The sequence below is a fragment of the Vanessa cardui genome, chromosome 12 (genome assembly GCF_905220365.1).
Source record: "Vanessa cardui chromosome 12, ilVanCard2.1, whole genome shotgun sequence".
In the NCBI taxonomy this organism is placed as follows: Eukaryota; Metazoa; Arthropoda; class Insecta; order Lepidoptera; family Nymphalidae; genus Vanessa; species Vanessa cardui.
In genome coordinates this window covers 2,539,701-2,683,879 of record NC_061134.1, presented here as the reverse complement: position 1 = coordinate 2,683,879, position 144,179 = coordinate 2,539,701, and the positions used below count along the sequence as shown (strand labels likewise).

The following is a 144,179-nucleotide window of genomic DNA, read 5'->3' as shown; positions in this document are numbered from 1 at the left end:
TTTATATATTCATATAATATATTCATAATATTAATATCGATACGTGGAAAAAGATATATTATTTTATGTATAAGGTCATTGTGTATCTTTTAATACAACAACAACAGCCTGTAAATTCCCACTGTTGGGGTAAAGGCCTCCTCTCCCTTTGAAGAGAAGGTTTTGCACATATTCCACCACGCTTTTCTAATGCGGGTTCGTGGAATACACATGTGGCAGAATTTCTATGAAATTTGTCACATGCAGGTTTCCTCACGAAGTTTTCGTTCACCGCTGAGCACGAGATGAATTATAAAGACAATTGTCTTTATTTTAAGCACATGAATCAGCGGTGCTTGCGTGAGTTCGAACCCGCAATCATCGGTTAAGATGCACGCGTTCTAACCACTGAGCCATATCGACTCAATCTTATCTTTTAATAATACTAAAGAAATTAACAATGAAATGCACTCATCTCTGATTGAAATATTAATTAAATACTTAGATAAAGGTGACACGCAAGCCGGCAATAATGCGGGCGATGGCTCAGACATGGCATGCCAAGTCTCACATGCCTGTAATTACAAATGCACACTTCATCGAAACACATTTCTGTTTCATGTGATATCAATTTACGTTTGTACTGAAATACGTACTCGTATTTTTTGTATTCAATGCTAGTAATCACGATAATGACCAGTTCCGATATAAAAATACTAGCGTTATAATATACGTCAAACTACGCTATTTTTAGTTATTTTTTGCGTTGTGCTTTTATGGTTCTTAAAGATTAAAAAAAAAAGTTAAGTAAAGTAACAGCCTGTAAATTACCCACTGCTCGGCTAAGGCCTTCTCTCCCGTTGAGGAGAGGGTTTGGGACATATTCCACCAGGCTATTTCAATGCGGGTTGTGGAATGTACAAGTGAATGCAGAATTGCGATGAAATTAGACACATACAACCTGTATGTGTTCTCACGATCCATCCTCACGATATTTTCCTTCACCGCCGACATGTCTTAAATATTAATATATTTTTTTTTTTTTTAATTCTTTATTCAAGAACCAAAGCTGATTCCACTGCAACAGTTGACTTTTTAGGGAGAAGCCTAGCTCTGTCATAAAAACAACATATTGTAATAACTATTAATTTTTTTTTAAATTATTATTATTATTTTGTATGATTTACCTACTTGGTTTGAGTAGCTGCCATAGATAATACACTTATACTAGCTAGCCACCCCTTCCTCACCTATTCTATTGCCAAATTGTAGTGTTCAGTATAATTGAGTTCCGGTTTGCTGTGTAAAGAATCCAGACACTTAATACATATATTCATTCCTTATTGTAAGCTGATTTAAGGGAGTGTTAATCTTAAATCGCCAATGTCTACCTGTGATGACAACATCAGATGACTCTTTCGCCAGTCTGCCTACCTGAAATTTATTTTAAGAATGAAAAATCTCGATCAACATTGTAAGGACAAAGTTCGTGTACAATAATTTTACTAGCAAAAAAACACAAGCATTTTATGAACTGAATTATCATTTAAAATGGTCCATTGTGAAGTTCCTAATAAAAGTAAAAATAGATCTCTGTGATTATTTTACGGATAAGTGAATATTGTCCTCCATTATAACGAAACGAGCCTGGTAAGATAACAAGACCTAAGTCTTAGGCATAGATAAGCTTGGATATAAAACATTTTACGTATCTTTTAAGCACAATAATGCTTGAAAATAATGCAGATACGACAAATCGACGTATATACTTATACATTTAGTAACGAAAAGAGCACGTATCTTAATATACTTAAAAGTCAGTGTCGCATATCATTATATAACTTTCTGTCATTTCACGATCGCATTTTGAAGTTAGTATCCAATTTGGTCTTAGAAATGAGCTCTACAGATTTGTAATAAAATTCGATTAAAGCAATTCGTTTCAGCATTATTTTGTTGATTCTAGTTTTTCTTGACGCTGTAAGAAATATTAACTATTCCTTACGTCGGCAATGTCCTCATGATTTTTTTTATGGTAAGTGGGCACCATCACCCGTAGACAATGACGCTGTAAGAGATATTAACTATTCCATACGTCGTCAATGTGCCACCAACCTTGGGAACGAAGATGTTATGTCCTTTGTGCCTGTAGTTACACTGGCTCACTCACCCTTCAAACTGGAACACAACAATACTGAATATTGTTATTTGGCGGTAGAATAACTGATAAGTGGATGGTACCTACCCAGACCGGCTTGCACAAAGCCCTGCCACCAAGTAGAATTAAATATAAACTGTCAAATCTATCCTCAGAAATGTCTAAGTATACTTGCCAGGATAATTATTCTCCTTATATACTTGCCAGGATAATTACTCTCCTGATAATTATTCTCTTTTAATTTTCAATTAATATGTAATATACGGAATTGTAAGAATTATTAACTGCTTCACATGGGATAGGTATTATCATTTACAATACTATACTATTCCTATGTAGAAATCTTATCGACTGCAATAAACGCAATGACTATCTTCGGCAATGAACGCACCTTTTCTAGACCAAAATTGTTATTTCCCAGTTTCGTTTTAGCTTATAAATAGAAAAAATTCTTTTCTTCTTTTCTTTGAAAAAAATCTTTGATTTGATCTTTTGATTCGAGTTTTATATCGATATATCGATATCGATATGAATTGAAAAATAAAATGATTACGAATATGACATAAGAAAGGTCGTTTCCTACTTAGTAAAATTAAAAATGTTAAGCTAACTAAGCATAAAATTAAATCAATAGAATCCGAAATCAGTACGTGACGTGAAAAACCACAGATTTCAATATTTCACTTCAAAGTACACTCACCAATTATGAAAGAACTCGCGTGTTCAACAGAATTATATCTACAGCGGACTATTTAACGGGCTAGTTTTTTACGAAAAGGGGTCTTATCATCTGGTTTCCTTGTGATTCTGGATAGCATCCAAATGCACTAGAAATTCAAGCTCGAGTTAACAAACGTCCTTGTTGAAAATAGTTGTGTCGGGAATAAAAAATTCTATTCAACAAAATGGAATCGGGTTGTGTTGTTCGAAACTAAAATAACAACATATCCAGCTTTTGTAAAGTTATAAGTATTTATATTCTACGTTGAGTTTTTACATGAAATAGTAACAACCTTTACACAAAGGATCCAATATATGGTCATTGTAACTGAGTTTTTGGCGAAATTATTTCTTGCTATTTTTAAATCGTCTAAAATATTTTCCTTCTTTCAATATAAGAAACCCTTCAATTTCCTTATTTAGAAAATGTTGTGATTCTTTAAAAGAATCTAGGATGGCATCGTCTGCAGAATCCGAGATTCTGGTCTCAAATTCCACAAGAGCCAATAAAAAAGTTATGACAACAAATTATTGGATTAGCTGTTCCGAGGAGTTGATATTGATGTCATGGTATTTAGTCTTGGAATGTACATGAAACTGGTCATGTACCTGATTCTCTATCTCTACTTCTATTTGGCTAACCAACCCACTCGATTTTGAGTTGAGTATAAGGGAATGTATACCTGATTATTTTTATTGATTCTAATTATTTATAACGGTTTCAATACGTCTCTATTATTCACAAAAATATACTTCAGCTGAGTCGTATCAAGGCAATTTCTGCTATTTTATGACCGATACAAAACCTTCTTGAGTCTAATTCTAACCAACATCAACGGAAACGCAACTGTATCTTTATTAAAATAAGAAAATGAATTAAATTATAATTTCTAGTCAAATTTACCTCCAGTACTTGTCCATTTTCAATGGCCTTTGTAATCAAAATCCATTAGGAGGATATAATTATATTCATATTTATAAATAGTAGGCGGAAAGATAAGACAGTTTAAAAGTATGGCAATAACTCGAAATTCGTATTTGACTGTCAAAGATTTCAATAAGATAAGCTGATTTATATTTTCTCGATACATTACTGGACAACAACAGAGATAAAAAGAAGCTTAGTAGTTTTTTAGTTAGTTCATAAGTCTCTTGATTTATTAACATATATAATTATATTTGGCTAATATGGTAAACTTTTTTTTATTTCTCGCGTTATATTCAGTTTTATTTATTTATACAATCATAACAAGATTCCATTGTAATATAGTAAATATATCACTTACACAGGCCTGCTTGTATTGCGCTCCCGTGGCGCCCGCCGAAAGACGGAGAGGGTACCGCTGATTTTTTTAGTGTGTAAATCCCGGCGTACCTGGGAGCACTCGGCGTCCAGGGCTCCGGGGAGTCCCACACCCTCACTTAACATCACGTAGGGGAAGCGTATAATACTTTTTAATGGATTAAGTATATTTTGATAACATGTAACGTATGTGTGTCTATAGAGGGGAAGAAACTGAATAAATAAATTGAGTTTTTTTATGAAGGTGACATTAAAATTATAAGAAACAAGGATTGTTGTATTTTTAGTCAATGGGAAAAACTAAGTGATGAGTCCTTCTAATAAATTCGTAGTAAATGCAAGTTTATATAATAATATACTATTATTATATGTAAATAGCGCTTTTTGTGAATTCAAATAATAACTGTAGATTTTATTTCCTAATTTATATTATTTGCTTTTTGTTATCTTCTCAACTTTGTCGATTTATTTACTTTAAACTAACAATTTTGTCGGGAATCGAACCCGGGACCTCGGAGTGGCGTACCTTTTAAAACCGGTATACACACCACTCTACCACGACTCGATTGAACACAATTTATACAACTTATCGTACGTTGTTAATGTACTAGAAAGCGTTCAGTGCTAACAACAATTACAGTACAAAATTTCAACTCGATAAATTGAGCGCTACGTGAATGCATAGAATACGAAATATTCTATTATTCTATATATTATATTCTAGTCTGAGTTTCGGGAAAAACCAGACGAACCGGATGTTACCGGTTAGTAGCTCATACTCGTCGCTTACAGCATTTTTTATTTTAAGTTCAAAGGCCTACAAAACAAAATGACAAAATAAACATGCGCATTTAATCATCATAACACGGTATTAAACAAAGTCGGCTGTCTGTCCCTATGAATGATTAGATCGAATTTTGATGCGGTTTTTTTTTTAATATATAGATAGATAGAGTGATTCAAGAGGATGGTTTTTGTATATAATACATGGACAATATAGTAAAGAAAAAAAAATCTTTAGTATATTTTGTATGAGCATTGCACCCGTGCGAAGCCGGGGCGGGTCGCTAGTATTATGTATAGCCATGTAATAAAGACCATGTCAGCAGCAGAGACAAATTCAATTGTTTTTACAGACAAATAAATTTTAATGAAGCTACAAAACGGTCAAATATCTTAATTAGAACGAATAAGTAAGAGAAACACATAGCTATAAAGGCGAGTGGCTAGAAACTACTAATTAAAAGGTTAGTTGGGCAGGCGGCATTGCTTAGTTTTTTGTGCTGACAGGCATAACATTTTAGTTCTGTAGATTGATGGAATATAAGTGACGGTTAATATTTTTCAAAGCACCGTGCGGTGCATGTGCGGTGATGAGTACCATCAGGAGGTTTTGTCAGTCCACTTACCAATTTTAAATAAAGAAATCAATATAATGTAATAGAATAGTGTAGTAGTAGTAACAACCTATAAATTTCTCGTTGCAAGGCCTCCTTTCCTTCGGGGAAAAGGATAGGAGCATATTTCTCCACGCTGCTCCAATGCGGATTGGTGGATTCATGAAGATTTATGGTTCATGTGACATAATTTCGTTGAAATAAGACACATGCAGGTTTTCTCACGATATTTTCATTCACCGTCGACCTCGAGATGAATTTTAAACACAAATTAAGCATATGAAAATTCAGTGATGATCGCTTGAGTTAGAACCCGCAATCATCGGTTAAGATCGCACATCTTCACCACGGAGCCATCTTGGCTCTCACCATGTAATATATACTTACATTAAATTTACATGAATAAAATTAGTTACCTATAGTTTCCCAAGTTGCTGATATTTATTGGCGTTAAAGCATATACAATACACATGTCTATCAAGGTAGGTGATGCTCACCTATACCCTACAAAGATTTCGAGTCATCTAACTACGAGCTTTGCTGGTTACAAGTGAGGCACGACATCCGCTTTAATTGACGTTACGAAACAAATTCTACGTATCCGAAATAGATTCAACGATCTTTTTGAATCCATTTCTGTTTATCAGGGATTTTCATTTTCAGCTAACCTAACTGGCACCAGTAACCAAGCAATCGATGATGAAATTCTCGATTTTGACGACTTTGATCCAACGTTTGGAACAGTTGGCTTTTTATTTGTATATCGGTTGATTAAATTGATTCATACAAATATGTCAGTTTATATAATTTGACATAATACGTTTAAGTAAAATACGGCCACAGTATTTTCAAACGATATCAAATGTAAGTACTGGCTTTAACCAAATATCATATAGTAATTTAGAATTAACGAATGTATTATTAGTATTAATAGACTTTTGTTATTAACACGAAATTAGTGCACGCTTATTCAATATTTAAAATAACAGCGGGAAAGGATTGAATTTCAAATTGGGTTTACAATTCTCGCTCGTAATTTTGATATTTAAATAAAATAAAATAATATATGTAATATATAAATCATGCCAATCTCTGGAACGACTGGACTATTTTGACGGGACTTGTACTGTCAGATAGCGGATGTAATAAAGAGTAACTTAGAATTGTAAATAAATAATAATAAAATCACCGCAATGTCCAAATACTCTCCACCACAGATAGCAGCTCTCGCTCATGCCACTATTCTGCTGTTACGTAGAAAGCCTACCACTGACTGTGACTTACACATTTACTTTATATCAAAAATAAATAATAAATAAATAAATATGAGACAGCATCACATACCACTACCATGAAAACTGGTGTACACACCACTCGACCATGGAGGTCGTCAACCATGTTGTCTTGGGTCTGGGTGTTTGTGGTACCGTCGTTACTTCTGATTTCCATAACACAATTGCTTCAGCTACTTACATTGGGATCAGAGTAATGTATGTGATATTGTCTCATATTTAACATAGAAAACTAATGGTAATCTACATCGACTAAGCCAGGAATCGAACCCGGGACCTAAGAGTAGCGTACCCATGAAAACCGGTGTACGCACCACTCGACCATGGAGGTCGTCATAAAAAGTTGCCTGTTACATAATTAATAAGTTGAAGTAAAAACTACAAATCGAACAATATCTTTTTGTTTAATTCAATCTCACGCGAAGCCGCTGTCACAGCTAGTTCGTGAAATATATTTGTTTGCTATAAAGCGACATCGGTACAAAGTCTCGTGATTTTTAAGCGTGAGAGAATTTTGGTAGGCGTCCAATGAACTTATTGTTTCACTAATTAATGTTATAATTACCAAAGTCGGAAACTACTTATTCAGTCACGAAGGATTGTAAAATAAAAATATAGATTGATAATAGTTGTATCGATGTAGAGAAGGGAAGTAGAGAAATATTTGGATTGAAGAACATCATGAATTGAATATTGAGGTAAACTAAAGTAAAGGCAAGACTCAATCAGGACCTGCTTAACATCTGCAATTGGTGCAAGGCGTATGGACTCTATGTTAATCCTGCCAAGTCCCAGGCCATTATAATTGGTAGCACCTTTTAACTCTCCAAACTTAATTATAGTAAATTACCCGCTATTCTTTACGACAATGTTTCCTTAACCCTCTGTTCCCATGTAAAAAACCTTGGTCTCCTTATAGATACTAACCTCTCCTGGTCCGTGCAAGTTGCAGAAGTAAGTAGAAAGATTTTTGCCACTATTAGCTCTTTCAAACGTCTGAAGCACCTATTACCGGTTAAAACAAAAATTTGCCTGGCTCAATCACTACTGCTCCCAATACTGGACTACGCTGACTGTAGTTATACAGACCTAACAGAAGAACAGCTAAACAAGCTTGAACGATTACAAAACGTCTGTATCAAATTTATTTTTGCGCTACATAAATTCGATCACGTCAGCGAATACCGTAACCAACTGAAGTGGCTTACAATTAGACATCGCCGCAACTTGCATATACTCTCCCTTCTCTATTCTATCCTTTATAATCCTCTATCTCCTAATTACTTAAAAACTCGTTTCTCTTTTTTAGGCACTGACTCTGATTGTCATCTTGATCTGCGGTCACGAAGTGACCGCCTTTGCACGCTCTTATTTTCTTTTCTTTGTTGTAATTGTTCTCTTTATTTGTATGTCCTTTCATTGTGTGTGCAATAAAGTATTAAATAAATAAATAAATAAATAAAGGCCTGTAAATTTCCCATAGCTGGGATAAGACCTCCTCTTCCATTAAGGAGAGGATTTGGAACATATTCCACCACGGTGTTCCAATGCGGGTTGGTGGAATGCACATGTGGCAGAATTTCGATGAAATTAGACACACGCAGGTTTCCTCACGATGTATTCCTTCACCCCCGAGCACGAAAATTATAAACATAAATTACGCACATATATATAGTGGTGCTTGCCTGGGTTTGAACCCGCAATCATCGGCTAAGATGCACGCGTTCTAACCACTGGGCCATCTCAGAAGATAAATTTCATAACAAGAGTTAATATTTTCAGGAAGTAATAAGAAGTAAATTATTTATCCTGCATAAAGACTAACAAATATTTTACAAACTTCGAGCTTTTAATCTGGGCTGCAACTACTAATCATGTATACTAAGCCCTGATCTGTAATTCGTAGTTTTATTGTGTTCCGTTTTAAATAGTGAAAGTCAGTGTAACTGCAAGCATAAGGGTTAAAACATTTCATACCTAAGTTTTTATTTTAACTTTAATAAAATCACATATACTTTGAATATTATTGTGATTACAAGTACATTTGACAATGAGCTTGAAATTCATATACAGTTAGTTATCTAGGTCGTCTGTTTCGGTTTGTGAGCAATTATGTTGCGATCTAGTCTACATTAGTGATAAGCTCTGCCTCTGATGATCATGGATTGCTAGCTGTTATCATGAGTATTTAATGATGTGGTTATTATACCTTAACGCAGTTTCGTGATTACGTTCTGAAACTGTTAATGTCGATTCTAATTAACTCACTGATTTAAAATATAAATAATTAATTTGGTATCATTTACATATACAAGACATTAAATGCGTAAAAATAGTTGAATATCTGTGACTAGCGCCCCACCCCGGCTTACCCCGGTCGCAATGATATGACACCACATTACAAACTTCTAAAATTATCAGTATTTCTTTACTATAATGAACATGTATTATACACAAAAACCTTTCCCTCGAATCATTCTATCTATTAAGAAAAACTCATCAATATCCGTTGCGTTATTTTAATGATCTAAGCATATATAGAACAAACGGTCATAAGCGACTTTGTTTTATACTATGTAATAATAACGATTTTATAGATTTCGAATATTAATTTTTGTGCGTTTGGATAGTCGTGCGTTTTTTCAAAAATTACATTTTTAGGACTTTCTCCTTTACGAAAAATTATGATGAAGTTCTTAGTTCAAAATTGAAACTAGAAGAAAATTCTAGTAAGTTAAAATTTATTTTTGTAAAATGAATAGTTTTTCGTGAGAGCGCTGTAGAGATTAGAGGTGGTACACTGGAAAATAGGAAAAAGCACGTCGAAATATATAAAAGCTTCAATTTCCAAAACTAACAAATAACTGGATTAGGACTGGAAAGAAAGAATCAGGTCACAGTTTGCTCTAAATATTCTTGAAACATTTGAAGTAATGATTTCGAAAAGTAATGTTACTGAAAACGATACGTCAAATAGAGCGAAGTGGAAGCAAAAAACTAGGAAGGCAGACAACACCATCAGATGGGAATAATTAATGCACAGGAGAGAGAGAGAGAGAGAGAGATTTCGCAAAGCAATGGTAGAAAAAGCATATTATTCGATACAACATTTTATAGATGATAAAAAACCGTGGAGTTCATACCTGTTGACTTCCTAGCAGGATTTATTAATTTCAATAATTGTATTTAACTAACATGACTTTGTATTTTTGAAATGTTAAAAAAAGAGTAACTACTCAGTTTCTTGCCGGTTCGTCTCGGTAGAATCTACTTTCCGAACCGATGGTAGCTTCACTTAATTGTAAAATGACGATTCAAAAGTGTTTGTAAAAGCCTACTTGAATAAAGTTTATTCTGATTTGATTTGATAGCCCAACAACAAAATTGTTGTAAATACGTGGAAAGAGTCGATCGAGGTTTTTTTTGTTAAATTCTAGCGCGCACGAATTCACCGGCACAACTAGTTTTAACAATAAGTATATATTATTTTAGGTAAAACGATGACCTACATACAAACATGCGATGTATGAAATAATTATATATCTCTTAATTAATTCTATGGAAATGGTATCGTGATCCCGTGTCATTTGGCTGTTATTGGGCGTTTGTGGGCAAAGCAGCATAATGAATCATTCGTCTATGATACACGAGCGATACGCCCTGGCTTCGCACGGGTGCAATGCTGATACTAAATGTACTACAGAATTTGTTTATTTATATCACATGAGAAACTTCTAAAACTATCAGTAGTTCTCTACTATATTATCCATGTATTTTATACAAAAACCTTCCTCTCGAATCGCTCTATATATTAAAGAAAACCGCATCAAAATCAGCTTCGTAATTTAAAAGATCTAAGAATGGATAGAGACAGACAGCGGTAAGCGACTTTGTTTCATACTATATAATGAAGTAGAAATATTTTAATTTGTTTAAATTATGTCAACTGAAAATTAAACTGAAACATCTGTATAAAATAATTTGATTAATGTCAGCCATATTTGAGAGCCGAGGTGGCCCAGTGGTTAGAACACTTGCATCTTGACGGATGATTTCGGGTTCAAAATCAGGCAAGCACCACTATATATATACATATATGTGTTTACTTAATTTGTGTTTATAATTCATCTCGTGCTCGGCGGTGAAGGAAAACATCGTGAGGAAATCTGCATATGTCTAATTTCATTGAAATTCTGCCACATGTGCATTCCACCAACCCGCATTGGAACAGCATGGTGGAATATGTTCCAAGCGCTCTCCTGAATGGGAGAGGAGGCCATTAGCTCAGCAGAGAGAAATTTACAGGCTGTCACGTTACTTTACTTTACAGCCATATTAGATCTACAGTATCTTATGACAATTTATTTCTGCAAATCTAATAACGCTCTGTTATAACAAATTGGATATCGATTGCTTCTTGCCGTTTCTTCTCGCTGGAGACTACTTTCCGAAACTTTGGGGTTGAGATATTGGCGTTTCGAAATTGCTTTGTCATATAAATTACATTTGATCTGATTCAAATATATTAGTAGCAATAAATATTACTTCTTTTAGTTTTTTGGATTGGTGATAAGGACGAAACATACATTGTGATATTTATACAATTTTCTTAAAAGGGAAATAATATAATGCTGTTTTTTTTAATGGAAAAGATTGGCGGACGAGCATATTGGCCACCTGATGGTTAGTGGTCACCAACACCAATAGACAATGACGCTGTAAGAAATATTAACTATTCCCTACATCGACAATACGCCACCAACCTTGGGAACTAAGATGTTATGTCCCTTGTGTTACAGTGGCTAATTTATTCTTCAAACCGGAACACAACAATACTGTGTACTGTTGTTTAGCGGTAGATTATATGATGAGTGAGTGGTACCTACTCAGGTGGGATTGCACAAAGTCCTATCACCAAGTAAAATAGTTTTGTTATTTTTGTTGGATATAAGAATTTATGTAATTGTACTTATAAACCTCTTAGCAGTATTTGCCAATCGATATGTTGGTTCATATTTGTAGTATTGTTTATTGTCAAAGTATTTTATGATAGAGTACACTACACTTTTATACGTGTTTATGTATTTTTGTACTGTAATGATGCACTTTCGTGTATTGGATCGCGTGTACATAGTTCTATGTACTTACTTAGGCCGATATCCACACGCAATAAATTTGTAAGGCTTCAATACATTTGTATTGAGGTTACTAGTTGGGATTACATATGAATTATTTATTTATAACGTCATAATTAAAATAGAATCGAACGAATTTGTAATAAATCAAAATATCGATAAAAATCTCTGTCTAATTTACTATTATTTTAAGAAAGCCACAAAAAATAATTTTCAATAAAATGAAAGAGAAAGAAAGAAAGATCTCTCTCCGAAAGATTCTGACACTGATTAAGCGTTACCCACGGAAATGACACAACTTCGCTACCTGTAAATTCACTGACTCACTAATCTTTCACACTGGCTTAAAGTAAAGTAGAATAAAACTAGCTATAACGGATTTGAATCGCGTATATTAATGATTTTTAACATCCCGACGTTTCGAGCACTTTACAGCGTTCGTGGTCACGGGTAGACTACGCGATTCAAATCCGTTATAGCTAGTTTTATTTTAATTTGTAATCGCGAAAATTTAAGACAACATTATGTAAAGTAGAATTTTGATGTGAGGTGGTAAAATAATGAACTGTAGCTGGTGCCTCTCCATATCTCAAAGCCGGTACCGGTAGCTCTAATGACAAAACGGTATAAAACTGAAATACCCTATTTCGAATAACTTCTATTATTTTACTTAAAGGACAAAAAATCTATGATGCTTTTACGACTAAAATAAATATATTATAGCATTTTTGTATTATATTTATAATGAGTCTTTTATATGAGTCCTCCTAGTCGCATATATATATGAACAAATGATTGAATGAAATATAAATACTTATGTATACTATAAACATAAAGAAAAATTAGGATAAAATACAGAAAAATAAAAATAAAACAAATCTAATAAAAAGGAAAAGAAACTTTATTACGAGTATTTTACAATAGGCACACTTATGGCTAATTAACCATCTCTTCCAGGCCACCCAACATTTTAATAATCTGTATATAGAATACATACAATCACTGAAAGGATATGCGATATACACAGACCCTACTCATGCATAGCCTTCTGGCGTACTGTCAAATATCTTGACTAATGACAGATGATTTCACATAATAACTATTTTGTAACAAGTTGGATGTATTCAAAGCTTTTTAATTTTAATATTTTATGAGTCATCAGTAAGGGATGGTCTTGCACGTTTAATAAACTTAATTACATAGTGTACCGTGTAGCTTCGAAACCGTCTATTTAAAAGCTATTTATTGTACATATAATTTGACGTAAATTTCACTTGTATTAAATTATCATTACAAGTTGTATGTACCATCCTACTAATATTATAAATGCAAGTTTGTGAGGATGAATGTATGTGAGTTTGTTACTCTTTCACAAAAAATCTACTAATAGGTTATAACGTCAGTACGCTATTTGGTCATAATATAAGGATACATATTAAGTATCGGTCCGAAGCCGGGGCGAGACGCTAGTTCTTATTTAAAATTTGCTTGTATGAGTTGCAATGGCCCAGTGCAGTGCCAGGCAAGCACCGCTGTTTCATGTGCTTAATTTGTCTTTATAATTCATCTCATGCTCAGCGGTGAAGAAAAACATCGTGAGGAAACCTGCATGTGACAAATGTCATAGAAATTCTGCCACAACCACACGAACCCGCATTGGAGCAGCGTGGTGGAATATGTTCCAAACCTTCTCCTCGAAGGGAGAGGAGGCCTTTAGCCCTGTCCTACTAATATTATAAATGCACAAAGTTTGTGAGGATGTATGTGTGTTTGTTACTCTTTCACAAAAAAAAAAAAACTACTAAAAGGAGTTTCGAATTGAGATAAGGATACATATCAAGTACCGGTCCGAAGCCGGGGCGAGTCGCTAGTTTTTATTTAAATTTTTGCTTGTATGAACGTGAAATTTACTGAGAATGATTATTATAGCAGATATTACATAACTTATAATCTATGAGGACGAAACAGATGTTGAACGCCAGACAAGGCGGGGAAGATTTCGATTACGAATTGTTAATGTTATTATTGGTTTCAAAGCCCTACGGGGAACTGAATTATGGATGTGTTTTTTTAAATTAACCGAAGACACAGATGATGGTCTGATAGTATAGAATCAAAATCAAAATATACTTTATTCAAGTAGGCTTTTACAAGCACTTTTGAAACATTTAACAACTATATTAAGTAAAGCTACCACTGGTTCCGAACCTTCAAGAAATTATATATTTTGTGTGTATATATAACTATATATGTATGTAATATGTAATAATAACCTGTGTAGTCGGACCTTCATTTTCAGGCACTGGTCCTTAAACAGATATAAACAATTTTAAAACTATCAATACACTGTTAACCAAAACTTCTAGACCGTATATTATATTTACACTATTTCACTTACAATTAAAACGAAATAAAATGAACACATAACATTGTACGTAGTATCTACAAAGTTATTTACTGAGCCCTACGACCGGTAAAAAATATTCAAAATGCCTAAATCAAATCCCGGTCCCATTTTATTACCTTAAATCTTCAAACGTAGAATTTATACTGGTCACGAGCTCCACGATTTATATCTGTAATTATTTAAACGCTTTCAAAACGAGTGACGTCGGCGTAAAGGACATTATCGTTTATATTGTTAGAGAAAATGTTTTGTTTTTAGGTTAAAATTATACTTATTTATTTGAATTTTTCGTTTTATTATGTTCCATTGAGATTATCGTTGGATTACTTATAGGATGAAAGCGTAGAGTTCAATAATTTATATATGACAATACTGGATATACATTTTTTTACGGAAATTTATGTACAGTCAGAGTAAGAAAACCTTCGTCAGTTTTCAAATTGATTCCTTTATCAAGCTATAAACTCTTAGTGCCTTTTGAATCTAAACATCGAATCATTGCGACGCAATGTGTCATTCTCGATCGGTAAACCAGATTTTCGCTCATACTGAGCACACGAAAAAAGATCTTAAGGTGACGAACCTTTTCTTACCTTGACTGTACAAAGATATTTTGATCACTATAACAGGATACTATTTTTTTGTACAAGTTTAGTTTACTTAAGTTCCGATTGATAACAAATTACATTCATAAATTTATACACTTCAACTAAGGGAAAACTGTAAGTTTATTAAAAACGTTCTAGTATATCTATGACACTCATGCTTTTTCTAATTGTAAAGTCGGTTTAATTTTTTATAAATTATTTTTAAAAGATAATTATGGAAACATAGTAAAAAGAACAGTATATTAAATTTGTTTCTCTACCTTGTTTAAGGATCTAGTTTACTAGGCAGCAGGTCTGACACCTCAGTTTATATCCAGATCGGCTTAACAAAACCGTTACTGGGTTTTTCCATCACATAGGTAACTGTCAGTATTCTAATACTGAGCCTACTCAAGGTTTGAAATTGGCAATGTTCATATTCCTGGATCTTAATGTTTTTGCAATTCCTGTACCATCCGAAAGAAGAACATCATCACCAGTTCTTCTCGACTAACTTCTCATATAATAAGCAAACTTTTTCACCCTTCACAAAATCAAAACGTATTTGAAAATATTGCACACGATTTCAGTACATTCATTAAAATTTTCGCGCACGTTTTCCTCCTTTGTTAATGGTACCATTTGCTGTCATGAAAACGGCACGCTTCAGCAAATTAGCCGAGTGTAGGCACGTCAGTGATGCATGGGCATTAAGGATCGCTTATACGTTGGAGGTTTTGAACCAGAAATTTTGAGAAAGGTTTTATATTACGTGGATTTTTTTTGTATTAAATGGAAAATGTGTTTCTAATAAGCACTTGTGGTTTGATTATGTATACTAATATTATAAATGTGAAAGTAGCTCTGTCTGTTTGTTGCTCTTCCACTACCAAACCGCTGCACCGAATTTGATGAAATTTCGTATGAAGCAAATTTGAACTTCAAGGTAGGACATAGGCTACTTTTTTGGCACACACATGGCAACCAACACCCTTAAACACGAGTGAAGCCGTGGGTGTCAACTAGTTTGACTATAAATGCGTCTTGATTTCTTAAAAAATGTAACAATCGGAATTTCCTAATTCTTGGCAGTGTTAGACTTCTGTATCTTGAAAAATACGCAAAGCGTTGATCCTGTGATCTATCTCCCTTCTTTTCGTATTAAGTGACGGAAATGATACGGAGACGTGCTGTATTAGCGCATAAATCTTCGCAGCGCGATATATCCTGCACAGTTGCCGAATTATAAACGAATGTTTAGTGGTAGGGTTTTGGGCTATTTTGTCTAGGTAGGTACCACCTACTCATCAGATTTTCTGCCGTCAAACACCAGTACTTAGCATTGGTAAACTGATTTAAAGGGTGAGTAAGCTAGTGTAACACACAAGGGCCATAACATCTTAGTTCCCAAGGTTAGTGGTGCATATGTAAGGAATGAATAATATTTCTTACAGCGTGGTGGTGACTACTTATGTCATGGCCCTCATATCACATCATTATATTATAATATCATAAAAAAAGATCGTTGGGATTGATCAAAAAGACGTTTAAATACAGTTAGATATTTTAATGAATAGCTTGTAAATTCTTTTATAAATCAAGTCGTATATTATTTATACATTTAACAAAATTAATAAATAAGTATACGTATGACACATGTGTACATAAAGCCTAAAAAAGTATACAAAAATAATCAAATACTTCGTTTATATTCGGTACATTTATTTCACACTTACTAAATTTATTTACGTTTAGTATCTAGTCTATTTAAGTTTCATTTCCATAATAAGATATTTCATCCAATATATTTTAGTTATTTTCAAGTAAAATTTACTGATATATAGCTCATTCATCGCTTCAGGCAAATTACTCATCGACTAAATGCCTCGAATTTCGAAGAAACCGTGATTTCATTGACGAAGGCACTGTCTAAGAACCCGTGTGCTTGGTGTTGAAAGGTATTCTAATTTGAGTAGTATATTCTGTACCATTAATTCCGCTAAATATAAGCAATAATATATAATTCTTTAAAATTGCGACATCAAAAAATGTCTATTACTTAGACACTGGAGTATGAACTCAAACAATCTGAACTCAATTAAACAAAAAAATTGCTTTAAAACTAGTTTAATCTTGATATTATTGCAATATAATTATACATTGTTACGTTGTCATTTATAATTAGTAAGTGAATAAAAAACAAAAGAAGATCACAGAACATTCGATTTAACACATTACTTCTTTTTTTTTAATTCTAAAAGAAGGTTTTATATAAATGATGAAATAATGTTAATTAATTAATAATTTAGATGTTTACTCATATATATTATTAAAATAAAAATCGTAGACGCGAACAAAAAGTATTTTTGGAAGTGGAAGAACTACGCAACGTAAACAATACTAAAATCTTTAAATAAAACGAATCTTTTCATATAGTAACTAGACTTCAGTTGACTCATGTAATCGTGAGAAGTCAAACTTAGTATTGTATGTCATTATTCGATACTAGTCCTGATACATAATTCTGTTGTTCTAATGAATAGCCAAAGGTGCTATTCATCCATAATTTAGAGCCATAAAGCTTCGTATTGTTGAAGAGCGAAGGACGATTGAGCAATTGTAACTACATACGTAATAATTAGGTCACACGGCTCAAATTGCAATGAATGTGTGACATGCCTAATGCCTTCACGTGAAGTAGACCTTCCTGATTCCTGTTCACAGTAGATTTCATCCTAAGTATCCCAGCGTTGTCCAAAACATTCATATTAAATACGCCAGTAGAAAATATAGTATTTATTTATTGCTGGTTTTATTTTTATATTATTGCCCTGAAGTTTACAAATCGAATTTTACAATAATTTTTAAATGTCGTTCCATCGCGACTCTCTCTCATTTTTTTAATAATCCGTTTGCACGGGAAAACATCTTGTATTATTTTATACAGCCATACCAATGACGTTCTAAAATCGATTACACTTTTACGAAAACGGATACACTAAGAAAATATGAGTTTATTAAATATATAATTAGAATATAAATGTATTAGCATAAAGAAGTATCTCTAACATTAACATAGTATTGACAAGGTTGTAAATGTAATAACATCGATATTCGATAGAACCGGACAAAAGAGGACGTGTTGGTTTGATGCAAACTTTTACAGACTAAATTTAATTAAAAATTTCATCGTTCATATATAACATCGTATAAATTTATGGATGTTATGACCAATCTGCAGCCTATCGAGAATATCATTGAAGAAGATGAAATAGATGATTTTTTTTAAGAATTTGATTAGATCTCGAATGATTCTTAGTATGTGTTTGCGATCATTGTTTACCATCAGTAATTAATTACAAAATTATTTTTTTTTGCGACTAAAGCTCAGCGAAGCGGGCGGGTTAGCTAGTATAAAATATTTGTACTTGATTAATTGTACTGAGGTTTTTGTCGGTTCTCCTCGGTAGAATTTATTTTAGGAATCAGTGGCGCCTATTTGAGCATGTAATATTTTGATTTTTATTTAAATAATAAGCGGTTTTTTCTAATTGTTCTTTTCAATTGCATATTAATAATATAACATTTCATTATTATAACCTATGGTATTGTTGTTATTTATGAATAATATAAGATGAGTTAGTTTTATGCGAAATAATAGCAATGAGGGTTTGGAGACGGGACGCGAGAGATCTTTTTAATTTAAAAAGCCTTTGGTATGAAGCACGTGTTTTGAATTTTGATTCTGGTTTGTACCGAATATACTTCTTACATTAATTTTGTGCTTTCACTATATACCCAATTTTAGCAACAATAACTGCAACCTTTTTAAATTGTCGGACAAAATTCAAAACAGTTTGATCGCAATCAAAGTCTAAATACACATAAATATTATATATGAAAATTAATCTTAGTATTTGGATTGACCGATTACCAAGAAAAGTGCCTCAAATATATGAATTGCTTACAATGTTACTTGCCATTAGATGGCATTTAAGCCCATCATCTATAATATCACTCAATCGTAAACATAGTTGATGAATCCAGGTATGGCAACGTCTGCTACATTTTGCTAGTGAAATTTAAACGTACTTTGAAAATAAATTATACTGTTTTGATTGAGTGACTGGTAATTAGACGGCATGATGTGAAATAGGCTAAGTGCCTACACGTGGCGGGGCAAGTTCATAATTTATAATTCTCTAATTCGAACCTAAAATTTTATTCAATAAAGAAATTTTATACTGAGCAATCAAAAAGAGAAAGTAAGTGCCTCAGTGTATAAGTTATGTACTTTTTTATGTATTGATCAAGGGCTAAAATTCAGGCATCATAGAATCGTTGTACGTACTTAATTGGTATCATCATAATTATCATTACATAGTAAAAAACAAAGTTACGCTGTCTGTCCCTATGTATGTTTAGATCTTTAAAATTATGCAATGGATTTTGATGAAATAAATGGCGATAATTTTAGAAATTTCGAAAGTGATGTCGAAAATGAACAAATTCTGTAGTATATTTAGTATCAGTTTTGGGCAGATCGCGAGTTAATTATATTATTTATGACTGTAAACGCTGTCGGATGTGAAAGAAAACTGTAATAAGAAAGCAAAACATACATGATATGATATCTTGTTTCATATATATTGGTGTAGTCGACAAGCGTCTTTGAATTAAATCCAATTCTTCTTTCGTACTGGATAGAAGGATTTTGTCCAGTATTATAAGCAGTATGAGAAGAATTATTGAGAAACCCATTGACATTTTTAATCATGAAATCTTGATATTGAAATAGTTCAAGCTTTGATTGTTTTTCTCAAGTATTTTAGTCCAAGTTTTGACAGCGCATCTTTCCGAGAATTCTTTTCAAGAAGGAATTTTAATTACTTACCTCGTGATATTTGAAACAAAGATTTTAATTTCGAGTCTTCATAAGCCTCTAGGAAGTTCTGATGTATTGTATGTTAAACATAAAAGCGGCAACTTTTTGCTGATGTTTTCTCGAGTTCTTTGTGGTACAGTTCCGCCCTAGATAATTCAGACTTTGTACAAAAGCCTTTACTTGTATTCCATTGCCCAATGGTATAAACAGACTGTGTTTCTGGTTTATTTCGTTCAAGATTGAATTTTTATGTTAATTCAGATCGTTTTATTGACATCAATAGAATATGCCTCATCTTTGACTGGACAAAAGAGATTTTTTAGAAGATAATTTTTGTTCTTTGGAAATTCAAAACGTAAAAAATAATGAGGCTCATAGTTTTTACATTTATTACTGATATGTATTGTACATAGCTCTGACTACAAGCAACGATGATCCAGTGGCTGAATCACGTGAACTTAAACTAATTTTTAATCCAAAAAAGTGTCACTGATTTTTCATGTGTCTAATTTGTGTTTATAAATTATTTTCATACTCTATGCTCAAGCATGACATCAGTAAATCTGGAAGTATCGAATTATTTTTTATTACATTAAGTCAACAAATCAATTTTATTTTGGGAAAACTTCTCAATGAAGATAAAATTACAAAAAAAGAAAAACTATACAATAAAGCACACATATTAGATACGAATAATAATGAATCATATCATGACTAACTTGCTACGGTTAGTCTCAAGTGAAACCAGCCAACTATGTAACAAATTATAACTTTCAAATGTGGGTGGAAATTAAGGCTCCCCCTCTTTTTCTTCATTCTCCTATTGTTACGAAACGCCAAATCCGACACGCCTAAAAAAATCATTCGCAAGATCATCAGCTTTACGTGCTATACAAGGTACGAGATCCTATGTACTATGTACATACTCTGGTTACTGATGAGCATTTTGTTGACTAAAAACTCTACAGATTTTTATCGGCCTGATCTGAAATTGGAACCTCGGGATCTACTGCCATATCTAGATGTTAGCTAGGGAGACAGTGCAAGAAAGAAAAAAAAAAGTTTATTGAAGTCAAATAAGTCTAACACATAAGAGATAAATAATACCAACGGTCGAAGTTATATATATATATATATAATTTTGCTCTGAAATAAATATATTATCCCATATAATGTTAAATACACCTAAATCTCAAATAATTTGTTTCATCCATTCCTTACAGAATAGAAACAAAATAATGGACAATCCATCACGTAAGGCTATCATACATCATCACGCTGACTCAGCTGTTGCTATGTTCAAATAATATTGAGCTTTCTATACTATTACAAATTTATTACGAACCATCCGTCTTGGCACTGGTGAAAAAATTTTTTGTAATTTTATTTTTAAGCAATTATACATATATCGGTCACATAGATATTTTGGTATTATAACACTTTCACGCCCATGAAACTTCTGCATCTAAAAAGATGCAAATTAGAACACTGGTTGATTCTAAGCTTTTTTGTTCAGGTAAAATCCGAAAAGACGTTTGATCTTATACATCAGGGCTGAAATTGTACCTGTTGTTATTATTTTTTTATTAGTTATTATATTCGATGAAAAAGCATATTGGTTCAAAATATAAAACTCCTCATCGAACTACAGCGTGGACATAAAATTTTCTATATAGAAGATTATCTTCGAAAAAGATGAAGCATCTGTTAAGACAGGGCATTATGGAAATTTTAACTGGTGTGGGAAGAAAGGGGAGTTGAACTTTTATGGAACGAAACGTTACGAGAAGCTTGTAATCATTGCTGCAGTTATTTAATACTAGATATTTATCATTTTTTTTTATAATAATAAAAATACCTATGCTAGTTTCAAATCTTATACAGCTTGTAATCAATAATAAATCAGCATCAAGCTATCAAGCTAATATTGATCACATGAATAATGCACCGGGACTATGCTATAATCAACTATTGCCTGGTTCTTTTCAAAGAAATTTTGTAAATAAATCAAAACAAGACACACAATTGAATACCCGAAATAGCACTCGTGAAATTTTGATAGTTAACATAAACAATCCACAGCAGCGCGACTTTTAGACATTATTTGCCTCGTACAACCACTCTGTGTATGCAGCTCTTGTCGGCGCTTTTTTCCGAACTGATACGACTGTTCATGGGTGGTGGTAATCACTTTCCATCAGGTGAGCCTCCTGTTGGTTTGCCACCTAAAACCTTTATTTACAGAGTTCGATGACCTGCGTGGTCGAGTAGAATGGTTTCATGGGTGCGCCAGTCCGAGGTCCTTAATTCGATTCCCGGCCGAGTCGATGTAGAAAATTCATTAGTTTTCTATGTTGTCTTGAGTCTGAGTGTTTGTGGTACCGTCGTTACTTCTGATTTTCCATAACATAAGTGCTTTAGCTACTTACATTGCTATCAGAGTAATGTATGTGATGTTGTCCAATATTAATTTATATTTATATCATTATAGAAATGCTGATTTAAAAATTAACGTTATTCATAATATACATATCATATTTCGTTCTAGAATTTTAATTAAGCTATTATAATAACGCCTTAATATATTCTCACATAGCAACTTCATTATGCTAAGGTCGCTGAGAAACTGTTTGTCGAATTTGTTACACAGGTCAGGACATCGGTGGGCGTGAACGTGTTATTACAACTTTAACATGAAAACATGTCATTTTGTTAATTATATTTTTGGTCAATTAGTAATATGACGCGTTGTCGTTAAACATTATGTCGTATTTTGGTTTGAAGTTTACTTATTTAGTATGTTATACACAGATATATTGGTTGTAATAATAATAGCGAGTGCGTAAATGTAAAAGTGAGTAACATGGAATATGAAAAATTTAAGATCCCATAATTGCCCCCGAGTGGAACAAAGTTCACCCACTCTGCTCCATAACATTGGTCGGTGAATGATCGTAATGCTATTTTTCGCCATAAAATCAAATATAAACATAAATTGTACTTGTAATCAATCTGTACTGGTCCAAAATAGATTTTGGTTTTAACCATAAGCTAGCTCAAAATATACAGACATAACAAAAATAATAATTTACTATTATTTAAGATTTCTTAACTTGCAATTTTTTTTCAATGAATGTTACGAAGGAGGTTTCATATGTTTATTATATATAGATGAAGATACTTGTCGGCGCGAAACCACGAATATAAGAAAAACACGTGTCCAGAAATGATTATTTTAATAATTTAAAACTGTTTCATTGTTAAATGAATAATTTTTAGTGAATTTTGAAATGTTAAATTACTCTGAAATATTTTAATGTTTGTAAACAACTGTTATCTTGAGTGAATAAGTCTACCCACCTATTTTTGTTATAAAAGATCAAGCGCCCGTCGGTATCGACAGACTTGGTCGAGCCGTCGGAGCGATCGGACCGTCTCATATTGGAATAAATCAGAGAGGATTATTTCCTGAGTTTTATTTCATACTACCGAAGATGGTTAAAGATCGAAACTCTGACACTCGTGACGTCAGCTATGCTGAAGTCATGTTTTTTAAAAACGGGCTCGGACATGCTTCTCCGTTATACTGTTTTTTTTTTCATATAAAAATAGGAAATAAAAGTTTGATTCTTAACTCGTAATATTCCTTAATTACAATAGTTGTACGTCTTAATATGGTCGACAAATTAATTATGACGGAATGAGCCACCATATTGGAAATAATCGTACAAATAATACGACTTCTTTAATAAAAGAACTCGAGGCGAATATTTTGATACAAAGGAGTTTCTATCTGTGGATGAAATAATTACTATTTGTGTGAAAGTGGTTATTTCTTAACTTCGTGTACAGACGTCTATTGTTTTGGTCCGCTTTGTCTTTGTTGAGAGAGCTTGAACAAAAGTGAAATAAATCAGCATTTCAAATCAAATCAACGTAAAACATTTTTTCTTTTAATATTATAGAACAAGGAAAAACAGAAATGAATTGGATTATTAATACTTCAACGTCGAGAAGTCAGATGCAGGAAACTGTTGGCACCAATTTATGTAGTTTAATTGCCAATTATTCAGCAAACCGCAACGCAGCGAAAGCGTACTTACGGTGCCTGAACACAATATACGAAGGCTTATGACTGCACACTCCTAGTTAATCGTCATTTAAATATTCGAAAGGTTTACATCTCCTGATTTTAATTTAAAGAAAAATGAATAATTAAGTACAAAAGTGAATGCTGCAATGCATGAGGTACACTATTGTGTAAATCAGGATGACTTATACTAGTCCATCTGTCTCATGTATTCTGCCCTAATAAATCTCAGTGCATCATAATTATAATGACTATTGACTTTTAGGGATCTTGAAATCTTTAGTAAGGTTTTTTAGCCCTTGTTGAGTCCGGGATCTTGAGGTGGTGTGATCTGGATACTAAATGAGTGTGAATTTATGATAGAACAATAGATATTGTGAAGCAGTGGACAAACTTATAGGACAAATGAATCCAAGTTTAAAATTTAAGTTTTTTAGTATAACACCTCGCCTCATTGCCCCCACTGGTGACAGGAGGGCTGGTTCGTTTTTTGCCCAGAGGATCGGAATTGCAATTCAACGGGGAAATGCTGCTAGCATTCTTGCCACCATTCCACGCGGTCAAGATTTATACAGTAACTAGTTTTAGTTCATATTTGTATATATATTTAAGCATTTAATGTTGATAATTGTTATGATTCATTAAAAAATAGATGAGACATATTTTAGTTCCCAAACTTATTAAAAAAATAGACCACATTTCACAATGACGTAATTACGCAATTAATCATCGATTTGTTAAAATTCTTTTTATAGCAGATATAATCTAATGTTATATATAATATAAGAAGAAATTTAGTTTCAAATACTTTTTTTTAAATGAATTTCATCATGCAGAATTACTAAACGGAACACAACGGTATCTCTATTATTTTATAAAGCAAAAACGTTCGTATTTGCTTCGAGGGTGAGATAAAAAAAGCTATCCATTCGCTGCAGCCGCGTGGAAAGTCCGGCCGAAATGTGATTTGCTAAATATTTTCGTCTTTTTAGCAACAAGCGATGCGGGGAAATGTTTTTTCAGTTTCAAACGTCGCTGCTTTTAACGGATTTTACCCTGAGTGCTCTCACGAGTCGTTGAGAGGAAACTTTGTTAAATTAAATATAAATCTATTTCATTTAATAATGTTAAAAAAATACTTTAAATTAATTGAATGTAATTAATGTATTATTTTAACATTATTTGTACTGCTGGGCTAAGGCCTCCTCTTCCTTTGAGGCAACGGTTTGGAACATATTCCACCACGCTGTTCAATGCAGGTTGGTGGAATACACATGTGTCAGAATTTCTATGAAGTTAGACACAAACAGGTTTCCTCACGATGTTTTCCTTCACCGCCGAGCATGAATACGATATAAAAGATCTACAGTAATTCCCATTTCGAGCACTTTCCATTCGTTCTGCTTTTTCATCTGTATCTCTTGCTGCTGGATGATTAATATCTCCTTATCCAGTTCTTGGATTTCGTTCCGTGGTTTGCTCGTTCTCTATTTCCCAACTCCATTTTATTTACAACGTTATATTCAACTAGATCTTGTTGGAAAAGTTGTAGTGTTTTTAAATATTTCAAAATTAGGTACTTAACATATTTTATTTGAATGTTATGTTTCGAAATTAAATTAATTGCTGTATATTATTGTAAGTTTATTTTGTTCCAGAAAATATGTTATTTCGTTCACGTTTTAAATAAAGATGTATGCAATTATATTATGTGGTTTTTGACCTGACGCTGTAGCCAGGAACTCAAGGAAGGAAATTAAGCTTTGAGTTAATAAACGGTTAATAGTGTAGAGCAACCAACATATTTTTATAATTTGAATAAATCTAATTAACTTGTATTTGAAAACATGAGACCATGGCATTCTATACAAATTCTATCACAACTTACAAATTAAAACATTCTTCTTAAGATATATATGGGATGGTACTAAACAACGCTGTCTCAATTGAGTGAAAAAAGTCATATTTTAAATTAATAAACTAAAATAAACAGTAAAAAGTAAAAAATGAAAAATATCGAAGAAAATTTCCAAAATCTACCTAATATATAACTATTGCCCACACCTTTTTTCGGGTACAGATAGAAAATCAATTACAATCAATTTTAAAGGGGTTACCTTGCAATATAACAAATTAATTATAATACATGAATAGTATACATATTCCATTTGACCAAAGAACATTCATATAAAATTTAAAGTGGGTATCATTTGTGATGCTGTCAGTACATGAACAAGACGTTCAGAAATCAAATTTGTATTACAAAACTTACGAACATTGGACTGTAATAGGATTTGCCTAATTTTGCCTTTAAGTACACTTGCTTTATTATTCGTTGATGTTTGATTTCTTAATAAAATGAAATAACTTTGTTGCATTTGTTTATTCCTACTACAAAAAGTGTAAGACTAAAACAGGATAGTCTTACACTCTTTGTAGTATAACAGAGGTGAGTCAGGATAAGGAAAGAAGTGTTTTTGTTATAAACAAAATTTATTAAACGAGCTGAGAAAGGTACACGAGTTAAACATTAAATATGATCATCATCAATCAACATTCTGTTCAAATTTCCCACTGCTGGGCTAAACACCTCCTCTCCCTTTAACGAGAGCATTAGAGCATATTCCACCACGCTGCTCCAATGCGGGTTGTGGTAGAATTTCCATGCAATTAGACACATGTAGGTTTCCTCACGATGTTTTTCATCACCGAGCACGAGATAAATTATAATCACAAATTAAGCACATGAATATTCAGTGGTGCTTGCCTGGGCTTGATCCCGCAATCATCGGTTAAGATGAGAGTTCTAACCACTGGGCCATCTCGTCTACTGATATATAAATATGATCTTTCATTGTAAATACAGCTTTATTATTTTAACTACTTTGTTTTATATTTATTTATTGGATCTCATCGCTTCATATTTAAGTCAAAGAATCCAACAAGTTTTCATTAATGGAATAAAGTCTTCTGGATCTACGTTAAAAATGGGAGTTCCACAAGGTTCAATTTTGGGTCCCTTTCTATTCCTAGTATATATAAATGATCTTCCTTTCTATGTTAAGGGTATTTGTGATATAGTGTTGTTTGCTGACGATACTTCGCTGATTTTTAAGGTTGACAGGAAAAAAAATGACTATGACGATGTGAACGGTGCATTATTACAGATACACAATTGGTTTACAGTAAATAATTTAGTTTTGAATGCTCAAAAAACAAAATGTGTAGTTTTTACCCTACCTAATGTTAGCAAGCAAAATTATAATATATCTTTAAATGGTGACCGTCTTGAAGTAGCTGATACTACGGTGTTTTTAGGAATAGAATTGGATTCCAGACTTCAGTGGACCTCTCATTTATCATCCCTAACAGGAAGACTCAGCTCCGCAACATACGCGGTTAGAAAAGTTAGACAACTAACTGATATTGATACCGCTCGTTTAGTTTATTTTCACAGTATTATGTCATATGGCATATTACTTTGGGGTAACGCTGCAGATATTGAATCTGTCTTTATTTTACAAAAGAGAGCAATTCGGTTTATTTATAATCTTGTGAAAGCCTGTGTTGTTGATGAAAAACCTGTGTTGTTTTTAGCTAATTTTAATTAATTACAATAACGCATTATTCAATCAGCTCGTAATTACGTTGTATCCAATAATATCATGTATATTTTCATGATTTACGGGAAGTGCTAAAGGCTATTTAAAGGATTGGATTCACGCCGGTAAATTTGGTCATGCATTCATTGAATATTTTATTTAACATTAATATCGTTCATTAAAACAAATTAATTCCAACCAATTCAATTAATTATTAACTCAATACATTTAAAAATTTTAATTCTCGTATGTTATAAATAAATATTATTTCTCTCTTTATTGATTTTACATTAGCGGGTGTTTTTGGCCAGGAATCACTGTTTAACTTTCATGTGCCTAATTTGTGTTTATAAATTATTTCGTCCTGGGTAGTGAAGGAAAACATCGTGAAAAATCGTGTATGTGTCTAATTTTAACAAAAGACTGCTTCACATTATTCCACCAACTAGCATTGGAACAGCATGGTGGAACATGCTCCTAACTTGCAGTGGGAAATTTACAGGCTATGTATGTGTGCCTATCGGTAATTTTGTATTCATATACTTACTTTTTATGTTTGTTCATTGCCCGAATTATTGTATGGGACGTAATATTTATATTCCCTTTATTGGATTGGTTTTAATTTTTAACAGTGACTTTATCTAAAGTAAAAACTGACTACAGACTTTAAATTATGGGATTACCTGAAAATATGTAAGGGCAAATGTATATGTAATGCAAATGACTATAACATTCAGATGAGTATCCTTTCCAGTATTGCACCAGATGAACCAATGTATATAAAGTAAAAAAAAGTAAAGTAACAGCCGGTACATTTCCCACTGCTGAGATAAGGCCTCCTCTTCCATTAAGGAGAGGGTTTGGAACATATTTCACCACGCTGTAACAATGCGGGTTGGTGGAATGCCCATGTGGCAGAATTTCGATGAAATTAGACACATGCAGGTTTCCTCACGATGTTTTCCTTCAACGCCGAGCACGAGATGAATTATAAACACAAATTAAGCACATATAAATAGTGGTGCATGCCTGGGTTTGAATCCGCAATCATCGGTTAAGATGTACGCGTTCTAACCACTGGGCCATCCCAGCTCAATAAATGTAGCTCAATAAATGTATATATATATAATTATTATTCCAATTCAAAGTTTTTAGTGTTTAATTCACCGTCGCCTACTGTCTGTCGTGAGCTGCACCGGTAATGAAAAACCCTCGAATGAAAATCGATTTCCTGGGACAAGTCGGCCTACGTTTTGTACTGTAATAGGATTTATTACATATAGTCTACATTTAACAAGACCGTAGGTATTAAATACTTCAAATTATAAGCTTACTTTGTTTTAGATATTGTAAATTTTGAGTATGTTTATTAGGTTTCAATGCTTTTCCTTAAAAGTATTTTCCCAGCTGTGGGCGCTCATGGACTATTAATATATAATTTCCTATATAATAGAATAGAAAGCCTTTTATTTCTTGCATAAATCAAAAGTTAAATTTGATTTACATTATGATTATAATATTAGTTACATTTAAATAATCTAATTACAGTTATAATGTTAATTGGATTTTTAAATTATATAAAGTATAGTAGTTTTAAAAATAAGCGAATGTAATATCTTTCTTATGTGAGGGCGAATGCCTCCTTCAGACATTTCCATTTGTCTCTATTTCTAGCAATTTTAATTCAGTTTTTACCAGATATTTTTATTATGCTTATCTCAATTACAACGAGTTATCTATATTAAAATTATAAATGTGAAAGTATCTCAATACTATTGAACCGAATTTAATAAAATATATATAATTTAATATAATTGGTGTGAAGCAAATTTGAACTCCACAGAAGGATATAGGCTACTTTTTTTGCCTAATCTAAACGCGAGAGAAGCTGCGGGCGTCAATTATGCCTATTTACTTTCAACAGGTAAACGTGATGAATGTAAAAATTAATGTTCTTTTTAAATCCTATATTTACGTACAGCATTTTCGTTAAAAACCGAGCGTCACGTCGTTTAAACAACTACAGATTTTGCTCCAGTAACAAAAAGCCGTTTTGTGAATTTGTGAAATAGAATATGTTTTTGTCATTTTTTAATTGCGAGTTATTTTTATCAGTAGTATAAAATGGGCACGGCTGACTCAAATGTAGCTATATAGCATAGTATATACAGGGTTATTGGTAACTCGACGTATATCCGTATATTCGTTAGGAGGTGATAGGGGTAACTATTTGCAATAATTTAAAAACCAAAATTCCAAAAGAACCATTCTTGAGTTATCACGTTTTTTAGATATATATGTATTATAATCCAACTAATTTCGTAGCTCCGAAATCCTCATATTATAAATGTGAAACTCTGTTTATGTGTCGCTTTTTCTCGACCAAACCGCTGAACCGAATTTGATGAAATTTAAAAAACAAAACTCACACCACTCGACCACGGAGGTCGTCAAAAATTTGGTATGAAACAAGCTTGAACTTGAGAAAGGATAGGCTTACTAGCATAAAATAATTGTCTTTTTAGATATCAGATGAAATATAGCCATTATGTTATTTAAATTGGATAAGAGGATTCGACGGATCTAGGCTGGGACGTAAAAAGCCCGATAGAGCCTGATTCGGGACTGGTTGTATTCAAAGATATTTATAATACTCATTCACAGTGATTTATGTAACACCTACGCATACTTGCTAATGTTTAGTCCATTTATTTTATGTATTTATATTAAAGACTATCTCTGCCCATTTCGTTCGCCTTTGAATTTAACATTAATTCTAAAATAAAAGTAATCTCAGCTACTCCTTATTATATCAGCTATCTAGAAGTGAAAATCACGTCTAAATCGGTCTAACCATTCCAGAGGTTATGTGGAACAAACAATCAGACAGACAGATAAAAATATAAAAAGTATATTTTGGTACATGTTTCGTGTATATATACGTAATATTTAGCAAAAAGTGGTTATTTTGATATTAAGACTACTTGGTGGTGGGGTGCCTTATGGATAGATATAGAATTAGATATTCTATCCCGAAACTGAAATTTTTAGCATTATTGTGTTCCGTTTGAACGGTGAGTGACACAGTGTAACTGCAGGCTCAACATAACATGTTGGCTTTGAAGACTGAAGGTGCATTGGCGATTTAACCACCTAAAAGAATGGTCGTCTTATAAGACAATGAATGCAAAAGAATATATACATACCTATTATAACGCAAAGTATCAAAACTACATGCATATATCCGTAGCTTATATATAGAGTACCATCAATAAAACTCACAGGAAATACATAACAACAAACTAAAGCGATTACTTGAGTAATCAACTACCATTAATCTCGTTGATGTGCCAAAAAGACCGTAAACCGAGCTATCATTAAACGCTTAGCAAATAGGAATGCCTCTACAAAAACATCATGTTCCATACTATACCAATCTTAGCAAAGCATATATAACGGTAGCAAACTATATAGCAGTTGTATAAGAAGTATAATTTATTCCTTATCTCTTAACTATGACACCTCAGATGTTATGACACTTGTATTATTCTTTTGAACACACAAACTGGTACACAGTTACGGTTTTCTTTTGTCGAACAGTTTAAAAGCTCTTCATTTCTCAAGAGTTTGATGACGATGTATATTTATATCATACTAGCTGTGCCCACGATCTTATGCGCGTTTGAATTTAACAAAAATAAATAAATATTGTAGCCTAAGTTACTCCCTATTATATCAGTCATCTGCCAGTAAAAGTCCCGTCAAAATCAGTTCAGCCGCTAGCCGTAACAAACAGACAGACAGACAGAAAGACAGGCAGACAAAAATTGTAAAAAATGTTATTTTGGTATATGTACCGTGTGCACATACCGTGTACATATGCATTGAATAAAAAAGGGCTATTTTAATTTTACAAATAGAATTGAACTCCAATTTTATTATATGAATTTATAGATATCATATTTGAATGCATCATTGACATGTTATGTCCATTGTGTCTGTAGAGCCGTCTGTGCCGTTCCCAATGGAACACAAGAATAATAAACGTTTACAACAACAGCCTGTAAATTCCCATTGCTGGGCTAAAGGCCTCCTCTCCCTTTGAGGAGAAGGTTTGGAACATATTCCGCCACGCTGTTCCTATGCGGGTTGGTGGAATACACATGTGGCAGAATTTCTATGAAATTTGTCACATGCAGGTTTCCTCACGATGTTTTCCTTCACCGCTGAGCACGAGATGAATTATAAAGACAAATTAAGCACATGAATCAGCGGTGCTTGTCTGGGTTAAGATGCACGCGTTCTAACCACTGGGCCATCTCGACTCATCATAATAAACGTTTGGTGGTAGAATATTTGATGTGTGGGATTCATCTTTCACCTTCATCAAGTAAACCTTATACTTCCGAGAAACGCAAGATCTCATAAAGCTCCGACTTTTTTATCAAAGACGAGGGAACACTTAAAAGTAAACATAGGTCTTTGCATATATTCGCGAGCACTTCTAAAATGCAAGTTTAGTTAACTTCTGTGGATTTCTCGGCATTTCCACTGCATTTGGCGTCGGTATGATAATGTATGTAAAGTTCAACGTGAGAATATAATATGCACATACTTAACGTACTTACGCTTGAGATATAGGTCGAAAAATGTATAAAGATTTGACGTTTTTTGAAAAAAAATATTCTTATATTGATGACTGACCCCGGCTATCTAGGTGCAATGCTGATACTAAATATACTACAGAATGTGTCTATGTACGATACCACATTAAAAACTTCCACAATTATCAACGTTTTTCTTCTTTATTTTCCATGTATTATGTACAAAAACAGCATCAAAATAAGTTGAGTAATATTAAAGATCTGAGCATACATACGGACAGACAGCGCTAAGCGACTTTGTTTAATACTATGTAGTGATTTTACTCAGTCAGGGATCGCTGGTTATTATTCGGATAAAAAATTACAAATTCGATTTCTGATAACCAGACTAAATACCAAAATATTTTTATTGGAATGTAATTATTTTACGCGGCTTACAGTAGCTTAAACTAGCTATCATCGTTACGAAACGAAAATGGGATATCCCCTCTTCCTCTCCAAATGATAACTATCTCTCCCTCTCTGTTTCACTATATCTATTTATTATATACGTTGTTTCTTAAAAATGTTGATGAATGACATAGAGTTTGTTATTTAATACATCATGTACAGCGTAAGCAACTTCTTTCTTACCGAGTGTCTTCGTCACATCTTTCTGTTCAAGTAGGCTCTTGAATCTAAGCATTTGAAAGCCGTCATGCTAAAGGAATAAATTAATTGTTATCCACAGAAAATAACCAGTAAGACACACAGCAATTCTTGTATGAAATGGATAAACAATGTTAAATACTAACTTAATACAATGCTTAATGCATTAAAGTCAACTTTTACTAAAGTTGAAATTAAATATTCTGAAAAACAGTGGCACTGTTGAATGATTATATAAATATTAATCTAACTCCGCGGCAAGTTTTTTGGTGACTTTTTTCCATCTATCGTTTTATTGTTCTGATCAATACCTACTATACAAGTTATTGTTGAATTTTATGTACTTATTACATTGTCATATTATTGTTAGTTACGATAAAAAATGTATTGTCAATTAGCTTTTTCGAAAAAAGATTGTTAATTTATTTTGACAAAAAAATTTGATTAATTATCATGACGAGGCAGTTTCAAAGACTATCAACGTAAAACAAAAGATCTCTGAATAAATGTCATACTGAATAAAAATCATACAAATCGTTTCAATAATAGAAACTTATATAAGAAAAGCCTTTTCTTCCGAACCAATGAGGATAACGTGGATCTATTCATAGGAAGGGTCAGGGTTCGGTCAAACGCGATCCGGTTCACACTATCAATCCTCCATTGTCACCTACGTGATGAATTAAGCTAGTTTTGAGTATTATAACAGTATGAATATTTTCTCGATTCATCTTCAATATATGTATATAGTTAGTTAAAAATAAGAAAATCTTCTGCTATTATACATAGGCCTACTGTCCTCTTAAAAGTCCATTCTGCATCATGGCCCAGTGGTTAGAACGCGTGCATCTTAACCGATGATTGCGGGTTCAAACCCAGGCAAGCACCACTATATATATGTGCTTAATTTGTGTTTGTAATTCGTCTCGTGTTCGGTGGTGAAGGAAAACATCGTGAGTAAACCTGCATGTGTCTTATTTCATCGGAATTCTGCCACATGTGAATCTACAAAACCGCATTGGAACAGCGTGGTGAAATATGTTCCAAACCCTCTCCTTAATGGGAGAGGAGGCCTTAGCCCAGCAGTGGGAAATTTACAGGCTGTTACTTTACTTTACTGCATCATCGATGTCTGCGATGACGCTTGAAGTCATCAAAACAATATTTTTATTTCTGATGTATCAGAGAGCACATTTTTCAAGCCATCCCTTTGCCTGAACGATATTTTTGCCCATTAAGAAGCAGTGGCAAATTAAAACACGAAATTGTTTTTGATCAATTGTTTTAAAAATAACAAAAGTAGCGGTACTCTTAGCACGATAACACATAAAGTAATAAATAGAATATTATTTACACATAATTTTGACAGCTATGTTTTTAAGTTAGTACTAACTGCAATAAAGGTGAATGCAAAAAAATAACGTCATATATGTGATGGGCACTGACATTTCTATACATGTATTATATAGTCATGCTTGGTCGGAATTAAACGCGTGTTCGTTTCCACATATTGGATGAATTTATCACAGATAACAAAAACCATAATCGAAGTTAAAATAAATTTTATTCAAGTAACTTTTTACAAGCACTTTTGGGTCATTTAACAACTATGTTAAATGAAGCTACCACCGGTTCGGAAAGTAGATTCTACTGAGAAGAACCGGCAAGAAAAAGTAGGAAGTCATGTTAGTTAAAATACAAAGAATTTAATTACATACTTTAATTTACATATTTATATATCCTAAATGGAAGTCCACAAGTATTAATTCCACGCTTTTTTACGTCTGTATAATCTTTTATTGAATAATATATCTCCTTAATAAGAGTTCAATAATATTGTTATGTTCACTGAAGCCTTACTACTTTATCTAATTTATTGACATTTAAACAATGTGATTATGCTAATAGTAGTTTCATTCTATATAACATGAATATTAAGAAATCCTTCATCCCGGCCATAAACTCCGTTTATAATAGGCTATATGACAATACGAAAAATAAATTGTGATCAATGTATATTATGACTTTAAAAATGGTTATTTACTAACGAAAGTTAAAAATAATACTTAATTTATTCAAAAATCCATCAATAAAAATGCATTTCTTTCAAACGTTTGTCACGTGACACGAAACGCTCCTGATTGGCCGGTCTTATGATGATGTCACTTTTTTGTTAACCTTGCTTTTCTATTATATGTACCACAGATTAAAATACAGGAAAGTGACGTCACCGACTCAATTGCAGAGTAATATTGTCCAAGTAGCGTTTTTGCGCGCTATTTAATTATGGAATTTTTAATATGATATTTTTCGACAAATAAGAGTATGTACTAGAAATAAAAAAATCAACTTTTACTGGGTTTCTTAACTTCTAATAAATAATATAAAATGTATTTTAAAAACCAATCAAATAGCCTATTGATCATTATCATTATTGATGTTAATTCGGAAACTCCGAATCACACATAGTCAAGTAACGAACTAAGCTTGAGTTAGCACTACTTAGCGCTACAAAACTTACTTACCAAACACGAACTTCATTTCAGGGTTATCACTTCACGAATTTTGAAAAGTTTAGGTATTCTGTAATAAAATACTCGAAAGTCACCACGAAAGGCGTATAGTACGACACAAATTAGATGTAGCATCGGAAAATGCAATGGAATTAAAATAAAACCGATTACTGCCGATTTACACAACCAATAGAAATAGCTCCCTATCGCGCCACTCGACGCTATTCGTCGCTATAGATTCACGCGTCAGAGATAGCAAGTGCATGTAAATCCACGCGTCAAATTGACGAATATATTAGGTCGTATGATATTACAAGTTATTACGTTTGTGTAAAGATTATATTCGCGTGAGAAATAAATATTGATGATTTGGGAAGCGGGATTCGGATGTAATAGGTTTTATGAATTTTGCCGATGCGACATCTAAGTTGTGTCGTACTATACGTGAAATTGCTAGCATATAATATGCAATTAAAATGCATTGAGTGTAATAGTTATATATAGTTTACAGGTTACTCGTAACATGGCGTAACAACGAAACGATTGTCAACGTTTCACGAGTGAGATACCAGGTGAAATCTTACACTACGAATGAGAACTTGTTTGTTTGTCTATCTGTCTGTTACGCTTACGAATTTTATGAAACAAATTTGAACTCAAAAGATTTCTTTGTTATATCCTAAAGCAACAACCCCGCCCCCTGCACTTCACCCCTTAAACTTAGCCGAAGCAGTGAGCATAAGGATGTTATTAATTAAGCGTAGAAAATAGTATTACGATAAATAAATTTTTTTAGTGCATATTCATTTGTTTTAAAATAGTGTTTTGTTTGAAGTCGGATTTTCTTTTTGTTAAAATTTTTATTTATTTTTTGATTTTAAGTGAAGCTAATGTTGACTAACTAATATTTCTTAATATAGATAGATTAAGCGTTCCGTTTATATGAATCAGAAACTACTTCGAGGACAATTTCAAAGGAAACTTGCGAATAAAGCAAAAATAGACTTTCGAAAATGCGGCTTTAATACGTCATGCGGCATAAACTACAAGGATCCTCGAAAGAGATGTAATCGACCTTAGCCAAAAGACTTTGAAAAAGAGCTAATATATGTTGTACATCATATGACATCACATCACATACACAAAATTTGATTAAAGATAGTAAGAAATTCTACCCCACATCGTACCCTACAGTGAGCCGTATAGGAGTTCCATCACTCCATAGTATAAAACAATGTCGCTTTCTCTGTCCCTATATCTTTAAATCTACGCAACGGATTTTGATGCGGTTTTTTTAATAGATAGTGTGATTTAAGGGGAAGATTTGTGTAAATATTACATGAACAATATAGTAAAGAAACACTGATAATTTTAGAAATTTGCAATGTGATGTCGTAAATAAACAAATTCTGTAGTACATTTCGTATCAGTATTGCACCCGTGCGAAGCCGGGGTGGGTAGCTAGTTGATTCTAATATTCGACTATGATAATTACATAAACATATAACCACATAACGGAAGGTGACTCAAATATCCAAATAACCTATAAATATAAAAGATTCGACCGAGTATCGCTAACGTGCTCCTCAGAATTGTTCCATTCCCTTCCATTCCGTTACTTTTTCATGGATCCTATGCTTAGAACCTCACCAAACTTTCACCAAACTACCCTTGAAGTATATATTTTATATTAAAAAAAGAATTATCAAAATTGGTTAACGTGATTTTCAGTTATTCACCTATTTGTCGCGCATATACATAATGCAAATTTAAGACTTATGTCGTTTTCATACGAATACCGTCATCGGAAAAAAATAAAATTAAAATGGGACCGCACGGGAAGCACTACCTTGCAAACAAAAAAAAGGTATCAAAATCGGTCCACCCAGTGAAAAGTTATGAGGTAACAAACATAAAAAAAAATACAGACGAATTGATAACCTCCTCCTTTTTGAAGTCGGTTGAAAATGTATGTGTCCGATCGTCGGTATACGTATTTCACATCGAGTTCACGGATCAGACATTGACATCGGTTACTTTTTATTTCGATAAAAGCTAAGGGAATGAATCTGCGATATAAAAATTGTAGAAAAATATCGTGATTTATCAGCTAAGAATCAAAATTTATATGAATTAAAAAATTCGCATTCCGCGTAAACATTCAGACACAGCAGTTTCAACATAAGCGTAAGTTTTTATTTGATTTTAATTGAAACCCCTCTGACGTTAAATATTTTCTGTTGGTATTAAACATGTTGTGGCGTTTTGAGGGGGTAAGACCGGCTTATATGCTCCCTGTCCGTCGCCGTTTTCTACTCCTTTCCGTGTATTTGCACGTACACATTGAGTCACCATAGATTAATAACAATAAGTTAAATATATGTTGTAACAAATAACTTTAAATTTAACGAGCTTTACCCGCGGCCTCGTACGCGTTTGAATTCAACAAAATATGTTACTCCTTAATATATAAGTTGTCTGCCAGTAAAATTCCCGTCAAAATCGGTCCTGCCGTTCCAGAGATTAGCTGGAACAAACAGACAGACAAAGATTGTAAAAAATGTTTTTGTTATTTTGGTATATGTACTTTGTATAAATACAGATGCATTGAGTAAAAAAGGGCTATTTTAATATTACGAATAGACATTCCAATTTTATTATATAATATGTATAGATTTTGTTTTATCAATAACTACCGATTTAAAACTTACACCATAGGAGTACCTCATCATATAATTTTTTTATATTATTTTTTCTAAAAAAAATTCATGCCATCTTAGGCCATCTGATGGTAAATCTCACCACTGGCTCTAGACAAACGCGCTGTAAAAAATATTAACCACTTCTTACATCACCAAAGCGCCACCAACCTCGGAAACGAAGACGTTATGTCCCTTGAGCCTATTACACTCATTCAATCACCCTTCAAGAACGGTAGAATATCTGATGAGTGGATGGTACCTACCAAGGCACAAAGACTTACCACCAAGTAATACTGTATTTATTCGAATATGATCATTAATTTATTACATACACAATATACGTATGTTGAATATATGTTTCTTACACTAAATGTAACATATATGTTGACAGCCCTGGCAGTAAAGTTGGAGGAACTGAGAGTAGTTCTACGATACTCACTTAAGTGAGGGATTTAAAGTTATATATATATATAAGTAAAATAAAGTAACAACTTGTAAATGTCTTTCTGTTGGGGTACAGTCCCTTTTCCTTTTTTAGGATAATCGTTGTAGCTTATTCCGCCATCCTGCTCATATGTGGTTCGATGGAAATACATGTGGGATTTTTCAATCCGTTAGAGAGCCGAGATGGCCCAGTGGATAGCACTAGTGCTTCAGATGAACCAAGGATTGCGGGTTCAAACCCAAGCAAGCACCACTGAATATTAACATGCTAAATTTGTGTGTAAAATTCATCCCGTGCTCGACGGTGAAGGAAAACATCTTGATGAAACCTGCATGTGTCTAATTTCGTACAAATTCTGCCAAACGTTTATTCCACTAACCCGCATTGGAATAGTGAGGTGGAATATGTTCCCAGCAGTGCAAAATTTACAGGTTGTTGCTGATGTTTTGATTTAGGTTTTCTTACACGAGATATACATTAATTGAATAAATCATTTATAAAAAATTAAACTGACTTCAAAATTAAAAACGTATATCTGTAAAGACCAATTAAATTAAACTTACACTGTTCCCGTAGTTGAAGTGTACCTAACCTAAATTAAAAATGATCATCTCAATACGACATTTGTTTTAGAGAAATTAGCAAAATAAAACATCATCATCATCATCATGATCTCAGTCGTAGGACGTCCATTGCTGAACATGGGCCTCTCCCAATGATTTCCACCTTGACCGGTGAGTAGCGGCCTGTATCAAACTCAAACTCAAACTCAAATATCTTTATTCAATATAGAAGCATTACACTTTCTTATTGATGGTCAATTGAAACACTACCACCGGTTCGGAAAGAAAATACCCTGACCTGAGAAGAACCGGCGAAAGAAACTCAGCGGGTTTTTTTTTTTTTGTTTGTCTTATGTTTTATATAAATAAACAATTTAATATGAGATGAAATAGCCAGGAGGCGATCGTATCATTCCCAAGGTGTGCTATCGATCATAATCCAGCGATACCCCGCGAACTTGACCAGATCGTCGGTCCATCTCGCGCGGGGACGCCGTGAAAAACATAAAAAAATAAAACATATACTTACGAAATTAAGCGGGTGGGCTTGGAAGTCTAAATGGATCATCATTCTCAAATGTAAATAAATTCTACCAATTTTACATACATACACACATGTTGATAGCATCCTGTTTGTTAGAAGTCGTTTAAAAATTAATAGTGTTTGATCCACTTGAACTTGGAACCGTTCTCGTCAATAGGATATTCTACGGTGTTTAAAATAGTACTTCAAAATGCATATCTTCATAAAAAGCCACAAAAATATGTTTTGGAAAAATGAACACCTTTTCTTGCCCGAAAATAAATTTAAAATTTAAAGATTTTTTTATTTATTTAATTATGATTCCTAAATGCTATCTTTATCTTTGTTAAAAGATTTTGGAAGCGTGGTAAGAGTAAAACGTCATATCGCATTGATACATGGATGACGTCATAATGGTAACAACCGCCCATACTTATCGGCGTTTTAAGAAATATAAAAAATCACAACTTACCTTGACATTTAAGATGACCCTCGTGCATGTAGTTACATTAGCTTACTTACTTTAATTAATAAATATATGATGAGTTATATGTACTGAGTTGACACGCACATAAATCTGCTATAAATAGATAGCTAATTGATTACTGGATTACAAAATTGAATAGTCAATTTAAAATATAAGATTTTAAATTAAAATGGCTATTTTTTTCTCCAGTTATTTAGTACAGGATATTTAGCATATTTTTTATTTTTATTCGATGGAGCTTGATATTTCTACGTTATCTACGAATGTCTTATTTACGAGAACTCTCGTAGATAAAAATACTAAACAGGGTAAATATACCGTGATAAATAACTTTAATAATTCAAAAGTACTGGTATTATTATTTTAGGAGAGATTTTTCTAATAAGAATATTATAATAAATTTAGGACAACATCACATAAATGACTCTGATCCCAATGTAAGTAGCTAAAGAACTTGTGCTACGGAAAAGCAGGAGAGACGGTACCACAAACACCCAGACCCAAGACAACATAGAAAAGTAATGAACTTTTTCAACATCGATTCGGTCGCGAACCGAAGATGGGACCTCAGAGGTCGTCAAATGATTTTAACCTCGTTATATTATAACTAATATTAATTACACCTTAAGTATACCTTTAAAATGATATCTATACGTCGTTATAAAGAATGTTACGAATAAAATAATAATTACATTTTACATGAATAAAAATTATTGTTATTTTATTTTCAGCTATATAACAGACATTTTAGAAAAATGGCGCAGTCGTTGTGTTTAATTTATGCCGATGTACACCTAACCGTATTATAGTATCCGTTGTTATTAATTTTTAATATAAATAATGGCAGTTATCGCATTGTTTAAATTGAAAATCAGCCAATTTTGACTAAATATTTTTAGTAATAAAATAAAATGTATCACCTAAAAGTGTTTAGAAAACTAACTATTAATAGTTAGACAAGCAATGTATTGAACTTAAATGCGTTAAAATTAATAGAAGACATTATTAATATTAATTAATAACTTCTAGACTATCTGTCTCACGATTATATTCACAGAATTAGCTGTATCCCAAAAATATACTTTTAGACCTATCTCTGTACACAATTCAGATATACTTAGGTATTTCTTATATTACATTTAATGTACGAAATAAACATTTGTTAGTTATGGGCCGATAGTTTGGCAGTATAATAGAAAATGGAAACCAACAGAGAAGTGTTCGTTGAGCTGATCGAGGAATTAAAGCGAGGGTTGCGACTCATAATCAATCTTCCTTAGCGGCGAAATTCGCGGCTGCATTGGCTAGACATAAAGGAATATTAGTTACTAATACTTGCCCGCGGCTTTTGTCTCGTTTTAGGGTGTTGATTATCATGTGTTAGGCAAAATGTAGCCTTTGTCTTGGAGTTCAAGTTTACTTCATACCAAATTTCATCAAAATCGGTTCAGGGGTTCGGTAGTGAAAGAGCGACAGACAGATAGACAAAAACTATAATGATAATAATAGTAACAGCCTGTAAATCTCCCACTGTTGGGTTAAGGTCTCCTCTCCCTTTGAGGAGAAAGTTAGGAGCATATTCCAACAAGCTGCTCCAATGCGGGATTTACATGAGGCAGAATTTTGATGAAATTAGATACATGCGGGTTTCCTCCTTCCTTCCTTGTAAACATAAATTAAGCAAAAGAAAATTCAGTAGTGCTTGCCTGGGTTTGAAGTCGCAATCATCGAATAAGATGTATGCGTTCTAAAAACTAGACCATCTCAGTTCATAAATCCAAATATAGATTTAGAATCTGTGTACAATAAACTTTATTTAAAAACGTCTAAACGAAAACGCTTTCATGGTAATGATTGTTTGAAATTAGAGCGGCGTGTGTGGTAGATACAAATGTAAAAGTGTAGCGAGAAAGCGAGTTACAGCGCTTCACCGCTTTCTTTCCGGCGCCAAAGTGATAATTTATGCTCAAAAAGGATGTTGATTAAGAAACTTGTATGTATCAATTCATATTATATCCTCGTATAAAACTTAGATCTCATCTTAGCTTAGATCTTCAAAATTACACAAGGATTTTAATAAAGTTTTTTTTTAAATAGATAGTGATTCAAGAGGAAGTTTATCAACCGTTAAGTTGCAATACTAATTGTTGTATTCCATTTCGATGTATGAGTAAACCAGTGTAACTATAGGCACAAGGGGCATAACATCTTAGTTCTTAAGGTTGATGGTTTATTGGGGATGTAGAGAATGGTTAATATTTCTTACAGCGCTATATCTATGAATTGTAGTGACCACTTACCATCGTCTGGCACAAATGCCAGTCCATGTGGCTTAACTTAAAATATACAAGTGAATAAAACACTGTTATATTTTTATTTTTATTTAATTTACAACATCCACAGGCTCGCAGAGCCCGTGCCTTTTTTACATTTTATATTAAACCAATGATGTTGTAGTAAACAGATATGTTATTAACGCGCAAAAAGTGAAGACTAGAAAACGTTCTAATTGGGACGTTTGCCTTTAGTCGTTTTACGTAGTAATACGTTATAATACATCATAATTACGTAGTAATACGTTTTGCATAATTAAAACATCTAGTTATCCCTTTACCTTTACTTATTGTTTTTATCAAGCTATCCTTTTTACTTTTAAGGAAATGTAAAAATAAACTGAAAGAAACGGTCCCCGGCGCGGCACACTTTTTTCTGTTGTTTAATATGGATATAACATATCTTTTTATTAGAATATCATTGTATTAAACATATTGGCGTTTCATATTTTATATAAAATAATATATACATAATCTACAATAAATAATATATAATAAAATATGTAGCAGTAAATAAATAAATATAAAAAACATTGTTTGTAGACCTCACAACTGTTTTTAAGTAAGACCAAGACTGAAGATCATACGGTGTTAGTTTCAAAATCAATCGACCGCTAAAGAATACGCTAGGAAAAAGAGAATTACATAGATATCATTTGACACACTTTTGGTATCGAATATATTTTGCGCACTTCATCTAACTGCCAATAATATTTCGTTACAGTTTCATTTATATCACTATTCAGAGATTTGATTATGTGAAAAACTTCACAAATAATTCAAACGTATATTATCACAATGTAAAAGGCAGTGTTATTTAAACACTGTTTTAAATCTGAAGTAATTACTGACAATGGTTAGGTTAAACATTTGTATTCCTAACAGTCTACGTTAAAGTTAAACGATACCTCCATTTCTCTAATTGGCATACCAGTGCAAACTTTTCATTGAGATGTCATTTCTAAAATCAACTTTATATCCATTGACATAAGGTCTATGAATAACACAGGATTACAAACACTAACGGCGCGATCTGTAACATTTTAAGTAAAACGGGACTATCAGTCTTATGTTCAGGGCAATAGGACCTATGCGTATATGTCTCTCGAATGGAAGGATGATTTAGTTGAAATATAGCTCTTATCCCACTGGAAATTAGACTTATATGTACATGGAAGGTTTATTTGAATATCGTACTTATGTCGTTGTAATAAGAGTCATAGATGCATAGATTCTATTTTCTTCTGAGTTGTTGTAAAAAATAGTGAAGGTATTCACTGTGGAAGTTGGTAGTAGATTTCTACATGAGCGGTTTCATTGCTTTGAGTTTTTCTAATACGTTCTGTGTTTCAGTAGCTTGATACAGCGACTACTGTCTTAATCGTTTTTGTAATGATTTATGTGATGTTCTACCAGTAAATGAAATTCTTTATCTTGCTTAAGGATGATTTATAGTATAAAGGATATTAGATTCAGTGGTAGGTGGAGAATTAAAGATATCAGTACCATGCACCTACCATTTATCAGTTACAGTGTCAATATAAATAGGCAAAACAGATCGTCGTGCTATGAGATGGGTCATAAATATTTGTGAGTTCATGACAGATTTTTCTCCGATACGATAGATTTCTCAACAATATCCTTAAATTCCTACATTACATAAATTATAATATATTTAATTTACTGAAAGTCGTATTTTTGGAATACATATGTTCCAAACATCCTCATCAAAAGGGAGAGGAGGCCTTAGCCCAGCAGTGGGAAATTTACAGGCTGTCGTTGTATTTGTCCTGATATACCCACACTTATAGGTCGACTAACCTCCACACAGTTCTGTCTTCAGCTTTAGGGAATCTGGGATATTTAAGAATCAAAACGCTAATTAAGTGCATGAAAACTTAGTCATCAATTGCTCTTAAATAAATTTTGCCCTTTAGACAAAACTCACCAATGCGCCTTAGTAACTCAAATATTTTGTGCCTTGTAGATTGACACTCACAAATCTATCAAACTGGAGCACCAATATATCAAGTTTGACTGTAGAATATACGATGGAAAGTGGACGGTTTTGTACAAAGTCCTACCCGTAAGTAAATCTTACTTATTGATGGGACTTTATGCTATTTAAATGGATATTTTGAGGTTTAAAATAACGTCTTAATTTGAATTCTGAAAATTGGTAAATTTTCTCTCTGTGTAGCATTTTTTAGAACGTCATTCCTGAGTGGTAAACGATATAGATTATGTTTATATCATATAATTTCCTAATCAATAAATAGCAACCGCGCGAAACCGGGGTGGGTGACTAGTGTTAAATAAAGTCATATAAACTTTCTTGGCACCTGTGTTATAACCACCTACGACTAGCTCGATAATATCGTATGTTGAATCGTAGATATTATATTAGACAATAAAGGTGACACAAACAAATTATCGTATTATCAAGATGGCACATAAGAAAAGGTATGCCAAGATACAGTCGGAATACAGTCAAGGCTGTCAGAACAACTGCTTTTTTAATCATAATATATTTATTTCTTTTGAGCAAAGATATTTCGCCGTACAGCCCTAATGAAGCTATAAGAACCACAAAGGTTTAATTTAATGTATTAATAGTATATTAAAGTGGCACTTATGACGTAATAACATAAAGTAACGTCGTTCCGTTCTGGGAATTTGAACTCGCTTTTAATTTTATACTCTTTTTTTAAGGCTATGTTCTGAGTGTTCTGTTATTTTTTAATAATTTGTGTTCTGAAGAAAAGTAAATAGGCATAGTGTGTGATATTATGTTCGAGACCGGTAAGCAACCAGAATGCTTTATAATGTATGTGATGTTGTCTCATATTTATTATAAAAAAAAAATTAATATGCTTAGTTCGTGTTTCACTAATTGATCTCGTTTTCGATAGCGAAGAATACTGTCGTAAGAAAATCTGCATGTGTCTAATCAAATTATGCCTCATGTCTGTAAACCGGTCAGCCTTTAAGCAGTTACAAATCAATTTCATATAGTCAACAACAACAACAACAGCCTGTAAATTCCCACTGCTGGGCTAAAGGCCTCCTCTCCCTTTGAGGAGAAGGTTTGGAAAATATTCCACCACCCTGTTCCAATGCGGGTTAGTGGAATACACATGTGGCAGAAATTCTATGAAATTTGTCACATGCAGGTTTCCTCACGATGTTTTCCTTCACCGCTGAGTACGAGATGACTTATAAAGACAAATTAAGTACATGAACTTGCCTGGGTTTGAACCCGCAATCATCGGTTAAGATGCACGCGTTCTAACTACTGGGCCATCTCGATCTTCATATAGTCATATATTCTTAAATTTGCCGATTTATCATTTGAAATGATTTGTTTAAAAAAACACTATATTATGAGTCATATAATTTAATAGAAGATTAAAACGTTGAGCTCATAATCGTTGACTTTCAGTCAGGACATATTGAAAAGCCAATAGTTAGAACGCGTGCATCTTAACCGATGATCGCTAGTTCTAAACCAGGCAAGCACCACTGCATTTTCATGTACTTAATTTGTGTTCATAGTTCATCTCGTGCTCGGCGGTGAAGGAAAACATCGTGAGGAAACTTACATGTGCCTATTTTCATCGAAATTCTGCCACATGTGTATTCCACCAACTAGCATTGGAACAGCGTGGTGGAATATGTTCCAAAACCTCTCCTTAAAAGGAGAAGAGGGCTTAGCCTATCAGTGGGAAATTTACAGGATGTTGAATAAATTAAATTCTCTTTGACGGAAATTTTAACATGTAACATTGTGTCTATATTAAGAACTGGTAGGCTTACTTTTAATATAGTTCTGAGAAATAACGATTCAATAATGGTTGCAAAAGCCTCCTTTAAAGTATATTTTGATTTCTTGCTGATTGTTTTCGGTAAATCAACATTCTAACTTTCAATTTAATTTGATCTTTGTAATGGTGATTCAAGCGCACTTGTAAGTGACTAATTGGGTTAATTGAATATTTTGATTTGATTTGAAATAGCTTGACGAAATAAGCTTGAAGTTTTCTTCTGAAATGTAGATAGCAGGCCCAGCATTTGTTCATTTACATGGCCTTCTGAACGGTTGCCTTTCTATCTTAAGATTACTTGGAAGAAATCGCGATAAGACCTCCTCTTGTGCATATTTTTGAAATGTGACTAAAGTATGTGCTTATTGGTGTACAATAAAGAATTATTTGATTTATAATTATAATCAATTTATTGGCGCAAAAAGTGAATATTACAAAAATAAACTTATATATTATACGAGTTAACAAAACAAGTATGATTATGTTTAATTATCACATTCACATTTTTTACATTTACATTTTTATCATAGTAATTAAAATCATACGTCTATTTTAAGTGCTGTTTATACAGTCCGAAATAAATTTCGATAGTTCCATAAGAATCGTGACGTCTCTGGTATTTTACCTGGCAACATTGACTAAAAACAGTTGCATTTAACGAATGAAGCTACTGGCAAGAGTCCAGTGTTGATACCGCGCGGTTTTGTAGCATCTGTCGCAGACCCACCGGCGCCGCTCTTTACTGTGCCAATGAGCTTCGGAAAAGTATTTTTTTTCTCTTATTTATGGATATTGCCGTGTCTATTTTAAATACCTCGATTTATTCTTGTTCGTAAACAATTATAAGTACTTTATTATGATCGTTAAAATAAAATGTAGGATAATGTTTTGTTGCTTATTTCTTTTCGGTAAAAAAGTACATTTTTTCATTGGAATTATTTATTGGATAATTAATGAGAGCGGAAATGGCACAGTGGTTAGGATGAGTGCCTTCTAACTGTGATTGCTGCTTCAAAGACAGGAAGCACCGAATTTTCATGTCCTTAATTATAGTTCATCTGGAGTTCGGCGGTGAAGGAAAAAGTAATGATGAAGCGTGCATGTGTCTAATTTCATCGAAATTCTGCCACATCTGAATCTACAAAACCGCATTGCAAACAGCGTGGTGGAATATGCTCCTTATCTTCTCTTCAAGGGAAGAGGAGTTCTTAGCCCAGCAGTGGGTAATTTATAGGCTGTTATTACTACTATTCTTGTTATGTACATGGTTTTTTAAAATAAAACAAATTCAAAGTATTACGAAAATTAAACTTCATAACTGTTGAGATCCTTGAAAATGTTATACGGGGAATGAAATTGTACACATAAATATTAATATTTTATGTAGATTGTGATCAAATTATGTTGAAGTAGGACAAAAACAACTCGTTGGTCCTTTAGTCTGCCTGCTCTTACCTTATTAGATTACGCGGACTATGTTTATTTATTAGCTCTGCAATTTAATAAATGGAATACGTACATAAAATGTATTCTTTTCGTATTTTCCTACGATGAAAACTCACACGTTTATGCATATCACAGGGCTATTGTCGACATTATGTGATTTGTGATATTACTAGTAGTCGCTCCAGGCTTCGTTCGTATTTTGGGTTGTGGGTTGTCGTGTGTTAGGCAAAAAAGTAGCCTATGTATTTTCTTGGAGTTCTAGTTCGCTTCATATCAAATTTCACCAAATTCGCATATTATTAGATCTACTCTCTTTGCTCAATAGTATGATATATATATCTACTATGTGTATGTTTTTAAAGATACAAGATATCTTGCATATTAAGCTTAAACATAAAATAAAATCAATGTGACATTATTTTGGGGACTTTTATGTTGTTATCAAACTTGAGCTGAGATCGCTCAGTGGTTAGAACGCGTGCATCTTAACTGATGATTGCGGGTTCAAACCCAGGCAAACATCACAATATATATGTATGTGCTTAATTGTGTTTAAAATTCATCTCGTGCTCGGCGGTGAAGGAAAACATCTTGAGGAAACCTGCGTGTGTCTGATTTCATCGAAATTCTGCCACATATGCATTCCACCCGCATTGGAACAGCGTGGTGGAATATGTTCCGAAACCTCTCAGTGGGAGAGGAGGCCTTAGCCCAGCAATGGGAAATTTACAGGCTTACTGTACTGTACCAATCTTACTGCTTATATGACAGACTTCAGAATCTAATGTACAGAGCAAATCTGTTTGACTAATATAAGTAGCGTTTATTTTTTTATATGGAATTTTAGTATTATTTAAAGATCAGGTACAATTGTAAATATGATGAAGGTAAATAAGGTAAATCTTATTTTAGAGGGTCAGAATTGACCCGAAGACCTTATGAAGATTATTTTAATTAAAACATATTATGCCCATGATTTTATTGATTAACTGTTAGGAAGATAACTATATTCTTCTTTAAATATGCATTATAAACCATCGCTTAGTCTAACATATATAAATCTTAGAAAATATTTACGTATCAATGTTTTATAATTTTGTTTTTAAATGATATTTTTTTACAAAATGTTACTTCTTAACTCGAGTCTCGTTTGTTACGCGGCCATAATAATATATTTCGACCTTAGTTTGACAAGGCGTCACGTCACATGTGCGCCTAATTGGATAACTTTTTGGAATTTTATTTATGAAAATTCTAAGAATCGCAACTTGTGATATCACAATTATCATATAAATTCACAGATTATATATTATCTTATACAATTTTAATATATATTTCTCTTTATAAATACAGACCTTCTATAGTTAAAAATGGGGTTTTATCTATGTCTATAAAATAGTTTGCAGGTGGTATAGGGCTTTGTGCAAACCCGTCTGGGTAGTTAGTAGTTACTCAGTATTGTTGTGTTCCGCTTTGAAGGGTGAGTGAGCCAGAGTAGCAACAGGCACAAGGGTATAATATCTTAGTTCCCAAGGTTAATGGCGCATTGACGATTTAAGGAATATTTAATATTTCTAACAGCGTAATTGTCTACGGGTAATGGTGACCACTTACCTTTAGGTGGCCCATGTGCTCGTCCGCTAACCTATTATACCATAAAGAAAAAAAAAGTATATAAAATTAAACGTTAATTGAAATAATATATGATAAAAACATACTTCTACTCCTCACTATGTAAGCTGGAAAGTAGCGCTTTGCAACTATAATTATTATTTATATATCTAAGCCCCGATGGAATATCTCATTGGGAAACAGGACAACATTGGTCTGTTACTTATGTATATACAGCATATACCCGATTTCCGTATGTCTAACTTAAAAAAAAAATATAAAAAATCCCTAATATTACTTTCGTAGGTGATTTTAAAACAATCTTTAGATTCAGCCTTAATAGCAATTTCCATAATCCTTTGCAAAATTTCACCCTGTTAGACCTAATAAATATTAAAATATTTATTGTATTATCAGATATTAAGCACATGAAAACAAAGTTATCTTTAATCAATTTGAATTCAGAATCTATGATAAAGATTTCAGTTACTTGAAATAAATTCGAAACACTATAAAAATCTACTTAAATTCAACCTCCTTTGTCAAGCCTGTTGTATTGTTAACTAAATCAATAATTCCTCTTGCTTTTCTCTCGAACACGTTCTAGTACTCGGATGCATCTTAAGTTTACTCAAAGATTCTGAAATGGTTATTGCGATGCGCTTTTTGTGATCAAAAGAAATTTCAGTTCAGTTCAGAAATCATCATTATTTTAGAAATCATATCGACATTTCGTAGTGCACGTCATATAGGTAACAACTCGCACGGGTGCAATAATGATACTAAACATAATACAGAATTAGCTTATTTACAATATCACATTAGAAACTTCTAAAATTATCATTGTTTCTTTACTATATTGTCCATGTATTTTATAGAAAAACCTTCCTCTCGAATCAGTCTATCTATTAAAAAAAACCTCATAAAAATTCGTTGCGTAATTTTAAAGATCGGAGCATACAAAGGGACATAGGGACAGAGAAGGCGACTTTGATTATACTATGTAGTAATATAATGATGATGATGTAAGGAATCTGTGAAAGCATTTCCGAAATAAATATAAATCTTCCTGTCAATATTTTACCGTCGAACATGAATATTTATTTCGCTTTGAAAGATAACCGAATGACTATTATTACATGCACGAGGGACGTATCTTGTTGATGGCATGACGCTTAAACTTTAGACCGTATGGTTATTTCGGTATTGAGTACTTAACATAAGCGAATTCGTTCGGTGGGCTTCTTGTATTTTTTTTTCTTTTTTCTTTGGTATAGGTTGCTGGACGAGCATATGGGCCATCTGATGATAAGTGGTCACTATCATCAATAGACAATGAAGCTGTAAGAAATATTAACTATTCCTTACATCGTCAATATGTCACCAACCTTGGGAACTAAGAAACTCACCCTTCAAACCGGAACACAACATACTGAGTACTGTTATTTGGCGGTAGAATAAATGATGAGTGAGTGGTACCTACCCAGACGGGCTTGCACAAAGCCCTACCAACAAGAAATTGTATATAGAAAATGAGAATCGTAATGCTTAGAATTACTTAGTCTTAATATTCTTGCAAATTATGTACATATATTTTCAAACTAATTTTATCGGACAAAATTAAACAACGGATATATGACTAATTACCTATTGTACCGATTGTACGATGGATGTTATTTTTTGAAATTATGATGATATCAAATTTTCAAAGATGTACTAGAAAAAATCTAAACTAACATATATGCCAGTGCATAACTCACGAGCAGACAATACCTATTTAATCATTGAATGAACATCGAATGCGAATATAATTAGGTATTTAAATGTATTAATTGAAAAAATAAAAAAACTGTGACATGCAGAAAAAAACTTCTTTGTAAATAAATTATTTGAGTATTTTTGTAAATAATAAACACTTAAAGTGTTCGCAGCAGAGTCTAAAGTTGGACGAAAAAATCGATGAAACAAAGGCAACAACAAACTTTAGCTCGATCTAAATTTCTGCGGACAGTATTATACGGAATGCAACAATTTAAACTTTTTAATTGCTACAATAAAGTTTGTTTTAATTTAGTTCCTTGTAATAAAGGCTAATACCTAAAGATACTATGTTACATAGTAGAATAGTTAATTAAATTTGTACTTATAAACTACTATAATATAATATAAACTACTTGCGACCCGCCCCGGCTTCGCACGGGAGCAATACTGATACTAAATATACTACAGTATATGTTTATTTACGTCATTACATTACAAACTTCTAAAATTATCAGGGTTTCTTTACTATATTGTCCATTTATTACATACAATAACCATCCTCTTGAATCACTCTATTTAAAAAATCGTATCAAAATCCGTTGCGTAGTTTTAAAGATTTAAGCATACATGGGGATATAGGGACAGAGAATGCTGCTTTGTTTTATACTATGTGGTGATATAGGTTCTGCAGCGACGAGACTTTATACTATATAAGTAGTCAGAATGTTATTCTGAACGGAAATAAATAAATTATTGAAACAATTAATAAAGTAGTAGTCGAAAGTAATTAGTCGGAATAATGTTATTATTAGTAAGTAGGCACAAGGCTAATGTCTTAGTTCTCAAGGTCGCTGGTAAATTAGTGATGAAATTAATGTGAAGGGTGAACCATTTCCTATCTAATTATATGAAAAAGAAATTAATAAAACTGAAAAAACTCTCAAAAATTGTCATGTATTAAAATATCTTGAAATCATTTATATGAAACCAGTAGTTAACCTATTTTAACAGAATGTTGAAATTAAACATGAAAACATTCCTCAAATATAATATTAAAATAAGTAATTTAAATTTTATGAATTCTGTAAGAACACCTATGTTTGTGCAAACTCCAGTATTCATTGGTCCAGTGCTTGAGATAGTTGACCTGAGGTATAACTTTAGTCAGGAGTCGATTCATCTTAAAATATCAAGCTATTCATCCCGGCTTCGCACGGGATTTATATAATAAAAATAACGTAGAGGCGTACCCTTTTTTGTCGCTGGAAAAACTCATTACGCGCTTCCCTCAAGTGATGGAAAGTGGGGGTGGACTGCCCGGATCCCTGGACGCCGGGTACGCCGGGTTTACCCACTAAAAAACCAGCGGTACACTCTCCGTCTTTCGATGGACGCCACGGGATCGCTTACGCATGCTACCGTGACACGTAAAGGCGTACCTACCTAGACCAACTGACCTCACTTTTAAGAAAATCAGATAAATAACTTAGCAAATCTTATTAGATTTAATTTGAATAATATTGAAACTATTGTTATGATTTTAAATAAAAAAATAGTTCACCTTATACAATTAATGAAATGATGGATTATGTAAAAGATGATATGGCAGGCCCCGGCTTCGCACGGGTCCAATGATATGACGTCATCGTAGGAACTTCTAAAATTATCAGTTTCTTCACCATATTGTCCATGCATTATATACAGAAACCATTCTCTTGAATCACTCTATCTATTTAAAAAACCGCATCAAAATCCGTTGCGTTGTTTTAAAGATTTAAATAACAAAGGCATATAGAGACAGAGAAAACGATTTTGTTTTTTACATGTAGTGATAATATTATACTATATATTATTGCATAACCAACTCCTATCGATTGACATTAAAATCGACCCAGACTGTAATATGCTGTTCAATTATAACTGCACTGTCCGTATGCTTAGTCGTAAACTAACACTCACCTACATAATTAAAAGTAGCCTATATCATTTGAAGTCATTCAATATTCCTATTAAAAAACACACAGACGACGTATCAAAATAAAATGTTAATAAAAATCGATAATAAGTGATATGAATTAGGACACAAATTAATTACTTTTCAGGGTATTTTTTTGATTAGAACTATTGTGTTAAGTGGGAGATGTTTTAATTGCACTAAATCTAATGCCACAGACCCTTTCTTTCTTTACACTTATTGTTATGGCATAAAGTAAGAATAATAATGAAAAACCAAAACAAAAAGCGAAACTAGGGCAGTGCGTTATTTATTGTAAAAATTACACCATCGGCATCACTAAAAACTTAAAAATAATATCTAATATAGGTAACATTTGAGGTGATACATTTTTTATAGATGGGAACATTTAAAACAGAAAAGTAAAGTAACAGCCTGTAAATTTCCCACTGCAGGGATAGGGCCTCCACTTCTATTAAGGAGAGGGTTTGGAACATATTCCACCACGCTGTTCCAATGCGGGTTGGTGGAATGCACTTGTGGTAGAATTTCGATGAAATTAGACACATGCAGGTTTCCTCGCGATGTTTTCCTTCACCGCCGAGCACGAGATAAATTATTAACACAAATTAAGCACATATATATAGTGGTGCTTGCCTAGGTTTGACCGTTTGACCCGCAATCATCGGTTAAGAAGCACGCTTTCTAACCACTGGGCCATCTCAGCTCTACTGGGCTGTCTCAGCTCTGTGAAATAGTTAGTCTATAATTTTAAATACCTTATGCTTTTGATATTTCGTGTTCTGCACTTCAGTATAATATAACAACAAGTACGTACATAAATTATACCATTAACAATGAACATAATATGTACATGATACATCAAAACAATCGTCGTTGTATGTCAGTTTTCAATCTTTCAATCGTGATTCAACGTTGATAGGAAGTTGTATAGAATATTAATTAAACCCCTAAAATCTGTAATTATTTAGAGATGTATTCGCACATGAAGGAGTGCCTCACTATGTTTAATTAGATATTATTATTAGCGTGCATTAGTGTGAGTGAATGACACTCGAGCTTACAAGATGTTTTAGTGTGCGTGAGATGAGGAAGGCAACAAATAATGGAAATTAGATCATATAATGTTTATTGTTTAACGTATTTTATTAAAAATGATAATATTAATTTTAATTGTTGTTAATATTTGTTTCTCGTGAGTTCATAATCCTGCGTTTAAATCCTCCGTGAGGAAAGGTATCCTATTAAGGTATCCTAATTCCGCAGACATTTTTAACTTTGCCGTTTCATAAATTCAAATAACTAACTTTCGTAAATTTTTAGTTTATAAAAATACATTGGTCAAAAAGGCATGAGATACTAGATTTTATAGACGATAAAAAAGCGTGGAGTTAATACCTGTGGACTGCCAAGCAGGATATATTAATTTAAATAATTATTTTTTAATTAAAAAAAAATATTAACTACTGAGTTTCTTACCGGTTCTTCTCGGTAGAATCTGAATAAAATGAAATGAAATAAGAAGCACGAATATAATTAACACTTTACATTAATTTCTTAATTTTTTTTTTTATTATGAATAAGAAAAGAATTTAGTGTAAAAACGAAAACTTGTTAATGCGAACAAGAAATTTAATTTAAAAAATTCGGTTTCAAGACTAAACTTTTTATTAAAACACCACAAACACAAAGAGGAGAATACTACAAGAACCCACAATAAAAATAATGAAAAAATATTAACGTTCAGTCTCTAATTTTGCTTAACTACTTCTGAATTACATCGCAAACGAAAATTTATCTTGAGCCCATTGTGCACAGTTTATTATCCCTTGGCAATGTAATTATAACCCCAGGCTGATGTGACTGAGAGCTCTCGACTCCCGACTTTGTATGCTTCCTCTCGTAAAGTAGGAGGAACTCGACGTGAGGGCCCTTGAGGGTGTCAATTTGTTTTATTTTTTGGCTTTAAAAGGTTGAAAGACTGTTTTAACACTCGTTTCTTCAGCTTTAGAATTATAATTTTTACTAGCGCTTGAGATTAAATCAAGTCTATTGCTTGATAAGCAATACAAAGGCAAATAAGCAATGTAGTATGGCCCTAGATGTATTTCCTGGTGGAGATAAAGTGCGGAGGCCTATAAGAGTGGGCAAACGGTTGAGGCGCCAGAGTAGCATGCGCAAGCGATGCCCCCTAAAAAGAGGGAGTTGACACAGCAATTTTTTTAGCTGGCGCCTTAGGTTCCGGCGTGCATCATATCCCCCCCCCACTTCATATGGAGGAATTGATTTTATCCAGCGAATAAAAATACATTTGCTCGTATTGCTATGAGGTGACCGCTACTCCATATTATGACATTCTGGATCCGTTACAAAGTATACGTGTTAGTGATAGTGATTTGACTAGTCAAAGAGTGCGGTGACCGACACTGAAACAAATTTAAACAATTATAAAAGCTAAGTAAGGTATACCAGGAGTGACGTGCAAGTACGAATTGGAGTAATTGTAACAAATATGGGCTGCTCGTCCCTACTTAATCCGGATGAAATAAGAATTTTATTTATTTCCTGATCGGAACGGCAATTCCTGGGTCCAATAAAACCTTAAAGGGATACTGAAATTCTCACCAAAATTTTCATAACAATCCTTTAACCGTTTAGGATGATCGCAGCTACAGACGCACAGAATATTTAATGCTTATAAAGATTTGAACTGTAGACGTGAGTGTATGATATATATTTTTTATAATATATTTATAAAGTCGAATTGTTATCCAATGATTTTCTCATTCTACGTCTGATATTAAATAATCGAAAATACCTATATCAATAAAAAAGATAGGAATGGCCTTTGTTCTGTTTCATAATTTCTTCGGTTTCTCGAAAATCTTGTAAAAAGTTTTACTATTTCGTACAATTATCTAATTCTGTTACAAGTTTCTCTCAAAGCAGAACCTTATTAAGGTTCGCGGTCTTGTTATCTGTCACAGAGCCTTTCTCCGCTTCCATTAGCGAAGTTTGAAGGTAATTGAAAGGAGAAAGCTGACAGTCTCACTCGTTTCCTCTAAACGTCAAAGTTTCAGAGTGTTTACGTTCCTAATTGAGGTTTTGAGTGCTAGCGTGAAATCGACGCGAACGTCAATACTTAAAAGCAATGTATATTGGAGATCCTTCTGATGATGTTACTTTGGCAGATTTTGATTTGGCCTTTGTTCGAAGTAAATTTAAAATTTTAATATGGGTATATGATATATGGTCCATGTTTGCTTTTTTTTTTTAATTTCCGCCAACTCTTTAATCAGTTTAGGTACATCTTTTTGGGCGAGTACCATCTAGCTAAAAAGGTGATAATGATACATGGAACATGCATTCGTGAGTGAATAGATTTGGTTAAACTTGATTTCTTAAATTTTAAAGTAACGAAACAGTAATAGCCAACATAAATATACGTTACATTTATTTATTGAATATGCACAAATAAAATGATAAATAATAATAGAAAAAGTCCTAAAACTTTTAAATGAACAAGAAATTCAATTCCAAGACATTTTTTATACTAAAACACATATAAAAAATTATAATCATATCAACCTACCCCATGGACTTTTATAACACCTTGAGCTTGCAGGTGCGTTATTTATAAAGAATGAATCTAAGGGATACCTGTAAAAATACCGCCATTTAAGCAGTTTCCGTACATCAGCAAAATAAATATTTTGCGCAGTATTCCGCTCAAATAGATATAAAGTTCTTTGTTGATATAACTTCGGTGTATTGAAGGTATAGAAATGTATATAGGTATATTGTATAGCATCTGGGAATACCTCAACCAAATACCTCAGGTTGAGGGTTTGTTCATCTTTCTTTTTAAAATGCTTTTAAAAGGGAATTGGAAAATTATACGATTTCTTTTTTGTCTTGGACCTTGCATATTTTTTTTTTAGTTCAGGATATATTTTCATGAATTCGTTTCTTTCAAACAAGAAATAAGCCTCTTGTTCTCCCACCTATCTATTTTATTTTATTCGAGTTCATAATGTTGCTCATAATATTACAGGATTTATTTACCAATCCAATTTTTTTGAGTTATAAGACAGTCTTAAGTCTTAAGCGTTGATTCTGGATTAAAACGTAGACAAGAACAACTGAAAATTCATTCGCTTAATATGCTTTTATAATTCATCTCGTTGCGCGGCGGTGATGAGAACACCGTGAGAAAACCTGCACACGTTGCATGAAAAACTACAGTGTATTCACTAACACTAGAGCAGCGTCGTAGATAAAGTAACCAATTTTTTGAAGCATAAATCAAACGGTTGCTCAGAACCATTTCATCGTACGACCTCATGTGACTTGCGATTATATTCCCTATATCGTTACGTTTCTGGTGTATTATTGCTTGTTCGTTTAAGATTTTATATCCTCTAAAAATATGGAGACTGTGATAAGATTTTTTTATTTGTGACTGCGAAGTCTATATAGGATAACTTTATTTAACGGATTCTTGGTGATATGTAAATGAAGGCTCAGAAGTAATATTTATGTTAATATTTTAGAGCGTTCGATGTAAATTGGTAGCTTTATATTTTACAAATATTAAGCAATCCAAAGTACGGTTGATTACCTCGTTAGCTAACTAAATTATAAGGCTGCGTATCTCGAGATCTTGGATTAGAATCATAGTTTGCATAAACAAAAAAAAATCAACCTAGATAAGAGACGAATTATTTTATATTAATGTTAATTATTCAATACTTTGTTTGTGCCATAACAAAGTATTTACCGTAATAATGGGTATATTTTATAGCTGCAAACAAAAAGGTCATGTATAAAACGTATAAAAGCATATTAAACGTTCTTTATTATTGTAAATAAAATAGTCAAGGAGAACAGTGAGATAAAAACGAATGACAACATTATTTTTAACTTTTTAATTTAATAACGTCGAATCACCTTCACTAAAATTTTACAGATTATAAATTAAAAAAACGAATAACAATTTTTACAACAAAAAAAAAACAACGAACGAAGGCAATAATTTTTATTAACTATTAAGTGAAGAATAAAATTTAAAAAAAAGTCAATTTATAAAATCTTGACTGTGATCAAAATAAATCTACAATCAAAGTGTTCGTGATAAGTGTCTTCAAGTGAATTAAAGGTTACGAGATGGCTTTTGCAGCGGCGCGTATGATCCTTAAGGATAAGAGGAGGAAGGCTTCCAAGGAAGATTTTAGAGATCCGAGAAATAGAAGCAAGGTATTGTTCTTACATATTTACCACTGGTGAATCTTATCAGTGATAATATACGAATGTTTTTTCTCCCTCAAACATAGCACAGCCTAGCAGGGGTGAGCACAACCCTCCAATAACTGAAATAACAAAACCCTACTACGCCAATGCTGTCTAAGAAACTCAGAAATAATATTAGACAGACTATACTACATATAAATTTAATGCCGTTATATTTTGTATGACAGGATAATAGACATTTAAATAAAACTATTTATAACGGATGAATCGCGTATATTAATTATTTTTAAACATCCCGACGTTTCGAGCACTTTGCAGTGTTCGTGGTCACGGGCAGACTAAGATGACATTTGTCTATTTGAAGAACAAAGGAAATATTATTAACAACTACCGCCAACGATTTCTCAATTGATATCTTGAGTAACGTTCCGGTTGCACGCAGAAGGCACTAACTGTATCTTTAGGTCTTGCAGTCTGTTGGATTTGGGATTTTAAATTTTTAATAAGTGGATCCCAGGTGTTAGAAAGTCTCCAACCATCTTCTCTATTGAAGTTCGGATGTTTTTGAATTTCAATAGCCTCGCGTATCATTCTAGGAATGAATCTGTGTTCTCTAGCGAGGATCTGTGGTTTATCAAATCGGATAAAATGGTTAGGTTTATCCAGAGCATGTTCACAGACTGCAGACTTAGAAGAACGCCTATTTTTGACATCTCCTATATGTTCCTTGACCCTGGTACCGATACTTCTCTTTGTTTGGCCTATGTAAGATAAACCACACTCACATTCGAGTTTATATACTCCTGCAGTTTGTAAAGGAATATTACTCTTGATAGGTCTCAAGAACTGGCTCACTTTCTTATGAGGCTTGTAAACGGTTTTAATTGAAGCTCGCTTCAAGATGTTGCCAATCCTGTCTGTAACTCCCTTCACATATGGTAGAAATGCAGGTTGTCGCTCAACTGTGGGTGGCTTGATACGGCTTCTGCGATGCTGGGGAGGCACGGGCAGCTTGTTTTGGTGGAGTGCAAGCTTGACCTGACGTAGCTCGTCCTCTAGGTGTTCAGCATCACAGAGATGGTGGGCTCTCTGAAACAAAGATTTGCCAACGGTAGCTAACTGGCTAGGGTGGTGGTGCGAGTCACCATTGAGGTATTTGTTGGTGTGTGTGGGTTTCCTATAAACTGTGTGACTTAATGTATTGTCAGGATTCCTGATAATAAGGATGTCAAGGAAAGCTAAAGAATTATTTGCCTCTAATTCCATAGTAAATTGAATGTTTTTATTTATAGAATTAAGATGTACTAAAAATGCAGATGTCAGATCACTAGGTAATATTGTGAAAGTGTCATCTACGTACCGTTTATAAAACCTAGGTGTTATAGGTCCGGAGCGAAGAGCCCTCTCCTCCAGGTCTTCCATGAATAAATCGGCGACCACGGGGGATACTGGAGAACCCATGGCTACCCCGTCAACTTGTACATAGAATTCATCATTCCACAATAAATAACCAGATGTTAGGCAGTGATGTAACAGCACTGCATATTCAATAGGCATGTTGCGTGTCTGTAGTTTCCTCTTGACAATTTCGATGCAGTCTTGTATGGGTAAGCAGGTAAACAATGACTGGACATCAAAACTAACCATTGTCTCATTGTTGGTTAATTTAAGGTCTTTGATTTCACCAACAAACTGGTAAGAATCCTTGACATACGCCGCAGTGTGTCCTCGGAGGGGTGATAGTGTCCTTGCTATGTGTTGAGCCAATCTATATGTTGGTGTATCGATTTGGCTTACAATAGGACGCAGCGGAGCACCAGTTTTGTGGATCTTAGGTAACCCATACAGTTTTGGAGGCTTTGCACATGTAGGCACGAGTGATTATATATAGTTTCATCCGTTATAAATAGTTTTATTTAAATGTGTAATCATCGCGAAAATTTAAGACAACATTAGGATAATAGACTTTTTTTTATGTTCTGTCTCTATAGCAAGATCAGAATAGTAGACACAGAGGACTACGTCCTGCATCATAGTATTCGTCTTCAAGTAAGAATTAACTATAGTTTTACATAGTAACCCCAGCCTTCAATACGGTGTTATGACATTTGATTCTATATCATAATTTATATCACATTATTATTGCATATAATGAATAAAGCAGGAGCTACAGAATTTACTTTTTTTATACAAGTATTATTGTAATTAATCGATCAATAATGTGTTAAACTGTAATTAATATTATTTTGTATGGCATAGCATTTAATACTGGCATGTAACACTATTTCATATTTTAAATATGATTGAGCTGTCATTAGAAAACAATCCCAAACTACTGAAATTACAATAGCTTAGAAAAGGATTTATTATATTTCTTAGTACTTGTATATTTCGTTTTTCTATGTCGTTATTCTTTAATAAATAATAGTAAAAGTAATTATACAGTATTTATGCTTGAAAAAAGAAATTAAGGAATCAAACGTCATAAATATTTAGCCTAATTAGTATAAAAATGTAATTCATATGTTTCAGTGTACACGCAAGGGTCGGTTTATTTTTAAAAATCAAGATAAAGTTTTATTGAGTTTTCATGATTAATTCTCATTAGATTATTGTACACGTAATGTTTATTGGTACTTAATTTTTGTATTCCGCCATTTACATTTGTATTTTGATTGGCAGCTGACAGGTCATATTTTTTCTTTTATTATTTCTCTCAGGCAAAGGTATTACGTTATACAGCGTAAGAGATCAGATAAAAAAAATAATTACAAAATGAATTACTTTAGCTTCAATTAAGATATATAATATTTATATATCTGTTCGTAATTTTGACGAACTTTAATTTAAAATATTATAATTGTAATCGTAGAACAATGGCAAAACCGCTTTTATGTCTAATATATAACGTCTCAAATTATTATTACAATTATAGATTAAATAAGGAAAAAATTGTGACTTTTAAACTCAAAACATTATTCAGGAGTTAATGTGTAATCATAGCAAATTAAAAAGTGGTTGGTAAAACCTATATACGAGTCTAACCTCTTCATTTGAAACGAATCCACAAAAAAAAATTAAAATTACTTTTAACCTGTCGTTGTTCTGCGAAATATATATACTTTATCTTGTTACTAATGATGTTATCAATAAATAGTAATTCCTCATTGTAATAAATAAATCGCCTCATAAATTAAGCTGTTTTTTCAAAATCAATACTCATAGAGAGTTCGTGTCAGAATCAGTGCTAAAATAAATACTATTGTAATAGCAATAAAGCATAATTTAGAACTGTTCATTAGTTCAGTTCGTTCGGAAATTTCTCATTAGGGCACGTCAAGTCAAAGTTAGCGGGAATGTTTTTACACCGCGAAGTAATTTGTAACATGTTTTTATTTTTAGCTGACTTTAAAAAAAAACAACTCTTTCTAAATTGGACTGAAAGTAGACGATTAATCTAATTTTTGAGTCGAGCGAGGTAGGATAAGGAAAGCAAAACTTCTGTTTGCTTAACGTAATTATTAATTTATTATTTATAATTATTGCGTTTTGTATACAGATCAGGACAAAACGTTTATTTTATTTGTATAATTAGATTATCATTATTTTAGAGTGATTATATAATGAATATAAATTTTAAATACTTCTGGAGAATTTACAACGCTGTCGGCAAATCTGGTACCATAGCAAATGCAGGTAAGAGTATATAAGATACAATCGATTACGATTCAATATTAATACTACAACCAGAGCAGGAAGGTAGCAACCAGAGGAGGAAAGGGATTAGAGCAATATTTTTCGAGAAAATAATGTCCTCTTTTTTAAATTTCGACCAATGAGAAATATTTTCTAAAATCAAGCGACCAATAAAAACGCTTCACGTATAAATTTACTTGCTTCCGAACTTTGCGAACCAATCCGTATCAGTGTAATAGCATCCAGAGATTTTCCGCCGATCTTGGTAACACGAAGATCGTTACGAGCCTAACGAGGTACGCTTAATGAGTTACCAGCTCACATGTTATTTACGAAATATGAAGCTAGCGATTATGATGTCTCTTTAATGAAGTTTTGAATGTCACTTTATGCGAAATTAGCCTTGAAGAACAAAGAGTAAGAATACATGTTATAATTAAAAAAATAAAACAATTTTCAAATATCACATTGTTATTACTAACACACTACAAGTACTAAAAACGGGTTATTTACCGAGCTTTTTATTTTTATTTGGTGGAGCTCGATATTTCAACATTATCTACTAATGTCTTGTTAAGTAAAATATCGACTGAAATAAGTCCGAAACACAAATAAATCGTTTGAAGCAAGTTCTTTTCAGTGTAGTTTTGAGACGATACAGGGTTCTAAGTATAAAGTTACAAGTCTTAACAGTCGTGTTTACTTATAAAATGCTTGTTTTGTTTTTTATAGATCGCTGTAAAATTGTAAATACCGTTAGATTGTGATCTATCTCGTGAACTATTTAGATTGTAAAAGATTATTTTGAATCGGAACCATTTAATGCATTGTTATTCGGTAGTTTATAATCTATCGAAGTAAATTTCAGTTAAATTATAAAAAATCTAAACTAAACGAAATATCATGTATTTATGTAATGTATATTTAATATATGTTTACAAATAATATTGAAAAAAAAACTTTCTCAATGTACCCAACCTATTAAATTATTGTCAGACATGCAAAATTGTCTAACCGAATCAGACCCACTTTTGTTTTCCGTCTATTATATTTTTCTACATATATTTACATATATAACGGAATTAAAAAAAAAAAAACCAAGTTTAACGAATTTTGTACTATATATTTAAAACTAAACTCTACTCCATTAAAATAGCTCACGGTAAACTTTAATAAAACATTCCTCTTTAATCTAAAAATAACTTCCTCTTTCAAAATTTTAATCTGCAACATCATGTTAGGGCCAACTATTTTTAATCTGTGCATATTTCCCGCGTCATACCACGGCCGGAAGTGCGGCCCACGGCCATCGGAAATTGGTTTACGCGTCGCAACACTGTCCGTGTACACGGTGGCCGTATTTTATAAAATATAAGTATTTATGAAATAACTTATAAGTGTGTAAACGCCTTTAATGATAAAAAAGTAATCTTGTAGTCTTGGCTTCTATCAAGTTTGGTTCAATCACATTGATATAGCAATAAGGTCGCGAAAATTGTAATTGTATTATTCCTTACTTATTTCCCTGTGTGATATTCAATTAAAAGATTAAAATAAAAAAAAAAAGTAAAGTGAATATATTTATACTATTTTAAGGGAGTTTAAAAAAGGAGGTTATATTTTCTTCAGTGCATTTTTTAATTTGTGTTTTTTGTTATATCTCGCTGGCACTGCTCTCGAGAAAAATGTACCGAATTAGCTAAAACTTAGATGAATCTGTTTTTAAATTTTGTTATCCTTTCTGTTCCTAAAATGTCAGTTTAATTTTTTTTAATATAAAGTACTTTTTTTAGTTGTATCATTTCGTAGCAAATGTCTCAAAGATACATTCCTAGTCTATTTTCCCGTTCTTTCTATTTATCTCCAGTTTTATAGACGGGATAATAACTGTGCATCATGACCGCCCCGCGGGATTGTGATAAATGAGCTAGGTAAGATAGTTGGTAACGGAATCACTCATTGATTAAAGTTTTAAAATAGAGCAACATACTTAACATTTATGACTTTCAATTTAGCTGTTGTTTTACATGTACTTAATTCAAATATAGAATGAATTGAACAAAACTCATCATGTATTCGACCGTCATATATATACATAAAATTGTTGCTGTCCAGTTTGAAGATGGAAAGAACATAGTATCTGCTATACCCCCAGGGTTCATGTCATGTCAGCCGTAAGACGTCCACTGATGAACTTAATCTTTTCCCAATGACATCCACCTTGACCGAGTGGCGGCCTGCACCCAGCGATACCTGCGGACTTGACAAGATCATCCGTCCATCTCGCGGGGGGAAGCCCTACACAGATTTATAGTATGGTTAACAATTCTTTCATTGCCCCTTGGGCGGTGCCTACCAGGTCGAGTTACCAGTTAAATAATATAAACGTAGTCTATTATGCTGGTCATCATGAGCAATGGTCAGGAATCTCCTGAGTTCGAATCTCAGGTTAGATTTATAGTTGCTATTCTTAGTAGCAGCAAGTTGGCAACGATAGCGTTACACTTCAATAAATTTAAACTACAATAACAACTACAAATGATACGTAATCAATTATGACAAATGGGTAATTATAGGTACTATGACCTCGCTGGTCCGAGGTGCTTCTATTCAAAATGTATAATCAGAAACGAATGATAAATGACTTAAGTCATTAATAAATTAATCGAAGTGCTTGTGACTGTAAGTAATAAATATAGAAAACCTTTGAGACAAATTTTATTGGTTCCTGATGTCAATGCCAATTTTGTTACACATTATGCTTGAGGGAATAGAAAGAAAATTATATTTTTTTGATATAGACTGTTGTTTAACAGGGAACCTTTGGTAAACGATCATCACTGCACGCACTCATGAGTACTGCTACCTGAAATAGAACTGCTCCAAATGACTAATACGATAGCTAGTCCGTGAGCTTCTTTTAGTCGTAAAAAAGTTTACAATATTTTATATTTTAATAATGTTTTAATTAAATATTCAAACCGCAAGAGAATTTGTTCACATTTGAATACCTCGACCTGAAATTTCCGAACGAATTTTGAACGAACTGAACTACATAGCACTGACATAATATATATTATTATTATGAAGAAGTGATTATTTATATATAAGATAACTGGTATGTAAATTATAATTATGTATATAATGAATTATATTGAATTTTTAATGGAATTCTTACATTAATAAATATGTCTTGGATGTTCGACTATTGCAATTGGTTTTGGACCAAATTGATACTGCTCCTTCTATCAGATACACCTTGAAAATCTTATCCCACAGCTATTCAATAATCATTGGTGCAAAATGGTTTGGTCTGTATGAGTATCAAAGGTAAGATGCGAAAGGTAATGACGAAAACGATGACAAATTTGTATCATTATTTATTTTGTTCAATCAAAAATCAACAATTAAATCAACAGTAACTAAACCCATATATTGTATTAGTATGTAATATTTTATATTTAAGTAAATATGATTTAAACTTATTGAAAATAATAAACAATCTCTTATAGATATTCAGTAAGAACTCACTTCGAAATACGACTTAAACTATTACACACTTTCTGACATAGGATCACGTTCTGTGGTGAGTTATATTGGTTCTTATAGAATAGTTCTGTTGAAAACTGTTTTGAAGATGAGATGGTTTTGGTAGAGATAAGATGATGGTATTATTACAAGAAAAATAACATATTTGCATTTAATAATAATAATTGGATTTTACGACGACTTTTGGAATTGTAGCAGGGATGCCAGCAGCATTTTTCCATTAAATTGAAAGGTCAAAAATAAACTAGCTTTAAGTTTCCCAACTAACAATTTTAACAACAGTTGATAGTGCATTTATAGCGTGTGTATATTATCATATATAGGTCAAGATATACTTCACTAACTTTTCCCAACAGCAAATAAATTTTTCGATAATATATGAAGGAAATAAATAAGAATCTCATACAAGAGGCTTCCGGGGTCGGTGAAGGAAAATCTCGAAGGTTAGAGTTTTGTGTGACTTAAGCTTACCGAATCCGATTCAGATTTATTCGTGCTTCATCGAAAATAATGTTTTATTTTTATGAAAACGTTCTTCGAAATGTATTGGAGTCGGATAATTTCAATTTATGTTTGTGTTACGACTCTAGAAAATTCTATTTTGAAAATGCATTTGCAGTGTAAATCTTTGAAATATATTGTCAAAAAAAATTTGGCTTCCGTGTAATCAATTTTGTATAGTTGGAGTAAGAAAACCTTCGTTAGTTAATATTAGTTAATAATTATTCCTTTATCAAGTCTTAAACTTTTAGTACCTTTTGAATCTAAAAATCAAATCATTGCGACGCAATACATCATTCTCAATCGTTAAAGCAGATTATCGCTCATACTGAGCACACGAAAATAGGTGACAAACCTTTTCTTACTCCGATTGTGCATCAGATTTTTTTAGGTATTTTTCAGGTTGCAGATAAACACTTAAAACTCGATGAGCATAATTAAGGCTACATGCGGTGTTATCAGCCGTAACATTCACAGTACAAAATTGCAGACACTTATTTGTTGTAAATAATCGATGTTGCTAGTCTTGGCAAATGCTTTGAATGTTATAACTGCTTATATATGTGTGAGTGTCTTTATAGCATCCCACACGGCTTTAGCTCCAAAAACGAACGTATCCGACGTTATATTACTCTCAATGCCTTTTGATACTGGTTTATGTAAGTGTGTAGGTGACTCTTCATCGATGAATTATTTTATAGCTTCTTCAAAAGCACTACGAGTACTCTTTACATTGATTTCAGTTATCTATGTAGTGGTTATTTTTTTATTTGTTAATGTAAGTTATTGTAAAGAGTCACTTGTATTTGCAGTTATCTACTTCGCTTCTGATGAATTAACTGAATATTTACTCACTTCTGAATCTATTTGTCTACTTACACGAGATATTAATGCTTGCATTTATGAATATTCGTTGTATTTTGAAGTTGTATTTGAATTTAGTATCTTATGGTAATTGATAATTATTTCTTAAATATTAATTTTGATTTTATCAAATATAGCTTCAAACAGATTTGCATTTAAGCATTTGATAACTGTTCTTTGTGTACCAGACCAATGAGGCTGATATGCTGCACAACTATTTCTTCTTTCCGATTTCTGCACCTTATTGCACATTCAACACTATCACGGTACTATGGTCACAAATTATAAAATGTAGCACGATTTTCTGTTTATGCATTTTAAACTGTCCAGTATATCTGATCAATGTTTAATGAAATTATCAACCGACGTTCGGTCTAATGCTTGACTACAATGTTCATCACATTGAGTTATTAGGTAATTTCTAATCAGTGGAGACCAATTCAGCTATTAGAATTGCAAATAGCCAATAATGTTCACGACTTTAAATCGAAAATAGTAATATTGAAACTAAATTTGGAGCCGAGTTAAATTATTAATAAGAAAGTAACATGCACTAATCTTGTTATAGTTTAGTTTGTTATAATATTGGAAAAATTGATAGACAGATGTATGTATGAAAACTGGAAGAAAAAATAACACAAAATTTTGTTACATCAGAAAAAAGACAAAAACAGCTTACAATATAAATATATATATTGGCTACCATGTATGGATTTTAAATAGAACTAAAAGTTTGATACATAAGTGGCATTTTTATATTAAAATGTACAAAGTATAAAATTACGATGAATTCCGGTCGAATTTTTATTCGGTATTTTTTTATAAATAAGTTGCTCAAAAATGAGTATTTCATGATTTAATCACAGTTGAAAAATATGTTCGCGTTCAAGCAAATGGATATAATTAATCATTGGCCGTAAATCATTTAAAACTGTGGTACATTTTTAACTCTTCATAAATGTAGCTTTAAATTTATTTAAAATATATAAACATTCAAAAAATTATAAAAATATATTTAAAGTTATTTTAGACGAAATAGTATATTAGCATAATATTTAATGAAAAAACTTGTAAATTAAAAGAGTTTAAAAATTTATCAAGCTATGGTACATAATGCCGCTAGATATTAAACTATCCTAAACGTTCGACCTCATATTTCATCTTAAAGTAAATCCTGTTACCGAACGTCGTTTAAAATTTTATAGGATGCTTCAGAAGAAAATTGATGTTGAGGAAAATACCTGAATAGCTAAAAACTTATTTAATGATTTTGGAAAATTAGGTATATAGAGAGTTTCAAAATGTTGCCATCTAACACTTTTGGAAGGTAACGTGTTACTTTATCTAAAGGAGTTTTTAGGGTGTTATTTTGTGACCATATTATTGTGTGACTTTAAATTAGCTAGTAAGTACAGCATGTCAATCTTCTGGTCATGTAAACTGCTAAGTGTGCTTGGTGTATAGGACCGATCTTTCTTCTTGCAGGCCCGGAGCGCTAGCACCAGTAGCTTTAGGAGTGTAAGTCAGGTAATGACAGTAAATATGCTTGATCACGCCTGGCCATTTACATCGATGATTTTAATTTTGTTGGTTGTTTTGGTCGGCAATGATTTGAATCTCTAATCGATATATTGATTTCACCATTTTCAATCGACATCTAGTTTTAGAATATAACAAAATTCTTAGTCAACATTTCATTTAGTATCTTTGAAACATTTTTTTCATTTCGAAAGATATTTTTCAATAATAAATAGATCATGAATCATTGCCAAATATTTTGTCACGAGTCATTGGCTATTTTACAGTAGTTTGATTAGCAGTAGACGCATCATATCATCTGCTGTAGACAAACCGACACTAATAAGGTAAGCAACAAATAAAATACACTTACATACAATAGTCAATCTCAAAATTATACTTCATCAAAAACAACAATTTTGTAAATGACATTTGATAAATATATAAGGAACATGTCATAAAATTTGAATTATTGTCTTCTCGTTCTATGCTAGGTCAACTTTTGTTTCAAGATGTTTGTTTTGATAAAAGTGTTCAAAATATTTAGCAAATCTACTTTACACAATACAGAAATGTTTCGTGAATGGTAAATGGTTATTTAGACTTAGTAAACTTTAGAAGCGGCATAGCAAACTTCATAAGAGTCTAGACTAGTCTCAACTACGTAAATAATCGAAATACTTTTCTAAGATCTTCTACACGTACGCAGATCTGTGCCAATAAAAAAGTTGAAGTATTTTTTTCTGTTATTTAGAAATATCTGCCAACTGTAATTATTTTCGGAATATAATTTTCTTCCGTTGGTATAATAAGGTTTTATATATTTTTCTTATTACATATTCTCGGAGAACTTTATAGTGCAGAGCTAAGTTTGTTTGTGGTGTGAGTTGTGTTTGTATTTATCTAACACAGCTGAATCTGAATGAAATCGTGGTAACAATGTCCTGTGACCTACAAACCTATATATCCCCCTCGGGCCTCAAAGTAAGAACTTCCATCTTTCAATGTCTGCGCAGACGGTCGACTTCGAAATTACTTGCAATTTCTTCTCGACATGTTTATTTATAAAGGGATTGGTTTTGACAGAATACTTTAATCGAGTTTTTCTTTGTTCATTTATAGATACGATTTATTATTATTATTGTGAATCTTATTGATCGTAATAATCGATAATTTATAAAAAATATATAATTTGGATACGTTTCAATTTTAAATATTAAATAATAATAAAATAAATGTTCCTTTAAAAAAAGAATCGAACGTTTCAATTGATATAACAGAATTACATTGCGGGCTAAACTAAATACATATATGTATAGGATTGCAAATTGAAAATAGCAACTGCATAAATCGTAAAATGTATGAAAATGATTTCAATGATCGTGAAAGTGTGTGAACAGCAAATAGTCATTCAGCAAAGAGCTGAGTTAGAAGTAATAAAACATTGATATAAAAATTGAGATAAAAAGTTTCATATTGTAGAGAATTACGTAATATTTTTTGCCGTTTAATACATTTCTGTAGTTAAAAGTTAAACTGTTATATTTTAATGATCTTATGTGATAAAAGAGTAGTCATAAAGCTGAAGCAGCATTAACTTTTATTATGTTCTTTAATATATTTATTAATTAAAAACGCAAGTATACGTTGCTTCATTAATAATTGAAATGAAAACATCTCGCATAATAAGTCCCGTAAAGAAGTTTTTACTATATTATTGTAAAATCAAATTGAAACGCGAGACAATGATTATAAATAAATAAGTTATTAAAAATTAACTTCGCTGTAACTTTTAGTATATTCTTTTATATATTTCCAAGAGGAGTCCGAAAAGGATAAAATAAAAATCACGTTCATGAAATGATTGGTTTCTGTATTTTAATAAAATAATTAATTAATACCACAAAGTACATTCAATTTAATTACTTCATTATGTAGATTGACTAGAATACAATTTTACGGAGAAAATCTTATTAATAGGTGGATACACGTTGCTGCTTATTAGTTTGGGTGTTACCGATTAATATGACCCATACAGATCTGTGCACTGTGCACTGTGGGCAGCGGAAAGTTTCACAAGTCTTATTAAGCACAGTCCCATACAGACTCATTATGTAACAGACGATTTCAATCGCGTTAAATACGCATATTATTTACAAAGTATTGTGTAGCAAAAATAAGTCAAAGATTATCGTGGACTATGACAATAGTCATATACTATTGACTAAATAATACTTTTGATGGATAGCTTAAGAAGTAAAAACCGAATATGATTTAAACAGCAGGTACTGTGCTGTTTAATCAAAGTTATAATACGAAGAGGAACTACTATAAATAGTGTCTATTATTGTATTTTTTTAGTTCTCTCGATAACATATATCAACAACGTATATCCAAACCTAGTAACTCACGACAGATATACATACTAGTCCCCAGTCATCATTTCCATGAATTCTGAAACAAAAGTTTATTAATAAAAATAAACTATAAAACATGTCAAATCAATTTATATTCTATGTAATTCAATTCTACTACTATAATAAAGTATGTGTATTTGTTAGTCAATCAGATAGAATTATTAGTGATTTGGTGCAATTGCATACGACGAACTTAAGCTCTTTTGAATCTAAGCGTTAAATCAAAATTCGAACATGAATTCTACTAATAAGAAATACAGTAATTAATTTAAAAATGTTTTTGTGTTTGTATATTCATATCAAAATAAAACATAGTTTAAAAATAACTCGGTATAAATTTGAATCAAAATTTTCAGCGACAGATTAATTAAATTTGTTCATTGGTGTTTTGTTAGTCAACGAAAGCTCGAATTAAAATGTCACTAGTCGTCAGCCCGAAGTAGGTCATGACCCGGGGAATATTTTCTATAATATTGTGAATAATAAAAAGGCTAAATCACACGCGTGGACATTAGATTAAGGAAAAACCGTTTACAAAGATTAAAACAGTAACTTCATCGCTTTTTATCAAAACATTCACAGTGTAAACGGAGCTTTCGTTTAAATTAGAAAATGCCGAAAATATTCTCGAGTTTAAAACTTACTGAATTAAATTAAATGTAAACAGATCTAGCTGACGCATAATGTAACCAGTATAGGAATAACTTAATACTTCAAAATTTTCAGTTATTTCGAATCTTATCAAAGAAACATTTTTTACTTTAAACTAACTGTGCCCGAGACCTTGTACGCGTTTGAAAAATAATATAATTGTAACCTAAGTTACTCCTTATTACATCAGTTATCAGTGAAAGTCTGGTCAATTACCCGGAGCAAACAGACAGACAGACAAAAATTGTAAAAAATGTTATTTTGGTATATGTACCGTATACATACATATGCATTGAGTTATAAAGGGCTATTTTAATATTACAACCAAAGACAATTTATTATATGTATAGATGAATAAAGATGCGTACCATCAAAGTCAACAGTTCCCGAAGCGTCGGTATCTATTTCCGCAATCATTTCGTTGAGCTGGTCTGGTGTCAGCTGGTCGTCTAATGCAGCGAGTATCTCCCTCAGACTCGAAGTCGGTATGTAACCGTTGCCTGGAATTGAAATAAACCAAATTACACTTTATTCAAGCAGACTCTTCTTAAGCTCTTTTGAAACTAGAGGTTAAATCGAAATTGGAATATCAATTCTACCCAGAAATTCAAATTATAATAATAATAATATGTTTATTTTTTATAAATAAGTTTTATCCAGATGACTGCTTCCCCCTTAAGGCGTTTATTGTTTTTATAATGTAAAAAAGTAAAGTAAAGTGGCAGCCTGTCAATTTCTCACTGCTGGGATAAGGTCTCCTCTTCCATTTAGGAGAGGGTTTGGAACATATTCTACCACGCAGTAATGCGGATAGGTGGAATGTACATGTGGTAGAATTTCGATCAAATTAGATATATTCAGGTTTCCACACGATGTTTTCCTTCACCGCCGAGCTCGAGATGAATCATAAACACAAATTAAGCACACACACACACACACATATATATATATATATGGGTTTGAACCCGCAATCATTGGTTAGATGCACGCGTTCTAACCACTGGGACATCTTAGCTAATTTTTTATAATATTACTAGCTAATGCCCGTGGCCTTAATCGCGTGGAAGTTCAATATAGTTAATTAACTTCAATTTAAGTCCTCTTTGTATACAACAATGGTTATGTATTTCATCGCTTAGAGCAAAAATATCCAGAAACTCTTAAATAATGTATCTATTCATTTTTTAATTCGTATCTTAAACATAAAGTTGCATATTTCTGACTTAAAAAATTACGAACGTCCATATAAACGTTAAATCCCTTATTCACAATTTACATTCATTCCCTCTTTGGGGTTCAATTTCTCAACTCAATAAAACGATACTACTCACCAAATTTCATGGTCTTAACTAGAATAGTTTAACGATAATAAATCAGTCAGTCACATGCTACTTTATAAGAGTAGATTACAGTGTAAAAAGATTTTATTGACAAATAGTGTCAATTTAGCAAAGCTGGGCTGAGGTCTTATTGAAATAGAATATTTTAAAAAAGGATTAAGAATACGCCATTCTATCTTACTACTGGTGACATATACAAAACAGGTCCCGTTTATTCCCTTGGAAATTCTGAAATACCCTAAAAATAGTTTTTAGTTGCTGTTATAATCTACTTGCATGCAAAATTTGAAACCCCTAATAATTATAGTTACGGAGATAGAGCTACTTTGGTTCGAAAATATAAATCCCATTTATTCCCTATCCCGTGGGAATTTTAAAAAATCTTACTGCACCTCTAGGACACTTAAGGCATACATGTGCCAAATTTCAAGTATCTATGTCCAGTGGTTTAGGCTGTGAGTTGTCTGTCAGTCACTCAGTCACTCAGTAACGGAACAGTTTTATATATATTGATTCGCAGTCGAGCCTCTAATCCTTCACACGATGCTTACGTTTGCAGAGCACGATGAGATTTATATCGTATATAAGGCTCATAAAACGCAGTGGAATCACCACTAAAACAAATCTTCTTCACTACAGCTTTAAAATGAAAGATTTCAATTACGATTATGGGAAAATAAATTATTACGAATACGAAGAGAATGAAATAATGCAACAGAAAATCCAAATGTATGCCATATAAGTCAATTTTATCAGTAAGGAATAAAATTATATATATTTGAATATTATTCATTCAAAGTCATTTGTAATTTCAACATGAATATGTTGTGGCGGTTACTCAACTACTCTGATGATGCAAGTGGATATACAGATGGTTTTTATCAGAAGAACGATACATTCGAAGAACTTTTCTTTTATATGCACGAGATGCTTTAGGCATTCTTATTTATTACTTGAAAAATATACGAGCCATCTTTGGCTTAGATTTACGTGTACTGACTTTGAAACGGAAGAATTGTTTCCGTTCATTACAAATTATATAATAAATAAATATTGGACAACATCACATGCATTACTCTGATTCCAATATAAGTAGCTAAAGCGCTTATGTTATGGAAAATCAGAAGTAACGAAGGTACTACAAACACCCAGACCCAAGACAACGTAAAAACTAATGAATAATTTTTCTGCATCGACTCCCCCGGGAAACGAGCCCGGGACCTCAGAGTACCTATGAAAACCGGTGTAATACTACTCGACCACGGAGGTCGTCTAAAATCGAGAAGCTTCCAATTGTGAGATATATCTGTACAGATATTCATTTGTTTAACTTTTCTTCTCCTAGATATTAACCAGCTGTTTCAATAAATACGTAAACAAATTAAATATTTCCATCAGCATAACGACCAAAGCATTCTTATCTCATATTCGATTCAACCGCTTAATACGCTAAGTGCTTCAAAATATAAATTTACGAAAACAATAAATGTTTCAGCAACATAATAATTTTCGTTCCCGCGAACAATTCTAACCGTCAGGTATAAATCTGGAACTGAATTAAAGCAAACCGAATCAACAGACAGGAAACGTTTAGAATCGCGTGAAATTTTCAAATAATTCCAGCTGTGAAATATTTTGTTTAACGATTTTAAAACAAAAATTAGTAGTGTCGGAACACCCGGTTCGAATAAAGTTATTTACATATTATCAGACACAATTAAATAAATGAAAAACATAGAAAGTAATATATCACAATTGATGCAAAACCATAACAAAGCTTCGTTTAAATTGTACTTGTTGGTAGGGCTTTGTGCAAGCCCGCCTGAATATGTACCACCCACTCATCAGATATTCTACCGCTAAACAACAGTACGCAGTATTGTTGTGTTCTGGTTTGAATGTTGAGTGAGCCAGTGTTACTACAGGCACAAGGAACATAGCATCTTATATCCCACTATTGTCATTGTCTATGGGTGATGGTGACCACTTTCCATCAGGTGGCCCATACGCTCGTTCACCAAACTATTCCATAAAAAATATATATCATTAAACCGTGTAAGAATGTGAAAGTAGTTCCCTAAAGGAAGCATAATTTATCTTTATGAGTAGTACTGTAAGCCGCTTAAAAGAACTTCTTTCCAAAATACAGTCCAATAAATCAATTCCAATTTTTGTTAATAATGTCTGTCAATGGTCTTGACCATGGACGTGGATAGATATAGAGGTAGGGGACGACCAAATATCAAAAAACGATGTATGTATTGTGTGACGAAATGGCTAGAAAGTATGTTACTTGTGTGATGACGTCAGACAGATGTATTGGAGAAGATGATGCGTCAACTCCAAATAAAAGTGATGATTATGAATATACACAAGAATGCATATATTAATATATTATTAATTTTATAGATGGAATGAGTACAACGAAATTGGTTCAGTTTCTAGCTAACAAGGCTAAAAATTCGGAGTCCTCAATTAAATTGAATCTATACTTCTATACAAATATTATAAATGTGAAAGTTACTCTGTCTGGCTGTCGCTCTTTCACTACCAAACCGCAACTTAGGCTACTTGATTTGACTTAGGTTAGGCCTAACACATGACAATTAAACTCGTAAAACTCGACCGGATCCTCTCGGGCGACCATTGTATTGTATTATATAAAATAATTATAATGAGAAAAAAAACACCAGCGACTTTAAAATCAAGCTTTTATAACATAACAGTATAAAATTAATTTGCTAACTAATTAGCACTAATAGTTCTGAAATTATAATAAATTCTTTTATAAAGTGATTGTAATACAGTCAAATTGAATGAATTCGATATTGAGACGGGCCACAAATCACCAGCGCAATCGGTAATTTAAATTATTTTACTTCCCAATTAGCCGTTAAACGAAATCGTAATAAATAGTTTTCAATTCCGTACAATGAACATAAATGTAAAAGTTAATTGTAAAATATATTCAGACGAGCTGAATGAAAATTAAAAAAATATTTTTTTTTTTTATTAATTAATTAAAGAAATAATACTTGAGGAAAAATAAACATAAAATAATGAAAAGTAATCATAAAAAAAATAATGGAAAATTTGTTTTGAATTTATTCAACTATATTTTATGTATTGAGTATTCAACACTATATATTCTTGGGTAGAAATAAATTTATGCAACATATACAATTTTGTAAATGGTAACACTGTTGCTTGATGTTTAAATTTTGTGTTATATAACACAGTAATTATACACTTAAGACTATGATACCATAATGTGGTTCTAAATTTAAATAGTTAATTAATTTGGTTACGTGTTAATAATAATACCCCTTATCGATAATGATTTTCAATACTAAGAGCAAATAAGCGTGTTATTAACATATAAAACACTAGCGACATGCCCCAAATTCACACAGACGCAGTTTATTAATAAAAAATGATATGATAAAAAGAGTCGAGATGGCCCAGTGGTTAGAACGCGTGCATCTTAACCGATGATTGCGGGCTCAAATCCAGGCAAGCAACGCTGATTTATGTGCTTAATTTGTCTTTATAATTCATTTCGTGCTCAGCGATGAAGGAAAACATCGTGAGGAAACCTGCACGTGACAAATTTCAGCCACATGCCACGTGTGTATTCCACCAACCCGCATCGAAACAGCGTGGTGGAATATGTTCCAAACCTTTTCCTCAAAAGGAGAGGAGGCCTTTAGCCCAGTAGTAGGAATTTACAGGCTGTGGTTGTAGTTATCAGGACTTAAGTAGCTTTCTATTATTAATTTACGCACAGATTATTACAAAACGAATTTAACGTTTAATTTAAAAATCGAATTGATTCATCGTTGTCGATATAAGTTACATTGTTTCTAAATAGTTTCAATAACACAATTGTTTTTGAAATTTCATCGGTGTAGATAAAGTTGGCGCACGTCCAGAATATAGATTGAACTGAATCACGGACAATTATGATAGATTCGCTTTTTTGCAGATGTTTTATTGAAGATTAGAAATTTTAATTGAATTACATTTTTCGGGTTAGGTATTGTTTTCCATCAATTTTTATCTGATCGATTATAATATGTACGATATACATACATTTGAGGTTTCAGAGAGCTGAGATGGCTCAGTGGTTAGAAAGCGTGCATCTTAACCGATGATGGCGGGTTCAAACCCAGGCAAGCATCACTATATACTTATATGTGCTTAATTTGTGTTTATAATTCATCTCGTGCTCGGCGGTGAAGAAAGACATCGAAGAAACCCGCATTTATCTAATTTCATCGAAATTCTGCCACATGTGCATTCCACCAACACGCATTGGAACAGCGTGATGGAATATGTTCCAAACCCTCTTCTTAATGGAAGAGGAGGCCTTATCCCAGCAATGGAAAATTTACAGGCTGTTACTTTACTTTACATACATTTAAGTACTTGGTAGCCAGAAAATATACTTTATTCAAGTAGGGTTTTACAGAATTATATTCAGTAAATCTATCACTGGTTCTGAAGGTAGATTCTACCGAGAAAAACAAGCAAGAAAGTATGCAGTACACTATTCCATTTCACATACATTACGTCAGTTAAATATCAAGATACATCTAATATTCATGCCTGAAAGTCAACAAGTATTAGCTCCTTGCTTGTTGTCATTAAGTATATTATATAAAATAAAATTACAAATTATACATTATAGAAATAATAATTCAAATATTAAATTTGGATTATATTTTTGTGTTCATGATATCACACAGCCTTATGACACGTAGCTCTTAAACATCAGACCGAAGCTCGATGCCTCATTTCTGAATATATGTTAACGATAGACGTCGTAGTGTTTGTGTAGCGTCAGCAAAACAAACATCATAATTTTATTTTATTAAGAATGATTAAATCTAATGTACAGAGCGTGATTTCGCGAGGAAAATATATATCCAAAGAAACATATGAAAATTCATGCACAGATTCATGAAATCTTAAACCTTCCCTTATTTTACCGCAGTCGTAAAGAAATACTAAACTTATTTTGTTGCTCCCTTGAGCTTTGAACGTACGATGTACATGTTTTGAAATTTCTTCCGACACATTTGGGTTTTCTCACGATATTCTCCCTCGAGGAGCATGAGATGAATTGTAAACGATACCACTTAAAAAAGTTGTTCGTATTTGTTTGGTGTAGTTTGAACATAATTTTTCGCTGTTTCAATGACAATTAATTAATCTGATTGGTTGATAAGCACAAACTAGAATCACCGTGGTTCCCGTCAACTAATTATATGCGATTAACAATATCATTACATAATCATAATAATAATAATAACTCTTTATTGTACACGCACTAGAAAAAAATTTACATTCTATTACATAATATAAAAAATAGATGTACAACAGACGGTCTTATCAGACAGCCAACCAGGAGTTAATGTGAAAAAACGGAAATTATATTGTATATTACGATGTTTAAATATAAATAAACATAACGTTTCAATTAGAACTGTACTTTAGTTAGAGACAAGCTGATTAGTTTTAGTTAGTTAGGTCGTATGTGAGGTAGCTTAGATCTTGTCTTACGACATTTAAATACAGGCCAAATAAATAAAAGTAACATAACTATAACATTTTGTGTCTGTAAGTATGTGAGCCCCTATTTACTAACTAGTGGGCGATCCTTCGTTAAAATTCGACAAATACATATATAATATATATTTTATCAGAAGAAATAAGGCTCAGTTCGACAAAAGCTTGACACTATTAAAACACTTCGATGTGACGATGACGTTTCTTGCCTTTGGCTTTGTCTGTATTTACTTAAAACTAAAAGCCAATTAAACTAAGAATTGAATAAATTAATATAAATTATGTTTATATATATATATGGAATTGGTTGGCAGAAGAGCATATGGACCACCAGATGGCAAGTCATTGCCTTTACCGATGCCATTCAAACCAAAACACAACAATACTGCGTACTGTTGTTTAGCGGTAAAATATCTAATGGTTCCTATCCTATCCCAGACGGGCTTGCACAAAGCCGTGCCACAAAGTTTACACCATTTATGTGTGTATCAGACGCATTTTAGTATGTGTGTAAAATATTTTGAAGCGGTCGTTTTTTATGTGACTGTCCACCGCTTCGTTACGTAACGCGTAACGTCACTAGTCTATCTTGCTTCCCTTTCTCTTTCGAATACAGAGCGGTATTTAATCTGTTTCAATCTCACTCTAACAGCGCTAGCCGTGTGTTTAATTTATAATATTTTAAATTTAAGTTATCACAGTTTACCTTCTTTGTCATACAGTCTAAAAGCTTCTTTAAGTTCCTTCTGCAAAGCCTCGTCGTCTTCATCGAGGAAGTGTGTAGCGACTCGAACAAACGAATCAAAGTTTAGCTTCCCTGAACCTGAAATTAAAGCCTTATGTTAATTTTTTTAACAAATTTTTGCAACTAAATAAATAAATATGATACAACATCACATACATTACTCTGATCCCAATGTAAGTAGCTAAAGTACTTGTGTTATGGAAAATCAGAAGTAACGACGGTACCACAAACACCCAGACCCGAGACAACATAGAAAACTATTGACAATCTACATTGACTCAGCCGGGAATCCGGTGTATACACCATTCGACCACGGAGGTCGTCAACTATCATGTAATTATTACGCCAGAGTGCAAATTTGATGTTATATTAATCATTAGTATTGTTGATACTTAATACCGACGCACACATCGATGCTGATAATATTATTGGTCGAATAATTTGTGTTGATATTTAAAGCATATATCAAAAATGAAAATCAAATTATACTTTATTCAAGTATGTTTTTAGAAACACTTTTGAATCGTAATTTAACAACTACATGAAGAGAAACCTACCACCGGTTTGGAAAATAGATTCTACCAAAAAAGAATTGGCAAGAAACTCAGAAGTTACTCATTTTCAATATTTAATAGTACGGTCATGTTAGTTTTTTTTTTATGGTATAGGTTGGCGGACTAGCATTTAGGCCACCCCCATTATTTGTTATGTCCCATGTTACTGTAGTTCTGGCTCTGGCTCACTCACCCTTCAAACCGGAACACAACAATACTGAGGACTGTTATTTGGCGGTAGAATAACTGATGAGTGGGTGGTACCTACCCAGACGGGCTTGCACAAAGCCCTACCACCAAGTATTATGTTAGTTAATTACAATTATACATGTATATAATATATCGTGCCTGGAAGTCAACAAATACTAATTCAACGCTTTTTTTCGTCTGTATAAGTCTTGTTCCAATAATCTTGTTTCCCCCTCTTTTTTTTAAATATTATTCAAACTTATTTTTTATGATTTTTTTGTTTTTGTCATTAACATTTTTTCAAACGTCTTGAGAGTTTCCAAATGGTTGACAAGTGAAACCTCTCAAATTATATATATTTATATAGTATAGTTATTAAGTTAGTAATTTATTAATATGTCCTACTGTGTCATATGTAACAGAAACTGGGTACATTCTATTCGAGCTTTCAGTTAACAACTAAACACCGAGTATAATGCGGAATTAGTGAATACTCGACTAAAACTTGAACATTTGATTTTTGATGTTGAGAAGTTGTTTTGTAGTCGTGCTGAGCCGGGCGACTTTTACTGTAACTAACTAGAGACCCGCCCCGGCTTCGCACGTGTGCAATCATCATCGGCCCGTTTTTGTCTACTGCTGGACATAGGCCTCTCCAAGTGCACGCCACTTGTGGTCAGCTCCTGCCTGCCTCCTTGCGTAAATCGTCACTCCACCGTCCCTGAGGACGTCCTACACTAAGTTTGCCGAGATAGTCCACCGGATTAGTAAGCTGAAGTGGCAGTGGGCTGGTTATATTTGTCGTAGAACCGACAACCGTTGTGGAAAACGTGTTCTAGAGTGGAGACCGCGTCTCGGCAAACGTGTGTTAGCATATTTATTTTAATATGATCATATTTTATTGTTTTAATGTATTGAAGTATTATATTATCAGCATAAATAATTCAATTTAAATAGTTGTTACAATTTACGTTGATTGTCAACATCCGGTTTTGACTAAAATAAATTGTTTTTTTTTTTAAATAAATCAAAACCGGATGTTGCTATAGTCGGAGGAGGGGCGTGTAAACATTAAATACTAGGAGTAAGCCTAGAAATGGTCATTCTTACTTTAATCGTCGAATTGGAAGGATCGTGAACCACTTCAGGAGAGATAAAGTATTGATTGTGAGGAGAGTTTTTGTATTATTCCAACACGTGTGCAATACTGATACTGAATATACTACAGAATTTGTTTATTTACGACATCACAGTTGATACTTCTTAACTATCAGTGTTTCTTTACTATATTGTCCATGTATATACAATAACCTTCCTCTCGAATTCAAAGACTCGGTCTGTATTAAGTGCCTTTTATATACTATGTGATTCACGCTATTCTTAATTAGTTCATAATACTAATATTTGTATATACTTGTCTCTACGATGACTACGGATTTTATCAAAAATTGCGCTGTTTTTCATATCGTAATATAATAAAATAAAATTAAATAGATAATTTAAAATTTGCACCCGTTCGTAGTTGAGGTGTGTCGCTATACTATTATATTATAGATATTATATTAGTTGCCTGTTTGTGTAACGAACTCCTAAATGGTTGGACCTATTACGATTTTTTATTTGTGTTGTGAATTAGACAGCACCCGGTAGGTAGCGCTTATAAAATTTATAGTTCTTAAATTAGCCGAACAAAATCGGGACGGGAGTGAACATCTCCTACTGAACATTTTCATAATCAGAATTAATCAATCTTTTTTTTTATGGTATAGATTGGCGGACGAGCATATGGGCCACCTGATGGTAATTGGTCACCATCACCCATAGACAATGACGCTGTAAGAAATATTAACTATTCCTTACATCGTCAATGTGCCACCAACCTTGGGAATTAAGATGTTACGTCCCTTGTGCCTGTAGTTACACTGGCTCACTCACCCTTCAAACCGGAACACAACAATACTGAGTACCGTTATTTGGCGGTAGAATGACTGATGAGTGGGTGGTACCTACCCAAGCGGGCTTGCACAAAGCCCTACCACCAAGTAAGTAAATCATCATAATATTAATTTTAAATTGGCCAGCGAGAGATAAAGGCCCTTATAAATTATATGAGTAATCAACGGATTAGGCTTATATTTTAACTCCTAGTTCTATTCACCAATACTAAAGCCTATAATTATTTATGGCCATTTAAACACTGAAATATCATTTGAGCCTTTATATATCAATTTCCAATTTTAATAATATACCTGAATTTTCAAAGATATTATCTCAAAGTATTTACATAAATGTACTTAAAAAAAATATAGGAGGACATTAAAGGCCCTTAGTATGCGATACGCAAGCGTTGGAACCGGTAACCTACTATCGGATCGGAGCGATTTTAAATGCGACCATTAATTCAAGTACCGTTAGCATATTCGATGAAATAGTTTAAAATTTCAAAAGAAATTTCTAGATCTACAGTATTTTTTTTTATTTGAATCCACCTGGATACATTGTTACTATTGTTTAAAGTATTATGAATCATATTATGTTTCTCTAAGCCAAAATTAAATAAGGGATTGTGTAAGGGATTCTATAATATCGAATTCGATTTTTGAAATTTTAAGTATATTCTTACATTCATGTAAAACTGATTTTTATACACAAACTTGACATTTTGACAACCCATTGAAGTTGATAATTGACACAGAAAGTAAACAGACAGACACAGAAAATAATGTCTACATAGTATTTTTTTTTTTTTTCAAAATGTGTATTGCTGTTGGCCCTATTGGCCTCTACAGCGTCACCGGGTGGGGTAGGCGAGCTATATGCTCAGGCCTAGTGATGGGAGCCCACTGAAGGGCTCAGAATACGCGCATCCTAAGGGTGCCTCCTATGAGGCCGGACCTCGGCTTAGGACGCCGTCGTCGACTCCAGGGAGGAATGACGTGTGCATTCAACGTCGTACGCCTAGGCGCCGACGTATCGGTAAATAGGGACCTCGACCCCGCCGGCGGGGTCGGTGTGTGTTGTCTGTACCTATCTGGGTAGTGTTGTCGGCAGTGAGTCTGTCGACGGGATCGTGTAGGACGTGCTTAGGACGCCTACGGATCGGATAGGGGTACATAGTATTTTCACTGTCAAGACCTTATATATATTGGAGAGAACCAAACGTTAGCGCGATTCAGGAACTAAATTATTATCATTGCAGTTATTGTATTTTTTTACCGTTTGACAATTGTTTAATGTAAAACTATAGCATATGTAGTCTCAATAGATTCAGGTCGGGTCAGTTACAGGTCATGCATATGCTGACCAACAGATCGGGGCGATTTTAAGCGTATTCGAATACCGTTAGCATAATCTTGTAATTATTCTGAGCTTGTTGCTTTGTGACGATAATCTTTATGCAGGATTTTTAAAAAGTTTTACAGGCCTAACAACTGGCTAAAAAAAACTACAGGCCTACAACTTACTACAAAAAAATCTCAGTAGAAATATAACTAGTTATAACGGATTTGAATCGCGTATATTAATTATTTTAGGCATCCCGACATTTCAAGCACTTTACAGCGTTCGTGGTCACGGGTAGATTCTCAGTAGATGTTTACAGATTTTTATTTGACAATTATATACTCCCGTAGCTAGGAACTAATGTCTTCCATGCTGGCTATTCAGAATATGCCGTTGCATCTATAATTGTCGCCTAACGCAGTGTGCTTACTATCCCATAGATCGTAAAGACTAACGTCGTAAATAGGATATGGTAAGCGGTTAAATAAAATCCCTTAAATTAAGAATTAATAATGTTTCTTTTATCATCGACACGTTTTTGATAAATATTCTTTTTTTAAAGTTACAAGGAAGAAATTTAAATTCGATTTTACTCTTCGAAATTTAAATACATTTTTGTTTCAATTCCGAAAAGGCTTAAATTCAAATGCAAAGTATTTACAATGCAACGAATTGGCAACAGACAAAATAAGTAATTTTGTTGAAAATAATCGTGAACATATATCCCGAACAGGACATTATATGAGTCCCTTTAGTTCAGTGTTTAGTTCCCTCGACCCTAAGCGTCTTTTGAGGGTCGTTGAGGGGAAGTGCTGTACAGGATGTTGCTATTGTTACACGTAATCTACATGCTTGAGTAAATTGCCCTAATGAGCACCATTGTGAGTAAGACTTTATTTACGTTGTTGTTAAATGTTTGGAAAAATAAATTGTAAGTATTAAGTATGTGTCAACTAACTAAAGTAAAACTAAATAAAGTAGAAGCTGCGTTCCGAAACGGTGGTACTATTTAATTATTGTCGATTCAAAAACTTTTCACTGTAAAGTTTACTTGAATAAAATTGATTTGATTTGATTTCATTGAGTTACACCAGAGGCATGGCATTCCATAGCAATTCCATTTTGACCATTCTTCGGAACGTGTTGACTCATCAAGCGGATTGTAGTTTCTCATTAAATTGCTATGATATTATTTTGGAAAACATCGTATTCTTTTAATATATATTTCAATATAATTATAATAATAATATATATTTCAGATATATATCGATTAGGAATTCGTCCCTACCACGCGCCAACTGCCGTTGCCATCCCTTTGCGAACGGGAGGATTAATGAATCGAGATCGTGACTCGCGAGAAAATAAATATGGCGTCTTGCGCCGTTTTACCTAATTTTGAGTTATCATATTTATTCGTTGTTATTTATGTGCATTCTGTTAAAACATCTTTATTAATTACACACGCATTTTTTTTTAATTTTACCCTATTCTTCGGATTTTTTTTTGATTAAAATATGAACCTAAGCTACGCATATATTGTTTAGTCAACAGTAGCAACTTAACTTAACATTAACCAAAAAAAACCGTGAAAGATTATCATAATAGTACGTAATAAATCGTCAGATAAAACTTTAAAAAAATCAATATTAAATTTAAAATACAAACCAAACAGAACACACACACACACATACAAAACATTATACAACACAATCAATCTATATGAACATAAAACAAAACGTGACGACATGTATATACGTAGACAATAACCCGAACCATTATAATATACCCCTAATTAAAAGAAATATGTATTATTATTAATGATCATTTATTTTAGTCACTAGTCTATGAAAACTATACTCATGGCGTGGTAATAAGTATGTCATTGGTAATCACGTGTTGTTGATGACGACAGACATTTAATTTCACGTTAATAACTACTTGAAAGTCGTAAAAGAGTTCCACGTTTAGACATTCAGAGATATTCTGTGAATTAACTCGATTTCGATCACGATTATAAAATATCAATTATTTTTATTGAATTTTATATTTTAAAGTAATTTTAATTTTTTGCTCTACTAGTGTCACAAAAAAGCTTTATTCACAAAAGATGAGAAACATTAATATTGAAGTTTTATATCATGTATTAAGACACAATTTAATAAACGTTTTAGTGTTATTAAATGACAAAAAATTAAAAAAAAAGTTTTTACAAATCCTGTAAGTATTTACAAATAACAAAAAATAACTTGGTTTTGACAAATGTTTAAATAATATATTCAATCATTGGTAAAAGGAACAGTGAGAGTGGGATGCCATAACTCTTTTTCTCAAAGAAATACGTTTTCAAATTAGTAGGCAACATATGTTAACAGGTGACAATGATAATAACCTTTATGAATATAATGATACAAGAATAAAAATCGCTTATCATCGTAATTCGTTTTCAACGGCTTACGATCGAATCGAGCGTCGAGTGTTGTATTGGTCTTAACTGAATAGCGACGCTGTTTTATATCGGTACGTCTCTTGACTGTGTTTCGATTTTTATGACATTCCCCTTAACAGCTGTATTTAGTTTCTAAAGATATCGTATGAAAATCGTTTTTAAGGTAAGTCGACTAAATGTTTTAATTTCCAATACGTAACTCTTTAAATTAGTTAGTTAGTCTTATTGAAATATTAACATTTGTTTTTTTTCATAAACATTTCAATAAATATATAAAAAAATGAATTATTTATTTCTCGGATTGAGAACACAAGGTGGTTATTACAAAATAACAACAATACAGTTTTTCCAAAAAAAAACAACTGTTTTAAAAAAGGAATTACTTTTGCCGGCGGTTTTTCCAAAATGATACGACTTTGGAACCTTCAAGAAAAGAACGTAAACATTCCTTAAAGGCCGTCAACGAAACTTGCAAGTCCTGGTGTTGCCGATGTCCATGGGCAGTGGTAGTTTTAGTAGTAGGTGGTAATAGCCTCCTACTCCTTTGCCAAATTTATTTATATACTTTGCTAAATTTATTATAAAAAAATATACTTATAGAAGAAATTTATAGAAATTAACATACCATCTACATCTTCATTGTCCAGCATCTGATCCAAATCGTTGTCATCGAAGCTGTGGACCATCGTGTTCAGTATTGTTCTAACTTTTTCCTTCTCTATGCGACCTTGCTTGCTCGAATCAAACATGCTGAAGGCTCGTCGCAACACTGTCAAAAAATATAATTAATAAATATATATACAATCATCCAAAATAAGGAAATTCCTACGAAAGGTTTAGCTAAGACCAACGATGTTTATGACCATTGACTATTATGTGAACCGATTGGCCATAAAATTGCTTAACAAGTTCAATATTATTGTTAAACTTGTCCATAAATATTGGACCTCTCATGGGTCGGTAGGGCATGATTTTATAATTAATCTCGATGAAGGAAAACACCTTGAGGCGAATTTCAGAGGTCAGAGGATTAAAGTCTCCGCATATATTTGATACATATGAGCCGTCACTAGAGCCGAGATGGCCCAGTGGTTAGAACGCGTGCATCTTAACTGATGATTGCGGGTTCAAACCCATGCAAGCGTCACTGAATTTTCGTGTGCTTAATTTCTGTTTATAATTCATCTCGTGCTCGGCGGTGAAGGAAAACATCATGAGGAAACCGGAGTGTATCTAATTTCATAGAAATTCTGCCACATGTGAATACCACCAACCCGCATTGGAACAGCGTGGTGGAATATGTTCAAACCTTCTACTCAAAGGGAGAAGAGGCCTTAGCCCAGCAGTGGGAAATTTACAGGCTGTTGTTGAGCTGTCACTAAAGCTTACCTCATTTTAGCCAAATATCAAGATATTTACAGTCTGTTAAATACACGATTTGCAAGTTATTCATGAAAAAGCTACTTCCTTTTTTGAAACCCCAACTTCCCGATAAAATTACGCACCGTGAATAAGTATTTGATATTATAATTTGATATCCAACTGAGCCGGAAGTAATACCCTGAAATTATGCGCCACGGGTCCGCCAGTCGAATTTGCGTAGGTCGAGCTACATTGAATCAAGGAAAATTAATACTCAACTTTAACAGCCTGTAACTTCCCACTGCTGTGCTAAGGCCTGTTCTCCCTTTGAGGAGAAGGTTAACATATTTCACCACGCTGTTTCAATGCGGGTTGGTGGAAAACACATGTGCCCGAATTTCGAGAAAATTAGACGTATGGTTTCCTCACGATGATTTTCTTCACCGTCGAGCAGAATTTTAAGTAGTGCTTGCCTGGGTTTGAACTCGCAATCATCGGTTAAAATGCACGTGTTCTAACAACTGGGTCATCTCGACTCATATTAATACTACGGCAAAGTTACTTTTTTTAAAGAAATGTGCAAAACTCATCAAGCTAAACGAGGTTTAGTTCCTAAGTCACCTTTGAGAAATTCTTTAGGCAACAGTGGAGTATGAATTCTAAAGATATGAGAAGATTAAATGTTCGTCTAACTCCGGATTCTGCATACCACTATATTCTTACATACACATGCAAATATGTACAGCACACACACGTAAAGTGTATTCACTCACACATACGTATACGTGTATGAATAGAGATATATGAATACGCAGACACACTTCTACATAGCACCGAATTCTAAGAACGTGATATCAAAATGAGAATTCTATGAAATTTAATCTTTATTAATATTATATGTCAAAAATGAGTTTTTTCGTATTTGTTACGCTTTCATATATTTAATTATTGTCATAATTAATTTTTGTATACTTAGATGGCTTAGAAAATATATTAAAGGGCAAATATTCTACCGAAAAAATAGTGATAATTATTATTGTTGTGTTCCGCGGTTTGAAAGGTGAGTGGGCTAGTGTAACAAAAATCACAAAGGACATAATATCCTAACTCCCAATGTTGGAGGCACATTGGTGTGATTTAAGAAATAGTTAATATTTCTTACAACGCCAATATTTTTGGACATCACACTTACCACGGTGAACTAATTGCCCTATCTAAATTAAAAATTAAATTCCTGTGCCCTTCATGTCTTGGGTTGGTATTGTCATTACTTATTTTAAAACAAACTCCCCCCGGCTTGACTGACTGTATGTTCGCGATAAACTCAAAATCTGCTAAACGGATTTTCATGCGGTTTCACAAAAATCAGAGGGATTCACAAAAAAGGTTTTTGTTGAAGTTGAAATAGAACGACAATTGTTAAACACGTCGAAAAAAACAACAAAAATATATAAATAAAAGGTAAAAATAAAAAATAAAAAATTGGTCTATATCATGTAAAGCCGGGATGTACCGCTGGTTTAATTATAAACTGAAATACAAAGTTAACAATTAATCTACATATATTCCATATTCCTGAAATATAAACGATTTTTAAATTGAAAAACTATAAAAACGCTCAGAATAAAGTTGCAACGATTTTCATAAAGCGTATCCCGGAAATTCCAATAGTTCGAAATTGACTTTTATAGCACTGGTAACTTTTTCTATATCGTCGGATAGACGGCATCAGGTCCGTACTTTATGCGAAGTGACAAGTTATTCAGAGGCAACGTGCAAACTAAATTTCTGAGTCAATATTCAGATTTAGTTTCTTTCAAAGTTCGCTCCCTTCAATTCGTGTTTTGACATGCGTACGTGAGTCGCACCATCGTTATTTATACTTAGATTATATAACTATAGTGATATATAAACATTTTTTTATATATACTATTTTTTATCATCATAATAAGTATGATAGTAATACTTGGTGACAGGGATATTTAGAAATCAATAAAAAAAAATCATACTTTATACAAGTAGGATTTTACATGCCTTTTTTGAATCGTCATTTAAAAACAATTTTTTTACTTTTATCGTGCATAATCTTGTACTGAATAATATGTTTTCTTTACAAATTTATTGTGTATAGACTAAATAAATATATGTAACATACTAAATATATGTATAGACTAATTACATAGACTAAAATGATATTAATTCTGCCATATTATTTTTATACAATTTAATTATTATTGTTAAATTCTTACGAATTTGTGAATATATACAGCGCAAAGTGGCTTAACAATCAAAATGTGAAAACGTAGATACTAAAAGGAGTGGCACTATTGAGGCGCTGCTAACTTTAGTAGACCCTTCACGTCCCATTTGCATTATCAGCGAATAATTCGCTGAATAATTTGTGGTCGAATACGAACAAGAAAAGTCACGATAACGTGCTGAAGCTTTATAGCTGATTGATATGTATTGACTCAGTTTTTCTTCCTTTTTTCTCTACTAGTAGTCGCCCTCGGTTTCACTCGCGTTTTTGCGTATTGGTTGCCATGAGATAGGAAAAAAGTAGCCTATCTCTCTTTAAGTTTGCTTTATAGCAAATTTCATCAAATCCATACGAACGAATATTCGTGAGAGTAACGAATACATCCGAATAAGACAATCGGTAATCTTCGGCGGGTCATAATGATTCGAACGTAATTTTTTTTAGATAAATATGAGACAACGTCACATACATTACTCTGATCCCAATGTAAGTAGCTAAAGCACTTGTGTTTTGGAAAATCAGAAGTAACGAAGGTACCACAAACACCCAGATCCAAGACAACATAGAAAACTAATAATAATCTACATCGACTCGGCCGGTGTACACACCACTCGACCACGGAGGTCGTCAAAACGTAATTAATAGCGATCCAATCACAAAGCTACCAGCACTTCTCTTCAGTTTTTTAGCTCTATATATTCATTGTAGAAGAGTGTTATAATGACGTCATAGCGGTATGCTAGGTAATTTTTTCTATACATTGACGAATATGTTTAAAAGATACCAGAGAAGTTAAAAGTTTTAAATGGTTACATATTCTACATGATTAAGGATTGAATGAAGGAAAATTATAGAAATCGCTTCGATTCCAATTGAAAACGTTTATCTAATGCCGCAGTCGCGTATTTGCATTCGAAAAACCGAATCTATTAGTAGAATTGTAATCTAATCTAGACAAAGAAGGGCAATTCTACTCACTTATTACGGCTATAGTAAATTCTTGATAATTCCCATCCAAGTTCAACTATACTTCACTACTCGGATCAAAGGTAACTGAGGAATAATTCCACTTGTTCCATTAATATCGATTACGACACGATTTCGATACAATTTTGACTGAACCACAACTAAATTGTTGTATTTGTTGAATAGGAAAACAGCTGAGCGCAGAGCCAAGAATTTCTGGCCCTTTTGATAAACATTTACACGTAGACATCATTTGATCATACCGAGTCACTAGTTTCAAATGAAATGCGATAATTTTAATGAGAATGCTCTTAATATAATTCGAAAGGCTCGAAAACACTTTCTTAAATATAAAAACAAAACAGTTGTATTTCCAATAATTCACAGAGATACTATTATGACTTTATAACATAACAAGCTATCGTTATATGACATTTCATTAGCTTTAATGCTTATCATTATATAACTCCAGACTTAAGTCTCAAATCCCTTTATGTCAGCTACTAAAACATTTCAAGTTTAATCTTTGATATCTGTAATGGATGTTGTTTGATACATTAATATACTTGGTGTTCTGGCTAATTTCGAGCCTGGATATGTACCAGCATACATAAGATAAACTAGTGCTATATAGGAATACTTAGTATTGTTGTCATCATGTCGGCACAGCATGTCTGTTTCCATACATCTCTGTCGGACGTCAACTCACAAGTAACGTTATTTCTAACCATATCGTCTTTCACACAATTCATTCATTGTTTCAGGTCGTTCCCTTCCTCTATATCCATCCACATACGACTAGATTTTCCTCACAACTTGGTCCTCATTCCACATAGTTTCTGGTATACTTAGTATTGTTGTGCTGCGATCCAAAAGTACCTCCCTGTGTGTGTGTTTGTGTGTGTGTGTGTGTGTATGTGTGTGTGTTTGTGTGTGAGTGTGTGTGTGTGTGTGTGTGTGTGTGTGTGTGTATGTGTGTGAGTGTGTGTGTGTGTGTTTGTGTGTGTGTGTTTGTGTGTGTGTGTATGTGTGTGTGTGTTTGGGTGTGTGTGTGTGTGTGTTTGTGTGTGTGTGTGTTTGTGTGTGTGTGTGTATGAATGACACAAGAGACATGACATCTTAGATTCCAAGATTGGTGACGAGTTGGAAATGTAAAGAATGATTAGTATTTTTACAGCGCTAATGTCTACAATGGCAGCAAATATTTAGTATCAAGAGGCACACTACCTTCCTAACTAGATTGATTGATTGATTAATTATATGAACTTCGTTTTACCAAATAGCACGAAAGTCGCATGTATAGCTATTTCCGCTTGGTTCCGCCTTCGATTTCGCATTGCTGACTTATAACCTTGATAATCGGTATACGCTTGATCATCGGTATCAATAGTTAACTCGAAAAACTTTATGAGATGCTACAACGCAAGCCAATCCAAATGAAAATATTACTCGAAAGATTCAGGAACAGATTTTCTTGATATATATCTATTAAACATTTTTCACACGGAATAGTATTGACATAGGATGTTTTATTTTTAGCCAACTTCGAAGTAAGATCATCAATTTGACGTATTTTTAATTATATGTTCGTATTTCACTAAAGTAATATTAGATATGTCATTAAATAGGTGATTTCAATTTAAAGAAAATAATTTATATTTTCGTTAAAGACCTAAGACTAAGGTTTATTAGTTTTCTGTGTATATGTATTTCGATATCTTTGTGTCCTGTAAATTACTTTTAATTATTCCTCGTTTAATTGATAAAACTTTTTTTTTAAATGAATACTATTTTATTTAAGATTCTACTCATAGGGGTGGAAATTCATCAGACCTTACAAGGTTCACTCAAAATTCAAAAGTTTAATAGATTAAGTAAAAATCGATATCAACAATTTAAAATACGCCTGCATACACTCTTCAATTAAAAACCTAAAAATAATTTAATTACTTTGAAGAACGGCATTAAAGGTTAAAATGTATTTTTAATCTAATTTATGCCCGCTGAAGCGAGTGAGTAACGGACACTTTAATTAATAATAAATGAATGCATTTTGTGCATTTATATTGTGTAAAGAATTTCATTAATTTAATTACTCCTTTGAATTTTAAATAAAGAATGTTGTTGAAATTTGTTCCTTTATCTTAATTTTATTTAAAAAAAAAACTAAACGTTTCGTCTATGCAAATTTAAAAAACACACAAAAATTGCCAATAAAATTTAATTATTTACTTTTTATTGTTGTAAGAATTAAATATTATATTAAAACAATTAATATAATAATTATAGGACTTACTTGTTATTTGTTCATCATCAAGTTGATTATTCTGCAATGACGTAAAATAAAATTATTAAACAGTTATAAAAATAATAAAAAAAATTGATTTAAATTTACAGATAGAAAAGTTACATAGGTATTACGTTAAACAAAATTGAAAACACTTAAAAAATTACAAATAATCAGCGCACCATTTTTTTTTAATTCGAGTTAATTCTTAAAGCCAAGGAAACGCGGCAATATCGACGCGCGCTGGAACCAACTGGCGGGTTTAGTGCACGAAGGAACCACGACACGCACCATTTTTTTTTTTGGACTGGATAATGATTCCAATTTCAATACTTGATAGAAATTGCGTACTAAAAATCGCTGGACATGTAAAAGTTACGATGGTGTAAATTTAGTATAACAGTTATAATGGAATAATTGATAAATAACTAAGTGGCGATCGTAATCAATCGAATTCATTGCTTTTTTTATAAAGAAGTGAGAGCTGAGATGGCCCAGAGGTTAGAACACGTGCATCTTAACCGATGATTACGGGTTCAAGCCCAGGCAAGTACCACTATATATATGTATATGTGATTAATTTGTGTTTATAATTAACATCGTGAGGAAACCTGCATGTATCTAATTTCATCGAAATTCTGCCACATGTGCATTCCACCAACCCGCATTGGAACAGCGTGGTGGAATATGTTCCAAATCCTCTTCATAATGGAAGAGGAAGCCTTCTCAGCAGTGGGAAATTTACAGGCTGTTACTTTACTTTACTTTAAAGAAACAAATGATGTGTAATCGTTATAGATATAATTTGAAATAGCAATTTATATAGAATATATATTTTACTTTATAAGATTTTATAGCACAAAAACTTGCACTCTGTAATTCGACCGTCTTATTAGTAGTCTGATTGGTCAAAAATTGCATAAACATTATATATTACTATAAGTATTTAAAACGGTATATTTACAATATTTTTATTTTTATTTGGTGGACCTCGATATTTCGACATTATCTACGAATGCCTTGTCCACGATACATTATTATACATATCAATAACAGCCAGTAAATTCCCACTGCTGGGCTAAAGGCCTCCTCTCCTTTTGAGGAGAAGGTTTGGAACATATTCCACCACGCTGTTCCAATGCGGGTTGGTGGAATACACATGTGACAGCATTTCTATTAAATTTGTCACATGCAGGTTTCCTCACGATGTTTTCCTTCACCGCTGAGCACGAGATGAATTATAAAGACAAATTAAGCACGTGAATTAGCGGTGCTTGCCTGGGTTTGAACCCGCAATCATCGGTTAAGGTGCACACGTTCAAACAACTGGGTCATCTTATAATATATATATAAATTAAAAAAATATGGTAAATATCCCGTTTTAAATAGTTGTAATAATAAAAATAGCCATGTTAATTTAAAATCTTATAGATATAAAAAAACATTATTTGTGTTAACGTAAAGTAAAATTATAATGATTTATTCATTCATTACTTTAGGGAGGATTGATTCCCTATACAAACTTCCACGACAAAAACTACGTCCTCTCGCAGGGCTCAAACTATGACCACCAGTGGCGGATTCACAAATTTGCCGCTAGTAGGCTATTCAATTTTTGCCGCCCCTACTGCTTTCTGAAATTCAATACTTTAGTTTATTATCGTATTCATTACATTTATTCTTAAATTACAACTTTACGATTTGTATTCTCTCGCCCTCATTTCATCGGACGTAATGTACATATAATGATGTTTACTCCTGTAAGATAAATAAAAATTAGGCTAAAATTGCCGCCCCTCTAAATCTGCCGCCCTAGGCTCCAGCCTATTGGTAAATCTGCCACTGATCACCACACCAAATTCCATTTCAATCACTTCAGCGGTTTAGGCGTGAGGAGGTAACAGACAGAGTTACATTCGCATTTTTAATAGTACCTATACATTTAAAGCAATAACAATAAATTAGTATATATGAGTGGGCTCTAAATTAAAATAAGATTAACCATCAAGGTCACATTAGCTGAAATCTTTCCCCAGGATTTTTGAATATACACTCTTTCTTGGTTGTTTGTGCTAGCCCGTTTAGTTAGGTACCACCCACTCATCAGTTATTCTTCCGCCAAATAACAGTACTCAGTATTGTTGTATTCCGGTTTGAAGGGTGAGCGAGCCAGTGGAACTACAGGCACAAGGGACATAACATCTTAGTTCTCAAGGTTGGTGACACATTGACGATGTAAAGAATAGTTAATATTTCTTACAGCTTCATTGTCTATGGGTGATGTTGACCTTACCATCAGGTGGCCCACAAGCTTGTCCGCCAACCTATACCACAAAAAAACACTATACAAAATGTGCGAAGTTCATAGAGTCAATTTTTCGTCAGTCTACCTCTCTAGGATTAATCTACCGGTACACAGGCCCTTTTTTAAATTTTTCTTTCAGGCAATCAGTTTTACGATGTATGTACTCTGCCAATTGGCAATGGAGCTCTAATACTTCGAACTGTATTGGCAACCCTGGTTTTCGTTCTTATACACAAATCAAGTACCTGATCCAAAGAAAAACAACCTCAGGAAACAAACAGTGAAAAGCGAAGGACTCTTTTAGAATTTCCAATAATCGTTTTTTATAAAAGCGTCACGGCAGTTTATGCATTTAAGATAACAAAAAATCAAAGAGCATCTATATATCCATATCTAGTCTATAAGATGATGTAGGTAGATTTGTATCTTTATTTAATATCTGTGTTCTTATAATATATCATATAGATGTATATCTTATTGTCTACCCGCAAATTTAAATAAATAAATGAGTTATCGTATAAATGATATCTTTTTTTTAAATTCAGAAATGGGTGTGTATGAAATCTCTTTCAGATATAATCCTGCTTTGTTTAATAATTCATTGTTTGAATTTTTCTATCTATTTTGTTCTGATACCTATAACAATGCTGAGCTGAGATGGCCCAGTGGTTAGAACGCGTGCATCTTAACCGATGATTCTGGAGCAAACCCAGACAAGCAACACTATATATATGTGCTTAATATGTTGTTTAATTCATCTCGTGCTCGGCGGTGAAGGAAAACATCGTGAGGAAACCGGCATGAGTCTAATTTCATCGAAATTCTGCCACATGTACATTCCACCAACCCGCATTGGAACAGCGTGGTGAAATATGTTCCAAGCCTTATTAATGGAAGAGGAGGCCTTATCCCAGCAGTGGGAAATTTACAGGCTGTTACTTTACTTTACTTTGCTATAATAAAGTTTTAAACGCAATCTTCGTCCATGACTAACCTGCTGTTTAATTACAAAGCAGAACTTTAAAACTCACAACAGGATTGAATGAACTACATAGAATAGATTCGGCAGCTGCCTGATTACAATCCTCCTTGGAACTTGGGGCTTTTGCTTGTGGCTTAGTTTCCTATACAGCGAGTTTGGGCGGATTACGCTCAATCGGCTTTAACGACACCCATGAGGTCGGGTGGCTCAACTATTCTCCCAAAACATCATTGTTTCCTCTCTGCTTATAGAGAAGCAATCTATTGGGATAGAGCGCATGCTTAACTCAAATGTTAATTAAAAAAGACAAATAAAATTATGATTATCACTAAATAAATAAGCAGACGTTTTGTCTATGTAAATGAAAGAAACACTTCTAAAACAAAAATATACTGCACTTTTTGGAGAAGGTTTTCTTATATCATATTTTGATAAAAATACTTGTACTTCCATTAATTTTGATTATTGACGTGACTTAAATTACTTCCTTTGTTAAATAATTTAGATGACTTTTTTTTAATCTGTGTTTGTAAGCCAGATTGAAATAGTCAAAACTCTATCACATAAACTATTATAGGAATACAAATATATATACATAGATATATCTATGATAAACAACATAAAAATAAGAGCAGGAAAATAGTATTATAAAAAAATGTTTATGTAATTCTCGAATGTAATAAATATGCCGGTAATTTAAATATTCAGTTTTAAGTTTTCACTACATAGTATAAATCAAAGTCACTTTTCGTTGACTGTGTATAAACTCAAACTCAAACTCAAACTCAAATTCCTTTATTCAATATAAAAGCATTACACTTACTTATTGATTGTCAAATAAACACTACCACCGGTTCGGAAAAAGGAACACCCTGACCTGAGAAGAACCGGCGAAAGAAACTCAGCGGGTCTTTTTTTTTCTGTTATTTTTTTTTGTCAAATTTATAAGGTACATAGTATATGAGTATATATATGCTTATATCTTTAAAACTACGCAATAATTTTTGATGTGGTTTTTTTTAATAGATAGAGTAATTCAAGAGGAAGATTTTTGTTTATAATACGTGGACAATATAATAAAAAAATACTGATAATTTAACCATTCTCTACTATATTTAGTATCAGCATTGCATCCGTGTGAAGCCGGGTCGCTAGTAATTAATAAATTCTAAAATCCGTTCTGCTTTTCTATTGGCTGAGAACGTGATTTGAAAATAGAATAGAGGAAACCGAGATTTACAATTTGTAAAAACGTACCACACGATTATTTCGAAAACAATAAATCTGTTTAACCAAAGTATTATTTTTTTTTTTCACGGAATTATAGTGTTTATGTGCGAACAATAAAAACGTTTATCGCATCAACGTTTGCTATGTTTTCTTATTACTTTACGACTTTACAAAGATAAAACGGAAAGTTATTTTTTTTAATATGTTTCTTTTCTATTTCTAATGTCTGTCAGTTTGTAAGTTGCCAGTGAAAAATAATAATGTACCAAGTATTTAGCAGATAATATAAAATCATGCGTTAAATATACAATACTAAATTATACATAGCTGCACCATTTTTTTTAAGATATATATGTATTAGGTGTTTGTTCAATATTTTTTTTGTAATATACACTTATTTTCCATCAAGAACATATCATTAATTGGATATATCTTATGAAAATCGAGTCGAGATGGCCCAGTGGTTAGAACGCGTGCATCTTAACTGATGATTGCGGGTTCAAGCCCAGGCAAGCACCGCTGATTCATGTGCTTAATTTGTCTTTATAATTCATCTCGTGCGAAAATGTCGTGAGGAAACCTGCATGTCTCTAATTTCATAGAAATTCTGCCACAATCAACCCGTATTGGAACAGCGTGGTGGAATATGTTCCAAAACCTTCTCCTCAAAGGGAGAGGAGGCCTTTAGCCCAGCAGTGGGAATTTACAGGCTGTTGTTGTTGTTGTGTTATGAAAATAAGTAATTATTTATATTAATTAGTCAGTTGTAAAATAACATAGTTCCAGTTTGAAAAGTGAGTGAGTATCTGTGTGACTTTAGTGGAATGTCAATCAAAACTAAACCGCCGTTATTATGAATACGCTTGAAATGGGAGCTCACGTTATATTTGTCACAGTTGGTTGTGAAAACTTAGTTTTATTGTTATTCATAAAACACTAACTCCAGTCATTACAACGAAATAAAATATATTCTCGTATTTCATCTCTCATTATAAGCTTTAAGGGATAAAATAATTAAAAATATGTAATGATAAATCGAAAATTCTTTAAAGTACCTTAAATTTTGGGGGGATACCTTTTTGGCTATTTGTGGTAGATCAATGCTATAATAACAATTTAAAAAAAAACAATAAACACTGGTCTTTAATATATTTAAAAATGATTTCATACATTTACTAATTACCCTTAACACATGCTCACTGCAAAATAATTTTAATTTAAAAAAAAAACACTATTTTTGAAATAAATGGAATCTTCAGACCGTTTCCTTATATCTTCATTTCCCAACGGAATCGAATGAACGAATGAAATGAAATATAATCCGAAAATCACAGTGCATTATTGCTTGATAGTCTCAAAAGACTTCGACATTTCGTTCATTTTATAACTGAGAAAATGATATTCAAATTCTAATATGAATTTTACTGCTTCAAAGAAATTCGTTACGAGAATATCAAGATTATAAAATTTCTTGTAAAATATTCAATGTTTGTATGTCTGTTCTTTAAACTATTGATCTGATTGAAATAAACTTATGGTGATATGTCCTGCATAAGTGCATACATAGAGGAAGGCTTGAGGTTCAAATAAACAAGACATTTTATGTGTTTTCCAGTTTATTAAAACCAAGTTTAAATGTATTGAAATAGAATTGTGGAGCTTATTTATGACAAACTAAGACGTGAAATTACGCGGTATATCATATTGCATGCAATACATTATATACGATTTACCTTAAACAAATAGAAATCATGAAATAATTAAAAGAATAACAGAAAAATAAATACACTATAACACAATAATCATACGTCAGAAGCAACCAATTTCGAAATAAGAAGTCTGAGCCTTAGCGACGGGAAATCGCGCGCTTTTGTTTTTTTTTTTTTTAATTTTTCGCACTAAGGACGTGTATTATTAGGTGGGATGATTTTTAAAAACATGACATTTACTTGATATTTCAGAAGCGCTTATCCTCAAAATAAGCTTAACTTCAAAATAAACAAAACTAACTAGTTTCGTTTAGATTAACAAAATCCTTTAAATTAAAACAGAGAAGCGAACGTTATTAAATTAAATCTACGTCACGTTTCAGGACGCTCGCATAAATTGAACTACTTAGAACTTTGTGTCACCCACGCGTAGTTTATGACGAGATAGGACTTTGTTGCATTTCATTTTAATGAAATTGTATACAAACTTTTTCGTAATATACATTTAAAAAAAAGCTGTATTAGGCGCGCTTATTAAAAAAAAAATCGAACATCGATGCTGTGATTAAACAGATTATAGCGCCGCATACTTTTGTATTGATATATTCTAAATTTAAAAAATATGCCAGTATGACTACAGGCCTGAACATGATATCCTTAAAACTCGAAACTCGAAAAAAAAGTCTTGTCAAAATACTACCTAAAGAGGTAATCTTGTGATTGATGTTTTTACTTAAACAAAGTAATATTCATTATAAATGACTGTGTACAAATGACCAGACTCAAACCGCGTTTAAGAAACCTGTTTAAAAAAACTCAAATATTTTCGTAGCTGAAATCGTCAGCGACATAAAGCCGATTTCAAAGCAAAGAAAGTTTTAACGATTGCTTAAATGCTTTTTTTTATTGAAGAACAAACAATGATATATCTTGGAACACACAGCGTTTCAAATCGTTCTTTCAATGCAATACTTCTTACAGAATGCAATATATATTGCTCCTTTTTAATATTTAGATTTTTTTAATAATAAATTTGTTTAAATATATATGTAAATAATTAGTAAAATTTATTAGTACTTGCATGCTATAATGTATATATGTTACAGAAGATGAAGATTTTTGTAACATATAACATACTAACTTTAATTATTATGATTGCTTTTTTCAATTGTTGGTTTTTTATATATAACATTTTAGAATACCGTTGAGCCTTTGCTCAACTTTTAATCTAGTATTATATAAAGAATTATTGATATTAATTCCTTAAAAGTATACAAATATGAATTTAAAATAGGTACTGTATAATTCTTGACCGCGTGGAATGGTGGCAAGAATGCTAGCAGCATTTCCCCGTTGAATCGTAATTCTCCTCTGGGCTTAAAACGAACCAGCCCTCCTGTCACCAGTGAAAGCAATAAGGCGAGATGTTATTCATTTCATAAAGCTTTTTGCATCACCAATCCATTGACCACATGTAACATGGTCAAAAAACATTAATATAAGTAATACACGAATATTTGGATCGTTTTTGCGCTTCAGCATTTTCAACAGCGTCTGCGACTCTTAATATTGTTTCTCGGATACGAGACGGGGCCAGCGTGTCCAAACATGTAGCGCCCCACACAAGGGCCCGTCCTCGTTCCCAAGGAACCAATGTCAGTAAATCAGGTCTCCTGATTGTGGTTATTCTACGAGTCTCAGTAAGAGCAATAACAGAGCTTATAATATATAAAGTGAATTGTGTAACTGTAACGATATATATATTACATAATATGCCAAATTATATTATAATAGTAGACGCCCGCGGCTTCGCTCGTGTGTGTTGGCTGTCATGACGTGTTGGGCAAAAAAGTAGTCTACGTCTTTTTTTATGGTATAGGTTGGCGGACGATCATATAGGCCACCTGAGGTAAGTGGTCACTATCACCCATAGACAATGACGCTGTTAGAAATATTAACTATTCCTTACACCGTCAATGTGCAACCAACCTTTGGGAACTAAGATGTTATGTCCCTTGTGCCTGTAGTTACACTGGCTCACTCACCCTTCAAACTTGAACACAAAAACACTGAGTATTGTTATTTGGCTGTAGAATAACTGATGAATGGTTGGTACCTACCAACCACTCGTCAGTTAAACCTAACCTAAATTAATAATATTAATATAGATTAATATGTTACAGTACAACTTATACGTACGCGAAGTAACATATTATAACTCCTCGTGTACACAATATCGTAGCTATGAAAAAGTTTTTTAATAAAACCGCACGTTCATAACGCGTATTACTAAACTGGAAATTTTAAAAAGCGCTACGAAATTGCATTAAACTCGACTTGTTATAAAATGAAAACGGCTCACATGGACTGAATATGTCGTAAAAATATACGTCATAACTGAAACAGACATCCTCAAAGTTTTTGACGTAAATGTTCCGTATAGTTAAGTTTGGGAAACAACTATTGAATAATTAAATGTTTCGCCACAAAAAAATATAACAGTTTGTAAATATTCACGGCTGGGTTATGGCCTCTTATGCCATTGAAGTTTTAGAGGTTATTCCACCATGCTTATCTAATGCGGTTTGCTTTATACATAAGTATTTCAAGTATGGAAGATTTTTATCAAACAGGAATCCTAACAAAATGTTCTTACTCAAGTGGATTATTTAAGTACATCTAAATTCAAAGATGCTTGAATTGATCACATATTCTTCTGTTAAGACTGACGTGTGCTATATATATATACTATATGTATATTCTACCACCTTGGATCTAAATTTCATTTGCATGGAATAATTATATAAAACAACAGTATTTTATGTTTACATTTGAAGTCTGCGAAGCGCGTATAGTAGAAACGAATTTCAGTTTACGTTTCAAAATTTACCGGTACTACTCAACTTACTACGTAGTACGTACAATATAATAAATCTCTTTGCTAGTCTCGCATTATGAATTGTCTATGAAAATGATATCTATATCCAAATGATTAAAAATTAAAGCAATATTAAATAATAAACAAAAGGATATATATTAAAAAATGAGAGGAAAGCAATCCTCGTGATGATATTCACAGACCAGGCTTGGACCATAAATTCCAAGACGTCATAATCTTATATTAGTAATCACAACACCATTTTTAAATTTAATTTAACCATCATAATTATAGTAAGCTGGAACGCTCGCTTAATAAATATACAGATCATTACATATAAAGATATATGTTGTCAGATCATATTGTTTTGCTATATCCTGGTATGCCAGACAACTTATGTCATCGAGTCGCTTAAATCATCACCAGAAAACATATGCATATGCCATATTCAAACATACAGATATGCAATATTCCCAGCCAGCGTCATCAAATATATTACTTTATTTCTTAATTTTTAAATTATTTATTTTTTAAATATTATTATTATTATTGATTAAAAATGAAAATAATTTGAATCATATACAATGAAAGAGGGAAAAATACCATTATTGTGCCGTAATCATAAGCTAATTTATACATAACATTCTATATTTATTATGCTTCTACACATTGTAAAGAAAAGCTTAATCGAGTAGGCTTACGCGAACAATGTAAAAAAAGGTAATTTTTAGAAGTATTGAGATGTAACTTGGTTTAATTATCTAGCTATCGACCATGATCAATGCAGCTTAACCAATTAGATGAATAAGCCGGCGAAAGTAGGTCAGACCACCTTTGATTTGTTTCATTTTCATTTGAAATTGCAAATCATTACTGGCTAGCGTATCACTGGCTAGATAGAAGCTTATACATGACAGTTCTGTCATGATCTGATGTGAATTCTTCTTTATGTCATGTAATATTTTTTTGATGGTTTCAGGCCAGAAACAAACCGGCAGACGGCGGTGGACACGTCAATCAGAAAAACGCCGCGGGGCAAAAGGCAACGCCTCCATGTCAAAAAGGTAATTACTTTTTTTTGTATGGATAATGGGTCACCTCTGGCTATTGCACATTGATGGGAGTTTCGTGGAAACATTATATACCTGACCATGTCAAATAAACAAAAATAAACCCTATTATTTTGCGTAAACAATTTTATACTTAAATAAAGTAAAAACGTAAAATAATGGTAAAACTAACAATTAATGTTTGTCTCAAGAAAATGTGAAAAATATACAAATGTTATTGTTTTTAACAGTCATATGAAAAATCAGTAGTCTGTAAAACCATCCACGACATTTATAATGGTCCTGCAACCGTTTTTCATTCTTTGGATTAAGTTATCCAAGTCTTGCTGCGGTATATTGTCCCAGGTCCGACTAAGATGCAAAAAAGTTGCTCTTCCGTCGCAATATTTGCAGGGAAATTCCTCAAAGCCCTTCATTGAAGTATGTCCCACGCGTGCTCTATCAGGTTTAGGTCAGGTGATTGAGCGGGCCAGCCTAATACCGATACGTCTTGTTCTTACAACCATCTCGTCACCGCTTTTGCTGTGTGTAGACGGGCGTTATCGTGCATGAGCGTGAATTCTTGGCCCATTATATGTCTATGGCAAATTATTAGCACTAGCATCTCGTCACGGTATTTTCAACCGCCATGGTGTTTCTGATACAAACGAGGTCTGTTCTTCCACGAAGATGAATTCTCGCCCAAACCATAATTATCCCGCTGTGGTATATGTATGGACTTTCTGAAAATGTTGCAGACGGCTATCATGACCAGAGAGTCACCAAACACGTACTCTACGTGTATCGGGATGGAAACCGAACCGGGACTCATCGGTAAACAGCACTACAGACCACTGGTTATCTTCCGAGAGAAAATTTAGACGAACCCACTATAGTCGTTGCCCACGATTTCCTCAGCATAGTACTGGAGTACGAAGCTGTCTGCGAGCATGAAGGTTAGATTCATGCAGCCTTCTCCTTACAGTTTGGTCACTCACACCCAACTGGTCCTCTGATTAGAGGCCTAGACTAATGCCGTAACATTTGGTTCTCATTCCGCAGCAACTTGCAAATATCGGTCTTGTCGTTGAGTGGTTATGCGCTTCCCTCCTGCATGTCTTTCAGTCTCTTCACCAGTAGCATGGTAGTGTGACCTTGATATAACGTTTTATCTTGTTCCAATCTCCTCAGCAATACTCCGTTGTTTTTTCTCTCGTTAAATGGCGCCGCTGCATGATGCACACAAAAGGTTTATCTCGAAATTAATCAATAACTTGTTATAAAACATAAATTAGAGACAAAAATATATCTCAATATGACCGTAGGCAAAAGAAACTTTCGGCCATCGCTACTTATGTCGCGAAAATATTTTATTTATTTTTTTCAAATTCAAATATAGATTCGTCCAAGAATCGTTTACAAAAAAGTCTTTCATCAAAATATTTTAAAACTGGCTATGATTTTTTAGATCAATTAGAAACATAACCTTACTTGAAATGACAGCACTAATTATATTTTGATAGAGATGCAAAACAGCTGTTTTTTTTTTCGTTCAAAACATATTATCTCGAGCTTATCATACCCCCTCCCTCCATTTGCACAGACACGGGAAACAGTTGTGACAGTTGAAAGCGTCAGATAATATTTATTATGTATATTTATGATCTTTGAAATGAAGAAAATTATTAGATAAGAGTCTTGACACTTTAGGTTTTGTCAGCATCTAGCTATCTTTAATATATTTATCAACAAGCTGTGCACGCGACAGATAAGCGTTTAAATTTAACAAAGAAAAATATGATTGTAGCCTAAGTTACTCCTTATTATATCAGTTATCTGCCAGTAAAGGTCCAACCGTTCCAGAGATAAGCCCCAAACAAACAGACAGACAAAAATTGTAAAAAAATGTTATTTTGGCTTTCGGAAACGTTTCAAAACCGCTTCATTGTGAAGTTTGAGTGTTGAGTAAAAAAGGGCTGTGTATATATTTCAGAGTAGAGTACTCTTCAGATTTCTTGCACCATTCGCGATACTAAATTACAAACAGTGAATACAATGCGGAACCAAAGACACCATTTAAAAACATATTTTTAACATTGTGCCGTATCTGCTTTCATTGCGTTTTCAATTATTTTAAACAATATATCATTTGTTTGTTCTAGATTGAACGTGAATAATATTTTGCTTCAACTATAATTACAATTTTCAATCGATACTTTAATTTATATGCAAGCATATCGTAGGTTTTTCATCAACGTTTGTTGTTGTATGTTTCAATCAATTCACTTGTAATAAAAACTTGTGTTGTTTGATAGATATTCGTTTTCTAAAACTCGAAATTTTATGATTGTATTCAATTTCTTCTAGATACCAATTACATATGAGGACACACTTTGATATTATGAATTTTTTAACCATAAACTTTTGTAAAAAAATCTTTTGCGAATTTTTGCAATTAAGGTAGGCAAACTGACAATTGTTAATCACTGCCCTATGTATTAGCACTGTAAGAAATAATGGCCATTACTACCACTAACAATGACCATCAACCTAGGGAACTGAGATGTTCCCTCTTGACTTGTTCCAGCAGTAATACTGGCTTACTCATATAGCCAGAACACAATTAATACTAAGTTTCGCTTCTTGACGGTTGAATTTATGCTAATTATTATCAAATATATATGTAACCTGGATCCTTGTGAAGCACTTCAGCATAGGAGTAAATTTGCGGCAATTATAATATTTTTAATTTTCATTATATTCATGGGTTTTTGAAATAATTGGTAAAAATAGAAAAAATATTAAAATGATCAAATTCACTAAAGCTTAGTCTGTGGAGATTCAAATCAATTTTTAATAATGTTCTCTTTTTCAATCAGTTATCTATAAAATGAAATTATATAAACTTACATAATCGATTCGTTTTCAATATGTCCAGGTGCGTCTACAAAAGGTGGTCCAAAAACTCCAGTGAAACCATCAGCGCAGAAGGGAGCAGCAAAGACAGCACCACCGAAGCAGGCAGCAGCAGCTGGGGTGAAGACGCCTCAAGGAAAGAAGAAAAAGGGCCACAAGCACCAGCAATACGAGCTGATCGTCACAATTAACTTGGTAAGCAAAACCATAACATGACAAAGTTACATAACGCGAAACTGCCAAATTATGTTCAAAATATACGATCAATAACTCCAATTAGTTACTTTTTTAATAAAGCTTTATAAATAGGAATCATATTTTCTCCAAATAGACGACGTTCTCTGTATTGATTGTTTCTTTATTTTGTTATGTATTGTTATTGATACAGGACCTGGGTCAGTGAGCATTCGGATTTAATAATTAGCCTCCAAAAAACATATCTAGATATAATTAAAAAGCAATATCTTTCTAAATACAATTTTAAGCAAATCTTTAGCTGTTTTTGAGGTATACTAAATAAATAAAATTTCAGGAATAATTGCTCATTTAATATAATAAAATAATGACAAGTTTGTAATTCAGCATAATTTAATAATTGACAAACGGCTTCATGATATACATTTTAATTGATTTTTGTTTTTGCAATCTGATTACAAATAATTGACGCGTAAATCTCAATTTAATCCTTCTTTATTGCATCAAAAGTGTTATTGCATCCATAAATTTATTTAAAGCAAATTTGTTTGTAATTTTAATTAAGTATTTAAATTATAACGCCTTTTTTCTCATTGTTCAATTTTACATAACATTTTACTTGATATGTGTCCTCTTTAATACGGCCTAAATTTCACTTCAAAACCAAAAATCATAATGGGTTAAAGGAAGACTCATAACAAGTGCCTTCATCAACTCGCCTTCATTGAAAATTATTTTTACTAAATTACTAATTCAACAAACACAACGCTTGGGTTATGCCCATAAACAGGCACCCTCCAAGAAACATCAATGATAGTTAGTCTTCCCGTAAAAACACAATTTTCAAACAAATAATGTAAGAAATTTAAATCATTCACACATAACTTCTCTTTTGTCCAGCGCTAACGATACACGTTTATTAAATATCGATCGTCTGCATCTATATAATGCAAATGTATAAGTATATATTGCAACTGGTTTCCACGTGTAAGGTCGAGGTTGTTTGGTCTAGTAGCTAGATATGGGGCCACAGATCCCAAGGTTCTGGATTCAAGTCCTGGATCCGATCGATAAATGTTCATAGATTTTTTTGCTGATAATTTCTCAGTAACAGTCCAGATTGGGGAAATTTGTGAATACGCTTCCTAAAGTAGAGCCTTTGGTCTTAAGCCTGAACGTATTTCGTGTCACATTTGCCAGCCCATAAAAATTATGAGGCTGAGTCAATTTAAAATGCATCTGTGTTTGTGCATACACTTGTGCACAATAATATGTTTTGCGTAGTGAGCCGGTGTCACTTGAGATTGTAAGTTGTGACCGAAAACGATCAAGATATTATCATCATAACCATCAACGTCATGGGCCGATGTTTGTATCACATAAAACGCGCGTGTGTGTGTGAAAAATTTCATGATGATCCAGTGAAAATACAGTTACGTAGTGAAAACCTTACAAACGGATAATATGCCTTAAAAAATGCGATTCAACGGGTAATTGCTGCTAGCATTTGCCACCATTCCACGCGGTCAAGATTTATACTAAAATGTTTTAAATTCATATTTGCATATTTGAAGACTTAATATTGATAATGATAGTATATCTGGTCTTAAAACCACACAAACTCGCATTTGTATTATCAGTCAGGATGAGCTTAAAATGTTCACTAAAACTGATTTTTATCTGGAAAACATCATAAGCTTGTTCCGCAAGATGGTAGTAGATATCGTACGAAATGATCGTCCTTGTAACAGTTCCTGAAACGAAGTTACCGATGATGTAAGAATATCGTAAAACATACTTAGTTAAGACTTGTTTTGTTGCCGTCTCTTTTCTATTTAAAGGATATTATGTTTCCTTCTCTATCACCGCAATATTACTTGGAAAATGTCTGAAAGTAATAAGCCAGAGAGGAGATAACGAATTTTACGACTGACAACTCTAGAAGGTGACATAAGTTTTAGACAATGTACAAATGGTCTTAAGTTTTTGATAAATTTGATTGATATTCGCCCTTTCGTTTTTGAAAACAGAATTTATTTAAAATTTGAATTTAAAATTCAAGTATTAGTTCATTTGATTTTTGTTTAAATTTTTTTAAATTTTTGCCATTTTTTTTTCTTTTAGATGTAATAACCTTAGGCCACGATGTTCTGGCCTTTGTTTATTTTATGTGTATATGTACTATTTGATTACAATAATTAATATATATAAAAACAATTTTGAGCAAACGAAATAGGCGAACAGCAACACAACAAATCTCTGTTACCAAGTTTGGGTGCACATTTCAGATGTAAAAAAATTGCCTTTTGAATTTATTACGACGCCTTTTTATATTGCTAACCACTAACCAATTGGTGATGTATTTGCCCGTCATATAAAAATCGAACAATATATAACATTCAACTGGTTTTTTTTTTTATAAATAATATTTATTTATTATTTATATCCAAACTTAGACATTAATGAGCTGATACACACACATCACACACTTTTTTACCTCATATAATATACTCATTGTGATTCGATTTGACTTTTGCTATGTTAAATTATCTAGATATATTCGGATAAAAGCAGTTTCGTGTAAAAATCACATTGAATTCGATCAATCAATTTTACGGCCTCCGTGGTCGAGTGGTGTGTGTACCGGTAAACATGGGTACGCCACTCTGAGGTCCCGGGTTCGATTCCCGGTCAAGTCGATGTAGAAGGTTTATTAGTTTTCTATGTTGTCTTGGGTCTGGGTGTTTGTGGTGCCGCCGTTACTTCTGATTTTCCATAACACAAGTGCTTTAGCTACTTACATTGGGATAAGACTAATGTATGTGATGTTGTCCAAAAATAAATAAAATAAAAATAAATTGTTTTACAGGTGGACTTATCAAATTTTTTTTTTTATGGTATAGGTTGGTGGACGAGCAGATGGGCCACCTGATGGTAAGTGGTCACCATCACCCATAGACAATGATGCTGTAAGAAATATTAACTATTCCATACATCATCAATGTGCCACCAACTTTGGGAACTAAGATGTTATGTCCTCTGTGCCTGCAGTTACACTGGCTCACTCACCCTTCAAACCGGAACACAACAATACTGAGTACTGTTATTTGGCGGTAGAATAACTGATGAGTGGGTGGTACCTACCCAGACGGGCTTGCACAAAGCCCTACCACCAAGTAGAAAATATATTTAAAGAAATATTAAACTTTTAACACTGAATATAATTATACTATAAATTTTATATTATATTAACAACAGTTTAAAAGACAAAATTGGTAGGTGATTAAAGATCAAGTGCCAATAATAATCTTCGCAACGGGCTACACCAGAAAGCGACAATACTTAAAATTTCTAATTTCAGTCACAAAGTCTTTTAACATAAAGCAAGCGGTCGTTTCATCTTACGCCACTTTGAAAAACGGGCCATCAAGTCCTGGAATAGATTTACGATTGACGGAATTATTCTGGAAACTTCCAGTGATTTCGATAGAATACCTATTGATTTTTCGTATTATATACGTTAACTAGCGACCCGCCCCGTCTTCGCAAGGTTGCATTGATATGACATCACAGTGGAAACTTCTAAAATTATCAGTGTTTTTTTACTAAAATGTCCATGTAAAAGTAAAAAGTAAAGTAACAGCCTATACATTTCCCATTGCTGAGATAAGGCCTCCTCTTCCATTAAGGAGAGGGTTTGGAACATATTCCACCACGCTGTTCCAATGCGGGTTGGTGGAATTCACATGTGGCAGAATTTCGATGAAATTAATCACATGCAGGTTTCCTCAAGAGGTTTTCCTTCACCGCCGAGCACGAGATGAGTTACAAACACAAATTAAGCACATATATATATAGTGGTGCTTGCCTGGGTTTGAACCCGCAATCGTCGGTTAAGATGCACGCGTTCTAACCACTGGGCCATCTCAGCTCAACTGGTCAATCTCAGCATATCCATGTATTACATATAAAAGACTTCATCTCGAATCACTATTTAAAAAAAAACCGCATCAAAATCCGTTGCGTAGTTTTGAAGATTTAAACTTACATAGAAAGCGAGTTTGTTTTAAACTATGTAGTTATTTGAAAATAACAACATTTTTATATTGGATTGCAATTCCGATACTCCATATGCTTCTGTCATTGTTTGATTAATTTGTTTTTCAAACTGTAACTGTCAAACACATCTGGATCAGGATCAATCCGAATGAAAGGAACGTTTACAAATTTATTGCCAGCAGTACATTCAGTACACTCGATTTTATATATTGTTAAATCGATCGTCATCTTCAACTGTCAAAATTTTTTATAGCGCAGCAAGTGTAAGTTGGCGTGTGGCAAAAACATGTGCTAATTTTTTTTTGTTCATTTAATATCTTATTTGTTTTATTTACCCTTATTAAGAAAACTTACCAAAAATCTATTAAAAATGAGACGTAGAGAATTATTTTCTAGGGTGATATTGGTAAAATAAACAAAAAAGTGGCAAAACAGAGGTGTAGCAGGTGCTGCCACAGGAACACCAACTTATACTTGACAGTCTATATATTTTATTTGTGTCTTTTAGGCACACATACCTAAGAACCATTTCAGCAACACGACTAATAAATATTCTAGTGACACGTTGGAATAATTACCGTGTTCTCTAAATGAGTGTGAATGAGTGTTTGGACACAATGAATATGACATTTCAGTTCCTATAATTTGCATTAAATTGGCAGTTTAAAGAAGAGTTAATATTTGTAATACTATGACTAATCACAGCAAATAATCTTTCTTAAACAATTTGGTCGTATGCTTCAATTATGCGTAATAAATACCGAAACTAATACTTATGTACCTCTGCGAATTTTGTAACATTATAATTAATATATTTTTAATTATCTAATGGAAGAATTAAGTGATATAAAAAGAAAAATATGTAAGAATAATGACACCATTAATAATATTGAACATTGATTATATCTAGTATGTGTTCACAGTCATTTGTTTCGATTATATAAATGACTTTTGAATATATTTCAACAAAGTTATTAATATGATTCGGTATCATTTTTCATAAAACAATTTTTTTTTCATAAAACTTTAATTTTCCTACAAAATGATCACTACTATTGATTCGATATCATTTTTTAGTAAAGTTCTTTTTTTTAATAAGACCAGAATTTTCCTACAAAATTATTACTGTGATTCGATATTATTTTTTGTTTACAACAATCTTTTTTTTTTCATAATACCAGAACGTTCATTCAGAATTAATAATATAAATCGTTACATTTGTTATAATATATTTTTTTTTAATAAAACCAGAATAGTGCTCTGTGTCAACGTGACGAATATTTTACGAGACCTAAAAGACAAGGCGTAAACACACTCCGGTCTAACGCTTCCTTTAATCACATACCGTGTTTAATAGTTCATTATTTACGACGATGAAATTTCACGGCTACTCGAAATTCAAAAACGATGATGATGACATTGATGAATGATAGAGACTGAACGATAGAACGAATGTATTAAATATAAAAAATCGATTAAATGTGATAACTAGCTGATTAGTTTTTTTTTTCTAAAAAAAAGACGAAATATCGAATGATTTTTATTACTGGTTACAATAGTGTTGGACAATAATCGTACCTAATTATTAATTTATTTAAAAATAAACATAGATAAGTTTCAAAAAGTCTCAGTCAAAGATTTGGAACAATGTATTGTCACGCCTTAGAGGTAAGCGTCATGACAATCGTTTATAACGTCATATTTCTCACCGCTATTCTCAATTACCTTGTGGAGCAATTAATATAAAATACTATATGGATATAAAGTTTTCTGTAAACATTTTTAGAATGCACCTACTGTTTATTAATGCAATTTACTTTGATGTATTTTATATCGTTTAATCAGCTTAAGCTACAATAGCGAGCTACAATATATTTATTTAATATGATAAGTAGTTATAATAAATAAAAGATGGAAAAATGCACTAAAATTATAGTTCAATCTAAAATTATTATAAAAATTAATGATTACTATTTTTATGAATGCACCACCTTTTACCCGCGTATTCGTCCGCGTTAGACATATTTACATATTAAGCCGTTATAAGTTCATCACGCTATCCGTAATAAATCCACACTTCAGATTCTGATATAAAACTTTAGTTATTTCTAATAATCTGGTAATATTATGCGGTAATAATTTTGTCCGGAAAAACTTGGCCTTTATTGGGATGGTCTCGTTATGTCGTAAAAGTATTTTTATGGCTGTGCGCAAGGGAATCGTTGAGTAGCTGATCTTTCCAGAGATAAATTAAACAATGAAGACATTCTCAATTACATAGTCATGTATTTTAAAATAGTTGCTATGTGTATTAAAAAAAATATTGAAAATTAAGAAGACCAATAATATTATTTAGTAAAGTTAAAATGATTTGTTTAGACATCTTTCATAACTGTGCTGCCATCTGTTTTTTTAATTTCAAAACTAAAATAGTACGCCTTATTTAAAACAGATGACATTGGTAGTTCGAATAATGTAATCGAAAATTTCGTTATTTAAATTTCGAACTTGATTGCACATAAAAAATGTAATTATAAACGTAAACATGATGAGCAGTTAGTATTCCTACAGATCAGAAATGAAAATGACGCATGGATAAGAATACACGATTATATATCTAAAGTTATAAAAAATAGCAAAAAAACAAATGGGAAAATATAAAATATACCCGAGAAAGAAAATTAAAAAAAGAATAACACGAAACAGACGATCTCGCGCTTTCTTTCTTCTCGCTCTTCTTTTTTAAATGATTAATCGGCGGTTAGAATATTAAGAACATTATTAATTTATAGGGTCATAAAATGGCTACATTGGTATTAAATTATAATGCTTATAATATTATATATTTTATATGTTAGGCAGTGTAACAAAATTTTCAAGGGCCATAACACTCAAGGTTGGTCAAACATTGACGATGCAAGGAATGTTTTTTTTTTATTTGGCAGTGACGATTATCATTTCCCCGTCCGCCTACGTAGTTGATAAAATAAAAATAACGACATATTATACATAAAAATATATTTCATATTTAATTGAGTTTCTCTTAAGCCTAATTCATATAATACTTAATTTTATTTTGCATCACAAACATTCTTTTTTAATTTTAATAAAGAATCACATATAATAAAAATATATAAATATACAGGTGTTAGCTTAATGATCGGATCATATAAAAAAAAACTATGAATTTGGAATAACAACAACGATTTCGAAACATTGAAGTATCCATAATTTTCCCGCCAAAAGTGACCCGTTCCAAATGATTCTCGCTGTGCCAAGATCACGGGAATATTCGTTTGATCTACAATGACCGCATTTTCTACGTAATTGTATTTATTAAATTTACCACAGATAAATAAAAGTATTTTTTTTCTGTCGTTAAGTAATATATTACGTTTGAAATACTCCATAATAATAATAATATATTTCCAACTCATTTTTATGATTTCCTAATACAAATATTTAATATTCTATGAATAATATTGGTTTTAAATTCTAAACGACAAAGTTAATTAGTTATTTTTAAGCAAAAACCAAAGAAACGTGCATGAAACAATTTTGGCATCATTATAGATACTCATTTGCTATAGCGCAAAAATCCAATTTAAATATAGAGTCTACATATACCCAGCTGTCATTGTCGCCGCGCGTGTCAAGCGACCTTTATTGCTATTCGATTTAAAAAATAAAAAATGTCAACAGCAATTTAAAAAAAAAAAGTGTCACGTATTGATATGTTGAATTTAACGCGAACCGACCGGCATTGAATTCGAATCGCGCGTTCCATTTTTGAGTGTTGTGTTTTTTTTTTATCATAAAATTTGACGAAGAATTTTTGTGTCAGTATTTGAAAAAGTTCGATGATAAAATTTGACTGATATTGTTATTTTTTTTATTTAAAAATGGCGGAAGCTGCGGTGGACGATATTTACAACAAGGAATATCGAAGAATACGAAGATTGACCAGTGATTTTATAACTCGACAGTTTTCAGTTAGTTTTAATAATTTTAACAAATTAGCTTACAATCTTCGGTTTATACATATACATACATTTTAAAAGCCAATTTAATTTTAATTACTTATTTTATTTACTTATTTTTATCGAAGTTTAATTAAAGTATATACAAATATTTAGTCAGAAAGGCCCGTGGTCACGTAAAATTTTAGAATCGACGTGCGTTAGTATTCAGTGACGCCCATGTTTACAAAATCTCTTTGGGTACGTCAGACGACTAAGAGTCAACACAACGAGAACATAAAAAATAGATGATATTTATGAAGTTTATTTTATTAAAAAAAAAATAAACTACAAGGATTTATAGTCTCAGTTTCTACTATACACTGAAAAATTATTTAAAAATGTCAAACATATGATCATGTGCTTTTTTTTCAGGTAAACCGTTACGAAAAATTTTAACAAAATCCCGTTACTAATAATACATAAACAGATAACAAATTGTATAAAAAAATCCTTATTAGTAAAGTTCTACAAACTTATATAATATCAAAATTAAGAAGGTTAAGTTTTTAATAAGATTTTTTTTTATTTCAGTCAGAATATGGCCTTACAGAGGAACAAGTCGCAGGTACGTAACTTTGATCTATATACATTATTTCATATGACACTACTTCGATCTGTGGTCGAAATTTGACAGACACAATATCGATAATACTAAGTAAACATATCATAAGATTTTTCATATATATTATCACATTTTATCTTATATTCCTAGTGCTAGCATAACTCTAGTCAATAGCTAACGAAATAAATAAATAGCGAAAAAACAGAGAAAGAAGCAGTGGCGAATTTACCAATAGGCGAGACTAAGTAGGCGGGAGCCTAGGGCGGCAGATTTAGAGGGGCGGCAAATTTAGTCCAAATTTGGTATTATCTTACAGAAATTTAAAAAAACTTATAATCATATGTATACACAATACGTCCGTTATCCGTAAACTCGTCACTACATAGCGGGTTGGAAAAATAATCGAGTAACTGACAGGAATATCACCTAGTTTATAATCATACTAATAACGGGAAAAAACCGATGTAATGAGGACGATAGAACACGAATCATAAATGTTCCAAAAAAGGGGCGGAAAAAATTGAATAGCCTACTAGCCTAGTAGCAGCAGATTTGTAAATCCGCTTTTGGAAAGAAGTAAAGAACTATTTTGTCATCGCCCTTAACATACCTATCTGTATGTATTATTTTTTATCTGGCAAGGAAATTATTCAAGCCAAAGCTACAAGTGTCTGAATAAAGTAGCTTAATAAAACCGTACACAATACAACAAAACAATGTGTATTTATAACGTTAATATACAATGTAGAACGTACTTGTGTCAAAAATGAAACTTGTCAAATTAGAATAGGATGTTATTTTTTTTATTTAATGTAACAGATTAACAAGACATTTTTAAAATAAAATAGTTAGATGAGCAAATTGTAAACCCGATGATAAGCTATTACCATCACACATAGACAGGTGCTGTGTATTAATTATGCCGTATATCACCAATTCAGATAGATTGGGTTCTCAAGGTTGAGGTCAAGACTAAGAAGTCATGACCCTTGAACCTGCAGTTACGTTACCCTCCCTTTGACCGAAACACAACAGTTGCGAATATTATTGTTGATTTTTGTTTGTGAGTATATGAGTGGCTGGTACCTACCCAGAAGGGCTTGCACAACGACCACCAAGTATATAGTTCTTGATGGTAAGTGGTCACTTTTACATACATACACATATATATGGTCTTCTTACATCGCATTAATAGATAGCTTATAATTATTTATTAGCGATTTTCTCCAGCTTCACACAATACAATGAACGAAAATTAAAGGAAAACTCCATTTTCCAATCAAGAGATATTAAATTTTGCTGTTTACTATTGTAATATTCTCATATTATACTGTTGAAACAATCTTATAATTTATAAAATTCTGTTTCTTAGCATAAAAGATCTAAGCGATAACAGCAATCGAAGCCGTTGCAATAAATAATCATTCGTAAAAACGAAGACTCGTACCCAAGAATATTCCGTGTTTTGGGAAGATCTAAGCCCCTGCCATCACGCTCATTCTAATAATACTTTAATGTAAAATTTGTCACGTCGTAATATCATCACCAGTATCTCCCATTACATAATGCATGTCTCGCTAACAAATAGAAACATCAAGCGCTTTGGCACGACGTGTACCCATTAACGAGTCTGCGAGTTCCTTAAGAACATTACAAGCGATGGTTTTCGAAAGATAATTAATTTTGTCAATAGAGCTTTTGTTAAAATCTCCAAATTATTTCATATGTTTCGAGGGACGGCCAAAATGCCATTTCATTAATATGATTGTTGTGTTCCGGTTTGAAGGGTAGTAAGCCAGTGTAAGTACAGGCACAAGGGAAATATAATTTTAGTTCGCAAAATCGGTGTCGCATTGGCATTGGCATGGTATTTTTTTTACGGCATCAAAGTGAATGGGCACTTTACCACCATTGATTCCAACATATATACGAATATGTAAGAATTAATGATCATCATGATATATACTCAGGTGGGCTGAACAAAGCCTAACGGAAGAAGTCGTTTGCACTCTTTATTATTGGGTTCTATAAGGCATTTGCTACATTCATACGACATAGTTCTCCAATCTTATCACTCTAATTATTGGTACTGGTATCGGTACTTATTCCTGGCTGTTTTGTGACTAGTAATAATTTATAAAGAAGGTAAATAATTATAAAAGTTAAGTAAGTTACCGCCTGAGAATATCTCATCGTTAAGTTGAGGCCTTCTCTCTTTTGAAGAGAAGGTTTTGTAGCTGAATCAAAAACAGCGCTCCAATGCGGGTTGGTGGAACGACTTTGAAAGTAGTAAAAGGTACAACTACCCATGTCCTCATTAACAAATATACACTTTAACACTTCACCCGTTCGCACTCTTCTATTAGTAATTACACTCACAAAAATAACAGAAAAAAAAGATACCTTACCATAACGAGTAATTCCTATTCCTAAAGAACAGTTGATCTTACTCATAATGACAGCTACAAATTCCATAACCATAGTTAAGAAATTAATTTATCATAAGTAGTAATGAAATGACATTGTTACAGAATTCAAGGAAGCCTTCATGCTGTTCGACAAAGACGAAGACGGTACCATCACAATGGCTGAGCTGGGAGTGGTAATGAGATCACTGGGACAGCGACCGTCAGGTAATTTGACTTTGACGCAATTTGTCAGCAGATATTCAATGATACACCAGGATACCTAATGTAATTGGTAATAATATTCGACGTAACAAACTAGACGTCTGATTGGTGATTATTTTATTATATCAAAAATAATACGACACCTCATTGGTTTGTTAAATATTTAACAATTCTATTTTCAAGGAGTTCTGAAACATTAATAAGTAGCAAATACAAGTCTAATTTTAATATAATGGAACAATAAAAAATACCGTCTCTAGCATAAGGGCGCACGGGGTACGTGCTCATAACCCCTATCCTGAGAGGACCACGAACTGCTAACAATTTTTCTCACACATTTGTGCACACATTGACTGTTATTATTTTTTTATTTTTTATGGTATAAGTTGGCGGACGAGTATATGGGCCACCTGATGCTAAGTGGTCACCATCACCCATAGACAATGACGCTGTAAGAAATATTAACTAATCCTTACATCGTCAATGCGCCACCAACCTTGGGAACTAGGTTGTTATGTCCCTTGTGCCTGTAGTTACACTGGCTTACTCACCCTTCAAACTGGAACACAACAAATACTGAGCACTGTTGTTTGGCGGTAGCATAAGTGATGAGGGGGTGGTACCTACCCAGACATGCTTGCACTAAGCCCTATCACCAAGTGACAAAAATATTGTTATCCATTTTTACTTCGAAATTAACGTGACGATAGCCGATATAAGAATACAAAATCTAAAGACGTTCTCTTCATGATAGCAATAAATATGCATATATATATATAATTATTTCTACCTACATGGTCGACGAATTTTTTAAACTAAAAATAAATGTTCATTGTTATTTTGTTAGAAATATCCCTAGATATTTAATTTTAGGAAATATCTTTAAAAAGGGTGGGGTCATTTTTAATGAGACGGCTTTGCTACTAAGGTTTATATATGTGCAAAAACTTAAAGTTTAATTTTTTTGTATCTCTCCATAATAACCTAAACGTGTAAATATTTTTTCAAGCCAAGTTGGATCAGTAGTTAGGGCGTGTACATTTTAACTGATGATTGCGGGTTAAAATCCAGGCAAGAAACACTCATGTGCCTAATTTGTGTTTACAATTCATCTCGAGCTCGGTGGTGAAGTTAAACATCGTGAAACGTGTATCTAATTTCAACGAAGCAACTACACGAGAACCCATCAACCTGCATTGGAGCAGTGTGGTGAATAAACACCTAATCTAAGCCTAAGCCCAGCAGCGGGAAATTTACAGGCTGTTACTATTATTATACACTTTTCAAACTCCATTCATGAGCAATAACATACTGTCAGCTACAACGAAGTAATTAGACTGTCTGCCAAAAATAACAGGAGTAAGACTAAAAATAACAATTAGATGTTATTGTATCGTACTCATTCGTTTCTGTGTTTTTCTGTACAGACACACGAAGGTGACACGTGTCGTTATAATCTCTTAGAAAACAAAAGTTTGTTTAACGAATGGCTGGAAAGTTAAACGGTATTATAGGCTTACTTATAAACGTTTGGGGTGTTAAGATAAACACTTTTGTTCTCTTTCGCTCATTATTGATTTTACATTTGAAAAAAGAAGACGGCATTGTTTCGTCATAAGGAATTAGAGTTTTCTCGGAATTAAGGTTATGGGCCAATTATAGATCCAAAATATTTATATAAGGCATATCTTATATAAGTATAAATAATTTCAACTGAATTTGATCACATGTATATCAACCAATTAGCTCTGGGTCGTGGTGCTTCAGCATGGTGGTATCAGCTCCAAGCCTTTTCCTCGGATAGACCAGGCTTTGGCCCAGAAGTGGGATATGCATTACCAATTTGTTTTCGTATTTTAGAAGTACTCATATACTAATTCTATTAAATGATATCAGTTACATAATTCATAAGTAACATTGGTTTTATTATTTTGTCATATATCACAATAAAATGAGCTTAATATAATATAAAAATAAAATTAAATTATCAACCAGGCCCCGGCGAGATTCGAACTCACGATCTCCTGTTTACTAGACAGGCGCTTTAACCAACTAAGCCACGGCGCCGATGGGCGTTATTGTCAAATTTCTGTATGGTTTCTGCTTTGAGATATGAATATTAATAAACAATCCATTTAACGTAACGTCGTAATGTAGAGCAATACATTAATGTATTTAAAGAAAGAATCTATAAATAAAATGACATACATGTAAAGAACATACGTATAAGTGTTAAATGAAATTGAAAAGAACTTCTTAATTAACATACAAAATGTTTTTTTATATGTGACTTATTGTGATTAATTCGTAATGTATAAATTTTCATATGAATCTCGTAATTTGTATGCCTTTGTCCGTCACAAGGTCCCAGTTTAGTTCGAAGCAAAGTTTTATTGCAGTCAGGTCAGTGGCTTACGAACAATCAAAGAGACGAATTACTTTCGTAATTATAGTATTATTTATTAAGTAATTAAATTTTTAATAAAATAAAGTCATATTGGTAAAAAAGGCATATTATTCGATACAAGATTTTATAGATGATAAAAAAGCGAGAAGTTAATACCTGTTGACTACCAAGCAGGATATATTAATCTAAATAATTTTATTTAACTAACTTGACTTTGTATCTTTTTAAATTTTGTAAAAGAGTAGCTACTGAGTTTCTTGCCGGTTCTTCTCGGTAGAATCTACTTTCCGAACCGGTGGTAGCTTCACTTGATTGTAAAATGACGATTCAAAAGTGCTTGTAAAAGCCTACTTGAATAAAGATTTGATTTGAATAGATATAACTAAATACGAAGTAAATCAAGACAAAATTAATAACATAATTTCCCTATTAATCAAAAAGAAGTAGCTTTTGTGTGAATCAATGACATATGTCTTGTACAATCGACCAAACTATATTGTATAGCAATATTGATATGTTTATTCCAACTACAAGAGTAAGTACAAAAGCCAGATAAACAAGCCAATTTGACATCAAAATAACACGATGACATTGGTACTTTGTTAATTTATGGTAATCTTGTTAATTTTTTACATAACAATTCGCCTAAACATCTTTTTAAAAATCGTAAAAATACTATTTAGATTTAGTAATATCTTTAAAAATTGAAACGTACTTAAAACAGTATATGTACTTGAATTCTTATATTTAAATACATGACAAAATTAAATGTGTCAATATTTTAAACGAATGCCGCAATAACTGTGTCACAAATTTATAATTAGCATAATTAACTATATTTACAATTCTATAAATAATCAAACAAATATAATTTGATTTGATTAATATTTGTTGTGGCAAGACATAAACTACACACATTCGTATCCGGATGTGTCTGCCAGGTATATAAAATAGTTGGCGATCGTCACTATTCGTCATCTAATTACATTATATTTATAATATTTATTTATGCGTGTAACATATAAAATTTTATCTGTAAGACTTGTTTATTTAAATCTTCATACTTAAAAATAAAATAAATATTAGACAACATCACATACATTACTCTGATCCAATGTAAGTAGCTAAAACACTTGTTTTATGGAAAATCAGATGTAACGACGGTACCACAAACATCCAGACCCAAGACAACATAGCAAACTAACGATAATCTACATCGACTCGGCCGGGAATCGAACCCGGGACCTCGGAGTGGCGTACCCATGAAAACCGCAATAGCAAAAAAGCAAAAAATAATAACAATAATACATATAAAACTATGTATCATTAAAAAAAAAACGCCGATGCTACATCTAAGTTGTGTCGTACTATACTTAAACGATATCAAAACACGAACTTGATAATCGATATAATAAATTAGATTTTTGTGATCTTAACCACATACTATCAATACAAAACACATTTGTTTTCTTGTTTCATTCATGTTTATTATTCAATTCGTGCACAATTGTTAAAGAAAATATAATAATATTTGTAATAGATACTGATTATTTAAAAAAAAAAAACTGAATATTTACAATGTCTTCAAATGAATTTAATAAAGTAAAGTAACAGCCTGTATATTTCCCACTGCTTATATGAGGCCTCCTCTTCCATTAAGGAGAAGGTTTGGAACATATTCCACCACGCACTTCCAATGCGGCTTGGTCAGTCACATGTGTATTCCACACATGTGACTGAATTTCTTTGAAATTTGTCACACGCAGGTTTTCTCACGATGTTTTCCTTCACCACCGAGCACGAGATGACAAAACACAAATTAAGCACATGAATATTCAGTGGTGTTTGCCTGAGTTTGGACCAGTAACCATCGGTTAAGATGCACGCGTTCAAACCACTGGGCCATTTCGGTTCATGAATACACGAGGTACAAACTAAGTAATTTTGTAAATTACGTACCAAGAAATGAAAATGCTGAAGGTTTTGAATTTTCAACGTTCTTAAGTAGATTTGATGTCCGTCTTATTTTTCCTAATTCCGTCGTAATTGGAAAGGCGTCTCGGGATTGAATGGGCTTGCTTTTTCCGTCTTTTCGCTTTCGATCCTCATTAAATTAAATGACGTCAAAAATAATGAAAAAAAATATTTCAATTATAAATTTAAAATTATGTCAATATTTTTGTATCTGAAAATGATCTTAGCAAAACGTATTTACATTTTTCTTATACTATGTTAAATAACTTTTATATTTTAATTGTACATTTAGTATTATAACATATATAAATATTGTCTAGCACTTAGTGGTAGGGCTTAGTGCAAGCTCGTCAGGGTAGGTACCATCGACTCATCAGTTATTCTACCGCCAAACAACAGTGCTCAGTATTGTTGTGTTCCAGTTTGAAGGGTGAGTGAGCCAGTGTAACTACAGGCACAAGGGACATAACAACTTAATTCCCAAAGTCGGTGGGGCATTGACGATGTAAGTATTAGTTAATATTTCTTGCAGCGTCATTGTCTACGGTTGATGGTGACCACTTACCATCAGGTGCCCCATATACTTGTCCGCAAACTTATACCATAAAAAAAAATTCTGTCCTTGTAGTTCACTATCGTAGTCATTTCTTATAATGATAATGATTAGCGTGGCTTTTGTTTATTTCAACGAAGTAAATAAATATATATTGAACGACATCACTTACATTACTCTGAACCCAAATTAAGCAGCTAAAGCACTTGTGTTATGGAAAATTAGAAGTAACTACGGTACCACGAACACCCAGACCCAAGACCACATACAGTAATGAACTTTTTCGACATCGATTCGGCGGGGAAGATTTCGCTGACTGGAATTTGACTAAAAATTCCAACACTTTATTTTAAACTAGTAGTAATTCGCGGCTTCACTCGTGTTTTCGGGTGTTGGTTGTCATGTGTTAGGCAAAAAAAAGTAGCCTTTGCCCATTCTTGGAGTTCAAGTTTGCTTCATAGCAAAATTTCATCGAATTCGATTCAGCGGTTTGGTCGTGAAAGAACGTAAGACACACAGACAGAGTTACCTTCACATTTATAACATTAATATAGATTAAATAACTTCCCATATATACTCGAGCTGAAGAGGAGGCCTTATCCCAGCAGTGGGGAATTTATAGGCTGTTACCAAATATATACTCACAAATCGCGTAAACAGACATACTGGTTCAAAAATACTCGCTTAACTTAACGATGTATATTGTAATGACGTCACATCACATGATCATTTATTTAGCAATCCACATAACATACTGAGATATTCGTATTATGATAGAAGTAATATTCAGACGAAGTATCTATCACCTGTGGCTTTTGCGTGTATATCTAAAGGCTACTAACCTCTGTGATGGATGAACATCTTTGCGACAGCTAAGTGCTCAAGATTCCCGCTCCGAATGGGAAATAACACTTACGAAAATTTATACGACCACAATCTGTTCCATTTTCAAATGTCTGCAAAGTTATTGAAACTCTGATTACCTTAATTAATTTAAAATGATAGTTGCCTACTTTTTAATGTGCTCAATATTTCCCTGGGCAAATTACACTGGGTTTATGATCGTAAATTTTAGAAGCGTGAATTTAAAAGTTTTGATAAAAATCAGGACTAAAATAAGTGCATTTCGAGTAGATTCTTAAAAGCACTTTTAACTAGTAACTTTACAAAGTTAAATTAGTTAACTGGATCTGAATGTATATTTCACCATGATGATGATGAATGTTCATTTTACCAGAAAGAATTGGTAACATATTGATATTAGAAACAAATATTTATATGTAAATGTTATATATTTATAATTAAATTTTTTAGGTGTCCTGTATGAAAATTTAAGTTATCAGTACTGGTTCCGTAAGGGCAGGTTAAGTATCAAAATACAACGTCAACAATGAAAGACAAACACAAAATAATCTTGTGCGCAACCGATCAACCCACTCAGGTCTTATCACAATCGGATAAAAAACTCATTTACTATAATTCAATATATATTCACTATTATTAATCAAGATAATATTGTACCTTAAAAAAATATAACTTAATATAAATTAAGTAAAATATAAATTTTAATGACAACGGTTGGGAAAAATTTTGAAACATTGTTTGTACATTTCCACACTATTAAAGGCATTTGTTGTCTCATGGACTGAATAATCCTACACAATATATTCAGATTTGTGGTTGTCCTCAATATTTCGGTAAACAAGAGAACGGAACCATTGCCACAAATATTTGTTATTGGTATACCAATCAGTAAAAATAAGTTTAATATCTTACTAAATTTGAACTTATTCTGGATATATTTTGTATAGGGTACTCTTCATTATCATTTTTAACCCCCGACGCAAAAACGACGGGGTGTTATAAGTTTGACGTGTCTGTGTGTGTGTGTGTGTGTGTCTGTCTGTACCACTCTAGCCGCCGAACGGATGGACCGATTTTAATTTAGTTTTTTTTGTTTGACAGTAGAAAATGTCGAGAGTGTTTTTACGTAAGTTTGATGAAAATTGTTCCAAGATGGCCGCCGCCACAAAATCACAGATTAGATATTTTTTTTAAACTCCATCAATATGGGTATCAAATGAAAGGGCTTGACTAGTAGAATACTATTAGATATGACAAATTTAAAATACAAGATGGCTGCTTCTACAAAATGGTGCTTTACATTTTTTTATTACAACTTGATCAATATGGGTATCAAATGAAAGGGCTTGACTAGTGAAATACTATTAGGTATGAAAAATTTAAAATCCAAGATGGCTGCCTCTACAAAATGGTGCTTTATGGATATATTGATATCATTTGATATCCATATCCATATCCATCCATTTAGACTTATAGCGAAACTATAAGCATAAGAGGGGTGTTATAAGTTTGACGTGTCTGTCTGTCTGTCTGTGTGTCTGTCTGTATGTGGCATCATAGCTCCCGAACGAATGAACCGATTTCAATTTAGTTTTTTTGTATTATAGGTGTTTTACGGGCGAGTGTTCTTAGACATGTTTGATGAAAATCGGTTTAGCCGTTTAAAAGTTATGGGGGGTTAAAGTGGGGAAGAAAAACCGAATGTCTGCAAATATGCTCAATTGGGGTATCAAATGAAATGTTATGACTTGTACATCACAAAAAACATTAATTAATAATTAAATAAAATTATTAGATAAAAAAAATAATTAAGAAACAAAAAAAAAATTAATTAGTAACTAAAATAAAAAAGAACAAGATTGACCTTAAAATGTAATCTTAACTTATATGTTTTAAATCAACAAGAACCAACGTATTTACAACTTAACCAGAGATATTAATTCGCGTTGGGGGACCGAGCGCTATTGTACAAAATAATATTAAGTGTTATATAAAAGATGAGATAGGTAAGCATGTGACACTAATTAATTAGGTGCGGTCCCCCAACGCGAAGTTTTTTTTTTTAATATTAATACATACTTATGCATATAGGTACTTTAGGATTAATTTTCTTTTATTATTTTTTACTTTTTAAAGGTAGCTTATGTTTTTTGTGGCGGGGGTTTCTGAAATTTTTAATTTAATTTTTTATATAGGTTAAAACAAAGTCGCTTACTGCTATCTGCCCCTATCCTTAGAGCTTTAAAATTACGCAACGGATTTTGATGCCTTTTTTTGATAGATTGATTGATTCAAGAGGAAGGTTTATACATATAAGACTTGCACAATATAATAAATTTTTAAAAAAGTCAGCGATGATACATGTTTATATCTTAAGGATAACGCATAATTACTATTTTGGATTATTTAAAGATCCTTCCATAGTATATTTAGTATCAGTATTGCAGCCGTGCTAAGCCAAGCCGTAGTAGGGTATAATTCTAAGTCTTTAGAAAAAAATATTAATCCGAAACGCTCTTCTGCTTTTGTAGGATTTTGACTTTAGTCGTTTATTTGTTCTATTTCCTGATTATTCATTCACTAATAATACATCTTTTTCTCTCCCAATTCTGCGTGAATCGCAATATTTGGACGAATACCAATGAATAAATGAATACAAAGGTAGACGTTTCAATTTGCGGCTCAGGATGAATGGATTTTCATGAATTTTTATCTAACATTCACCAGCGTAAGATGGTCTCTTTCACATTCACCTGTGTGAAATAAATAGCAATTATCGTAATCGTAGAAATGCTATTATTAAATTGTTTAAGTTTATATGAATAACTGGTTTGAATTCAATGAATTTTAATTGAATCGATTAATTTCTGTTTTGCATAATTATCTCGTAACGTTATTGCTAATGATTATACAAAACAAAATGATAATTCATTCGTAACTGATCAGGAACTAATGAATGTAATCGATTTAACTTTATAAATATGTATTTGAAAAACAATAATTTTATGTATTAATTTTGTATAAAAATATATTATAAAAAGTCAAATGATAACAAAACGATTGTTAAAAAAATGTTTACCGATTAAAATTATAACGTCGTATTTAGTTTTGCTCCTTTATCACGTGTATGTACACATTTTAACTCTGCACAATTAATAAAAGTACTAACCGCCCCGACTTCGTATTATTATAATCCCTAAATACATTTGTAATTTTTACTTAAGGAATCCTGAAGGACGCTGACCAACCAATAGAACTCGCTCACACACATAAAAGTTCATCAAAGTCCGTTCAGCCATTTAGGAGTCCAGTAACATACACACACAGGCGAATATTATGAAGAAAGTAATCAAGATTATGTCTTAATTTTCAAATACATTTAATAAAACTAAAAGGTTCAACTTACGTTGGACGTTTTTACAGGGTCCACAAAGCCATTGTCCAACACAACATTACGTAGTAAACAATCCCATTTAAAAGGTACCATCAAAATGAAATGTCTAGCTATGCGGATATCTTCTTTATTTATGGCCAGTATAATATACTCAGCTTTTATAAAATGCAAAGAAACAGGCTTGGAAATACTCGAATGTTTTGTAATTGCATTGTATTTATTGTTAAGAAGATTTGTATGATGTAGAGAAAACAGTATGTCTAACGGTAAATTAACTTTTTCCAAATTTACCAGTTGAAGATTTAATCGCATTATTGTTGCCATGCGAGGACCTTTTTCTTCATCATAGGTTTGCGGAAGAGCATATAGGCTACCAGATGGTAAGTGGTCGTTACCGCCCATAGACTTTGGCACTGTTAGATTTATTAACTATTCCTTACATCTAATACCAAATCCAATACGCCACCAATCTTGGGAACTAAGATGGTATGTCCCTTGTGCCTGTAGTTACACTGGCTCACTCACGCTTCAAACCGGCAAACAAAATACCAAGCACTGTTGTTTGGTGGTAGATTATCCTAGTACCTATCCAGACGGGTTTACTCAAAGGCCTACCACTAATTAAAGTTTATAATAAGTTAGCCCGTCTATCCGGTGTATCACATATAACTCAAGCTATTTTGTTACTATTGTGTCTAAGTTTTGGACAGAGTAATTGTTAAAATGGACCAAAATGTTTTTCCAGAGACTGAATTACGAGATATGGTGAAGGAAGTGGATCAAGACGGCAATGGAACGATCGAATTTAATGAGTTCCTCCAGATGATGTCCAAGAAGATGCGCGGAGCAGATGGCGAAGATGAACTCAGGGAGGCTTTCAGGTATATATTTTATCACATTGCTTCTTATTTCTACTTCTTCTTATAGAAAATCTACGCGTCAAATCTTCACAGAATAGCTATTAAATAGACAATGAACTGACTCAATCAGCAGTTTCAAAATAAATGAATGAATGAATGATTGTGATGAATTGACGGTTTCCATTGAACAGTTTTAAGTCTCCGTCTCGTATTCGTAAAACAGCGAATCTAACAATGTCAGCAAAAAGTATTTAATCAAGAGTGAGCAAAATTCAACTGAATTATTTGATAACGTAGCGCACAGACTTTCTTCTTTAAAATAATTATAATAAAGTATCTAAGGTGTTCCAAAAATAAATATAATATAATGCTATGAAAGCAAAAACTATAAATGACATTTTTCTTTGTTTTGATTGGTAATTCGTTTAAAATTTATCATTTTTAGTAGCTTAAAAAAGAAAACTGCTTAATAGGACTGTGTAAACACTTTCACAAAGTATAATAATAATATAATAGGTATATCAAGATGTCTTTTAATTATTTCAGGGTATTTGACAAGAACAACGATGGACTAATATCCTCAGTAGAGCTTAGACACGTAATGACCAACCTCGGTGAGAGACTGAGCGAAGAAGAAGTTGACGACATGATACGTGAGGCTGATCTTGATGGTGACGGCATGGTCAATTACGATGGTCAGTATTGTTTGATAAAAGAGAAGATAAAAAAAAGCACAGAAAGAGAGGGTATTTATTATTTCGAGTTAGGGTTTTGTGCAATACCGTATGGGTATCTTCAACTTGATATCACCATCTACCGTCAAACAGCAATGGTTATTTCTAGTGTTGTTGGTGTATGAAGAGGCAGATGTCTAAGCCTTTGCGAATCAGGAGTTGGTATGTGGGCCGCTTAAGGGCCACCTGATGACTAATATGCTAAGCTGTGGATCTATTTCTATTAGAAAAAAAAATATGTGGTGCTGGCGACGATATAATTGAAATCGTTAATTTTGTAAAAACATAAACATAACAAAAACTTGCATCTCATGTCGGCCAACAGGACTGATAACGTAAATTGTCTGAAATATTGCGTGATGTGAGTTAGAGTGAGCGCGAAGGAGCTTGCCTGCCGCTGCCATATGCGTAAGATAAAGGGAACCCGTAACGAATCAGTATTAGAAGTTATTACTTAAAAAGTTACTATTACTTTAATAACTTATCATTCATAAGCAAAATCTTAAAATTATAGGGATCGCCAGTTATATATAAAATAGAGTAGAGATAAATTTCTGTAAAAACAAGAAATGTCAAATCATCTACGTCCTCCATCTCTTATCCTAATTTCATTTGGGGTCATGTTCTTCCATTCTTCTCTATCGGATGTCATCTCACAAGTAACATTATTTTCAGCCATATCGTTTCTCACACAAACCATCCATCGTTTCTATAGTCGTCCCATCTTAATTTTTTCTTTGAAAAATCTTATACTTTGTTATATACATTTTGTTATTCCGACAAAGTTAACTGGTTGTATGATCGGCCCTTAATATATTATTTTGGTGTTTTCAGAGTTCGTGACAATATTGACGTCGAAAAACTAGTATGCAGAGGAACAACCCAAGAGAGATCGTATCCCAAAGCGTCAGTGTCCGTATCCGGAACTAACCGAGCTTGGCGGGAAAGAAACTCTCATTTAAATGAGTCAGTGTAAACTCAGTTTGGAAGTGTTGTTCTTTACGCCTCACGGGAGTGAATTGACTGTTAATGTGAAACGAAACGCCTAATCTCCCAACGAAGTTTTAGTTGCATGACGTGAGACAAGAACGGCCTCTGTGGACGTAACTTTTATATGTGCCGTGAATTGCAATCTATATTATAATTTATTTAATGTGTCGTATATTTGTTCGTTTTATTTTCGTATTGAAATGTTGGCTCGCTAATTTTGTAGCGGATGTGATAAAATGCGCTATGTCTCTTTACATGACATTTAACATCAGTGAAGTTATAAAAGAAAGTTGGATTCAAAAGTAGATTCGCTAGCTAATAAGGCTGTTGCATGATTATTTGGGTGTGCTTTTTAATTAAAGCTATAACGCTTAATGTTTGTACGATCTTGTAAAATCAATTTATCGGAGAATATAAACGGTCTGTAAATAATGCGTGTGAAATGTCTGTAGATGTAAACGGGCCTTTAAGACCGTTACGTTTGAACTTTGATGCATATGAGTGTAGTTGATGTTGAAAGCGTTAATGTTTTAAATAATATATGTGTAAAGATATTTATTGGCTATATATTAATATGTCCTTAGACTTTCGCGATTAAAAGACGTCAGAAAATATTTTAAGCGGATTTGATCAAACATTTGTCTGACATATTCTTGGCAGTTTGGCCAACATGCGTGACAAGAAAAATCTTGCTTAAAATCCGTTTAAAATATTTTTATGTCATATGTGTAATTATGGCATTATAGCCATATTTATGTCACGAATCATGTCAGATCATGATTAGTTTAAAATGACGGTTGATCAAAATGACGGTGACGGTCAGTGTTCACTAAAGCATGGAAGGCCCTAGGTATGATATTGGCCCTTCGTAAGCTAGCATCGTAAGTACAAGTAGAATTTAAAATGTTATAGATTGTAGTCCAAGAACTGACTTGAAAAATATTTTTTAATTAAATCTGGAACACATAGTTATTAAATAAAAAAAAATGTAAAACTGAAATATATTAAATACCTTCGCCAAAGTCCAACTGCACGAACGGTATTCCTTTCTTTACATGCATTATTAACACTATAAATAACGGATAAAAACTCAATATAATTTTTTTTAATTTCCTGAATATACCTTTAAATAACTCACTATAAATGTCTGAAAAGCATAAACAGATACAAGATAAAAAACCAATTGGTTCTTGGTCTATAATTTTCAACATATAATACTCCCTTAGAAAATATAGATGTGTCATTTTGATATTGAAATTAGTAATATATCTGCATTAGAAAAAAATTAAAAACAAAATAAATAGTTTTAAAAATAATCGGTTGTGTCCATTTTGTAACCGTAAAATCACCCTGTATACAAGTCTAATGAAGATAGTAGTAGTTGTGTGTAATTGAATAGATTGTGATCTCCGTTAGTCTTCCAAATTGTGGAGGTTGACTTCAAGGTCGTAATGTTTATTATAACTGAATGTGCTTGTATATTTTAGTGGATAAAACTGCACCATTATTGTGCCGGCATTTTTTTGAACACCATGTATAATGTCATTTATGTTTTTAAATGTAAAGGTTTTGTCCTCTAGTTAATGTTATTTGAACAAATATAGTATTTTTTTGTGAACCGTTCTCGCGAATAAAGATACGCTTAAAATTTCAGATTATGTGTTATCATTTTAAATGTACTTAAAAATTCAAATAAAGAAAACAATGTGTGCTATAAATAAGCTAAAAACAATAATAACAGCACTTATTTATTTTAACATAATCATTGTAAATGTCAAGATGAGCGAAATATTCTAATAAAATAAATATTATGTAATTAAATGTAACTTCATTTAATCCATTTACAAGTTCATATAAAAGATTAATGAATAGTTATTTATCATAATCATTGTTGATATAACATATACTATTGTATTAATAATAAATGTGTTCTAGTTTGCATTATATATGTTTAGAAATGACCTATATGTTATATCCAGTAGTTATATGCAAGATTATATATATTATAAATTAAATACAGCCTATAATGATTGGGCTTCCTGTTAATTAAGATTGTATTTATTTATTTATTTAAGTGAAATTATTTTATGTACAATAAGGACAATAAAACATTTCTCGTTCATGTCAATTTAACAGATACAAAAAAATATAATATATTTCTGGATTGAAAAAAAATTAAGCACGAAAATATGTCGCATATCACGAGCAATAAATAAATAAATAATTAAGTGATAATATTTTTTATTTATTATAATTAATGGATACAAAAATATATTTACAATTAAAATTATTTTACATTTATTTTTATAATAATAATTTTAAAATAACCTCATGAATGAATACGTTTAATCACATAGCTATAAATGTTTGTAAATAAATTTAAAAGTGTTCTATAAAATAAATAATTCATATATAACCATAATTATAATTATTACATTAATGATAATTACAATATAAGAATACACGTTTCATTTATTCTGAATTCATTTATTCATATAATTGTTTGGGAAATTTCAGAATGCTTACCGTATTGTAACTTTAATCAAAAATATCATCTATGCGTGTGTGATTATTGATTATGAAAGAAATATTGGCAAATTTATTTATTGTGAAACAATATAGAATTTTAATCATATTATATAATATATATACATATTATATTATTATGTATTATGCAAAGTAGATTGGTGTATCTAGTTAAATGAATTTACAAGCTTCGTATGAGAAAAGACATTTTAATAAAATTGATATGTGAATTTCGATGACTTTCAATTCCCTATAATTATATTTTATATCTTAATAATATTATTGTATATTAAGTCTGTATATAATTTACATAATCACGTTTAAACTAAAAAAAAACATTCTAAAAAAATGTTTGAATATATCATTGCTTTGATTATTTATAAAATACATATTACAAATACTATATGATTATTATATAAAATGTGTTCCATATGTAAATGTTTTGAATTTTGATTTAAATAAAAAACACAATCCGTTTTTTAATTCACTTTACTCAGCGGTGCCTACATCCAATATTGCAATCATAGTGTATCATTTATCTCCCTCCATACAGCTGTCTCTTTCTTTCCAACTGTCCGTATAATATGTGTGACAAGATGCATTGTGGGGACTGCTGTACATGCAATTGAGTAACTGTAAGTCACATAATTAACCATTAAGTTAATGTCACACTTGTGCGTCGTCATTGTTTTTAGCGCCCGTTACCTTTAATCTATCAACACATTCGTCGGTCTTAGGGCTCATTTTTTTTTTATGGTATAGGTTGGCGGGCGAGCATATGGGCCACCTGATGGTAAGTGGTCACCATCACCCATAGACAATGACGCTGTAAGAAATATTAACTATTCCTTACTTCGTTAATGTGCCACCAACCTTGGAAACTAAGCTGTTATGTCCCTTGTGCCTGTAGTTACACTGGCTCACTCACCCTTCAAACCGGAACACAACAGTAGTGAGTACTGTTATTTGGCGGTAGAATAACTGATGGGTGGGTGGTACCTACCCAGACGGGCTTTACACGAAGCCCTACCACCAAGTATATCTATATAATCATAAATTTATTACGTCAAATTACCCCCTATTTTAAAAAAATAGTAAGTTTGTTTTATTTTAATGTTTACTTTTCAGTGTAACTATAATATTTATAAAACTTCCCAACCCCTTGTAAGGAAACATAAAACTTTTTATCGCCTTACGTAATAAATAATTAACACCTTTAGGGCTTGGAATTTTTGGCCCCCCCCCCCCCCCTTCGCGTCGGCACTCTTGACTTTTAGGCACCAATATCATTTAAATAGAGATATATCATTATATTCCAGAGGTTACAGGCCAAGGTGACTTATCACATATTCCATATGCTGTGTCTGCCTAGCCGTACAAAAAATAAAGAATATCGCTTCCAGTAAGCTTAAATCTAAGCTGAGATTGCCCAGTGGTTCGAACACATGCATCTTAACCGATGATTGTGGGTTCAAACCCAGACAAGCACCATTATATAAATTTACAGGCTGTTACTCTACTAAGCTTAAATCTTGTAAACTACGAAACGGATTTTAATACATTTTGCATAAATAAGCAGTTGTGTAATAAGCGCATATTATAATTAAAAAAACGTCGATTATTTCAATTATCCTGGCTGGAAAGGAGAATAATTCATATATAGACCTTTTCAACCGACTTCCAAAAGGAGGAGGTTATCAATTCGTCTGTATTTCTTTTTTATGTTTGTTACCTCATAACTTTTCACTGGGTGGACCGATTTTGATAATTTTTTTTTTTTTGTTTGAAAGGTAGTGCTTCCCGTGGGGTCCCATTTTTTTTTTATTTTTTTCCGATGATGGTATCCATATGAAAACGACATAAGTCTTAAATTTGCATTATGTATATGCACGACAAATAGGTGAATAACTGAAAATCACGTTAACCAATTTTGATAATTCTTTTTTTATTATAAAATATATACTTCAATTGTAATTTGGTAAAAGTTTGGTAAGGATCTGAGCACAGGATCCATGACAAAGTAACGGAACGGAAGGGAACGGAACAATTCTGAGGAGCACGTTAGCGATACTCAGTCGAATCTTTTATTTATAGGTTATTTGGATATTTGAGTCACCTTCCGTGATGTGGTTATGTTTATGTGATTATCATAGTCGAATATTATAATCAACTAGCTACCCACCCCGGCTTCGCACGGGTGCAATTCTGATACTAAATATACTACAGAATTTGTTTATTTATGACATCACATCGCAAACTTCTAAAATTGTCAGTGTTTCTTTACTATATTGTTCATGTATTATATACACAAACCTTCCCCTTCACTATCTTTTAAAAAAAACCGCATCAAAATCCGTTGCGTAGATTTAAAGATATAGGGACAGAGAAAGCGACTTTGTTTTATACTATGTAGTGATGGAACTCCTATACGGCTCGCAATTAGGGTGCGATATGGGGCAGAATTTCTTACTATCTTTAATCAAATTTTGTGTATGTGATGTGATGTCATATGATGTACGAAATATAGTTGGTCTTTTTCAAAGTTTTTTTGCTGAGTTCGACTACAGCTCTTTCGAGGGATCCTTGTAGTTTACGCCGCGTGACGTATTATATCCGCATTTTCGAAAGTCTATTTTTGCTTTATTCGCAAGTTTCCTTTGAAATTGTCCTCGAAGTAGTTTCTGACTCATATAAACGGAACGCTTAATCTATCCATATTAAAAAAAATTAGTTAGTCAACATCAGCTTCACTTAAAATCAAAAAATAAATAAAAATTTTAACAAAAAGAAAAACCGACTTCAAACAAAACACTATTTTAAAACAAATGAATATGCACGAAAAAGTAATAAAAATAATTGCGTATTCAACATATTTTTTAGAGTCTTCCTAAGTTAAATGAAATGAAAAATATTAGACTACTTAAAAGTCGATTAACGATTATATCATGTAGTTATAATTATTGTTATATTTGGAGTCGGTGTCAGCCAATAAAACCCTACAATATATCTATCAAAAAACAATACGAGAATACTTTAACAAATATATTTTTTACAAATTACCTTTTACACAATAATATACTGGATCAATCAAGGGGCTCGTATCGCTTCTTTCTTTTGATTGTTGGGGCAAGGGCACCGTGGCTGACACCGGCTCCAAATATACCAATAATTATAGCTACATGATATAATCGACTTTTAAGTAGTCTAATATTTTTCATTTCATTTAACTTAGGAAGACTCTAAAAAATATGTTGAATACGCAATTATTTTTATTACTTTTTCGTGCATATTCATTTGTTTTAAAATAGTGTTTTGTTTGAAGTCGGTTTTTCTTTTTGTTAAAATTTTTATTTATATATACCCGTTTAAGCCGGGACTGGTTGCTAGTATATTAATAATAGATGAAATCTAAAGAGTAACATAATGCGCGAAAGACGTTATTGGCATCTATATATTTAGTATAAGATAACATGTCATTATCACATTCTCCCATATATTTATAAAATAAACATTAAATTAGCACTGATAATAATTTAATCATAACAATGAAGATTATCTCGTTATATAAGACTATTTAAATGATTACATTAGAAATGTACTATTTATACTGTATCAGATATTTAAACAGATTAACTTTGATTGTTTTTATTATGATTACTTTAATAAAGACTTAAAATATTTGTACAATATTTAAAGGTCATGAGGCTGAGAGAACCGAGGTGGCCCAGTGGTTAGAACGCGTGCATCTTAACCGATGATTGCGGGTTCAAACCCAGGCAAGAACTCGTGATCGGCGGTAAATCAAAACATCGTGAGGAAACCTGCATGTGTCTAATTTCATAAAAATTCTGCCACACGTGTATTCCACCAACCCGAATTGGAACAGCGTGGTGGAATACGTTCCAAACCTTCTCCTCAAAGGGAGAGGAGGCTTTAGCCCAGCAGTGGGAAATTTACAGGCTTTTGTTGTTGTTGTTGTTTGTTGCGCTTGAAAAAGGTCCCATGACCCACATAGCCTAGTTCTACTAGGGAATTGAATCCTTAGTATAACCAGTTGTATTTTAGGGCATATAGGTACCGATAGGCTATGGGATCAATTTGATATATAGCATCTCGTGTACTGTTATGGTCAAAGCTCATAGATTAGCTCTTCTCTAGGGCCTTTATATATTAATTTAAATAATTGTATTAACTAACACGACTTTGTATTTTTTAAATGTTGATAAAGAGTAACTACTGAGTTTCTTGCCGGTTCTTCTCGGTAGAATCTACTTTCCGAACCGGTGGTAGCTACACTTAATTGTAAAATGACGATTCAAAAGTGCTTATAAAAGGCTACTCGAATAAAGTTTATTTTGATTTTGATTTTAGATAATCTCAACAAACTAACCCCTGTACTCCACACTTAACAATTGTTTTCTTTCATTGAATTATCTTTTATACTAATATTTTTAGGAGATAAGTCTCGTTTTTTGTTTCTTTTTTCAAATTATAAAAAATGTATATTGTCAATATCACTTCGAACTTACAACCAAAGTTTTAACATTACTTTTTTTATGCAATTTAAATGTTCCTAAAATTTCGAAAGCGAATTTCATTCTTATGTTATTTTGATGAATGAACTTGTCATAACAAAAGCGAATTTATTAAGGTACACATAACAACATATTAACATATAATTATAATGCAAAAATCATGTTTTATGCTTAATATAACAAATACGGTTATATATTATAAACGTGTGTATTTTTTTATTTAATTTTAACAATCATAAAAGCATGATTATTGCCAGCCTATTATTCGAGCAAATATTTTGTTTTGCATTAATTTCGCTTATCCGGTTTATGAATGTGACATCACTTGCGCACGCGCAACTAACGTCGACCAATCGTATAGCGCGCTCGGCACACGCCTGTCACGCGTCATGCGCCTGCGCTGTGGCCGCGGGGTGTCGAGAACATAATTATGGAATGGGACATGTTTATGTAAAATAACTTTAATCAGTTTTATATATTTTATGCGTAAAACAATTATTGTGATTAGTCTTGAGTTATTTTTAACTATTCGGTTTTTATTCAAATTACTAAACTGAACTGAATCTCTAGAACTGATAAAATTTCAACAGTTATTTTGTTAAAAACATGGATTATTGATAAAGCTAATATCTTAAATATTCCTATTATTGTAATCTAAATATTGTTACATTGAAAACTTACATCTTATTTTACATTATTTATCAAAGTCTATAATATACATATACTTACTACTACTTACTGAAATGTATATTGGCAAAACTATTACATCTAGTTTTGACCTGTTAAATTATTGTCCAAGTACTCTTGCTGTACATTTTACAATATCCATACACAATAAATTAAGTGGTACTTAACAGTTTTGGTTGACATAAAACAGTTGTATAAAATCACGCGATTAAATCATTAATCAAAAATAGGTACGTGTTTTTGATTGACGATTTGATGCTGAGTCAGTTCGATATACAAAACAGTTATATATAAAATATATTAATCTATCAATCAAACCCACATTGGAACACGCATTGGAACAGTTCCACCAACCCGCATTGGAACAGCGTGGTGGAATAACCAAACCTTCTCCTCAAAGGGAGAGGAGGCCTTTAGCCCAGCAGTGGGAATTTACAGGCTGTTGTTGTTGTTGTTGTATCAATCAAAGAATTAAAATATGATTTGAAATAGTCGACTCCATACTTATCAATCCGTCGTCACGTTTCCATCTCGAGAAGGCACGTCCCGGTGTATAGAGATAAAAGAATGAATTCAAATACATGAATAAAATACTTTTATTATCGCATTCTATTATCTGACTTTTAATTATTAAGTATGTTATATATAAATAGATAGTGACATATATATATATATTTATAACTTTAGTTATGTTAACTCATTTTGTTACTGGGTAGGTAGAACCTAATCATGAGATAGGATATTTGAAGGATGAGTGAGCCAGTGTAACTACAGGCACAAGAAACATAACACTTTAGTTCCCAAGGTCCCACATTCGAGATGTAAAGAATGGCTAATACAGCGCCATTCTCTCTGCACGGTGGTGACTACTTACCATCAGGTGGCCCATTTGTTTGTTCGTCTTTATATATATATATCATAATAAAAAACCGATTCATTATCATATTACCTAATCAGTTAGTTAGTTAGTTTTGGAGTTACGTAATATTTAAATTGCCTTGCCTTAACTTGCTTTGGTTAACACTGACTCAGAACATAACTGATTAAATATTGTTACTATTTAAATACTATTGTAAAGTTTTAGTTTAGCTAAATTATTTTTTTTCTCCTGGTTGTATTGATTATTAAACATAGCCTTCAAGTCTTCATAGGTGTTAAAGGTTTTACAGTCAACTAGCTGGCGTACCGACCCCCTCTCTCACTTCTCTATACATTCAATAAAAAGTGGGAAAATTCAACTTAAATTAAAATAGTCCAAAAGCCCATAACCATCTTTAAACGCTTTCATTGGTAATAGTCATACCAATTATTTCAGTTGTATTCACGTGATTGAATTACAGGAAAAAAAATATACATAAAGAAGAGTAGGTCTCATGTGTCCCTTTGAAGACGGCGTCCTAACACAAGGTCCGGTCACTGAAGAGGCACTCTTAGGGCTCGTGTAATTGAGCCTTTAAGTGGGTTCTCAACAAGTTCTCAGGCTTGAGTATTTTAACTCGCGTCTTTGCCCGGTGACGCTGCAGAGGCTATTGTGGTCAACAGCATGAATCAGAAAAAAATCATACATATTGCTCAAAGGAGACAACTACCATCAACAAATACAATTGAGAAATATGTCGAGTAAAATACATACAAGGGACGATTTCCCCAATATTTCAGTAATAAAACTTACCGCTTAACGCTTACCTACAGCTATCTGTCCCTATGTAGGCTTACATCTTTAAAATTCCAAACGGATTTTAATGCGGTTTTTTTTAATAGATAGATTGATTCAAGATTCAAAAGAAGGGATATATGTATAACACATACAAAATATAGTGGAGATACTGTGGTTTGGTAAATAAACAAATTTTTTTGTAAACCCTACGAGATAGATCAAAATAACAGTACCTACTGTACACATTATATAAGTCTTAAAAAAAGTCAGTCAGACATTCTGTAGTATATTTTGTATCAGCATTGTACCCGTGCGAAGCCAGGGCTGGTTGCTAGTTCATATATAAGAAACACGCAAACTATATGTGGGAAGAAGAAAATTTCATGATATACTATCGCACGCGGCCGTATAAAGGCCGGTTTCTTTATCAGTTTGTTAAACTATTTTTATTTAAACAACTGTATCTTTGAATTGTAAATTGAAACGATCGCCTCCAAGGCTGAGTCATGTTTTACTCAAATTTGTCAAGTTCATGCTTACAATAAATTATTTCAATAGTGACTCGGTATATCAATTTTACTTTTGTCAAATTTGACAGCTAGGCGAAAATTGGAAATTCACATAAACATTTATTACATACCTTCTTAATGTGATAAATAACATATTGACTAATAGCATTGCATTGTTCAGAATATATGAAAGAAAACATGTGGTATCAAAGTGGACTAATACTATATATGTATTTTGATAAAATTAAAAACAATAACATTTTAAGGAAACATTTGTTCAAATACAATGTGTTATTTACCACATACGTTGAAACATAAATATTTTAATGATATGTTTTTGAAAGTATTAAAAGATTAATATTCATTATCTTAACGAACTAAGAAACCTTCTGTAGAAGGAAAATTATAAATAGATCATAAATAATTATTTATATGAAATTGCATATTGATTTTATTTAATTCGACTTGAATCAATTCCAATCTATATAATTTTAAAAGTGTACCACGAATATCTTAGGCGTTTACTTAGGCTTGTACTTGTACACTTCATGCATACCGAGGCACATTAAAACGAAATACTTTTATGAATAATATAATTTTAAATACTCTTATTTATCTCTTAATTGAAAGTAAAGCTTGTAGGAACACATGCAAACTGAAATTAAATACATGCAGGTGTCCTCACGATGTTTTCCTTTTGTACGAAATGAATTATTAACACAAATTAAGCAATTACTACTGTCGCATTTTCGCAAGGACTGTATTCCTTTGCACTCGTTTGAATGAGCAAATCGTTTTGCGCACTTATAAGTCTGGAATTTGCATTTCACAGCATATATTTTAAATTAAGAATAGTCTGTCATAGAATATAAAAAAGAAACAAGACAGGTCTATTAAGTTTTTCGATTGAGATATATCCGAAAGTGTTATAACGTTATTATTACAATTATGAAATATACTAGTTTTTTTGTGTATTATTTATGTCACATTACCTTGGGAGAGCTTAGAATTATGAAGAAAAAAAAACGTTTCGAACTACATATAAATAACTGATCGAAATGAAAATGCTCTCACGAAGCGGGGTCAAAGTCATTCGATACCTTTACAACAATCGGGTCGCACGATTCCAATACAAACAGATCGTTTAATTTTCTATGACGCTCAAGGGCCGGGCCTTAATATTACTTAACCTTTTAATGGCTTATTTTAATTGTATTATTATCATAAGTTGTTTGAATTTATTTTTATTAAAGACATATGTTAAGACTAGTATTCGCCCGCGGTTTCTCGGCTCTTAACATTGTATCTCGGATATAAGACGGGGCCAACATGTCAACGCATGTAACGTCCCACAAAAGAGCCAGATTTCGTTTCCAGGGAACCAATGTTAATACATCAGGTCTCTTACCATCATCACGACTAATTCCACGAGGTTCAGTAAGAGTAGGAACGTCGATGGTGGCAAGAGCCCTTTTTGTTGTGTCATTAAGAGAACTGTGGCGGAAAAGCCTGTCTAAACTCCTTGGACAAGAGAGACTATGTAAACCGAAAGAGTATGATGTCTCCTTTTCTCACGTATGTATACGTACGTATACTGTGCTCAGAGCACAGCTGTGTTCCCAGTCGGGGACCAAATGATGTGCGGAAACATTAATTATCTGTTTAGATGTGGCTCAAGATTTTAGAGGGTAATGAATTCAACCAGTGTCCTGACTCTTTGGATGATAACTTTAATATAATTTAATTTCTATCAATTTGGTGAGCTCAGATCCCTTGCAAATGACGACCCAATGTTACGAAACTTTCTGGAATATTTTCAAGCCTTTATGATTCGATTACCTAAATAAAATTAAAAATAATATTCTTCACAAAATACTGAAGCATAACTATATTAGTGATTGTAAAAAGTTCTTACGTCAAATAAGAAAAAAATAAAATTGCAATTTTTATATGTGTATGTATGGATTGATGCTTTATCCGAGCGAAATTTTTAAAGCACCCTCTCCAATTAGCAGATGTTTACAGTCTATACGGAACCTACTTACCAAATTTCAAGATTATAGGTGTTATAGTTTCGAACATTTCATGATTAATCGGTGAACGATATTTGGCTTACATATATTACATAGATTTTAATAAAAAAATTGCTATCAAGGTGAGCAATAGACACAACAATAACACAAGGTACAAAAATACTTCGCGAAGGACATACCGTATCAGTCAACGATGCAATACTATCACAATGGACTGGCGGATCATTCACATCCTCCTTAAGATGAATGGCGCCCACACAATAGTGTGATATGGAATTAAACAATTATAGTCAGTTTACTGTTTAGATGATACGACAGGAGGTCCGAATTTTTTGCGGAAAGACGAAGACAGGTACTTGGTACCATTAATACCGCACCGGAAATTATTAAATCTAAGTTCGAACACGTACTTAATTCATTCAGAACTGATTGTCAACCGCAAAACAACAATAATTACTGTTCTGTTAGAGTTTCAAATATTTTTTTTACTTGGGGAAACAGCTGATGCCGTGGAAGCGAATAAATGCCGGTCTCTTACCAACTAAGCCTTCAATACATACATACTTATTACCTCACTCGAGACCGCTGTCGTACGCATCCGCAACTGCAAACGCAACACCCGCAGTCTTCAAGCAAGGTCCTACTTACCTAATAGTTACTCTCGTCTTGAGGAAGCTTGGTATGCATCCGAGTTTCGAAGCCTATATGCATTGGATAGCAGGCGCCCTGTACATGTTACCTATGGGCTATTGTTTGGGGGCATTTCAAAATAAAAAATCAAAATCAAAATAAACTTTATTCAAGTAGGCTTTTATAAGCACTTTTGAATCGTCATTTTACAATTGAGTGAAGCTACCACCGGTTCGGAAAGTAGATTCTACCGAGAAGAACCGGCAAGAAACTCAGTAGTTACTCTTTTTTAACATTTAAAAAATACAACGTCATGTTAATTAAATACAATTATTTAAATTAATGTATCCTGCTTGGAACTCAACAGGTATTTTTGTCTATTCTATCTACTATAGCCAAATGTGAATTTCAGCCATATTTATATCCCCCAACCCGCAATGGAATAGCGTGGTGAAATGTGCTCCAAACTTTCTCCTCAAAGGGAGAGAAGGTCTAAGCTTGCAGTGGGCAATTTAAAGGTTGTCGAGTAAAACAGTTGCTTATGCCTTATGCCAAATTTTCACATTGGAAATCGGGTCAGTTTAGGAATGAACCATTTTAACTGCGCGCCCAAATATTAGACGATGTTTAATGTTGTTTTTAAACTGGTATCTATTCAAATAGGCCAAACAGATTTTACAGTCTATATACTGACATTTTCAGATAAGCTTGCAATAAAATGCAATATTTATTTAGTTGCATTACGTTTCAAAGGCTGAATACTTAAGTACAATAACAAACACGAGGGCAACATCTTAAGACCCATGGTTTGCGGTAAATTGACGCTGTAGCTGTGTGAATGTCTGAGGGCTTGATTATCGAGACACGGCCATCCTTACTAGTCGATGCTTTGTATTACAAATTAAAAAATTAGGCCTGGATTTTGTGTTACTGATAGGCCTCGTGAGTTACGATATAATCTCTAATTGTATAAGACAAAGTTGCTTTCGTTGTACGTTATCTGCAATATAAAGATATTTTATGTTTCTGCAAACAAAGTATTTGATGTCTAAAAGCCGAATGGTAAAACTATTTTTGACACGTTGCAGTCATATTTTGTTAAAACTGTTTTTCTCTTTGTTGTAATTTTCGGTTGACTTCAAAAAGTAGGAGGTTATCAATTCGTCTGTATATTTTTGTGTTCTCTTTCACTGGGTGGACCTTTTGAATTTTTTTTTGTTTGATTATCGGTGTCAGCCAAAAAACTCAAAAGTGTCTCTGTAAAACAATACGATAATATTTTAAGAAGTAAGTTTTTTACAAGTTACCTATAATATAAGATAATATACTGTGCCAATCAAGGGACTCGTATCGCTTCTTTCTTTTGATTGTTGAGGCGCGTGCCCGTGTCTGACCCCTGCTCCAAATATAGCAATAATTATAACTACATTACATAATCTTAAATCGACTTTTAAATAGTCTAATATTTTTCATTTCATTTAACTTAGGAAGACTCTAAAAAATATGTTGAATACGCAATTATTTTTATTACTTTTTAGAGCATGTTTATTTGTTTTAAAATAGTGTTCTGTTGGAAGTCGGTTTTTCTTTTTGTTAAAATTTTTATTTATTGTTTAGATTATGTATTTACACGTGCATACGACGCACAACGAAATATTAGTAAGATAAGTAGATAAATAGATATTAGTATATACGAGTATATATATATCGTCGTATATACATAAATTAGGTCGCTAGCGTATAATGTCACACCGGTCAATAGTTTCCAAGTGGTTGATGCGAAAAGGAAAAGAGCATATTTCAATCAATCAATAAATCAAAATTATAGAATATTATCTTGAATTTTATATAAACATATATTACCAGTGGAAACTTAGCTGATTTATGTACTTTTATATATTTGTATCACACGTAAATTTAGCCTTAACAGTAGCTTTTTGTTTGATTTTTGCTAGGACTGCTAATACCCTTTTTATAGGTTTTCTTACTGAACGACTTGCATAACAAATATGATTTATTAACGTAGAATATTTGCCAGAAGACAATTTGTATGTACTTAGACCGACCTCAACCGAGATTTCGAACTCAGTTTCTTCCAAGAATAATGCATTGCTTGAATATCTACTTGGTGGTATGACTGATGTGTGTATCTCTGTGCTTTCTTATCGTGCGAATGTCTACTAGTGGTGACCACCCACCAAAAAATAAAAGTAAAAACCAGCAAAAATCAGCACGTAGATACTTTTTCGACAGTTTAATTACATAATTTATAATTAAAACAGTAACATTAAAATAGCAGACGAATACATATTTTTTCATTTCACCTAAAACTTAATTAACGATATTTGTGAAATTAAAAAATAATCTTATCGTAATGAAAAACAAGTCGAGTAGATTTATAAAGTTATAGTTAATTTGTATGAAACTTTGTTTGTTAAAAAATGACCATTTAAAAAAAATTGTGTCAGATAAGATGTCGTGCGTCAGTCTCCACAGACAGTATAGGCCCACGGTGGTCAAGCGTGGTCCAATTATACAGCGTGTTATTAAAGTGGGGTTACATAATAACAATTCGTTAAATTCATGATTTATTTAACAATTTTTATTTTTTTACACCATATATTTGTTATGATCAAAGAATTTGTATAGTTGTTACCATAAATTATATTTTTTTTTTCTATAAAAAAATAAATCTTTTTGAAACACTTATTTAAAAGCTCGATTTGTTTTAACAGTTTCTTAACTAGTGAACAAGTTTTAGTATTTTGTACCTTATGCTATATTTGGGACATGATTTCTTTGATCGTTTTTTTTTTTATTCTTACATTACATTTTAAATATCTATGAGTAG

At 32.6% G+C, this 144,179-nt stretch overlaps 2 protein-coding genes and 1 non-coding gene across 5 annotated transcripts; 1 reads left to right on the top strand and 2 right to left on the bottom strand.

The window, feature by feature from the left end:
- The first annotated feature begins 58,012 nt into the window (after positions 1-58,012).
- On the top strand, positions 58,013-129,912 carry LOC124534369 (calmodulin-A-like). 3 transcript variants are annotated; one of them, XM_047110169.1, is made up of 9 exons: positions 58,013-58,246; positions 68,336-68,377; positions 102,522-102,606; positions 105,530-105,702; positions 114,315-114,348; positions 116,877-116,978; positions 126,913-127,048; positions 127,574-127,722; positions 128,596-129,912. In XM_047110169.1, the coding sequence occupies exons 1-9, from the start codon at positions 58,157-58,159 to the stop codon at positions 128,625-128,627; spliced, it is 843 nt and encodes a 280-aa protein (XP_046966125.1). In that variant the 5' UTR covers positions 58,013-58,156; the 3' UTR covers positions 128,628-129,912. The 3 variants fall into 3 exon arrangements, with proteins under 3 accessions (XP_046966125.1, XP_046966126.1, XP_046966127.1); XM_047110170.1 differs by lacking the exon at positions 68,336-68,377; XM_047110171.1 differs by lacking the exons at positions 58,013-58,246; positions 68,336-68,377; positions 102,522-102,606; positions 105,530-105,702 and adding an exon at positions 113,382-113,753.
- Positions 70,221-92,717, bottom strand: LOC124534370 (troponin C-like). Its single transcript, XM_047110173.1, has 6 exons — positions 92,621-92,717; positions 92,448-92,478; positions 86,189-86,332; positions 79,054-79,170; positions 71,805-71,936; positions 70,221-70,822 (listed from the first exon to the last, which is right to left on the bottom strand). Exons 1-6 carry the CDS (start codon positions 92,621-92,623, stop codon positions 70,794-70,796), a joined length of 456 nt encoding a protein of 151 aa, XP_046966129.1. The 5' UTR covers positions 92,624-92,717; the 3' UTR covers positions 70,221-70,793.
- On the bottom strand, positions 118,969-119,042 carry Trnat-agu. Its single transcript has one exon. It is a non-coding gene; the product is annotated as a tRNA-Thr (tRNA).
- Positions 129,913-144,179: the final 14,267 nt, after the last annotated feature.

What these genes read in the sequence shown, in the direction of transcription:
- LOC124534370 (XM_047110173.1), bottom strand. An exon ending in GGACAATGAAGATGTAGATG is followed by an intron (nt 79,171 to 86,188) that starts GTATGTTAATTT and finishes CTTTAATTTCAG; the next exon opens with GTTCAGGGAAGCTAAACTTT. An exon ending in GGGAACTGTTGACTTTGATG is followed by an intron (nt 70,823 to 71,804) that starts GTACGCATCTTT and finishes CTTTTGTTTCAG; the next exon opens with AATTCATGGAAATGATGACT.
- LOC124534369 (XM_047110169.1), top strand. Translation starts at nt 58,157, where the DNA reads ATGGCTTTTGCAGCGGCGCGTATGATCCTTAAGGATAAGAGGAGGAAG. An exon ending in TGATCGTCACAATTAACTTG is followed by an intron (nt 105,703 to 114,314) that starts GTAAGCAAAACC and finishes TTTTTATTTCAG; the next exon opens with TCAGAATATGGCCTTACAGA. An exon ending in TACAGAGGAACAAGTCGCAG is followed by an intron (nt 114,349 to 116,876) that starts GTACGTAACTTT and finishes ACATTGTTACAG; the next exon opens with AATTCAAGGAAGCCTTCATG.